Genomic DNA, 131226 nt, shown 5'->3' with positions numbered 1-131226 from the left:
ACGTATAGAACGAAAACTTGGAGTAGAGATACATTTTATTTTTAAAACCGCAAATATGCAATTTTTAATTTGAGACTCAAAACATTTTATCGCAAAAACTTTACCACTTTAAAAGCATAATCCTATGTCCTACATAAGTAAAATGAAAAACAAGGGTCTAAAATGCTTTTCTACGGTACACCAAATACGGATTTAAGCAGATTTCGAGATTTGTAGCCGCAGACCTAATGGGCCAAAACCATTTTGATCGTAACAGATGTGAGACTTAATATTAAAAACAAAATCGTTTTAATGTAACATTCAAACAGTTTTCCCTACTAATTTTCCATAAGAGTTGGTGAACTTTTTACGAAAAAACGAAACAACTTACAGTCGCCTTAATAAGCCAAAGGTCAAGTGTTAGCGAATTGTTAAAAATATACCAAAAGAAACACTTTTCTTTATTAATTTGCAGTAGGAAAGAAAATTTGCATCTAAACCTGCTGCTTTGACAATGTACTCGTATGACATGTATTGACAAACGACACGAACGAAGACAAATACAACCATTTATCCATTTATCCACGTACTTCCAAGATATCAATCAGCTGCTACAACACTATACTAACTATTTTGCGACTATTGTAAAATATTTTGCAGCAGACCAATTGTCTATTACAAACAAATGTCGTAAAACGCTGGCTTTTCCATTTTGGCATTAGTCCTCATGGAGAGAGGTACAATAAAAATACCAGTTTCTAAAGTTTTTGTTTTAGTATATATTATATGTATATACAGTGCATACCTCTGAACATACCATAGTTACCTGAATATAACTGGCGAGCACTACTGTTAAATATGACGTTATATCATAACAGCATGTCTGTCTTATTTTCCATATGTGTAGCGGCTGTCAATAAGTTATAAGCGCATTGTATCATTCTTCTAGTAATATTAAATTTTAAGCCTAATTACGCAGTGCGGTAAATGTGCCCTCAGAAAATCCCCAACAGAAATCCATGATTATACATAAGCATGTAAACTTTGGGACCTGCGGCATGCAATGCCGTTGATTGTGCAATATCATTCTAGGTCCACATGAGATGATATAAAAAGTTTGTTTTAAAGCGAGCGCAATTACAAATCTCTGAGTGTATGAAAAAACTGTTCATTAAAACCATATCATCTTCGGTTACAGTACAAAACTCTAGGTCCTTTCACTTGTAGCAAAGATTAGGGGAAAAACTGGAATACCTAACAAACCGCGTGTAAAGTTGACGAAGCGCTCTATGAACTTCGCGAACAAATATATATATATATATAAATATATATATGCGGTTTACACGTTGGCGGTATCATCGGCACGATGTCTTCATATTCTCTCCTCCCAAAGAGGATAAATATTGTTTCGCACAATATTTTAACGAAAATAGCTTCACTGATGCCGATCCAAGGCAAAATATACTCTGCCAAAACCAGCATACACGGATTAAAATGTCGAAAGCGGAACCACACATGACTTCGAGCGATATTAAACGAATGAGATCGCAGTTCCATATATATATATTTTTATATATATATATTTTTTTTTAATGTAAACTCCCACAATTTGAAAGGCTGATCTGGGGTTATACTATACGATTCATGATAACTTGCCAAACCTTACTGAACAGAAAAGTCAATAGTTATCGATATCGATAGTTCTCTTGCAACTAAAAAACCACCCGCTATATTATGATAAGCCGAAAACACGTATTTGAATTGCTTTGCTGCATACCTATATATATTAAATTTAAGCCAATTTTACGAAAATATTAAATTTGGATGTAATCAATATTATCTAATGTACAAAAAAAATTATAATTCTTACTACATTAACAGACTTTGTTAGTTCCCATATAAAATGAAATAATAAAATTGTTACATTTTATTATATATAATATTGAGCTTATTTTCCTGCTTGGCATGCTGACCCTATCTGACATTGATTCACAGTCGTACCCAGGCTCCACTTTCATTTCGTCAAACGAAAGGATGCATAATTTATCCTTCAGTTCTAAACGCTTACCCTCGCATTGTTTCGAATGAAAATTTTAAATTCCGTTTTTGAACTTAACCTTCTACATTTCGCTACAGCCAAATCTCAAGAAAGAGGATATCCACTCTTCAATAAATGAAGACATGAGAGCAACTGCGAAGAGTTATAACATGATTTTGAACGTGTTTCTAATTTTTCTCATCTTGTCTTTCGTGAAGTAGGCTTGGAAGTTGCTTCACAGCTTCTGCAGTTCTTCAAATTGTATTTTTAATTTAGTTACCTCTGATTCAAGTATCGCTTACAACAAGTAATTAAATATATAAAATACATATATATATATATATATATAATATATACGTAAGCCGCAGCAATTAAAAGTATGTATTAATATAAATATATGATAATATATATATATACATATATATAAAATGATCCGCGCTGTACTTTAAAAAATTTGCTGTTACACACCGTTGCGTATGTGCGTCTTGAAGCTTTCCACAAATGGAGGGGCCTACAGTTTTACGCCGCCTACAAACGATAGATGTTTTTTCATGGCAGACATATACTCGAAGGTTTGCCAATGGCTGCCGAGAGGCGACCGCTATTACAAAAAACTTTTCTATCATTTGGTGTTTCATGGCCGGGGTTTCGTACCTATGCACTTCCGAATGACAGTCACACACGAACTCAATCGGCTACGGCGGCCGCCGTACATACATTCGGAAGTTCCGTAGACCCACTCGAGTTGGCGACCATAGAAATAAAATTAAGTGCATATACATTGGTCACACAATTTATTCGTACACCCTGCGTAGTAGGTAAAAAACTTTAGCTTTGCGCAAAATATTTGCTATGACAATACCTATATATTTTTGGGTCAGTGTAAGAATGTTAGATTCCTGATGAATGGCCGCAAACAAAATATCTCGATTAAAAGTGGCAAGTGCGAAGTGCGGATTTACCATTAGAAATGCGTAAAATTGTTATTCAATTTTACCTGGAAAACAAGTCTTTGCGCGAAATCGACAAAAATTGGCAAATCGTATTATACGGTGCAAAGTGTTTTTGCCAATTATGTTAATACTGGTAAATTGGAAGCTAATCACCACCAAGCCGGAAGGCGAAAAACATTCACTTCACGTGCGGAACGCAACATAGTAGCATCAGTCGCGCAAAATCCCATAATAACCTCCACGATACTATGCCGAAATATTCTAGAGTCTTTGCAAAAAAAAGTAAGCCCATAAACAGTCCGTAATTATCTGCAAAACGCTGGTTATCATAGCAGAGTGGCACGCCGCAAGCCCTACATTTCAGATATTAACAGAAAGAAGAGATTGGAGTTCGCCAAATGCTATATAAATGAGCCAGATTCTTTTTGGGAAAACGTCATATTCAGTGATGAGTCGAAATTGAATGTTTCCGGATCAGATGGGCCTCCAAAAGTGTGGCGAAAAGAAAACACAGAACTGAATGAAAAAAATCGTATTCCTATCGTTAAGCATGGAGGAGGAAATGCAATGGTTTGGGGGTGCATAGTTTCATCTGGAGTAGGAAAAACGGTTTTTATTGATGATAAAATAGACAAACATCTGTATTTAAACATTTTGAAGAACAATTTGCATGATAGTGCCGTTAAACTTGGACTGAATGCTTCAGGGTTCTTGTTCCAACAAGACAATGACCCAAAACACTCATCTTATCTCGAGTAAGAATGGCTTATTTACCACTGTAAGCAGCTTAAATATTCACCTCAATCACCGGATCTGAACCAAATTGAGCATGTCTGGGAGCTCTTAGAAATGAGAATCAGAAAACATAAAATAACATCAAAGGCGTCATTAAAGAGAGCTTACAGTGTTGAGTGGGAGAAAATTGCAGCTAATGAAACCAATGTATTGGTAAAAAGTATGCATCGACGTTTGGAAGCAGTTATTAAAGCTAAAGGCGGCCCAACAAAGTACTAAATACTCATTTTTTTCATTATTTTTTTAATAAAATAATCTTTATATGGCTATGTACGAATAATATTTTCACATACAATTGTGCCTTATTTCGTTATTGCCTTAAGTTCTCTAATTCCAGAAATGAAATTGAAAGTTTTTGTTCCCTAACTATTGAATAAATATGTTATTCTTTACGAATATATCAAAATTTTGTTTGTTTGTATACATCGTGCTAAGTATCTGGAGTATCTGTTTATAAACTGTGAGTGTACGAATAAATTATGTGACCACTGTGCATGAATTAAATGAAAAGTAACGAGTTGGTTTACTTTCGGTGGCAAATGCCGTAACGTATTTGCTGGCGAACATCAACGATGGATAAAGAGTAAACAGGTGCATTATATAAACTTATATAAGTCAATTAGTACTTACAATTCTTACAGTAATCGAAGTAGCAACTTAAAAAAAATTTACAAAATCAAGCAAAACGATGTTTAAATTTCTTAAATCAAGGCGAATCTGTCTAGTAATATCAGTAGAAAAGCTGATTTAATTTTTTGTCTTGGTTTGCTTATTGTCAAAATGAGATCTTTGCTTACATTTTGTTTGTTTAATGGACCAATGGACCATTTCTTCTGGTCCCGAATGATTCCGTTAGTTCATAACGTGTTAAATTATATTCAGTTATATTGCCGCCGTAGCCGAATGGGTTGCTGCATGACTACTATTCGGAATTCAGGGAGAACGTAATGAAGAAAAAGTTTTTTCTAATGGCGGTCGCCCTTCGGTAGACAATGGCAAACCTCCGAGTGTATTTCTGTTATGAAAAAGCTTTAAGGAAATTATTGTCATTTCTCTTTATTATGATAATATCTTTATTATAAAATATGGGCCAAATGGCCGCCGCGGTATCGGCGGCACACCTCCATCCCATAATCCAAATTTTCGATGACGCTGAGGCATAATTGAGGTTCTATGCCGTTAATGTGCCGAATTATCTCATCCTTTAGCCCCTTGAATTGTTGCTGCAAAGAAAGAAGTCCAACGGTGTCGTTGACGTTTAGGTGTGGTTCACATTCAACATCGGCCCTTGAAATTTGCCCACCCTTTATATATATTACTCTGAAAATAAATTATTTTTTTCAAAGCGAATTATTCGCCTTAGAAATAAGCAGCTGCTTACACAATTCGAAAACCAAGAGGAAGAACAAAAAAACATGTAATTTTTTTTGTGCTACTGCCTTAATACCTTAAATAGATTCGCCTTGCTCAAGTTGTAATAATAATTTACAATTACCAAGCAATAACAACCAAATAAGTTTGAAAACTGGTTCAGTAATACCAACTTACACTTTTGGTTGCAATAATATTTTTGGTGAAAAACGCAGTTTTTTGTTTTATAAAGAACCAAATGGCCAGATAAAAATGCGGGGGTTGACGTTAGCATTACAAGAATTTGTTTCATGAGTATAACAAGTTATGCCTAAATATCGAACTTGTGAAGTACGATTTGACATCATCATCATTATTAAAATTTTTATCCATTCACGGAATTTTGTAAAGATCAAAAAATAATGAGATGGTGCAACGTCATGACTTTATGGTGGACGTGGCAAAACATCAGAACCAAGCTCCCATAATTTTTGCCGAGTGGCCAAAGATGTGTTTGGCCTTGCATTGTCATGATGGAATACAATACTTTTCCAATTTGTCAATTCGGGCCGCTTTTCTTCAACTGCATTGTTCAATTTCGTTAGTTGTTCATTGTAAACATCGGAATTGATCGTTCGGTTGGGTGGTAGACAATTCCTTTGTAATCCCACCAAACTGATAAAAAAACCTTATTTTGATGAATATCAGCTTTTGCTGTTGTTTGAATTGGTTGACCTGGCCTGCTACACGATCCTTTCCGCTTAATATTGTTGTAGACAACCCATTTTTCATCGCCAGTTATCAGTTGTTTTAAAAATGGATCATTTGCATTACGTTTGAGAGAGAATCATATTACATGAAGTGTGATGTCTAGTGTTGGAAGATTATCGTTGTCTACACATTCGATAGTCCAAATAGTCGAAAGTTTTTTTTTTTATTTTTTAGTATCATTTCGTAAACAAACAAGTAAAAGTTTGGTTACTCTTTTTCAAAAAATTGAAATATATTTGAATAATAAAAGTAATACAACAATGTTTAATAAAAAAATACCTTCCAATATAAAAGTAACTCAAATATGTATTTAGATTAAATGAAGCGGGTCGACGGTAACATTCAGTAGGAATTTTGCCACTTTCTTTCCATCCAGGAAAGAATGGAATAAGGGATTCTCACTAAACAACTTCGACACTACAGTCTATACAGATGGCAGTAAAATTGGTATTGGAGCTGGCATATATTCTCATAGACTTAAAATTGGAAAACCTGTGTGTCTCCCTAATGCTTGCAGCGTCTTCCAGGCGGAAGTACTGGCAATTGGGGAAGCTTGTAGGCTACTAATCGCAAATCCCTTTTAAGGGCAATATCACAATTCTTTCGGATAGCCAAGCTGCAATCCAGGCACTGGATTTGGCGACAACAACCTCTAAACTGGTGGAACAAAGCAGGATTAGCCTTACAACCTTGAGCGAAACCATACAGTTACCTTAATCTGGGTCCCGGGACATCGGAGCATTGTAGGTAATGAAAAAGCAGATGAACTGGCAAGAGGGGGATCTGCCATGAATAACGCTCTTGCAGAATCGGTATTCCTACCATTAGGTGCAGTCAAGAGTACAATTTCCCTAAAATACCTCCGAATCGCGAATTATAGGTGGAAAGACTAGACGAAATGCAAAATTAGCAGAACGTTATGGCCCACCTACAACGTTAAGCAATCGGCAGCATTAATAAGCATGAAACGACGAGACGCCTGAAGACTAACGGCAGTCATAACTGGCTTTTGGTCTGTCGAAGAACAAGTAGCTAAAATGGGCATCCCTCACAATACATACTGTCACAGATGTAAACAACCGGAGAAAAAGGAAACAATCTTCCATTTCCTCTGTGAATGCCCTGCCCTATGGAAGGACAGAATGTTAACCCTGGGCAAACCGCTGTTCGAGAGTCTTGAACAGCTGTCTGGCTTAGATGTCAACAACCTGATAAGGTTCCTAAACCGCACAGACTGGATATAGTCATGCTGTAAATAACTGGTAAACAAGTTGGTAACGAGGATGTGGCAACGAAATGGTGCGGAAGCGCTAGTTGGATTCTAGAAGAATCACCACTTAAACCAACCAACCAATTTGTATGAGTACAGCGTAAGGTAATTAAAATTAATTTAAATTTAGATTTTTGTTAAGAAATAAAAGTATATTTACATTTGTTTGTTTCATTCAGTTTGCTTAAAATTGGATTTTCATCTGAAATAAGGTAACCCGCGTATTATAAATTTCATTTCGGATTCAGTTCACGTTGGCGGAAGGCATAAAACCATTTTGCGCAAATTTTTAACGCCTTTTTTTATTATTTACATTGTAACTAGTTAACAAATTATAAACTAACAAACAATTTGGACTTAATGTTGTACAATACAACTAAATTTAATAATTTTCTGCACATTACTTGCATACTTTTTTGTTTCAGCCGTTCTTTCCATTTACCGGGGTCAATTAGGGCTGAGGCTTCGCTATTTATATGGTGGCTAGTCTTTCCATATGAGACTTAGAGTTTATGTTAATCGAAGTGGCAACTGATTCGATGCCAAGGTTGCGTACGATATCGGCGTAGGGGACGTACATTGTGCAAGGTGCATTACCAGCGTATCGTTGTATGGATTTTATATTGGTTGAGCTTGAGTAGCCTCATAGCTAGATCCCATAGGTCCAAATTAGTTTAAGCACCTGCTTATATAAAATAATTTTATTGTATATGGATGAGGCTGATTGGCCTAAAAGCCGGTACATATTTCTAAATCTCATTTCTAACTCTTTTTTTTCTTTTTAACTTGAGCATTCCATCTCAGCTTGATATCTACTGCCATACCTAAGTATTTGGCAGTGTTGTGGTACGGGATTTGCACGCCGTTTATGTGTAGTGGCAGATATTTGATTTTCTTCTGTGTCATGTCTAAATGAACCTATTTTGTTTCGTTTAGTTTATGCGCCATTTAGTGGTCCACTCGCAGATTTTATTTAAATAAATTTGAAGTTTTTTGATTGAGTCAATCTGAGTTTCTCCTACCGACAAGGTGGCTGTGTCGTCAGTAAAAGTTGCTGTGGAGCAATTTGTATCATTAGGTAAATCACATGTGAAAATAATATAGAGAATGAGCCCCAGCACGCTGCCCTGTGGGACGCCAGCTTTTATTTCCTTACGTTCGAAATATATGTCTTCGTATTTTATTCGGAAAAAAACGGTCCGATTGCTAAGATTTTAGAATATTATAATAAAATATTCTGTGGTAGAAGCGCAATAATTTTTTTGAGGAGCCCACCGTGGCAAACTTTATCAAACGTGTCTAAAAGTCCAGAAAAACAGCAGAACACCCATTTTTCCTCAAAGGCGTTTTCAATGATGCGAGTAATTCTGTGCACATTTGAAACTTTTACCTGCAAATAATTAATATCAATAATTAATATACTATACATACTTAAATAACTAATTACATACATAACATTTAAAGGTTTTTAGTACTTTTACGCCAGTTTAATAATTACAGCTCAGCTAAAGAAAATTAAATTATGAAATAAATAAATGATGAAATTAATACACGTAGTGCGTATAAACAATTTACTTGGAATTTGGTTTGTACCCACTTACAAATGTTGAAGCCGTTATCCATATCTCTTCCCAGCATCAGCACTACCACGTAAATTTATGGTATTTAAATATTTATGAATTTACTATATAATATATATTTCCTACTTTTCACTTGACCACAAATTTGCTCAGCATCGTCTGACCTTATGCAAAAACAATGAATGAGATACATATAAACTATGGATAGTTTTTTTCGAAATATATATTTGCTGTTGAAATATATATTTATCTCCGCAAGTTCTTAAACTAGTGAGTAGCCAATCAACTGATTTTTTGATAGCAGCTACCTTCGTTTTGAACATAAACTAAAACATAAACTTAAGTTTAATGAGGTGTTCCTACGAAATCTCCTTCCTGGTAACAATTTGATTACTTTTTTTCTCATTACGGCATTCATTTTACAAGCCAAGCAATCGCATGAAAAGCAGCATTGCAGTAAAAGCATGAACAAATATGTTTCCAACAGCAGTGCGTATCCTCATCCGACAATTAAACCCCTATGTCGCGTACAAAGACACTAAGTTATTTCCAAATATAACGAACAGGTTATTGACAAAACTGGGAAGTATAAAATGGAACACATTGGAATAATTTATTTTAAATATTAAACTACAACGGATTTCGAAAAAAGCAAAAGATATGCAATCAAAGCTTGATGATATTTCGCTTCATGTTGAAAGTGTGGACCATAGTACGCGTGAACAAAACAAAAGCGATGAACATTAACTCGCTACGTACAGCAAACTTCACACTATACAGTCGTGCAGTAGGAGACGTATGTACATAAATTTCTTTACTTACCTTGGCAGCCAAATAACATCTGTCGGCGGGGCTAAAACGGGCATAGAACTCCGAATCGTTAGAGCAAATGACGCGTTCGCGAATTTAAATAATGTTTGGCATCGAACCCGCTAACAAGGAAAACTTAGCTTCGTATTTTCAGCTCTAACGATAACTTCGCCCTGCTCTACGGCTATGAAACTTGGCCGGTACCCGACGAAATAACCGCAGCCTTCCCCGAATTCTCCGTATCTGGTGGCCGAAAACTGGATATCAACTACGGATCTACTCAATAGATGAACCTAAGGCCAATAAATTTTGATATTCAGAAAAGAAAATGGTGATGAATAGGGCATACTCATGGCGACGTAGCAACATAGATGACCTTGATCGTATAGGCGAAAACTTTACACGGGCGCAGGTTAAGGCAAAAGCTAAAAACCGAAATCAATGGGAATCATTTGTTCTGGCACTAAACGCCCAGTGATCGGCGCGATAGCAATTAATCATTAGCGATTAATGTAGCGATTTATTAGAAGATCTCGTTGTCAGCCGTGCAAGATATGGGTTGCCTTTAACAGGCAAATATATTCCTTCGATTGATATAAATTTCATTAAGAGAATACTGGAGGTGATTAATATCTACGCGACGCTTTTTAGAAAAAAGAAACCAATCGATCAAGCATGTCAATACTATGAATATTTTGTCACGAGTTGTGCGAAATAAACCGGCCTTAAAAATATAATACCTGCTTCTTTGGAGCGACTTTAATATTTAATGTGGTACGTACTTACATAAACCCCTAATTTTTTACTATACGTTTAGAAGTTCAGAAATACTTGAGAAATTTGTAACACATTTTCTTCACTACAATGGCAGCATCTATTCAAAGTCTATGTAAATAAAAGTTTTATTGAAACGCAATTATTTTGCTCGTTAAACTTTTTAATTATATATTTAATTGTATTTTTACAATGCCATTTTCGATGAATTTATATTATAGTGGCAAATACATTTTTCAGGGTCGTAACAGTTTTAAATAATCATTGCACGGTAGAAGAGGGTTTCTGGAATAAAAGCAAGAAGATTAATTACAAAAAATTTCAAAATTTAATATTAAATAAAAATAAATTACGAAAAAGAAAAATATAGAATACATAAATTATTACAAATTTACATTCCAGTCAACTCTTGGACTAGAGCGTACTAGAATCCAAACATATTTTCCCCATTCTCAGAAGACCTGTGATAATCCATGTACGAATTTTGTATATTGCTTGCGCCATAACGTCCCAAGCCCAATGAATTACTTTGGTTGGGTCTTCCAACTTTTTAATCTGCCCCTCAGAAATTATTTGACTAATGTTGGATTTTAATTTATCCAGTGTCACAAGTTGTTCCTTATAATGGACCAATTTTTTTCCAGGTGAAACGCACGACAATCGGTATATGGCCCAAATCAAAATTTGTTTAAATAAAAATACACTTTTTAAATAAAAAAATACGTAGAAGCATCAACCAAAGGGTGGGCCATCTCGGACTCATTCCAGCAATGCATAATTTTTATAGGCATCGGAAGAGCATCAATAGACAACTTCGCCCTCTTCCTGGGTTCAATAAGGTGCCACACGATTTTACCCAAGCCTTTCTTTTCGTTTTGTCTTTTAGGACATGGACACACTTAACCGCCCATTGGCAAACCACGTTCTTTGGAACAACAAAAACATTATTGCCTGCTATCTTTTTTAGCAAAAGTTTTCATTGATATGCTTTTGAGTACTTTTTTTCCAGAATTTGCTTTCAAATAAAAAGTAGCTTTTCGAAGAGGACATCACGAATCTACTAAGTAATTCAAGATGACTGGCATAGGGTAAAAAAAAGACATATTACATCATCTTTAATTATTCCTACATATATATTTAGCTATATACAAATTAATTTAATCAAATGAGCAAGAAATATTTACTAACTGTAGTTTAACAGCTAAAATAATCGTCTACTACACTGAAGTGAGTTAGTCAACTGATTCATTCAGAAGAAGCTGCAACCAGGAATTATTAATATTTTATGAAGGTATACGTTCTCTCCCAACCGAGCGCACATTTAATTGATTCTTTCAATTCGTTGAAAGATCTTGCTACTTACTTTTAGAGCATACGGATATAAAAAGGCTGGATAAAAGTTAGGATTGCGAGCATGGGTGGAGGAGTTATTTTCATGTCGAAAAAACACACCAAAATCGCCAGAAATAAGACATGCCGTGGGGAAGAGAAATGGTTTTCTATTGGAAGTAGAAATAGATGATTCTGAGTGCACTAAGAATGGATGTTATTCAGAAAATAACAATTCAAGAAATTGTGGAAAAAGTTTAAACCGATTCGTTGAGAATATAGAATAGTTGGCTTTTATTTAGATCTTATTTTGTTGAGTACATCTGTATTCCAAATACAAGCTTCTTTTCAAATAAATTGAACAAAAATAAATTCGTTGCGCTAGATTATACAAATACGAGTATTTTAGTTATTCTAAGCCTTTAGAAAATTCACGCAGCTTTTAATTCATGTTATTTCTTAAAAATATTACGGATATCGATGAAAGAAATCCAAGCAATTGCAAATTTATATTACCACCGAACAGCGCATATTGTAGTTGATGGTGACCGCCCTGAAGACATACTGATTTCGAAAGGTGTTCGAAAGAATATTTCGGGAAGTATTAGAAAACATTGAGGATGGTATCAAAGTAAATGGTGTGATTATAAATAACATCAGGTACACCGACGATACAACTCTACTATGTGACAGCTTGGCTGGCCTTCAAAAACTGGTCGACAAAGTTGCAATGCGCAGTGAATTATACGGCCTCAAAATCAACAACAACAAAACTAAATACATGGTTAATTTAATATTTAACAATCTAGAATGCTCCTGTAGAAAGAGTAAATAAACTTAGATATCTTGGTTGCCTTCTGAACGAAAATTGGGATGTCTCAACAGAAGTAAGATGTCGCAAGATCCGCATTTCTTAAATATGGCAGCCCTAAAAAGTCTTCAATCTTCAACTAGAAATACGCTTCATGAAATGCTATGTATGGTCAGTTTTGCTATATGGCATGGAAATATGGACCATAAAACTCAAAGAAGAAAGAATAGAAAATAAAGAAGAAGAAGATACTTTTTAACAAGTGACAAATATCTCTAGGGAGAAACCCCCTTAGAGTAATGGAGAGGGCTAAATATCTAGGCCTTTTGCCCTGTAGGAAGCTAAATTGGGGGCTCACAGTTGCAGAGAGAATACGCAAAGCAATATCCGATTTCACTCCGCAACCAATTGCCCGAATAAATTTAGCCAACTTTCTATCTGTTCGCAAACCTGTGTGGCTTGCCCATCCGTTGAAATTTCAACCACGTGTTTGCGGCTAACTTAAGCGCCAATTAACATATGTATTCATACATGATGGGAAGAATAATGAGATGGCGCCCATCGTGGTACCGTTACTTTGCGCTCAGTGAATTTGACAATAAGTTACGCCATTTTAGCACCAGTATGGCCATATTACCATTTTCGTAACTTGATTTAGCATTTTTTTTTTTGTTATTTAGTCTCGGAGTTTTAGTTCTTTCTTCATGACATTTTTCTATCCTGTTCTAATTAAAAGTAATGTTTATAATTTTGTAAAATATACATTTTTTAAAAATTAGTTCAATAATTCCCTTAGTTTTATTTAGCTTTACTTTTTTTAACCAGCGATTGCAGTTGTTGTGGGTGTTCTTCTGCTTTCAACAGTCAGCTCTCTCTCTCGCTACTGCAATGTTGCCTAGCTTTAGACATAAAAACGCACTAAACTGCCCATTTAAAGAAAATAAAACACCAATTTTTTTATAATTTACTTAAAGAACTTTCTATGCGTCACAAATTGTCTTTAAAATATGCGCTTTTTTATATAAATGTGTCATGGTTATGTATCATGCAATTTAATTTAAGAGTTTCTTTGTTAAGAGAAACTCTTTTGTTAAGGGAATGACTTTTTTGCTATATTTTAGGTTATGTAACTAGATAAGGTATCTTTTTTTAAAAGTGTCATTATGGTTTCTTTAGTACTTTCTTGTATTTTTTTTTTTTTGCTTATTTTTACTATGAATACACCTCTTAATGTCCAATGTCCCTCTAAGGATTGATGACCGGATGAAGCGATTACACCTCTATGGTTTTAATTCGCTTTCAGTAAATTCAAACGCTTTTTAAAATGTGTAGAAAGGTTTTCAATGTTAAGAAGAGTTGAGAGAAGAAGATTTAATATTCTAACATAACCTTAAAAGGAAAAAAACTAAATTTGCACTTTCAAATTTTATAAGAATGAACAAATTTCCATTAGCACTAAAATCTTCTCATAGCGAACTTTTTTTACTTCCTTTGTTCAATAATATAGTTTTTTTTACTTACAGCTTCGGTAGCTTTATTATAATAGAAAACAGAAACAAACATCAAACTTAAAAATTTTCTCACTTATAAAAAAGCACTAAATTTATTGCGAAGAGCAAATGGTTGGCAACACTGCACAACTCGGCAAACGTGACGTCATGCACTCTCTGATGTGCGCAATCTTGTTTCTATCATTCTTGGTATTCATATATATAATTATATATTCAAAACGCGTCAGTCACAAAAAAGTGAATTTGATTAGGCTATCTGCCCCAGCTTTATGGTACATTCACATCCCCACTCTGCGCACTTATCAACTACCATTCATCATAATTATCAAATTTTAATTGTTTTTCAAGATTTGGTATTCTATCACTCAAAATAAAAGGTATTTTGTCTATAAACCATCAATATTGTACATATATACAATTACTACATGCACCACACAATTCCTCATTGCCAACAATCAACGAATAGTTCAGTGCCAAATTACTACATATGCAACAAACGACTTATTGTTTTATTAGCAAGTCGCTAGGTAGCTGGCAAATCAAAAGTAGCTATTATATAAATTTTGAAATCATAGAGATTTTAATTTTGCCAATAGTGCCCCTGAATGCGTATGGAGCTTCAGCTTGACCATATATGTATATATTATATATTTATATAAAATGATATACAGTGAAGTGCAAAACTACATACACACTATATTTGTTACTGTTATAATGACACCGCCCATTTCGCATAGTTTATGTTTTAAAAATAAGATCTTCATCAAAAAATCAATCCTCTGGCTGATTTAAAAACTCAAACAATTAACTGAAATTACTCAGTTATCGTTCTATAACTATACAATTATCGATTAGGCGACTAGTGTAACTTGGCATTTGTATATAGAATCAAGTGACGAGTACCTATTACTTTCATACATATTTTTGAATTTGTTAAAATTCTTTTGATGGTATTTTTTAAATTAGATAACTGATTCTCGATAATTTTGCCTACCTAATGTTTTGGGCGGCCGCCGTAGCCGAGAGAACGTAGGTTCGAATCTCACTGAAACAACAATGTGAAGAAAAAGAATGTACGCGCCAATTATATATATATATATATATATATATATATATATATATGACAGAAAATATACCCTCATATTATATATATATATACCTATATATATTATATATATGGGAAGAGGTCGGCTTAAGGGGGACGCCACTGTGAAAATTAAAAAAAACGATTTTTTGTTTTGCATAAATTGTTAGTATAACTACTCAAGAAAATGTGGTAAAAATTTTAAAACGAAATTCGCTTTATTCCCGATTCTATGTGCGCCTGTCGGTTCGGCCCCGTAGCGCTTACGATACGATGCTTTATTTCAAATGCGTTTTTCTCGAAACGATTTTTTTTTTGATACGGTGGCAACCATTTCTCGAGGCCTAATGAACCGATTTTAATTTTCTTTTTTTCAAAATTCTTGTTTTCGCATTGTTGAAAATCAAAAAAATGGTGAAAAACACACATCGAAATTCAAATTTCCACCATCTTGTCAAAAAAAAAAAAATCGGCTACGTAAAACGATAGCCACTATTGTGTAGATTAATACAATTTTTGGTTTTTTTGGTTTCAAATGATTATATATTATAATATATTGCTGTATCGCTGCCACCAGATGACATAATTTTTTTTAACTCGTTACTTTTATTTACATAAATTTGTGAATTTTCAAAATTTTTTAATAAAAATGTACATCAACATAATTTAATACATATATAATATAATAAATTGCCTTTTGTCCGATCCTCGAATAATCATTCCTATTTACAAAAAAAAATTCCCAAAAATCGACTATTTTTTTACCCTTCACAGTGGTGTTCCCACTTAAAACTGTAGGTCGCTCCAATTGTGGAACAACATTAACACTCACACCACAAATAGGACGACGAGCTCGGCCAAACACCTCACAAAAGTGTACCAATTATGTATTTATTTGAGCCGAGCTTTTTCTGTTGAACATCCAGTAGCTTTGGTGCATCGAATTTTATCGAGATAACTTCATGTCATCTTTTAATGTTATTTCTTCGTACAATATGATTGATTAATCAAATATTGTTACCAAAAACAACAGTTTCAGGAGGCTCATTGCAACCATTCCTAAGAAAATTATTCATTTCTGCAAAAATATTTCAAATATTGAACTAAATGAATGGCTTGCAATCAAATACAAGAAGAGTAGTAGTTGAGCAACTACAAAATCTATTTCATGAACAAAACGAATTGGTTCGATTGTTTCCAACGGCATTGAATCGAATACTGTCGGGCAATCATAAACATACAATTCGAGTAAACAAAACACAAACATTGTCGATGCAATCATTATTGTTGTTAGGTAAGAGTTTCAGACATTTCGGTCAGGAATGCACATCCGATGAAGAGCAACGCGATACCGCTACTGATTTACATTTTTATACCCGCCCACTTGTGCCCATGGGTATTTTAATTTTGTTCACATAACGGTTATATTTAATAGCACAAGGAAATAGATATATGTATACATGTATATACTCCAATGCTCACAGTGATGAGGAAAGAGAGAAAGGAAATGTGGCGCAAGTGAAATTTTGAAAAAGAGCGTTTGGGTAAATGCAAGTATCTCGATAACGAGAAATATCCGACATAATTATACTGAGATCGGAAAAACCCACGCCCACCTTTATATATTTTGAATCAAAATTTTCGTCCGTCTGTCTGATGCCACTAGCTTTAATTCTAATTGCCTATGAATTGCTTCATTCCAAAAATTAACAGCCAAGCCAAATTAATTTTTACTGAAATCTGCGCGGCTATATAAAGTTCGGTCCGGACAGAATTTACCCTTCTCATATGCTTAAAAAAACGTTTTTCTTTCTATTATTTTATTTGTTTGCATTCATTTAAAACTAATCACATTTTTCCACTTCAATCTGCATCGTCTTGCGGTCTATTTTTATCGGTTCAAAACGTTACCGAAGAGCATTGGCTCCAGAAATCGTTAATGGAAATCCATTATATTGTCGCCGATCAACTGAAAGTAACTGTAAATTGTAATAAAAATTAGAAATCACGATATTGAAGGTGATAATCACTGGATTGTGCCATATTCACCACTACAGTTACAACTAACAAAGCACACTTAAACGCTGAATATTGCAATTCTGCAAAGCCAATAAATTACATTTGCAAACAGGTAGACGAAGTAAGCAATATGACAGTTTTTAGAGTAACCGTCAGAAATGGAAACGATGAAATAACTCGATATTAGTAGCGTTATTTAAGCAGCAATGAAGTAATATTGCGGATTTGTTCATTCCCAATACATAAGTGGCTTTTAATAGTCGTTCACTTAGCTGTTCATCTTGAAAATGACCGATTTGTTTATTTTACATGTATGTAGATATACAAGTCCAAATGCACTACAAAGAGCAGAGGAACCACCATCTAATGAAACATTAATTAAATTATTAGCGCAATTAGTTATGATATCACCTAATGCTCTGACGCTTGACGTATTTAATCGAGATTTGGAAGAACGTGAACAAAAATTTGATTGCAATAAACTGAGAACGTTATAGAAATATTCCTAAATTTAATGGCCAGATTTACGACTCTTTCATGGTCATGTCTACAATTCAATCATTCGAGTTGTTAGCGACAAAAGTGGTGGACTGTATATTTCTGAAGGAGCCTAGAGGCGCTGGGAAGCCCTCTCTGACTTCTTTGATAATAGGACTTTGGACAATAGGAGTGATTGTTTGGGATGAGTGTTTTCTAGCTTATAAGAAATCTTTAGAAGCATTAAATAGAACATCACAAAATTTAAGTCAACAACCGACTTTAGGTGATCTTTGTCTTTTATTCCTCGATCTACTAATTCTGATGAACTAAATGCTTGTTTTAAATTTTCATATGGATTTGAGAAATATGTAAAACCGCTAACACTTTGCAAATGTACGTTTTCAATTTCAAAGTTCAAGTTAATAAAAATGAATATGTATAATACATAAAACACTACCAGCTGGCGTTATTCTTATAGAGTGAGAGCCCGCGACGCCCAGACCTTCGTTAAATTATAAAAGTTGGAAATTTTTCTATATACGTCTCCTATACAGGTATAAGCAAACCCAGATTATTAAACCTGGGTCGCGGTGGCTTTGGCAGGTAACAGGTAGTAAAGGTGAGTAAAATTGAGTCTCAAATTTGTAATAGTATAAAGCTTAGTTTTTATACATTTCAACTTACAATCATATCAGAAACTGCCTCGTCCATTGGCGGACACTTAGAGCGGTAACAACCCCTCCCCAGACACCCTAACATTCTAATTATTTATAAATCTACTTTCGTCATAGTATAAAATCTAATTTTTATATATGTTATTCAGAGATCTATAAAAATAATGTTTTCACAATCCCCAGACAGTTTCGATGGTTCCCCTATCTTCCCAGACATAATGAAGTCCACTCCAGGCGTGAGCGCGATGAATATATATGTACGTTGGCGCGAGTGAAATAGTGCGATTGGTCTACGGCGACCTTTTTCTGCGCATCAGCTGTCTTATACTCTGTATAATACTCCGTATTGTATATTATGTAGTGTGAACTGTTATACGTACAGCAAGCGTTTAATAATTTATTTGCAAAATTTATTATAAAATAAGTGGTCTAGTTGTGATAAAGTGTTGTCATGGAAATGGAGGAACCGGAAAAAAACAAATTAAGTTGTTTTATTTGTAAGAAAAGTGAGGGGAAATTAATATTGCTTTCTGAAGAGACATTAAAGAAGTGCCGAACTGTTTTGAAAGTCAGAAAAAAACACAACCTTAAATATGCGAATGTTATTTTGCCTGATGAATATACAGATGGAGGTTATCACCGGGAATGCCATAAAACATTCACAGGCGTTAATAAACAGTACTACAATTCGGAGCCTGCAGATTTAAAAAAGAAAAAAAAAGTAAACAAAGAGTCGATTAGTGTAGACAATTTATCTCCAGATACACCGATAGTACCTGAGTTCACTACCGAACTCGCAACAAAATCTCCAACATCATCAGAACAAAATTTATATTCTGAATTGATAAATGATTCGACCATTTGGATGCTGACGGGTACTGGAAACAATGTGAGGTACGTGAATCTAACAAAGATACACGCCCAGTTAGGAGAATCCATTTGCCGAAGCTTGCCTGGTTTCCACGCAATAACAGGGTGCGATTACAATCCGGCATTATTTAGAAAGGGAAAACTAAGACCTTACAAACTATTAAAAAAAAACGATGAATTCCAAAAAGCTTTTATAAAGTTCGGCGAAAATAAGTTAATAGAGGACAGCAGTGAACAGAAGAACATTTTCAATAGTATTCAGAAATATATATGCAGTGTATATAATGTTCGGAATGCAATTGATGTCAATTCTGCTCGAGTTCAGATGTTTATAGACTCATACAAAGTTTCCGACATTAATGAGGCTTTCAATCGAAAAAAATTGAGAAACTTTGATGCTAGCAGTTTACCACCTTGTGAAAATGAGCTACTACAGCATTTTTTACGAGCTAATTATATTTGTACGATTTGGAACAATGCTCACTTAAGAAAACCTACTTCACATAAACCTGAAAATAATGGCTGGGTACTGGAAAATGATCAATACCATTTTAAATGGTTTGAAGGAGATCAGCTACCTACTTATGTCAGTGATTCTCTACAAACTTTGTCAGGTATGTTATAATGTTCACTGTTTATGAAGAAATTATCAACCATTCATAATTATTCTAACTTGCTTTAATTATTACAGAAGCTGATGAAGACGATGACATTCATGAGGACAAATCCGCAGAATGGAGTAGCGGTGATGAAGATAATCGAGATACCGACGAGGACGATGAAGTTGATTAAATATTTTTTTTAATTTAATAATAATGTTTGACACATTATATTTTTACTTTGTATTGTAATGGCTATAATTATAAATATAATTGAAATCTTTTTCGATTGGTTCAATTACGATCTAAATTATTCTCTCTCCTTACAGTAAAACTAACATGCATACAAATTTATCTTCTTAACTTTAAACTTCTAGAATTTTACCATCAGCTGTCGATTTTTCGTATTTTTTTCTGCATAATACTAGAAAAAATTTTCGATTGATATTTACAACTTTCGTAGATCTCCACTTGACTCAATAAAAATCGCATTATTGTATTGTTGATTTAATAATTTGTTAATATGAAAATTTTTCTGCGTTCTCCTTTAAAAATTTACTTTTTTTATCTGTTATAAATGTATATAATGAATTTTCTTGATAAATTTAGAGAACAGATCGCACTATTTCACTCGCGCCAACATACATATACATATATTCATCGCGCTCACGCCTGGAGTGGACTTCATTATGTCTGGGAAGATAGGGGAACCATCGAAACTGTCTGGGGATTGTGAAAACATTATTTTTATAGATCTCTGAATAACATATATAAAAATTAGATTTTATACTATGACGAAAGTAGATTTATAAATAATTAGAATGTTAGGGTGTCTGGGGAGGGGTTGTTACCGCTCTAAGTGTCCGCCAATGGACGAGGCAGTTTCTGATATGATTGTAAGTTGAAATGTATAAAAACTAAGCTTTATACTATTACAAATTTGAGACTCAATTTTACTCACCTTTACTACCTGTTACCTGCCAAAGCCACCGCGACCCAGGTTTAATAATCTGGGTTTGCTTATACCTGTATAGGAGACGTATATAGAAAAATTTCCAACTTTTATAATTTAACGAAGGTCTGGGCGTCGCGGGCTCTTAGTCTATTAATTTATTTGACTCATTTTTGAATTCCACAAGTGTTCGAGGACAATACGCGCTGCGAAAATGGAAGAGTCTGCTCATCAGCCATATACATATGTATTACGACTATATTATAAGTATAGTCATTTAAAGTGCAAATTTGTGCCAAAAACGGTCATCAGGCATCCATTCATGCCAAAATATCATTTTTTGTTGCAGAATCATATAAGAATTATATTTCTAACTTCAATATAATTTGATATGTACCAGCACATATGTACATATGTGAATCAAATTGAATCATTGTTCTCCAATTTATAAGTTATTATGGGTGTGGTCATGGTTTCTGTTCTAATTTAAACTCGTTCGAATCATTTTTTTAAGTTAACAGGACTAAGTTCTGCAAAATAGCAAAAGCCGTCCCCGCGTTGAAACCACGACAAAATCTGCCTTGAAGAAACTTATGAAGTATGTATGCAAGTAAAACGACCTTCCTATCCTTCTTAACCACGACAGTCGGTTCTACGTTGCCGGAATGAGCCATATTTATGGTATATCCAGCTAATAACTGTCACTTCAGCAGTATTCAGCAGACTTATCAAATTTAATAATTTAGCAAAAATATATTTTCTTTTAAAATATCTAAAGTGTCATAGATTGCAGGGCTACCTAAATACAAATAAAATACCAGTATTCTGCACCTGTCTCACTTGAATGGAGAGTATATGACAAACATAAAAATATAATATATGTATGTGTTCGCACTGTTGTTAAAAACACTATTTTAAGGTTACGTTTACTACTTTATACATACTTGTACAAATATATTATTAAGAGAAGAGAGGCACTTACTTGTCGGAAATTAAGAGGAATACGCTCCTTGGCACCTGTTGCAATTCGGTATTTGCGCAAAGCAAATCAACAACAGTTACCCCTTCAAACTCTGGTAGCATTTGGTCGCTTAAACGCAACTGCCGCTGATATATTCGAGAAAATTGTTCACCTAGAAAATTAAGTACAATATTTTAAAATTTGCCACTATTAATAACTCAGTAAGCAAAGTTGTATGGCTCTGCTGAGGTCAAAGCATTAATAAAAAAATTTAATCTCTTAAGTTAGTTGAGAGTCCTTAATTACAAATTTTGTAAGAATGGAAAATATAAAATCGATGTATTTTGTAATGTTTACATATGTAAGTATATAAAATAGTTGTGCATTGTCCACTAAATGAAAATTACTTATTAGTATCCTTTTATATATACAGGTGCAATTGTACTAAGCTTCTTCAAATAAAAAATAATAAATAACACTGGATCACAAATTTCAACTTTTTTTCTGCACCAGAGACGCCGTTATGAAATTCCTATGTAAAATCACCGTCTGACTCCGAAAATCAAGGTTATTTTTTATTCTATGGTAACGTTTTTGAGATATTTACGAATTACCGTTATTTCAATAAAACAAAAAATTGGGCCCACTTAATCATATATATCTCGAAAACGAATTGAGCGATTCCAAAACCGTTTAAAACTTTTAAAAGGTAATAAAATTTCCTATAAACTGTGTGTAAAACACTTTTTGCTAGGTCCTGCAGATTCAAAGATAACGAACTATCATAACGGATTTTTTAAATTTTTTTTGTAAAAATATAAAAAAATTTGTACTTTGAGAGAAAGGATCTCGAAAACTGTTTACTTTTTCGTGTATTTTTTGTTTTCACTCTAAGCTCTGTTTTATTACAAAAAAAATAAACTTTGATTAAACAAAATCGATGAACTAATACAAAAGTTACAAGCATTCAAGTAAATATATCCATATAGTAAAACTTAAGTACCCTACAAATAATAGCATATGTACATATGACTCTGTCTTAACTCTATGATCTTATTTTATAATTGAAAAAGTTATGTGTCTTGTTTTGACGCTTATTTATATAAGGATCGGTTTCTCTTATAAGAAACCAACAGTAGTCACCCATCATAGCGACATCCCAGAATCCTTGATACTGACTTTCAATCATTTTCATTTGCTGGTGAAACCTTTCGACATGCTCGTCACTTTCGTCGTCAATATTTTGCGGGAACAAATTTAAATGGGAGTGCAGGAAATGAATTTTTAAAGACATATTTACTCCTGAAAGAAAATTAAAAAGGTAATTAGATAAATACATAAGTGACACATTAGCATATAATTTTCTTAGGCTGGGTTAATCTTCCAATTCAGAACAAATTTTGGTCGTTCTTGTTTGTTCGGAGCAGGGCAATAAATTCAGATTAAGAGCTATATATTCTCATGTAAATTTAAAAATTTGCTTTCAAATTTTTTGTTTAGTTTTAAAGTTAACTGAGAAAACGGTCTTATATGTGTTTTTTATTTACCCATTTCTGCATAGTTTTTGATTAAATCGTTCACTATCATCTCGAAGTTAGGACTTTTGTGTTTGCCTAAAAAAGAAGTAACGACCTTTTCAAAAGAGGCCCACGCCGCTGCCTCCACTGGTGACAATAGTTCTTTGAAATGGGTATTGGCCATTATTTTCCTTATTTGCGGCCCCACAAAAATCCCTTCCTATATTTTTGCTTCTGAAATCTGTGGAAAGATTGTTTTCAAATAATGAAAAGCTTCGCCTTCTTTGTCCAAAGCCTTGAAAAAGTTGTTGATAAGACTGAGCTTGATGTGGAGCGGAGGTAGAATTATTTTTTCCTTTTTTATAAGTGGTGAGTATTTTATGTTATCCACCCCAACTTGAAACTCGATTCGTTCTGGCCAATCCTTTATGATGTAGTGTTCTTGACGTGCTCGGCTATCCCATTTGCATAGAAAGCAACAGTATTTTGTGTATCCAGATTGTAGACCACATAGCTTTCCAACGACTTCTAGATCGGCACATATTTTCCAATCATGTTCTTCGTATTTAATTAATTTAAGCAATTTTTGCATTGTCTCATATGTTTCCTTCGTATTTACTGCATGTGCGATCGGGATAGATGGCTTTTGGTTGCCAATATGCAATAATACGGCCTTAATTGCCGTCTATGAACAATCGCCACTCTTTTGAATCATATGGTTCACCAAACTGTTTAAATAGACCAGCAATGTTTTTGCAATAACAAACACTGCCCTTCTTCGTATAGTGCTGGGAGAATTGTTCGTGACGAGTCCTATAATATGTTACCTTAACATCGGATGAAACAAATTATCCAATCAGTGAGTTGTGCTTGTGACAAAGGGTTTCTTTCGTTTTCCGTTTGCAATTCAGTACAACATGATGCCGCGTAATCAGATACTGCTGTTGACAATGAAACTGGAGCCGAAACTAAAGTTAAATTTGATTCTGGCAATGTAGCTTCCGTTGAATTTAGTTCTGGTAATGACACTGTAGATATGCTCGCATAGGTTACTTTTCTAGACTTTCCAACCCCAAATACTTTTGTAGTACAAATATAGCAGTCCGTTGAATGGCAAGTTGGTTCCCTCCACTTCATTGGTGTAATAAATTTCATATGTCGCCTAAATAGATAGTTTAAGAATCATATGTACATATGCTATTATTTGTAGGGTACTTAAGTTTTACTATATGGATATATTTACTTGAATGCTTGTAACTTTTGTATTAGTTCATCGATTTTGTTTAATCAAAGTTTATTTTTTTTTGTAATAAAACATAGCTTAGAGTGAAAACAAAAAATACACGAAAAAGTAAACAGTTTTCGAGATCCTTTCTCTCAAAGTACAAATTTTTTTATATTTTTACACAAAAAATTTAAAAAATCCGTTATGATAGTTCGTTATCTTTGAATCTGCAGGACCTAGCAAAAAGTGTTTTACACACAGTTTATAGGAAATTTTATTACCTTTTAAAAGCTTTAAACAGTTTTGGAATCGCTCAATTCGTTTTCGAGATATATATGATTAAGTGGGCCCAATTTTTTATTTTATTGAAATAACGGTAATTCGTAAATATCTCAAAAACGTTACCATAGAATAAAAAATAACCTTGATTTTCGGAATCAGACGGTGATTTTACATAGGAATTTCATAACGGCGCCTCTGGTGCATTTTGGCTGTAAACCAGTGTAATTAAAAGAAATATGAGATATTAAAAAAAGTAAAACAAAGGAAAAAAATATCCATACTATATGTTTGCTATATTCAAATATAGATTTTAGTTAATTTTTTAAACCGTTCTCAATTTGTTTCCATTTAAGTAAAAAAAAATACGGTTAGATCTTCAGGACAACAAGTTTTGATTACAACAGGGAATATGTAATTTCCGCTGTCAACTCTAAGCTCGGATTTATCAAGAGAAACTCCCAAGAATTTATTGACTCGCTGGCACTAAAAAGTGTCTTTTCAGGCTTGAGTATTTTGGACTTGGGTTCACCCCACATTCTGATCGATTGGAGTGTATTAAACAAAATTCGCTGAATTTCCTCTTCGCCGAAGATTTTTTTCCATCCCAACATATAATTTCCGTTGTCGATTTTAAAATTACTGAGCCTTTCAAACAGAAAAAAAATGCATGGTATTACTTTAATAATATTATATCATAGGTACATTCATGACATTCAGACTCAAAGAGAAAACCCTATTTTACATGCAATATCGTCGAACAACTTACAGTTTAAATGAACCGATTCATAAATTTGACTCTTTAAATTTATACAAGATAGATCTTTAAGCAACCAGAGATAATATATACATATATGTAAGGCTAAACATAACAGCGGCCGCCGTAGTCGACTGCGTTGGTGTGTGAATGCCATTCGGAAGTACAGAAGTTCGAAAATCCAAGCACGAAACACCAATTGAGAGCGATCGCTCCGAGAAGGATGTAAGCGCCAAGTATATAAGTTTTTAACTTGAGTAGTTCTTATAAGAAGAGGAAGAAGTTTTTATTTGAATCCTTGAGGGTCAGGCCCTGTAGATTAACTTATGTAACCAAATAAATAGCTTATGAAACAAAAACATATGTATACATATTTAAAAATAAGTTTTGATTATTTTTTTGTTTTGTATGAATTAATCCAAGTGCATTCCAAATGGTTTTTGATAGCTTTTATCCTCATACCAATCGTTTACATTTAAATTTAAAAATTTTAAATTTCACTAAGGTATTAAATATATTTTAAGGAATGGTAACAATACGCCAAGTCTGCGTGTTGAAAAAGAATGTCATTGCTTGCGGGCACAGTTTATATCATAACACCACGAATATTATTTAATACAAATATTTTTCTTATTTGGTGTTGATTTGACATTTCAGAAATGTAATTTGTACAAAGGCCGGGAATGTTGCTGTGAACAAATTTAAATTCGCTTTCTACTGAGTGCGGCAATCCAGTCACTCGCGCATAATTTTTCATAACGGATTTGTTCGTGGAACTTCATCCCTACCGTGGTCAAATATGTATCATATATTAAACAGAGTCGATTTCGCTGAAAATTTGTATATAATATGATCTAGCTTAACATAAGAAAGAAGAAATATGACGTTTTATAACTATTTGCTTACTGCATGCTGAATCGTCTTGGGATCACATTTACCAAAGGCTTTACAAGAGAAAACATTAATATTATATAATGGTTTGAAAAGTGTAATTTTTTTATCAAGCATTTTTCAATATTGTATAGAACAATATAAACTATTAAAACGTACTTAAAAAAACCGTTTTTCTTTTGTTTTAAATTCCCCATTTGCTACCCAAGGGTGTTAATATCCGTATCAAATTCCTCTTGTTTACCATATAAATTTGTTTCAGAGAAAATAAGATCATAATATACTTATACGACTTTATTTTAATACTAGCAAATGCCGGCATGCGTTGGTACGCTTCAATAAATAAAGTAAAAACAATCAATTAAAAACCTATTAAACAAAATTAATTTGATTAACTTTTTATCGTAACGTAATAGACATAAAACACTTTGGGTTTTCTTATTTGGGGCGTGGATGAACAATTCACCAATTACTTTTAAAGATTGTCCTTTCATTGTTCATTAGAATACGAAATCAGCACTTCTAACCGCACCCCATCAGCGCTTCAATAATATTCGGTAGTAGTTTTTTAACTAAAAGTTTTGTTCCATTACATAGTTTGGGCGGATCTGAATTTCGAAAGAGAATGGCAATTCAGTGTTTCCCTGCTCGAAATTCTAAATAAAAGTTGTAAATTATGTATATTATGTTCCACGCTCCACTTGTTTTTTATAAGAAATCCATTACATTAAAGAATACTAAAATATATTACTGCAAGTAAAGGGTTACATTTTATGGTACTAAATGAGAAATTATATACATATATATAATAAAAGAAGGCATCTTTGAATTATACTTTTTATTAATTAGAAAAAAATTTACGAAGACGACCTTATAAAAGAAGAAGATATTCTTCCCCGTGGGAGAAAACCTGTAGGGATAGCCTCCCTCTGTTTCATTTTAAGATAGGTTTTTTTTTTGTTGGTTGGTTTTTTTTAGAGACATGGCTACGTTAAAAAGAGAGAAAGTTAAGGCATGGCGTATGGTACGTACGTCACGAATGGCACACCTTCGACTCAAATATACATAATCTATTTTGCTGTCAGTCAAATTCGTTGTCACAACGAGCGAAATGGACCCATTTTGACGGGCCTGTAAATCGCTGGTTATACTGGAAGAGAAGAGACGGAGTACAAAGCAACAAATCGGGAAAAAATTTAAGCCAGTTATAATGGCACGTTTCGTTCCCTGACTGACATTTACAATAGTTTTTAAAATTTATATTTATTTACCATTTGTAGCCAACAAAGTAGTGCAGAGCTACAGTAATACGTAAATGTGTACTGAAGAATATGAATTAGTATGTATGTATGTATGTTTCAAGTTTGTATAATATATTTGCACAGTGTATTTCCAAATAATACAAACAACGAATCAACGGGAGTGTCACTTGCGCGCCCACTGTTCCATTTAAAAATATACTATTGCATTTGGCGCCTAAAACTAACACCACCTGTTCATTACATATAACCACGAGCATTCATTTTACTTACAATATACATACATAAAAATAAATAATTGGCGCGTACACTTCTGTTAGGTGTTTGGCCGAGCTCCTCCTCCTATTTGTGGTGTGCGTCTTGATGTTGTTCCACAAATGGAGGGACCTACAGTTTAAAGCCGATTCCGAACGGCAGATATTTTTATGAGGAGCTTTTTCATGGCAGAAATACACTCGGAGGTTTGCCATTGCCTGCCGAGGGGCGACCGCTATTAGAAAAATGTTTTTATTAATTTTGCTTTCACTGAGATTCGAACTAACGACCTCTCTGTGAATTCCGAATGGTAATCACGCACCAACCCATTCGGCTACGGCGGCCGCCCAATATACATACATACATATATTATTTATAGTAAGTGAGAGTTCACTGTTGTTCTCCGTCCCGTTTTTTCCATTATGAATAGCAACTAACCAATTACTCTCGAAACATCTATGTATATCACCGATTAAAATTTTAGCCTGGAAATAAAAAGGTTATACACTTGCCAATGAAAGCATTTTTAGCCGAGTAGGCAATTTTACAGGAACGTCCTTTCATACTTCCGAGTTCTCTCTATGAAGCATAAGAATGGACCTCTTATTTTCGTCAAGCGTTAGCAAGTGGGGAATAGAGGAAGCAACTGGTAAAAATTAACACATATTGGCACGCGGGAATAGAGCAGCCTTAAATTACATGTGATTGTACGACAGTGAGTTTTGCCAGTCTACTGAACTATATCCATACTCGCTAGCGGCGAATCTTATAATACGTTCACATATATGATACATAAGTAGATGATCTACTTTTTCTTGCTTAATTCCCAATCCGTAATTAAAAAGCGAGATTTCCCATACAAAATTTCACTCCCAAAGTCTTAAATTATAAAATAATCCTAGATAATAACCATACTTTTCGACAAACCACCCTGTGTTTTCTGGTAATAGATCATTATTTTTACGAGTGTAAAGAAAAACGTAGATATAATTCTAATAAAATGTTTGTTAAGTATTATTAACTATGTATTAATATTATATAACAGAAAAAAGCGTGTGTCCATAAACGTGTATCCTCTTATTACTTATTATACCTAAAGTGTAATATCGAATTTCGAATGCGTATTGCTGCCATAATTTATTGAATCCTCAGTAAACGTCGTTTAAATTAAATTAGCTATTCCTTCTCTTGTCTTTTCTTCATATCCTTAGTAATAATTAAACAAACCAAAAACGCCGAAATTTTCGTTCAAAATAATTTCTATGAAGAAAAACCTTTCACAACTGTATTGACAGTTGACTGTCAATTTTGCAGGTATTCTGCCATATGTGAACGGGTAGATTAATTTTGTGGATTTATTGTCAATTAAAGCATATGTGAACGTACTTTTACTCTATAACTTTGTTGTTGCTTTCGCATGCAAATTTTTCGTTAAATTAATAGAACATAGAGATAGCGAGTGGGGAGATGGCGAATAGAAGAGACGTAATATACCTATGATTAGGGAAAAGTTGAGGAGGACTAATTGACGTGGCAATGGCAATTACTGTTTAGTTTTGTTGATTTATGCCGAAATCGCTTGAGCGGTCATACGTCAGTGATGAAGAAAGTGAATATCGATCGAAGCCGAAAAGCCTCTTTTACATTTAAACATGTATGTGTTATTTAAATATTGAGTAGTAGTACGCGGGAACCTGTTATCCCTAGAGGGCGCATCCCCAGGTGGTGGATAGGGGAACGCCACCCAATAAGGGTGGTGGAGGACATCTCCCGCGAACCACACAGGTCGAAGATGTAAACTTCGTTCCGACAAAACCCCCCAACCCAAGGTGGGAAGCCACCCGGGCCTTTTGGGTGGGAACGAAATTAGGTGGTCTTCGAACGGAGCCCTCCTGACACCAAGCCGCCTCAGGTTGTAACGGTGGTCTTATTTTTTTTATTATTTCCCCGATATCCTGTTTGGTCACCGCACATGGCGACAAGGCGGAGCAGGTGACCGTACGAAACAGTAATGAACTCAGAAAAAACCAAAAAATCGTTGCTCACGGCATGCAACTTGACGACGCCACTTCTACCAAAATCGATGGCGCTAACGAGCAGCTCCCAGGAGTGCAGCTTGACGACGCCAATAAATTGTAATATGACCAGTAGCATCGATCTGAAGGTTGTCCAGATAAACCTGCAGTACTCCCGGATTGCAACAGACAACCTAACCGTTCTCCTGGCGGCTCCTGGCGGAGGAGGACGTCGACATCGCATTAATCAAGGCACCCTGGGTGCGTAGTACCGAGGTGAAGGGGTTTACTGGAGACAACCATAACCTCTTCTACAAACGGACTGAATATTTGACATTTGAATATAATTTTAAGCCCATCATATTGTTTACAGCCGCTGACAGTGTCGGCATAATACTGGCTTCCATATACGTGGCACATGATCGGCCAGCATCACCGAAAGAGACTCGTCGGCTTGTGCTTGAAGCTAGAAACCAAAACCTGCTACTCGGATGAGATGCCAATGCAAGGCTCTCTCTATGGGGCAGATCGGAGACGAACGAACGAGGTGAGTCTTTTTACGATTTTATTATTAATACTAGTCTGATAGTATATAACAGAGGTAATATCCCCACTTTCACCTTTCCTAGTACGGAGTACTTTCGGGGTTGGGGGGAAGTGATTGATGTTACTTTACTGTCCGGAATGAGTTCAGTAAGGATAGACAAATGGAGGGTCTGCAACAAAAATTCTTTCTCGGATCACAGCTTGATCCTTTACGAGCTGGATCTGAGGGTGGATACACCCTTATCGTATCGAAACCCATTAACATTAATAGGTTGGTAAGAATTCCGATCAGCCAAATCACTCTCACGAAAAATCTTGAAAGTAGGATTAAAACATTAGAGAAGACATTCAGTAGGGCCTACAAAACGTCGTGTCCAATTAAGTATAGCCAAAAATCTTATCGTCCCTGGTGGAGCAATGAGCTCTCGAAATTAAGGGAAGAAGCCAGATCATATAATCAAATTAATCTCAGCTGCTCAATAGGTAATTGGCAACTGTACAGAGGAAGTCAAAGACAGTGCAAAAAGTCAACTAGGGGCGCCAAGAAAGAGAGCTGGAGAGATTTTTGTTCTTCGATCAAATCTACCAGAGGTTCTACAAGGCTCCGCCGTATTTTGTTCAAAGATCATTCAATGGCTTCTTGAGTCAAGAGGCCAGATGACACTTGGACTTCTACGGCTGAAGAGTCTCTAAAACTTCTCTTAAATACTTTTTCCGGGATGTAGCGCTCACGATAGCGATGTTACAGGAAACTCTTGATAATATTCTACCATGGCTACTTGGAAACTTGTTAGAGTCGTCTTCATACTAAAGGTAGGCAGAAGGGGCATGAATTAGCTAAGGTCTTTAAGCCAATTAGTCTTTCGTATTTCCTTTTTAAAACATTTGAACGGCTTTTAGACATACATATTAGGAGCACGGTGGAGAGCTCTAGTATATCAATTGCGCAACATGCTTACCTCAAAGGCAAATCGGCGGAGACAGCGCTTCACGAGGTAGTCCGAACAATAGACGGTTCTCTAGCAAACACAGGACACCATGGCAGCTTTTCTTGACATAGAAGTTGCACTGATGCTATCCAACGGGCGTTAATAGAGTAAGGGGTGGAAAATTGTATCAGTAATTGGATAATCTCTATGCTAGAAACCAAGATCGTTAGAGCTAATATGGGTAATATCAACATAACTAAGAGATTTATTTACGACCAAATATAAGGTTCCAATTTTTACTCTACACATATAAACGGACAAACCCTCTCACTTTCAACCAGTGCAGAGTACTTGGGGGTAATTCTGGACACCAAACTTAGCTGGAAATTAAACATTGAAGGACAGGTAAAGAAAGCAGATATCGATTTATATGCTTGTAAACGTATGCTAGGAAGAAGATGGGGTCTTCAACCCAAGTATACATAATGGTTCTATAAGGCGGTTATACGACAAATTTTAACGTATGGCTCGGAGGTTTGCTGGAAAGCTCTAGAGAGAGTGTACAACATCAAATTACTTGGTAGACTACAAAGACCAGCCTGTGCAATAACAGTCGGTGCAATCAGATCATAGAAAATAATGGAAAAGGGTATCTTACTAAACAACTTCGATTCAGTCTATACAGATGGCAGTCAAATGGATTGCGATGTTGGAGCTGGCATATATATACTCATAGACTTAAAATTGAAAAATCTGTGCGTCTTCCTAATGCTTGCAGTGTCTTTCAGGCAATCGGTATTCATACTATTAGGTGCAGTCAATAGTGAAATTTCCCTAAAATACCTCCGAATCGCGGATTGTAGATGGAGAGACCAGACGAAATGCAAAATTAGCAGAACGTTATGGCCCACCTACAACCTTAAGCAAGCCCACCAACCAACCAAGCAGTACTATATTTAACCACTGGTTTCAAAAAAATATTTAAATCGATTAAATCGCCACCAATTGTATATTTTGACTTGTATATAACAGACTTGCTGTCAACACTGACGACACTCACAAATTGTCACTTGTGTCTAAATTCATGGTTGGGTGAATTGCATACAAACAGCACGATTACATAAGGGAGAATGTTAAATGTTGGCATTGCAATCATTGCACATTAACCGTTACACCAGTTTTGAACACGTATTTACCAAATTGCTTGTAATAAATTCTTCGTTACTTTCGAAATCGTTATGGTAGTTGCATCAGATAGGGAGATTTTTTTCTGTGATATAACTTTTATTGGCTGCATATGAATGAGCTAATTACCTTTGATAAATTTAAGACTTTGAAAATATTTATTAAGTCCATCTTTTCGAAAGCTTGAGGCTTCACATATTGAGGTATTTAGATTATATATTATGCAAGTCGGTATTTTAATATATAAAATGTCTTCTTCTTCTTCTTAATTGGCGCTATAACCGCTTACGCGATTTTGGCCGAGTTTAACAAAGCGCGCCAGTCGTTTCTTTCTCGTGCTAACCGGCGCCAGTTGGACACACCAAGTGAAGCCAAGTCCTTCTCCACCTGATCTTTCCAACGCAGAGGAGGCCGCCCTCTTCCTCTGCTACCACCACCTGGTACCGCATCGAATACTTTCAAAGCCGGAGCGTTTGTATAAAATGTCTTACACAAAATAATATTACTTGTGCAATGTTTTATATCCTAAAATAGTAATATTTTTCACAATTCTATGCTTTCCCATTTCGTGCCACAACCAAACATACATATTTGCAAATTGTTTATAAGCTATAATATTATAGTTGGGGTCTTTAACTTGTATACATTTTACGCAAGTTTTTTTACAAGCAACTATACAAAAGGCGGCCGCCGTAGCCGAATGGGTTGGTGCGTGATTACCATTCGGAATTCATAGAGAGATCGTTGGTTCGAATCTCGGTGAAACAGCAAAATTAAGAAAAACATTTTTCTAATAGCGGTCGCCCCTCGGCAGGCAATGGCAAACCTCCGAGTGTATTTCTACCATGAAACTGTAGGTCCCTCCATTTGTGGAACAACATCAAGACGCACACCACAAATAGGAGGAGGAGCTCGGCCAAATACCCAAAAAGGGTGTACGCGCCAATTATATATACATACAAATGTGCACATGCATGTACACCATAGCAAGCAATAAAAACCTAAAACTTCTGCGAGTACTGGAATATTTATCTTTTAAAACTACTTATGCACATCTCTATCTCTCATGTTCATAATTGATAACAACTTTTCTTAAATTTATGGAATTTTAATTGAAGACCATTGGACCTTGCGCCGTCAACATCTGTCATGTTGAGGAGCGCAAACTCGGAATTGCAGTGGAAGAGAGACTTCGTCGCCAAATACTTTCGTTCACTCAGGTGGACGAGCGTCTCGCAATAATCCGCATCAAAGTGAAATATTTTCAACACCTCGCTCTTTTGCGTCCCGGCCCCGACGGAAGAGAAATACGATGCGACCAAAGGTTGATTCCATGAGCGCTGCCCTGCCAAATCGTGCTTGGCGATTTCAATGCCACAGTGGACGAGGAGGGAATTTTTGGTGCCATAGTCGGGAAATTTAGCCTGCACAACAAAATATCCGTTAACGGACTCAGGCTGATCGACTTTGCCGGGCCTTGGAACATGGTAGCCTGCCTGTAATGTACATCTAAACACGCAAAGAATGTACGACATCGGAAAGCTGCAATCGCAACAGGCAACAAAGAAGATTCGGCACTCGACTCTCATTCCTGCTCTCAGAGAGTACTATCCAACAATTCAGCATGTACGAGCAGTGAAGCAACATTTCTGGTTCGTTACGCTGCAACGCAAACAAAATATACTGCCTATGAGGAATTGCTACCGGGAGCTGAAAAGGAAGAGAGACCTATTATCGGAGGGAAGAAACCAAAGGCTGAAATACGTAAGTGCGAAGTGCCAGAAAGTCCGGTGACTTTTTCGTTTTTTGAGATTAATTCGCATTCCATTTCAACCAAAGTGGATTATAAAACCTGCTAAATATATGTATAATGTTCGCAATACGCCTTGTGAAATTTGTTAGTTTTGTGAGAAATTTAGAAAGCGTGGTTTTTTTTACAAAATTAGTTCCGCGCATGAAAAAAGGATTTAAAGCAGTGTTCCTATGTACACACCTTATAGGTCGGAAAGTGTCACGGGTATCTGCAGCAAAATATATGAAGAAGTCAAAAACGTTCATAAACAAGTGGGTGCAACGGTATACCGAAGTTAAAACCGTTGACAACTTCGTCGGACAAGGTTCGAAAAATATACCTCTCCAAAGCAAGATCAGAATATCATTGCTTGTGTGACAAAGCCTATTTTATCGTTAGGTGAAACTGAAGCAGGTTTATGGTAAAGTGGTGCTAATGTTAAATACACAATTAGAGGAATTTTACATGCAGGAGTCCTCAAATTCTGAAAGACATTGTGAAACCCGCTGCTCATTGGTGTCCTGCTGATAACCGGCAACTTCAACGAACTGTTAAACATATAATAAAATTCACCAAAAAAGCATCATTGTCATGAGCTGCGAAGATATTTGGAAGAACTAGTCAACCTTAGATTTTACAAGTATCCCAAGTATCGAAGCCGAAGATACATAGAGTGGGAACAGTAAAATGGGATCGATATAGTATGTTGGATTGGCTTTCACGGTCGCCTTATGCCAGCTCTATAGAAAAAATATTACTAAGATATTATTAGAGGTATTTTAAAATCATTGGAGTTTTACAATTTTCGTTATTTTAGTTATTGTTATATCAAAATTAAGAACTGAATTAAAATAAGCTGAAAAACTGAACAAAAAAATAAATGAATTCAATGGAAAAATGTATATATACTTATATGCATGATTCAATAATAAAAGGTTTGCTCAGTAAGCAGCTTTCTCATTTCCTCTTGACAAATCGGCTCCCTTAGCAAGACAATGGGTTGCTAACTCTAGAAATTTTTATCAAAAGTGGAAGAAAAATAAAATTTGTAGTAAAAAAATGTTGCTTTGAAAAGGGTTTTTAAGCACAAGAACTTGCTCGGTATTTTCATAACTAAAACGATATGGAAAACATCCTGACCTACAGCTGAAATCAGGATATGATAGTGCATATTTTTGGGGCAATGAACGTGAAAGATGGACGTTTTGACAATTGAAGCCCGATGTCTTTCAAATATAGGTTGGGAAAGTACTTACTAGGTTACTTTAAAAATACATGAGTTACCAACAAGAACTCATTTAGCAATAATATATATAATTAATCACAGATTCCGGATGGCAGATGATTTTTATGAGGAGCTTTTTTATGGTAGAAATTCACTCGGAGGTTTGCCATTGCCCGCCGAAGAGCGACCGGTATTACAAACAACATTTCCTATCGTTTGGTGTTTCATGCCCGGGGCTTTGAATCCTTGTACTTCCAAATGGTAGTGACGCAGCAAGCTATTCGACTACGGCAGCTGCCGTCGATATAATAATAATTAGTTTAAATAGGTGCAGGTAGTTTGTTAAGTATTTATGAATGTAAGAATATTCTTGACTGGGAGGTCAAAACTCCAAACTTACGTGGGCGAGGCTTGGTAAAGTAAAGCGCCGTGAGTATGTTCAGAGTTTGTTTTTAGTCACTAATTCACAACCATTTTTTTTAATATCATACTTAGCAATTTCCGTTTATACTATATATTTTTTTATATATTAATTTAACTAAAAAAGGACTATTTTGCTACCATTTTAAGCAAAAAAAGCATGTACTTATATGTCATGATTCAATTATTAAAGGTTTGCTCACTTATGACATTAGAATTCTGACACTCCCTTACAAAAGGTCGCATTTAAAAAGGATGAATAAAATGGAAATATTAATAACTTTTTGCTTAAAATGGTAGCAAAATAGTCCTTTTTTAGTTAAATTAATATATAAAAAAATATATAGTATAAACGGAAATTGCTAAGTATGATATTAAAAAAAATGGTTGTGAATTAGTGACTAAAAACAAACTCTGAACATACTCACGGCGCTTTACTTTACCAAGCCTCGCCCACGTAAGTTTGGAGTTTTGACCTCCCAGTCAAGAATATTCTTACATTCATAAATACTTAACAAACTACCTGCACCTATTTAAACTAATTATTATTATATCGACGGCAGCTGCCGTAGTCGAATAGCTTGCTGCGTCACTACCATTTGGAAGTACAAGGATTCAAAGCCCCGGGCATGAAACACCAAACGATAGGAAATGTTGTTTGTAATACCGGTCGCTCTTCGGCGGGCAATGGCAAACCTCCGAGTGAATTTCTACCATAAAAAAGCTCCTCATAAAAATCATCTGCCATCCGGAATCTGTGATTAATTATATATATTATTGCTAAATGAGTTCTTGTTGGTAACTCATGTATTTTTAAAGTAACCTAGTAAGTACTTTCCCAACCTATATTTGAAAGACATCGGGCTTCAATTGTCAAAACGTCCATCTTTCACGTTCATTGCCCCAAAAATATGCACTATCATATCCTGATTTCAGCTGTAGGTCAGGATGTTTTCCATATCGTTTTAGTTATGAAAATACCGAGCAAGTTCTTGTGCTTAAAAACCCTTTTCAAAGCAACATTTTTTTACTACAAATTTTATTTTTCTTCCACTTTTGATAAAAATTTCTAGAGTTAGCAACCCATTGTCTTGCTAAGGGAGCCGATTTGTCAAGAGGAAATGAGAAAGCTGCTTACTGAGCAAACCTTTTATTATTGAATCATGCTTATATGTATATACATATATTTAACATTTGAAAATTACAATGACAAATGACAATTAATTTGTATTTTTCCGACGAATTTGTAACCATTTTCTAGAATATACTCATAATTATCAATCGCTTCGAAATTATAACATGTCTGGTTCAAAAATATTCGCCTTTTTGTGGTATTCCTCATCAATGGGCCAATTGACTATGTGCCTACTGAAGTAGCTAATAAACATTGGAACATAAGTACATTTGTCCAATTTATGTGTAGTTTGTAGAAACCAATACTAATGACTGATACTTTTTAACAAGCTTCTGGAAATTTGGGATTTCTTTCGTTATAGAACAAAGAGAAGTCATTCGTATTAGCTCCAACGAACTATTTTTCCCCTCATCACCGCTTTCAGAACTCGAATACATTATTATTGCAGCTGCAATGACATACGTTTCTTTGTTTTTTTTTTTTTTTTTGCATTTATTCATTTTTGTGTTGCTACGCCCTAAACTGCAGGAACCACATCCCTCCCGTCCGAATAGAATAATAACCGATTCCTAGTTCATAACGTAGAATAAGTCAATAAAATAGTACTCACATTTTCTGTTGTAAATGTCTTCACTAAATAAATTTTAAATTTTTGTCTGCTTACCGAACGAACTGATATTGTTATTCTCACTTGCAGGTTTTGATAAGTACAAATTTATCCATTAAAAACTTGCAGCTTCCCCTCAAAATGAAATATCACTTTATCCCAATTCATTTTCCCTTTTCTGCAACGGCAAAATGTCAGCAAATTGTCGAAAAGATATCTACTTGATATTAATTCATCAAGCTTAAGGATTGAATAGTCTTTCAAGAGCTATACTATTTAAAATGGTAATACCAATCAGAAATATTTTTGGAAGGAATTTTCCTTTTATATAATCTGGTAGATACTTTCATGACATTTATTTTTTTAACATGATATCGAGTTACATGGTCCATTCGATCAGTCCAATTTTTGACTACATTTTCCAATAAATCTAAATAATAAATTTAAACTACGGTCATTTGACTTCAATTATTGCACGAGATCTACTTTATAGGGACGTAAGCCAAGATCCTAAGTAAAAGTTTCAACATAGTCGAAGGATAAAGGCCAATACATGTTGAGAACGACGACGAATTGATAATTCGGTCTATTCGATCTATGAACTTCGCGAACAGATTTCTTTTTTTTTTCAAAGTAAATTTCAACAATTTGGGAGCATTCTTCTGGCGTTAAACGCTGCCAAACTATAGTTATCGATATCGATAGTTCTAATGCAGTTAAAAAAACACTCTGCAGTAAGCATGTTATGTGAACATGAAAACTCACGGCATTGCTTGATACCGCATGCATTTTTTTGCATCTCTATGTATTATAATATCAAGTTATAAAACTGGCTGACTAATTTTTTAATTATTTTTTTAATTTTTTTACTTATTGTAAGACTTGATTCAGAAAATACTTTTTATATGATGAAAGTCCTACAAATATTTCTCAAGATCTCATAGTTAAGACAAGGGAAAATATGCTAAATCTGAATGCGCATTTTGTGAAAAATCCTGATGTCCTAGACATTTTCTGATATCATTTTCATTTTCAGCACATCAAATTACATAAGCGGTTCAATTTATTCAAACAGCTTTTTGATTGCCAACCTGTACTCGTATTATTTCTTTGTAGAAAAAGATATTTCGAACAGTATAGCTCTTAGATATTTAAATACGAATGCAATGTTTCTTCCTCCTCTTGGTTAAATGTAGTACAATTGTTGTAGAATTTAGTATTTTTCTCTCAGAAAATACGTACCCAAAATATACTTAAAAGTCGGACCAACTAAAGCACCGAATGAATTAATTTCAGCCATGCCTCCAACCAGCAGATCGACTTTGTTCACATCGTTGTAAATGGATTTCAATTTGTTCAAATCCTGAAAGTCAATTAAATTTTTCAAATATTTATGTGAATAAAATTACTTATTATTACATACATCTATAGCTATAAAACGATCAAGATCCGTCCAGCTTCCGATTTTCTGACCCGTGTAAAGCTCGATGTAATTTATATAGCTTTTCAAACCGTGATCTCGACCGCGTTGAATATCATAAGCAAGGAGATCACTATGGGTGGGTCGTCTATTTGTGTTTAAGTTATCTAAAATTAGCTGATATAAACGACTGGGTTATTCAAAATGTGCTAGATGATAAACTAATTAAAATCACTTACACTGTCTTCATATATAGTATCCAATTTCATAGCAGGCTGATTAAAAATGGATTCAAATATGGAATCTATTTTTTTAGAAGTGTATCCCAAATCGGGTTTATATGTTTGATCAATCAATGATATTATATTCTCGCTGGGAAGAATATTGCTTTAGAAAATTGTATTAAAAGTTATACTGTACTTGTAGTCAAAAGCCAAGTAGTCAAAAGCTTACCTGTTTGTATTAGATAAGTAGTCGGAGGTAGTATACTGTAGACGTTTAGCTTTAGTGAAATTGTTTAAGGCATTAGGCAACATCGACAGATAAAAGCGCATTGCTGCTATAGCAAATTCATTCGAAATTCTTTCATCCTCAGGATCCTTACTATGGGATCCTTGTTTTATTTTCACAATAGCGTCTTCACCCAATACAATGGGTAACCACTCGTCAAACACAATTTTCCTATAGATTTGAGTATTGAGAGTTTTTGCTGTTTGGAAAAGCACTTCATCGCTCCATAATGGATGTCGGGAGGAAAGTTTTTTGGCTATCTGGTTATGATTTCTCATAAATATCGTATAAATTGAAATGGTAAGCGGACTACTATTGACGCGGGAATCTCCCGCCATAAAGCACTGGCCAGGCTGATGTGAGTAATTTTTAAAAGCGCAAAAGTTTCCCAAATTCGAAGTTATCTTAGGTAGTTGATCAGTATAAATTGCTGATCCGTCATCATTTGCACTGCTCTTAATTTGACCCTTGTGGAAATAACGCATATGCCTTTGTGCTTCATCTGTAAAACCATATAGTTGTGAAAGGTCTAAATGGGATGACGCCTGATTCAACTGCAATATTCAAAAATTGTATTTCCTTATCATAGTTCAGTATATTTGAAGAGTTTTACTTGGTCTACTGCGCCGAAAGTACATTTTGTGCTAACAGCAACAGCGCTGCGAACGTAATTTAAACAGTTGACTTTGTCGTACGTGGATTCTCCACTATTTAATATCAAAGGCACACAAGAAGGATGACGATGCCGCGGACCGAGTTCAAAACTGTCTTTGTTGCAGCATTCGATGTGGCTTCCATCTCCTGTAAACAATTACTAATAGTTAAATTGTTTTCATTACATTATTAGTACTTACTCATTGAAGTTACAACAGGTTTACTGAGATCATGTTCAATAAATTGTGCCCATTGAATCACAGCTAAATTCTTTTCGACATCTTCCAAATCCCTTGTTTTCGTGTTCAAACTCAAACTATGTAATTGTTTGCTTACCAACAAAGGTGAGATAAGTTGATTATCCGAAAACATCTACAATTAATTTCAGTTAAAATACACATGAAATGTGCACACATACTAATATATGCTACCTCATAGATACCATCCTTATAAAAGCGACTTAGTAACCGTCGAAATGAGTTGTGTCCATTTCGGCGGCTTTCAATAATTCGTAAACACTCGTTTAATAACTCGCTGTTTGCTGGAAGTGACTTCATGGCCAAAAAATTCTCGCAATCTTCACCTTCTATGCCATGTGGAGCACATCTACTATTGAACACATAAAGACTGGCTGCCAATAGTTTCCTAGCGATATCATTGTCTCGTCTGGCTTCTTCGTTCGGCAAGGCGTCTAAAAGCTGTACGTGTGATATGCTGCCATTTTCGACAAATACGCGTGATTTGACAAGATTTTCTTCTAGCCTATTAGAAAATTTGTTTATAATACATCTCCATAAATATATATTATAGCAGGTTGGAAAACTAAATAAACCTCTGAACTCACACGAACTAAAAAAAATACCTAGCCTACGGGCAGGACTGATTTGTTCAGTTATTATTTTTGCTGAGTTATTAATTAAAATTTCATTATTATTATTTCGTATTTACCTTACTTGTCGATTTATAAATTCGATTCCAAAGTCTAAATCAGATTTCCAGTCCTCCGGGGAAATACTACTGAGATATTCCGTGTTTCCTCCGTTGAGTTTTTTAATGTCTATTTATAAAAAAAGAAAAATATTTGTATAAGTGTAGTAGTGTTTCCAACATATATATATACATATATGGATGTATTAACAAATAAAAAAGCTAAATCTGAATATAGACGATATAGTGGATAGATACAACATATTACGTTGGTCATAGCGCCCATTCCATTACTCTTATTCTTAAAAACCAACATGATTTTTACGTCGAATTTGTTTTTTTCTCCAGGCCTTCGTCGTATAAACATCCAAACGGGTGACCCTAAAATGGTGTCCATTTCGAACGCACAATATCTGACATTTAAAAATTGTAATTAAGATAATATAGATGGAAAATGTTATGCCCTGGAGAAAGCTCGACACTGAATTTCAGCCACACAATATAAAGGCTACTGTTGAGCGTGGTGGTGTTTTTCAAACGCAGGTATCGGAAGGTATTAATTTTGTAAAACACAATATAGATAAATTTCAATATCTGAATATTATTAAAGCTAATGTTAAGCAAAGTGCAGAACCGTTGAGTATATTGCATTTTTTTTTTTTTTATTACGACCCCAAGCACACCTCCATGGTTGCCAAGATGTGGCTCATCTACCACTGCCCTTAAGTATACAGGAACTGAAGGAAGCTCTGAAAACCGAATGGTTCAATATTTCACCATACATATGTATGTAAAAACTTAGTAGAATCTATAGTAAGACGTTTAAATATTAAATAAAAGTGAAATATTAACCATAACCCAAATGCTGATAAGGGAGTTTTGTGCAACATTTTAAGGACAAACAGTTTTGTACGATTATTCGTTTTGACATAAAGCATTGTTAATAAAATAAGTAAAAAATAAATATAATTTCTTTATGTAAATAAGTGGAGTGGACTCTAAATAAACGACAAAGATGTTTTTTTTTTAAATTAATTAAGTTCCGAAATACTGTTTTAAAGTTAAACTGTCACACTTTGTATCATTACATTATGATCCAAAGTAAAGTCCGCCGTGAATTTTATTAGCTATATTCTTTTATTTCTATGCTCAGGTGAATCCACAGTCGTATGAAAGTGCAATCGTATAAAATACAAATATCAATAAATACTACATAAGTAGTATAGTATATACTTGACTCACAGCTTTTTCGAGTGATCCCTCATTCAAAATGTAGGTATAAATGTTTGGAAAAACTTTAATGTATGTATATTCAAAGATATATATGTATTATGTATATTAAAAAATCGTAAAGCAACTTGAAGCTTTTTTCATGTGCGGATTTTTACCGTTACTGGCGCCGACTTTGTGACTTGCAAACTTCGCAAATTTGTTTGAATGCTACTCTAAATCATTTCTTAAAGTGATTTTCATTTTACGAGAGATCGGATGAACTTTAACATATTGTAGGTAGTCACCGTAGGTCTGTGAAAACACAGGATTCAGATCTCTAAAGATGATAATTCGAAGAAAAATGTTGTTAAAATGTGCAATATATATATTTATTATTCTGTTCCTGTATCTTTTCAAAGTGCCTTCTTGCTATTTTTTTGGTTTCTTCGACTACTGTTGCTATATTAAAAGTCCTGTGGATCTCATCATTTTTCGTGTACCTGTCAGACATGGTCAAGATTCGAAGAATCTTCGATTATTGTTGAATTTTTACTATATGAGACTTTTTAGCCGTTCCCCACACCTATAGTCCATATAGCCAAATTGGGTTAATCATAGCTTTGTACATTAATAGCTTGTTCTGTATAGTAAGTCTGGATTTTGTGCTGACTAACCAATGAAGCTGTCGAAGTGTTTCTTTTATTTGTTTGATCTTTTGCTTTATGTGGTGATTCCAATTTAGTTTCGAATCCAAATGTATTCCCAAGTATTTAGTAGTTGGTTTTATTGTAATTGCTTTGCCATTTATTTGAATTGAGAATGCAGTAAATTTTGATTTGGTAGTAAAGATAACCTGTACGGTTTTGTCTTCATCTATTTTTAGGACCAATTATTGAACCATTCCTTAACTGCGTTTGTGTATCGCTGCAGTTTTTCAGTAGCGATAGTTAAGCTTTTGTCCGATGCCAGTAGTATTGTATCGTCTGCGAACGTAGCAATTGATGAATTAGTTTCGTCAGGAGTTGGTATGTCTGCGGTGAATAGAACATATAACAGTGGTCCAAGAACGCTTCCTTGCGGAACTCCAGCTGTAATTTGATGAATATCTAAACATTGATTGTCATATTTAATACAGAAACTTCGGTCAGTTAGGTATCTTTTTATGTAAGTAAGCCTTTGTGCCACACTTTGTCAAACGCTTTAGTTACGTCCAAGCATACTGCCGCACAATAACGATTATTTTCAACATCTGATTGGATTTTATTTGTAATTCTATGGATCTGTTGGATGGTTGAATTTTTTTTCTAAATCCAAATTGATGATCCGGAAGTATACGTTTTTTTTCCAGAAATTAGTCGATCATGCAGTAATTTTTCAGCAATTTTAGATATTGTCGGTAGTAAGCTTATTGGTCTATAAGATGATACGGTAGTTGGATCTTTACCCGGTTTTGCAAATGCAATAATCTCTGCCACTTTCCAGAGTTTCGGAAAATATTTCAAGCGAAACATTGCATTAAAAACGTTTCGCAAAAATATATATGCCTTGCTTGGTAGCTCCGCTAATGCTTTTCCTGTTATCAAGTCATATCCGGGTGTTTTTTTATGTTTTATTTCTATTTTTTCGTATGTATACGTCCTTTTTATCCTTTATTTTCCTTTATCCTTTATTTAATCATAATGGTAGTTGTTTTGGTTGTCAATTTTCTTTTCTTCGTCATTTGATAGAACCTCTTCAAAGTATTTTGCTAAAGTTTTCGCCTTTTCCTCTATTGTAACGGCCCATGAATTGTCTTTCTTTAGTGATGGTTGATGTTTTATTTTGGTTTTTAATGTTTTAGTACATTTCCATAGAGAGTAGTTTGTATCTTTATTGGGAGTCAGGTTCTTCAAATAGTTTTCGATTTCTTTGTTATTTCTTTTGTTTAAAGTATCCTTTAGAATTTTTGTGGCTAAGTTTAGTTTTCTCTTGTCGTCAGGTGATCTAGTTTTTTGCCATCTTTTTCTTAACTTTCGTTTGTCAATAATTTGCTTTTTCATAGAAATTTCAGTTGCTGCTGTATTTGTTCTATTTGCTTGCTTTTGTGCCGATTTGATCCATATGCAGTACATGAAATACATAATACAACTCTTTATCCGTGCAAATAGAGAGCTTCACAAAGGTCGTAAGGCCCAAAAAAATTTGTACAGAAGCTGACAAAAGATGGATATTGAGAAAAATCATGCCAAGGACCAAACCACAAATGTTAATAAAAGAGGTTCAAACATATTAATAAAATCTTGTAATCCGGATCGACCAGATATTTACAATACGCCAAGTCTTGAAAAAGACCCATGAAAGAAGAATCGACACACACCATCTTTTCGTCGACTTCAAAGCTGCATTCGACAGTACCTTGTACCAGTATCCAGACACAATTTTTTATAAGAGCGTACAATTGTTGGCGTATGCCTATGATATTGGCATCATTGCCCTTAACAACCGCGCTGTTAGTTCTGCCTTTTCCAAACTGGGCGAAGAAGCAAAGTAAATGGTCTGGTGGTGAACGAGGACAAATCGAAGTATGATACCTCCTGTCTTCAAATAAAAAGTCGGCGCACTCGCGTATTAGCACCCACGTCCCTGTTGAGTTATGATTTCGAGGTTGTAAGCGACTTTGTTTATTTAGGGGCCATCATTAACACCGATAATAATTTCAGCCTTGAAATCCAACGAAGAATCTCTTTTGCCAACAAGTGCTACTTTCAACTAAGTAGGCAATTGAGGCTCTCATCATGCCCGTCCTAATGACAATGTCCGATGAAGCGTCGCTTGAAGTGTTCGAAAGAAAGATTCTGTGGAAGATTTTTGGACCTTTGCACGTTGAGGACGGCGAATATGCGGGTGATAAAACGATGAGCTGTATAAGCTTTACGGCGACATAGACATGGCACAGCGAATGAAGATCCAGCGGCTACGTTGTCGTCCGAATGGATACCATAACTCCCCTTCTGAAATTATTCGATACGATACCAGCTGGTAGTAGTAGAGGAAGAGAAGGGCCTCCTCTTTATTGGAAAGATCAGATGGACAAGGACTTGGCTTCACTTAGTGTATCCAACTGGCGCCGGTTAACACACCGAAGAAATGACAGACTCGCTTTGCTAAACTCAGCCAAAATCACGTAAGCGGTTATCGCGCCAATTAAGAAGAAGAAGAATCCGGATCTCGATAAAGCCAATTTTCACGGAAAAACAGCTCGAAACAAATCATTTGTTTGCAGGTGAATTATGAAGTCCTAGTGCAGTTTACTAAAAGCCATGTCAATAAGGAGGAAACCTTTTGAAATGACGTTATTTTTGCTGATGCAAGCAAATTTAATCGTTTTGGTTCCGATGGAAAGACGTTTATCTGGTGCCACCCTAATTCAGCACCGTGGAGGTCGCATTCTGGTTTGGGGTTTAAATTTATTAAAAAATCAAGACTACTACCCCAAATAGCAATCAAATATTGTTCCACTGTCTGTTCTCTTGTCTCCATTTGGTTTAATCGCCACTGCAATCGACCGATCTCAATATAATTGAAAATTACGAAGGCTTCTTGGGCGATATATGGTATAAGAAAGAATCAAATAAACAACAGACAGTGATTAGAAAGGACGCTGCAAGAGGAGTGGAAGAAAATAATACTCGAATATATCAAAAAACTTGTGTGCTCTATGCAGTCTGGGTCATTGTTAAGTTTACTTAACACATTGAATAAGTAGTGAGGTCGTTTACGCTGTATTTTGTTTTTGTTCTAAATATTCTTCTCAAATCAGAGTAACTTTAAAGTCATTTCTTGGTGTTTATAATTCCAATATATGTATCTTTAAATGAACATTAAAATTTTTTTTGAAAATCTAACTTATGTAAAAAAGGCATACATCATCTTGCAAATAATGAAAGCTATGTGTATTCGGAAAATTTTCCATTTTGAAAGCTTTACACGCAGCGCGGTTGTGATCACCTTTGGGTGATCGCCAGCCAACTTTGAAGCATACAATTTGTCTTCGAGCAGCCATGGGTTGACCACATTTTGTACTATGTGTGCGTCCATTTCGATAATGGAATTATGGTGAGTAATATTATAAAGAGGAAAACTTTGTTTGTTTGTAATGAATAGGCTCAAAAACTACTGGACCGATTTTAAAAATTCTTTCACCATTCGAAAGCTACATCATCCACGAGTAACATGGATTATATTTTATTTTGGAAATAGGGCTCAAGATATAGGTCAAAACGTGAACCCGGGTAACCTTCGGATGTGTATGTACAATATGGGTATCAAATGGAAGCTGTTGGTAAATGCTTTAGTTCAGAGTATTTTTCATGCCGCTCCGTGACTAGGGTCTCGAGATAGAGACCAAAACGTGGACCCTAGAATGTGTTTGTACAATATGGATATCAAATTGAAGCTGTTGGTGAATGCTTTAGTTCAGAGTATTTCCATCCGCTCCGTGACTAGGGTCTCGAGATAGACCAAAACGTGGACCCTAGAATGTGTTTGTACAATATGGATATCAAATGAAAGCTGTTGAGAAGTGCTTTAATATGGGGTAATTTTCATACCTATTGATGACTAGGGTCTGGAAATATATGCCAAAACGTGGACCCGCCGTGTCTTTGCACCGAATTAAACCAAACTTACACACATTGTTAAGGAGGTATTGAAGATGGTTTCCGTATAGTTTGGATACCTATTGGTAGATAGGGTCTCGAGATATAGGTCAAAACGTGGACCCGGGTAACCTTCGGATGTGTATGTACAATATGGGTATCAAATGGAAGCTGTTGGTGAATGCTTTAGTTCAGAGTATTTCCATCCACTCCGTGACTAGGGTCTCGAGATAGAGACCAAAATGTGGACCCTAGAATGTGTTTGTACAATATGGATATCAAATGAAAGCTGTTGATAAGTGCTTTAATACGGGGTAATTTTCATACCTATTGATGACTAGGGTCTCGAAATATATGCCAAAACGTGGACCCGCCGTGTCTTTGCACCGAATTAAACCAAACTTACACACTTTGTTAAGTAAGTATTGAAAATGGGTTTCGTAAAGTTTGGTTGTAATTCGGAGCACTGGCAACGGGTACAGCGTTCTTTTGAACCAGCCATAATGTCGCTTACTTTTTTAACGCTTGGGGCGGAACTGAACTGTCAAATTGACAGTTTGAGTTACAATGTGTCAATATTCCTTTTTGATTTGGATGCCATAAGGAAAAAACGTAAGTGCAACATGTAAAAATTGTTTGTGAATTTTTTTGGAGTGGATTTTGGAATAGTGAATAATTTCTTACGAAATTTGAGAATTTAATGTGAAATCCGAATGAAATTATGTGTTCGTGGAAAAAAAAATTTTTTTCGTTTTTTTTTTTGAAAAATATAAATGGATAATGGTTAAAAAAGTTCCAATGCTTAATAAAACATATAAATTGAAACGAAAAATTCATGGATGATCAGGAAAAAAGACGATTGTTTATTCATATGCGTTGATTTGAAATTTAAAAACAATCTTCTTTTTTCCTGATTTTCAATTTATATTTTATATTTACTCAAAAACAAATAGAAAAACAAAAAATATTGTTTATGCCAAAGCGCTTGAATAAAGAATAAAGAAATAAATAATATGAAAATCATATATTTTCTGTTCTAAACCATATCTATTCTATTTTAGTGTGCCCAGCGAAGGGGGCCGGGTTTGCTAGTATATAATAAAATCAATATTACAAAGCTTTTAAAACGCTTAAAAATTAAACCAAGTCTTATTATTTCGCGTTTTAAATTCATTTCACTTACTAAGTACCAAATTCCAGTTCAACTAAAAATCACCTCGCCTTTTTCATATTAAACTTTTGATTTAAGAAATAGTCTGTGAAAATTGAATCACGTAAACAGCTTTTAACTGTAAATCGCTATTTCAAATGATTTTTGGTTATCGGACCGTCCTTTAAAATATTACTACTGGTACAATTGTGAATAATAACGTAATTTTAATTCTTATCTCCTGCAACATCATAACCTCCAAAAATATAAATGGTTAGTTGGCATTTATAATAAAGGAAGAATCAACTTACTAAGAGCCGATATGAGCATCCAGTTGTAAGTGATCAAGATGAGAAAGGCTGTTTGCAAATGCACATAACTAATTAGTCGGTGATCTTGATAAATACTCTGCACGCCAAACATGTTGAACGTAATTTTCCTGAAAATTGTCTTTTTCCTGTTTTTGTAAACTTTTTAAATAAATAACTTCTCACGAAACAAAAGGTTGTTTAAAAGTGGCAAATTGTCTATTTGTAGCCCTTTTTGCTATAAGAGTACTGTGAAACTACCTCTCTTCGTAAACGCAGCTTGTAACTGCGCCTACTATATATTTAATAATTCATGTTCGGTAGCAAATAATCACGTCTTGACGCAAGCTTTGAATATTCTATAATTAAACAGATCATTGAAGATAAGAATCCGCTTTGGCTTTAATATGGCATTCTCGTATGAATCTACATACATACATATATAGTGAAATTGCAATCATTGTGGACACAAAATGCCTTGTAAATTGATATACATACTAGGGTGGTCCAAAAATGCATGGGAAAAAATTTATATTAAAATTTTTATGCTGCCGCCCCCCAAAATAGTAACGAATGAAAAATAAAAAGACCCGTATTTTTTTTTTTTAATCAGACCATATTTAATGGTGCCGCCGGGGCTTTGAAATATCCCATGTATTTTGCATAGGAAAAAAATACTTTTTCGTAGATTTCATGTAAAAACCTGGAAAATGAATATATTTTAACCGGATACCTCAGTTTCTCTTCATAATTGGTCAGGGAATAACAACCAATTATGAAATAATTAATTTTTTTGTATTAACTATTTTTTATAGAACCCCAAAAAGCCCCCATAAAACGAAAATCTAAGAAAAAATCGAAAAACAATATTTTATATTACTTTTATGAAAATAGTTAATACAAAAAAAATTAATTACTTCAATGGTTATTATTCCCTGACCAATTATGAAGAGAAACTGAGGTATCCGGTTAAAATATATTCATGTTCCAGGTTTTTACATGAAATCTACGAAAAAGTATTTTTTTCCTATGCAAAATACATGGGATATTTCAAAGCCCCGGCGGCACCATTAAATATGGTCTGATTAAAAAAAAAAAAAATACGGGTCTTTTTATTTTTCATTCGTTACTATTTTGGGGGGCGGCAGCATACAAATTTTTTTGGACCACCCTAATACATACATATAACATATGTACATATACATACACAATCTTGTGTTTTTGTACTATAGATGCACGAACGAATTATTAAAGATCATGACACTACGATTGTCATGTAAACAAACAACAGCTGATAGCTATGACGTCAGCCGTACCTTCCAAAGCAAAAATTAAAAAAAATAGTGAAGGCTTTAAATTAATAAGAAAACTGCGAACTGGTTAAATAATAAATAATTTGTTGTTTTTTTTATTTACATATATTATAAATTTTTGTACTTGAATAAAAAAAATTAAATAAAAAATACTTCATATATAAATAATTAACTTAAAATTAACTTGAGTGTCTAGAAATGGGGGGAAAAATTAGAATTCAACATAGACATGTTCCTTATACCTACTTTACTAGCAAAAATAATCCAGCATTTCCCAAGCAGCGTTCTGATGTTTGTCATCGTTGATTTCTTCCGTTTGATTGAAAACCAACACAGAACTCAGAACTTTATCCCACAAGAAAACGAATGAATCAACTTTCAATCAAAAATTGCTTTAAGGTTGGAAATACGAATAAGAAGCGCAAAGCGTGTCGCCAGTACAGGAGACAAATTCCCTTCTCTCTTCCGCGGCCGTCCTTCTCCCCCGAACAAAATGTTTCCCTTTTAAATGTTTCCTTGTGTAAATGGGCACATTATTTCACACTATATTACATGCTAAGCAATAAAATAAAAATTTAAGTGCAATGGTTCAATATTCGCTATAAACAGCGATCGTTGCATTGTAATCTCAATATTAGTTATTTTTGGGATTTTATTGAACTCACTACGTTGTAAAGATCGGTACAAGTGCAAATTCTTTAATTGAATGCAGATAAAAGGGTGATTGGAAATGCAAGACTCTGTTGGCAACATTGAAATATATACATATCGCACCCTAAATACAAAAGGGTCACAACTCAAAATGTTCCTTCTGCTCAAATATGAACAAGACGTTATCAATAAAACGGTCCGCGGATGACATATGGCAAAAATAAATTTTTTGTTTTTTGGTAGGACTGTTATAAGCTTACATGCCAAATTTCAGCGTGATATGTCACATAGTTTGTTTTCTGTGCTACTCTATAAACAAGTCAAGCTCGAGTGTGGAAAATTTTGAGTTGTGACCCTTTTGCATTTAGGGTGCGATATGTTGAGGTGGAACAGGGTGGTTCATTTAACGACATACAACGAGCACTGTAAGCAGGTAGGCGGCTGAAGAGCAAAACGAACCATGAGAACTATAAATTAGATTCCACATTATAGAAGCGTACTCAACTTATAGAGTACGTTTTAAGCGTTGTAGAGTATTTCCTTGCATAGGGATTTTTTAAATCTTTTGTATATATGAGTCTAAACGCTAAGTTACTATAAGCCTTCAGAAATATATAAAAAAAATACTATTTACAAAAGTCAATCGACCCAGATCGACGAAATCTGGAACCGTGTTGAATTAGTGGTTTAGAATACTAATAAGTATGAATGCGATTAGAAAAGATTTGACTAGTCTGCCAACCAAGATAAAAAAGTCGAGGGAAAACCAAGACCTTCCGACTTCCGCAAGAAGAATAAGAAACTTTGTAAAAGCTTTTGGCAAGTCAGTCGAAATGGTATCTGTCTGGATCCTACTTTTGAAAGATGAAGCACAGAATTCCGAAAACGGTACTATTAACTATAGTTGACCGGCCACAAATAAGCATTTCAGCGAAAGAAAGCTTTACTTTAGTAAGTATTTGGAAAAGGTTGTAACAAATTGTCTACTTTAAAATTGGCATATAATTTGAGACTTCATTCCTACTTCCCGACTTAAAGACTGAAGTAAAGGATAATAACTTCAGAGATTATCTAATCTCAGTTAATGAGAGACCGGGATTCAAGGAATCGTATTAAGGGAAACAGACAGAGGCGTTAAAAGTTTCACATCAGTCACAAAGTTAGATTTGAAGTAATCCACAAAAAAGTTGACAGAATCAATGCGCGACTGAGAAATTGTCCCATCAAAAGGCATACAAGTTAAAATATTGGAACAACCTTTCTTATAACGAATATAATTCCACAAAGAGTTGGGGTTTTCTTTCAGCTCTATTCCGAATCTACTTAAGTATTTATTAAAATGTAATTTATCCGGCCATGGCGGCCGCCGTAGCCGAATATGTTAGTGCATGACTACCATACAGGTTCGGATCTTCGAGCATGAAACACCAAATGACAGAAAACTTTATTTCTAATAGCAATCGCGCCTCGGTAGTAAATTGCAAATCTGCGAGTGCATTTCTGCCATGAAAATGCTCCTCATACAAAACTATCTGCCGTTCGGAGGTGGAGTAAAACTGTAGGACCCTCAATTTGTTGAAAATCTACGAGACGCACACCACAAATTTAATGGGGAGCTCGGCCAAATACCAAATAAAGGGTGTAAGCGCCAATTATACATAATTATCGTATTTCTGGAAAATGAAAGGAATAAATTAATACAATCTTTACTATAAGGAAAGATACACAAATCAGTAAATGCCGAGCTCATTCACCCAAAGTGGATCAATAAGTTGGTTCCTGTCCACTAGTTGGTGGATTGATAATCGTAAATAGCGCTTTATATATTATATAATATGCGCTTACACCCTTTTGGGGTTTTTAGCCGAGCTCCTAATACTATTTGTGATATGCATCTTGATGTTGTTCCACAAATGAAGATACCTCCAGTTTTTAGGCGACTCCGAACGGCAGATGTTTTTATGAGATGGCATAAATGCACTCGGGTTTTGCCATTGCCTGCACGTAGACTCGAACCTACGCCCTTCCAAATGCTAGTCACGAACCAACCCGTCCATTCGTTCATCCGATAACTCGATTAATATATTTCAATCTAGCTTGGTACATATATAACTATTAACGTTAGGTTAGTTTTGAAACATATAACAGTAACTTTTAAAAAATAAATATAATAAAGATAAATAAAGATATCTATTATAAATAAATAAATACCGAGTCTGGTTTTGAAAATGAAATTAGATAAGCAACTTATTACTTAAAGTCAAAAGGAGAAATCCTTCGATTTGCACGAAGTAAAAATTCCGGTTTCACGGATAATAGAAGTAAATCACAATTAATAGAAGTATGAAGTCAATCAGTCAGGAAGCCTGTTAACAGATATTCCCAGTGAATGAAGGCCAACATAATTGAGGTTCAATCGTAGTTTACTTTATTTAATTACGTTAATGAAATTTACACTTCTTGGTTTATAATATATACAATAATTTAACATTTTTTATAAATTAATTAAACTGTAACGCTGATACCACTCAATCCATTTGGCTTTTAAATTTTCTCACACCTATTGCTTATCGAAAATCATCAAAATTCAAAGCCATTTTTTAAACTGCATTCATTTGGGAAGCAATTTCATTATCAGTACTTTTTCTAAAAGTTCCAATACCTCACTAAATACTTACCCCAAATAACATTTATAGGATTTTTTCAAAATTGATAGAACACAAGATTGTGTCATTCCATAAACAAACGAAAATAAGAGCAATATGAGCGAAAGCTTCACAGCATACAAAGGAGAAAGGTTTGTAGACATAAATCCAATAAAATGTTTGCTAGATATTATTAATTATGCATTCATACTACAGAAAAAAGCGTGTATCCATAGACAAGTTAGCCTGTTATCCCTCATTATAGAAACAATTATAATAGATGCTTAATCTCCAGGAATGTAATACCGAATGATAAAGAAAGTTTAAATAGTAGCGGTCGCTCCTCGCAGGCAATGGCAAATCTCAGAGTGTATTTCTGCCATGAAAAACCTCCTCATACAAAAACTGTTTGCTGTTCGGAGTCGGCTTAAAACTGTAAGTCCCTCGAGCTTGGCCAAACACCCAAAAAGGGCGTAATGTTGATAAAATCACAAACCTTAAATCACTATTTTAGCAAGCCATTCAATGAATATTTACAAACAAGTAACTTCCCTTGCTTTTGTTTGTGTATTTGAAGTGATAATGCCATCGGTTGTCAAAATCGCGAAAAATAAAGGCGGTTTTCGACAGCCGCCACCTTCAGTATTTCTGTACACCGTGAGAAAAAACGTTGCGATTCTTACTTCTTCATCATTGAATGAATGCGATTGAAATGCACGATACTCATTGCAGAAAGTGACGCCATCCGTAAACCAACCTTGGTGTGCAAATATAATCACGCGAAGTAGACGTATGTGCCTTATTTATTTATGCATCATTACCATTACCATTACCATTCCCTATTCCGTGAAGAATACTTCTTCGCGAATCGGCATTAAATTCAGCCATGGCTCTAAACCTATTCTATTCAGAGTACTCGTGTTCCAGTTTTTTTTTGTTTTTTTGTCCCTATTCTACCTCGATCTATATTTTTAATTGTTTATTCATATAAACAAATATAATAATTTGAAAACATAAAAACAAACTAAAACAGAAAAAAAAATAATATAACGGAGACCGTAATACATTTAATAAAAATAAGAACTTACACTTAATGTTGGGTGTTTATTTTTTCAGTTATATTTAATGGCATTTCCAGATTTTTATTTTATCGATCAAAAACGTAATTATTTCGATCTTTATATCTTCCAATCAAGTTTGACAGTTATTTCGTAATTTTTATATTTTAAATTTCGCATTTTGTTTTTCCAAATATATTATAATCCTAACTCTAAAAGCATCATTCCGAAAATCCGTAACTTCGCTGGCTACGCCATACGGAAAATAGTTATTGCATGTCATATTCAACTTTCTGGCAGAAAGAGCGACGCAAGTGGTAATCGTTTCAAAAAGTACCGGGCAGTTTTTGAAATCTCCTTCAAAAAATATCGCTCAATTGGCTATAAATTGCCCAGCCAGACAATGCTGATCACGAATGCAAAACAAAGAATAATGTCATGTCATTTTGTAATGACTTTTCCGCTAACAAAGAGTAACGGCGTAAATAGTACACAATATGTAAGAATTCAAACTTTTCAATAGAGAATAATGCTGGAAGTTTATTTTTAGTTCAAAAAATGGGAATAAGAGTTAATTAAGAATACCACGGCGTAAGGAAATCCTGGAATAGTGAGAGGCAGCAAGGAGGAAATTGGCCGTAATCTCACTTCTTTCAACCACGGTATTTAAGGCACAATATAAATGGGAAAACGAATGTTCGAAAGCACTAAAGAACCTATTTAAGAATGATCATGAACATACCATTAAAATCAGATGTTTCCACTAATAATTTCTCACTGGCAATGTATCGCAACAAGGGAGTAATCGAAAATGGAGGCAGCAGGTAAAAATGCCTAATAACATAATCTAAAAGCACAAATGATAGAGAAGATTGTGCCTTTCGAATTCGCCGTGTCGTAAGAGTCCACCAATAAACAAACAAAAGGAAGGGGAATTATTTTTTTGTGAAGAAGAAGAGTAGGCGAAACCAATCGAACACAAGAAATTATACGCACAAAATTGCTAGCCACGGTGTCTTTCGCATCAAAAAGGCAAAAAAATCATTTGGAAACTCCATATTAATTTGTGCTTTAACAATTTAGCACGCGGTATTTCGTTTGTATTAGTTTGTTCAGTTTTAATCTCACAAACCACAATATGACCAAGCTATTCACTGAATTTTCACAAACATGCGATTTCTCTTACTTTTGTTTGTTTTGTATTGCGAAGAGGGCTGACGTCAGACTTGTCAAAATCGCGAAAAATAAAGTAACTGTTTTTTAATGGCGCCACCTTAAATACTCAATTCGCCTTGGTCTAAAAGTATCGATAATTTTCTCATTTTAGCTCGTATGGCACATCGCAATTTGACAGGAACTTCCATACTAAGTGAATCGAGTTACAAAAATTAATATTTTCTGTTGAAAGTTTTTCAAAATGTAATATTCTGTTGTAAAAAATGTGTTTAGGTTGCATTTCTCTGTAATTAATTAATTTTTCGTACAAATTTAGAACATCTATTTCGTTAAGGGACGATGCCATCGCTGGACGTAGCAAACAATGGAGCGGATTCGCCGCCACAGGGTAACGAACAATCAAAGCCAATGTCTGGTCTTATAATTGGTATTATTTATCCACCACCGGAGGTGAGGAGTATCCTTTTGAAATATGTCACATGCATAATGTTAATAATTGCGAGGCATAATAAAATTATTTTTGGTTAATTACTATTTCTCTAAAGATTTTCCTTAGCATTTATACTTAATTTTTAAGACATTGTCGATAAGACGGCTAGTTTTGTAGCGCGCAATGGTCCCGAATTTGAAGCACGTATACGGCAGAATGAGTTAGGAAACGCAAAATTTAATTTTTTAAGTGGAGGTGATCCATATCACGCATACTATAGGCATAAAGTGAATGAATTTCGGGAAGGAAAAGGTAACATGCTAAGTTAAATAAAGGTTTAAGCGTTCATTTACCACTCTTGAGCACAGATGCATCTGGCGAACCAAGTGTCGTTGTTGGCATCAAGCAGTTATCTGTTACTAGTGCTGCTCAGCAGAAGCAGCAAGAACTTTTAAAACAAGTGGCAGAGCAGCAATTCGTGCCAAAAGACCCTCCTTCTGATTTTGAGTTTATTGCTGATCCGCCGTCTATTTCTGCATTAGATTTGTGAGTATTTTGAATCCATTACTCAAATTCTTTTCTTATATACTGTGTATTTTTATCGCATGCAGAGACATTGTTAAACTAACAGCCCAGTTTGTAGCACGTAATGGTCGTCAATTTCTGACAAACCTGATGAATCGTGAACAGCGTAATTTTCAGTTCGACTTTTTACGACCCCAACACTCATTGTTCCAGTATTTCACAAAATTATTGGAGCAGTACACAAAAATATTGATTCCACCTAAAGACCTTCTGAATAAACTGCGCTCCGAATGCGCGGATGGTCGGACCAGTATTAACTTAGTTTTGGATCAGGTAAAATACCGCGCAAACTGGCAGAAACATCAGGAAGCTCAACGTCGACGAGAAGAAGAGAAAGTTGAAAAGGAAAGGGGTAAATATTGAGATATACGAGGTGTACCAATTAAGTTCTGGGAGTTTATTAGTAACTTGGGAACTAGCGTCCGTAATCATATATCCGAAAAAAGGGGGACTTCATTTAGTTCCCGTCGTAATTTCAAGACGTTTGTTATTGTGTGACGGCGTAGATTGAACTTGACGTTGCTGGATAAAGCGCATTCTTGAAACGGTTACCTTCGGAATATTATCAAGGGTGTTGCCAATAGTATAGTAAGCGGCCACCGTAGGCGAGTGAGTTGGTGCGTGACTACTATTCGGAAGTGCGTAGGTTCGAATCTCCGTGCATGAGGCACGAAAATCTTTTTCTATTAGCGATTGTTGTTGTCGCAGGCAATGGCAAACCTCCGAATGTATTTCTGCCATGAAAAACCTCATATAAAATATCTGCGGCTCGGAGTCGGTTGAAACTGTAGGAACTCCATTTGAGAAACAACATCAAGACGCGCACCACAAATAGAAGGAGATCGGTCAAACACCAAAAAAGGGAGTAAATTTTTACCTTCAGTGTAAAAACATATGTTTGTGCTACAATTTTTCTAATAATTTACTTTCATTGTTAATTCTTATAAAAGTTGAAAATTTTGATAACAGGTTTACAAAGCCAAATTTTTTATAGAGGGAGGTAATATGCGAAAAAACTTTCAGAATGAGTTTTTCAATGGATGGCATACCGACACAGAAGTTCAAAGGCAATAAAATACATTTAGTGATAACATCAACTGATACTTTACTTCACCAATACTCAACAGCAGTTTTGCAAATGAGTCTGCGGAAGCGTCAAAAACGTACGCGCATATTCGCATAATGAGTTTAGACCATTAGGTGTTGATGTAGGTATAACAGGAACAGTTCAGTTAAGCGCTTTGCATTCTATAATAGCAACACTCGGCATTGTTTGAATGCACTGTGTAAATGTGTCCCAATGTGTCAAATGAATAGATTTCGGTAGTCTTCAATGTGCATGCTTTGCTTACGTCGTTGAAACTTCTTGGATATGGCATTCCCTATATATGCACTTTGTACTTTGAAGCTACTGCGAACAATAATGTCACACAGCTCAAAAAATGTTGGTAAGTGCAGTGTCTGCCGTTATAACAACATTTTGATAACTGCTGTGAATTGGAGGAAATTTCAAATACGCAAAACAGCCTCTTTACTGCTGATATATCGACCTATTTGAAACTGGTTTCGTCGTTCGAAACATCGTTTCGTGCATCAGATCTGACAAAACCGACTACTGCATTTGTTGAGGTATTTACATATGTACTTGATGGGTTTGACGAAATGAAAATATCCGACGTTGATATGGGTATTGCATGTATTTGATACATATACGACACAATCGATATGTTTCGACATTTTCGTGACTAAACAGGATTAGTTTCCTACGACGGCAGCCCTTGATCGGGAAAACCCCGAGTCAGTCCCGGACGTAGAATCGGTTCCCATGAGAATGAAAACTTTGTGTTTTATTGACAAATTCCTGTAATTAATTTCCACTTCTCGTAAACCCTATTTAAAACTTCGATTTGTCTCAAATATAAATATCATGCAGTGGCTTATGCACAAATCGATTGGCATGACTTTGTGGTTGTGGAAACTGTAGACTATCAACCTTTCGAGACTGGTAACTTTCCACCACCTACTACACCGGAGGAAGTGGGAGCTCGTGTACTAATGGAGGAGCGTTTGTTAGAAGAAGATGGTGATATAGAAATGCAGATTGAATCAGATGAAGAGGATGGTCAAGAGGAACAAGTTACCGTTAAATTGTCGCAAATGGAAAATCGTACCGGTATACAAATGAAAGGTGCCTCGTATAATCAGCAATCAACAAATGCCAAAAAGGACAATACACAAGTTCAAGATATGGATGAGGCTTCCAGTGATGAAGATACACCTTCAAACCTGAAGATGCAGCCACCTGTTGCACCACTAATGCCCCCAACACATGATAAGGTAGTTGTTAAAAAATACGATCCGAAAGCAACTCAACAGAAGCAGCCGAAAGCAGCGGGTGCCGATGAGTATCTTATTTCCCCAATAACAGGAGAAAAAATACCAGCTTCGAAAGTAGCAGAACACATGCGCATTGGATTATTGGATCCTCGTTGGGTGGAACAACGTGATAAGCATACAGTTGAGAAAATCAATCAAGACACAGTTTACGCTGCTGGTACTGCTATTGAAGCTAGTTTAAAACAATTAGCGGAGCGCCGTACAGATATATTTGGCGTAGGCGATGAAGAGACAGTTATTGGTAAAAAGTTAGGCGAAGAGGAAACAAAAAAAGATGATCGTGTCACTTGGGATGGGCATACATCAAGTGTAGAGGCAGCAACACGAGCTGCCCGAGCCAACATAACATTGGAAGACCAGATTCATCAAATTCATAAGGTATATATCGCTTTAAAATGGTTAATATATGAATTATCATACTGGCATTGTTTCCGTCCCTATAGGTAAAAGGATTATTACCAGATGAAGAAAAAGAAAAAATTGGACCGAAACCAGTTAGCAACAAAACTACATTATCAGCACCACCTTTGCCTCACCAGGCAGCGTTGAAAGGACATGCTCAAGTTTCTCATCACTCCGTCTCTCACCATCATCATCAACCACCGCAGCAATCACAACAACAAACACTTCCTCAGCCATCTGCGCACAATATGCCACCTACTTCTCAACCAGTCATGATGATGCCAATGAGGCCACCACCACCGATGTTGCGTACGTAACGAAATCAATATCTTTGTAGGTGTAACTAAAGTAATTTAAAATTAACAGCGCCACCATTTCCTGTTGGTGGTTACATGCCTCCTTTGCAAACGGGTGGACCACCACAAATGCCATCAGGATCAAATGTAATGGACCAATCAATGATGCAACTTCCGCCAATGCCTGTAGATGAGGAACCACCAAACAAAAAAATGCGTTCCGAAGATAATCTGATACCCGAAGAAGAGTTTATAGCAAAACACAAGGTATTTTTACATTTAATTTTAATTTGCAACTCTGTTGAAATTATACAAAATATTTGATATAACAATTGTCATGACTATATAAATTTCAAATTTCGATTACCTTTATATTGTTGAAAAATTGTTTACGTTAATTTCTATTTCAGAGTCCCATAACTATTCAAATACAAATTCCCAATGTAATTGACAAGTCTGAATGGAAACTCAATGGGCAAACGATCGCATTTTCATTATCTCTCACAGACATTGTTTCCAATCTCAAAGCAAAGATTCAAGATGAAACAGGAATGCCACCTGCTAAACAAAAAATTTCCTATGAGGTAAGTCTTGTTCATATTATTACTCTTATATTTTGACTTCGATTTCTCGCAATCTAAATAATAAGTTTGAGCCAAATAGGTACTACCACTTCTTTCTATCGGTAATAGAGCATTAAACTATAATACTGCGTTCACGAACGATTCCTTCCTCAATTGAATTTATTATAATTTTATATTCTGTTAATGAAAATTAATTAGAATTTATATTTAATTTATATTTTTTCTATCATAGCGAAAAACGATGTTTGGGGTATTGGTTAAACCAAATTTCTGCGCTTCCATAATACCAAATAAAGTACCAAAAAAATACAATTACTTCATCAACTTGGTTAAGTACTATTTCCTTTGTACTCTGCTCAAAGCATAATTGGACTTTTTCCACACTGCTACTCAAAATTCTTTTATCGGGTCAAATTATCTACAAGGTGAAGACCAAAATAAACTAAAATAGAAACGGCAGGAACTTTGTTCTGGTAACTTCGAACTTATTTCAAAATAGTCCTCTCTGTTCTCTACTCTGTTTTGCGCGATCTAAAAGCTTTTCGAAAGAGTGTTTCAGGTCATTGAACCAGTCGAACGTTACTTTTGAACGGACGTGATTTTAACATACCAGTCGGGTGGAGATGACGAGGGGAAAAATACGTTAAATTTGGGTGCAGGACTGGTTTAAAAGACGCATTTAAATTTATTTATTTTTTTCACGCTTACTATATTATCGTTTTTGTCTACTTTACATTTTCTAACAAAATTTGCCACGACTATAAATTCACATTTCTGTCCTTATATTTATCGCTCCTATTTTTCCTCAATGATGGCTGGCTTTTGAACAAATCATAAGTACTCAATAAATGGTTTGCTTAATGTTACCATTTGTCCGCTCATGTGTACTTCGAAATTTCTTTTAATTAATAATATTTTTTGATTAATAATATTTTGCGTGTACAAGGTCTTTATTAACTTTATGGAGGACCTAAAGTCACATTTCAGCAAGGAAACACTGCCATGCTTGTGTCATACGCCATCCAAGGTTGACTTAAGGGGAAGACATGTGGGGCAGTATTTCTCGTCGAGTATACACTAGAAGATATACGTTAAAAATCTTAGAAGGGTTACGCAACGTAGTTGCAAACGAATAGTGTGGAATTCCTCCTTTGGAATTTCAAAATGTCGTTTCTTCGATGTTAAACCGAAGATAAATTAATTTAAAGATTGGATTTACTATTATTTTTATATTACATACATTTTTCATCCGTTTTCCGAATAGTTTTTTTGTTTAAGAAAAAGTACCTTTCGTCTGAATTTGCATTTAAATTATATTTTTTTTTATTATTATTTTTTTATTATTATTTTTTTTATTATTATTTTTTTATTATTATTATTTTTATTATTATTATTTTATTATTATTATTATTATTTTTTTTTTCATAGTATTGCAAATTTAAGTTCGTTTAAATGGAGAATTTTTTTTGACAGACTCCTAGTAAATATTACTACCCAATGGAGAAAGATTTATTTACTTTAGAGTAGTCAAAAGATCTTATGGAAAAACAAGGTGCATTTGGTTGATTTTCCCGAGTGTAGGATTCATATTCTTTCGCTAACAGCATCACATTGCTATATACAACAAAGTTTCGAAAATAACTATTATTTTCGATCCATACCTAAAATAGTAAACATATCTAAAGTTAAACAGTTTATGCCGTTCTTAAAATTAAATAACCGACTGACGATAAATATCAATATAGTTGTTCACACTAAAGTTTTTTCAATAAACAGCGCAATAAAAAATTAATTTCGTTTAATATTTGTTTCCTTTTCTCTCTCGTTTTAAGTCAAAAATACATCTGCATAGAGAGTCAAGATAAAAATAAAATTGGCTCCATTCTTATGGCGTTCAAATTGGGCCACAACTTTTGGGAATTTTTCGGCAAGTTCTCTTCATAGAAAATATACATTCTAAAACAAATTTGACTGTTAATTATTTCTATTAATTACTTAACTCCTTTGAGTTGATAGAATCAGAGGTCGGTTTATAATTATTGATAACTCCTACCTCATGAACACATTTCCAGACTTGCCATAGTTTTCATATTTTGTAATATATCAATGCGTACATCCTTTTTTTTTTGTGTTTGGTCAAGTTCGTCCACCATTTTTTGGCGTGGGTCTTGATATTCTGTCGTTTGGTGTTTCATGCCCACATTGAGTAATCTTCTATTTTTAGTCTTCTGTAGACACGCTTCCATGATTGATGATTATTGAACCATGACCAGTTAACAACGATTTGTGACAATGATTCACTTGTAATCATATGTAAATAATTAAGTTATTGCATCAGAATTCCGATTATTTTAATTCCAATTTCAAAATTTTTTAAATTAGTTATATTCTAAACGTCCATCGAATGAATCATAAATTAAAATTACAAGAAGAAAAACTCAAATTAATCGTAATTTAAAAGCAAGAAACTTCAGATAGAAAACTTTTTTTTCTGATAGCGATCGCCCTCGGCAGGCAATGCCAAACTTCCGAGCGTATTTCTACCATAAAAAGCTCCTCATAAATAAACCGTCTGCTGTTCGCAGTCAGTTTAAACCTGTAGATCCCTCCACTTGTGAAACAACATCAAGGCGCAGACCACAAATAGGAGGACCCAATGTTTCTCCTACCGCTGAAATTGTTGAAAAAAAAATGTTTATAGATAAACATGCCCAAATTTAATTACATTCTACAATTTACAAAATTCTCTTAATTTTTGTATATGCTGTATGATACAAGTATGGCAGCGTTAAGCTGAAAACTAGGTTTTACCCCGTTAAAATAAACTTGAAAAAGAGAATGGAATGGCAGAGATTTTGTTGTTGTGTACTTTGCAACAATTACAAAAACAGGAAATACAGGTTTACGATTAACTACAGTAATAGAAATTTCGACTTTTACGATTGTTACAATATTACCCTAAGAGCTTTTTTTGTTCCATGTTGTCAGTATGTTGTTACTTTTTTCGTTTGGCAGCGTCTGTTGCACCTGTTATTTATTTTTGAGTCAATAATACCAAATCAACGTGACAAATTACACGACTGCACAAAGCCGCAAGCAGTTAGTCGTGGAGAGTGCAAGGTGTTGTGCAAATTTTAAAAACAAAACAAAGCATTATTGACTTCCCCAAATATGATTATGCTTCGGCGACATATGGAAAGGCTTTCAAGATAGGAAACAAGTATGGTATAGTGTGTGTATGTTTTTCCCTTCAAAAGGGACAAATTTCAAGCGCAGATAGCACAGCTACTAACTCGAACTTATTGAAAGTTATTCAACCAGCGTCAATTTTACAATTGCAATGGTTTCAAGATACCTTTTTCTAAATTGAACGTTTACGATATGTAAATTAAAATATAAAATAATAATAATATTTTTAACCTTTTTTTCAGGGAATGTTTTTTAAGGACAGCAACACCATGGCATATTATAATTTGCTTAGCGGTGCAACAATACATCTACAAATTAAAGAACGTGGTGGAAGAAAAAAATAAGAAATTTCCATTTTCCTATCTACATATATGTGAGAAATCTGTAAAACAATGTTTCACGACACACAAAAAATAATCAAATTTTATTTAGAAAGTTAATTTATTATTTAGACCCATGAGCTTAAAGTAGTTTAGTTTTGTTTTAATCCTTTCAGGCACAACTTATGCTTTTTTAAATTTCGGGTTACAGCAACTGAGTGGTTTGTGCGTGACGTCTATTTGGCCAATCCCGGTTCCACACATGAAACATAAAATTATAGAAAGTTTTCTCTTGTAACAAATACATATAACCTTATAGAATTAGCACTGTGTGTTAAAGCGATCTTTTTACAATCCATACGACTTTTGCAGCCCCTTGCATAATTTTGAACCGGCCATCGCCAAAAAGGTTCCTTCGCCTTTGCCCCAATTGCTGCCAGCAAGCGACTTGTAGACCTTCTTGTAGTTTTAGAATTTAGTGCCAATTACGGTTCTATGTGACGATAAGGAGTGCAAACTATCGAAAGTTATACCCAGTATCTTACGGTTATTGACCTTTAGAAATAGTTTGACTTCATTTGCCCAGATGGTAAATAGGGTAGCCCTGGGCGTTGGTAGCAAGGAGACGCTGCCGGTCGCCAATATCGAACAATCATCAGCGTATGAAATCAAAGAAACTAGTTTTGGTGATTGGGGCAGCTTCGAAATATAAAAGTTGGAAAGCAAGGGAGAAAGTACCCCCTTTGCTTTATCTTACCAATTCGGATTTAGAGCAGCATATGTAAGGATAGAAACACCAGCAAATAAATGTTTGAGGACTACGAGGCAACGGGAGCAAGAAAAAAAAAGGGAACAAAAATGTACAAAAAAGATATATTAAGAAAAGAGGGGTTAGAGGCATTTAATGCTGCTAAAAAGGCGTATTATTTTTCAATACCCGTTATGCAATTTGTTAGTTTTGTGAGAAATTTAGAGAGCGTATGTTGTTTTTAATAAATAAGTTCCGCCTAGGTAAACGATTTGAAGTAGTGTTCCTATGTACACACCCTAAAGGTCCAAAAAAGTCACGTGCATCTACATCGAAATATTTTTAGAAGTTGAAGTTGTTCATGAATAAATGGGTACCACGGTATGCCGAAGTTAAAAACGTGGATGAATTCCCCGGATGCGGCAAAAAAAAATACCTCCAAAGCAAGATCAGAAGATCATTGATTTGTTTGTGATAAGGCCGAACTTATCGTTGCGTAAAGTTGAAAAATTGGTTTTAATGTATCCACAGACATAATTCGAGGACGTTTACGTGAAGAAGTCATCAAATTCCAAATTTTGAAATTTTACACACATTGAAAAAAGAATTGCGTGGGATAAAGCAAGTTTAGAACGGAATGGGGGGAAACGTAATATTCACAGATGAACCTTTTTTCGGGCGAATAGTTACATATGTCGGTACTGGTGAACTACTAATAAGCGACAACTTCAACGAACTGTTACGCATCCAGTTAAAGTTAATGTTTCGGCCTGCTTCTCCAAAAAAGGAGCCAACCTTGGATTTTAGAAGAAGGCAACGATCCCAAGCATCGAAACCGAAGGTGTATAGAGTGATAGCAGCAAAATTGGATTGAAATATTGGGCTTGCCTTCACAGTCGATTGATGCTAACCCTATTGAAAATATTTAAGAAAAAACTTACAGGAAAACAAACATACAGGGTGGGCCATATAGCGTTTGCTTTTTGAACCATCTATTTTTTGAGAATGGTAACACAAATGACATGTCAAATGTATTCATAATTTACTTAAAGGTTTGACATTTACGTAATGGGGCGCTATGCGCTTGAACAAAATTGGGAAATATTAAAAACCTATTTCCAAAGTTGTGAGTCTTCTTCTTCTTTTCTGATGAAGCTCATTTTCACATCGGTGGCTACGTCAATAAGCAAAATTGTCGGATTTGGGGCTCAGAAAATCCACACGTTAGTGTAGAGTAGCAAATGCATCCACAACGAGTCACTGTTTGGTGCGGATTTTGGTCTGGCGGCATCATCGGGCCATTTTTTTCGAAAATGAGCGAGGAGCCGCGGTCACAGTAAATGGCGAGCGTTACCGTGACATGCTCAACGAGTTGTTTCCAAAAATTGAAGAGGATGACATGGACGACATTTGGTTTCAACAGGACGGTGCAACTTGTCACACTGCCAAAGTTACACTCGAACTTTTGGCTACCGTTTTTGAAAACCGAATAATCAGCTGAAATTCCGATATCAATTGGCCGCCTCGGAGCAGTGATTTAAGCCCGTTGGACTATTTTTTGTGAGCAGCCGTTAAGGACAAATGCTATGCGAACCAGCCAGAAACGATTGATGCTTTAAAACACGAAATCGAAGTTGCCATTCATGAAATTAGAGCCCAAACAATCGAAAATGTGTTTAAAAATTGGGTTGATCGAATGGCCTACTGTAAAGCCAGTCGTGGCAGTTATTATTATTATTATTATTCATTCATAAATGACAATGTTTAATCTTCAAAATAAAAAAAAAGTTTGAAAAAATATTGATTGGTTTTTTTTTATAGCCGATTCAAAAAGCAAATTTTACATGGCCCACCCTATAACGACCAAACATAACTTTGTCGTTTACCAACCGATCGACTTCAACATACATGTTTTCGATACGTCACTGCAATACAATTTCATCCATGGATCGCTTTACACCGAAACAACGCGAAATCGACGCTATAAAACCCGAAGTGCTTGACAAGGTGATGCTAATAAAGGTGGCCACTTGATTGATATTGAATTCAAAAAATAGTTTTAATAAATTGTAAATAACCAAACCAAATAAAAATACCTCACTTACAAATCAGTTTTTTTTTTCAAGATTATTCAATGTTTTCATACCGACATGGCGCACCCTGTATATTGCGAGTGCAATTTGTTCGAATCGAATTAGTCAAATTTGAGTGTGGTGGTCACGCTTCTATTAAACAGACTGTGAAACTTCTGTTTTGGTAAAAATAACAAATATTTATAATTATGTGTGGATGTATTCTTCACAACATTTGCTGTTTGGAAAATTACAGCATTGAAGATGAAACCTGTAATAGAAGATGAAGGGCCTGTAAATAATACACATCCTTTTCAAGAGAACGACATTTCAACTAAAAATCGTAATATAGTTTTTCAATAGCTAATTAATTTAAATATCAAATTTCATCGGCCATCGGAACACAATTATTGTTAAGAAGCAGCGAAATTATACGACTGCTATATGCTTTATATTCCAAGTCTCCTACATTAAACATGGTATTTCATCATGGAGCTCATTCCCTAAAAGGTGGTATTCTTCCAACTATCTGAAGAAGCTGCGGAAAATTGGAATATTTCAGGTTAGTTAAGATTAAACTATTACGGAAAAGTATAGTGAGTGGACTGCAATATGTGTATTTAAAATAAGGGTATTTTATTCTTAAGTATGGAATTTTTGTTACGTATCAAACTCCTAAATCTGCAGGAACACACGTAAGTAAGTCTTAAATGAAAAAAGGTAATGCTGAGATAATTATTAAAAAAAAATGTAAAAATTAATAATATATATTAATATTAATTTTTTTTTACACATCGCAAACTAAAACAAAGCAAACTCTAACAGTTCTCTTAAATTATTATAATAAAGAAACATGCATATACAGGGTTGGCCATATTAAATTGACCCATGTGATTATTAAAAAAATATGGAAAAAGAAACATTTTTTTGTGTTTCATTGTGAAAAACATTTAATTTAGTTCAAGGAGATTCGTTTACATCACTTTTTGAATATGATATCGCGCAAGTGGTCGCCCTTAGCTCGTATAGCGTAATGTGCCCGTTTTTCGGCGTTTTCCATAGTTTTGGCCAGCGTCTCGGCCGATATGGCGGCTATTTCCCGTCGGATATTGGCCTTAAGTGCGCCTAGTGTCTTTGGCTTGTTGACGTAAACCTTAGATTTCAAATTACAGTAAAAAGTTATAGGGTTACTCAATGGGTCAGTTTAATATGGCCAACCCTGTATATGTATGTACGAGTATATAAGAAAAAACGGCAAAGGTCAATTTTAACAGAAATACTTTCTTAATGCGTGTTACAAATCTATACACTGTCTTCTTGTATGATTTTGGTGGACACGGATGGCATGCTCTTCTCTTATTCTACCTAGATTTTCGAGGTTGGAAAGTTGTTATTTTAGTTATTTCCTTTGGTAATGTCTTTGTTAAGAAATAGCGTTTGAGCGTACAAATGAGGATCGGTCTACGAACATGCTAAACTTTTAAACAAAAAAACCTTCACTTGGCATCTTTTCTGTGGCATTTGTTACACAATATTGTTACACATTTGTCACGATTTTATCCAAATGAAATGTCTCACGATAATTCCTCTGAGATCTATCACTGGACCGTTAAATAAAAGTCACAAATCAAAGGCAACACAACTTGTTCGCTTTATTGAATCACTTTACTTTATTGCTTTACTTTTTGTTTACAGGTTCGCACGCTTCACTTCAAACTAAATACGCTGCACGTGCACCTATGCTTGTATACTTGTGCCTAATAGCTGTTCACTTCTTGTCAACTGCATTGGTTTGTCCTTTGTTATAATTATATTTCATTACAATTTCCTGTTATTTTAATCAATATCTTTCTGAAACACATGCGAATACAAAATTCAAAACTTAACTGAAACATAACAGAACATTTCCAATGTTTACATTTTAGCAACTAGTCCTGTATGAAGTAAGCTCTTTTTTGGTTTTTGTGATACATAGAAGGTATAGGGGTATCAGCTTTATTTTAATTTGGCCAGTAAAGCCCTACAAAGTGGGGCCAACTTCTCGGTTTTTGTATGCCCAAAATAATGGAGTATCTCCCGTTTTTCATTAACCAGTTATACAGAAGAGAACCAGTTATCCGCTGTAACATTGCAATTGCTTTCCTGAGTCGGCCTCGCTAAACTTACAATTGAGTAGGACCGTCAGTTTTGCCTATCCATTATCATAGCGTAGGCATAACTGCAAAATGGTATGTAACGTATAGAATCTGAATATTTCTTAGCCCCTGCCATCTTTTAGGTAAGGCGTACGTCGTTATTTAACTTCAAGAAATCTGAGTAGAACAGTAAACTCATTACAGCATTCAACTCAATCAATCAACTCCTACAATTCAACACTGTCTGCGACTATTTACTCTTCTTCCGCTACATCAGAGCAGACCATTTCATAGGCACGCGTTCCCAAATTTACTCTTCTGCTTTCCCACGGACACGAAAAAAACTGGGCTGCTTTCACAAATATGTACATTAGGGTAATCTATGAGGCGGTGATGCATGTGCTTATTCCCTTGCTATGATCGTACTCAATCGATAAACAAATTTCATGCAATTAATTCAAGATCTGTTAAGGGGAAACGCCACTGTGAAAATTCAAAAAATCGATTTTTTTTTTCATAAATTGTTAGTATACTATAATTACTCAAGAAAATGTTGTAAAAATTTTAAAGCGAAATTCGCTTTATTCCCGATTCTATGTGCACTTAAGTGAGCGCCCGTCGGTACGTCGATACGATGCTTTATTTCAAACGCGTTTTTCTCGAAACGACTTTTTTTGAGACGGTGGCAACCATTTCTTGAGGACTAATGAACCGATTTTAATTTTCTTTTTTTCAAAATTTTTGTTATCGCATTGGCTATCATTGTACGTAGCCGATTTTCAAAATTGTGAAAATAACTATTTTTTTGGGCCTGTTGAAAATCAAAAAAATGGTGAAAAACGCACATCGAAATTCAAATCACCACCAATTTGTCAAAAAAAACAAAAAAAAGGCTACTAGGCATCTAAAATAATTTCAGATGATTATTCAATGCTGTATCGCTGCCACCAGATGACGTCATTTTTTTTAACTCGTTACGTTTATTTACATAAATTTGTCAATTTTCAATATTTTTTAATAAAAATTTACATCAACATAATTGTACGATCCTCAAATAATCATCCCTTCTTACAAAAAAAAAAGAAATTCTCAAAAATCGACTATTTTTTGGCCCTTCACAGTGGCGTTCCCCCTTAAGAATTACCAGATATGAACATGAACTAAATATTGAAGAATTAATTAATTATAAGAAAATATATAAATGCCTGTCAGAATGAAGTTCTCTCATCGTTTAGAAAAGTGATATAAGTGTTTGTGTGGCCAGTTAATTTGTTATGGATGTAGAAATTATTTAAAACAACTTTAATTCCCATGTAAATACTACCCGTATAATAAACGTAAGCATAGGGTCTCACCGAATAAACTTACTTAATATACATCGAATAACGAAACTTCCTATCACAACGATCATTTGACAACTATATTCGAAGCTAGGAGGATACTCGACGGCGTGCTGGTAGAGAATAGTATAATTTTTAGAAATTTAAAAGCTGGAAATGGCTGTGAACTCCTTGGTAGAAATAAAAATATAAACTAAATTTAATTAAAAACTTGAATATCGGAAAACCGATACAAAGAATTGACTGTCTTTCTTCATTCTTTTTTGAGGATGAAGGTTCTGAGCTTGCGCCGCCCACACGAAATATCGAAAATACGAAAAACATACCTTTATACAATAATTTATAAAGTAATTGAATTAAACTTTTTAACTTATTTATTTTACCAAAATAACTGATATCAAAAAATAGTGCCTGTACAACGGCATAGAAATTTAAAAAATGTTCAAATTTAAGGAACATTAGCTTTTACAATTTTTTTTTTAGAAAAATTTTGGATTTTGTTTAGATATTAAATATCAAAAATCAAGGGGAATGTGGGAAGTTATAGAAAGTACGTCTACGCTTTCGCCAACACTAATGCCATATTGCGGTAACGTTCCAACATTGGGGAATAAATTTGATCACAATCCTTGTTGGGCTCACATACTAGCTTCAAGTGATTTGGAATGAATTGAATTATGTAATCGTGGTAGCCTAATGGCACGGCTGTTGAAGGCTTTTCATTGCCATTTTCGTTTTCATTCACATATTTGGATTCTTTTAAAGAATTTAAATAAAGTGCATATTTTGCACGGTACGCAGCACCAAATAAAGCCGCTTCACTTTCATTCTGTTTGAAATAAAATAAAAACTAATAGATTATGTTGGTTCTAAATTTATTATAAAATTATACTTAACCTGTACAAAAACTGGTGCATTGAACACATCTGAAATCACTTGTAAAATCGATTTATTTACGGATGCTCCTCCAGTAGCTATAATTTTTGCCTCATCGCCGAAGTGAAAGCCCATGTCTGCAGCTACGGCTCGTTTATGAAGCATCTGCCCTTCAACTAACGCACGAATTTCAGTTTGTGGCGACAAGAATCTAATATACAAAAAGGTTAAGTAATTTAATCAGCATACCAGAACATTTTCTCATTAGAAAAAATCTCCATTTATAATTTATTATATTAAATAATTTAGAAACGCCCATAAGAACATGACTAACATATTTAATATCTAGATATACAGAACTTACTTTTGTACGCCTTTTGCTGCTTCAGAACTTTCCGCTGAATTGTTTCGAGTCCAGCGTAAAACTCCCTTAACATTAGGAATTATTTCAATAGAGTGAAAATGTAACGCCATATTTCCGTAGTTTCCACGTGGTGTTGAGTCAAGTAGTTCATTAAACTTGTTCCAGTCAGTATTAGCCTCAGTTTTATTAAATGAATCACGTACTAGAGAACCGTTTCGAAAGCTATAAAAAAAGATCACATGATGATGACGGAAAGTTAAAACTGAGCAGTAATTTTTCCAGATATACATGAATCTCCAAGACCCCAATACGTGTAAAAATATATCTGTTAAGCGTCCTAATGTTTAATTCGCTTACTATTTATTGTATCAGCTTATTCTCCTATTCTCTTTCTATCTGCGTTTTCACAGTTATTTTCATACATTCCAAGAATGTTTCTTTTTAATATGTAAGAAGTATTAAAGTACCTAAATACATATGTATATAATATTCTGTTACTTATGAATAAGCAAACTGTTCAACAAACTCACTCTCTAATTTACATCATCGATACCAGTTGATCTTTTTATTCTGCGTATTTCTACAATATCTTGTTTTGGAGTATGGTTTAAAACTTAACATACTTTTAACTTAGGATGATTTATAAAACTAAACCACGAAACGGACGGATATAAAATGGAAAACATTTCTAGCATATAGCTTCAAGCCTCTGAAAAATCGCTTCACCAATAGTTTATTACATAGCAAAAAATTACCACTATTCTTTGATTCTGGATTCAATATTTTTTTTAATGGTTTTAGAATTTGAAGAAATTGCACGCCATTCGACTTAGCTTATTTCCGTTACCACGACACTGACTGTCGTGTTACTAAAATGACTAGTCAAGTGTCGGTCCACCAGTATACCCTAAACATTAATAAGAATATAAGCCTCCGTATATGTCAAAATACCAAAAAAGTATTTTCTAATAGCGGTCATCTCCAGCAGATAGCAACCTCCAAGTACAGGGTCCGGCACTCGAAGCGCAGCTGATGCACTTGTTTACAAGCGCGCGGAAGCATTTTGCTGAGAGTAATGGTGAAATGGTTCAAAAAGTAAAGAAGCGACTTGAGCAAAATCGCCGACGAAGTGCCAATCAAATGACGAAAGCACTGAAAATATCTAAAAGTAGCATCCGCCACATATTGAAAAATGATCTGAAAGCAAGGCCTTACAAGTTTCGTTGTTGCTGCTTTACTTAAATGGTTGCATTTTAAATAGCATACTTAGAATAAGAACATATACATATAAACGAATAAACTTAATTTTTAATACAGACATATTACAGTCTATTACAATTTTTAAAAACTAATTGGTCCTAAATTTTTATTAATAACTTCAAAAATACGTTTTGGCATTGATTAAACTAAATTTTACAGCAAAGTACGGACCTAATCTTCCCAAACTTTCTTAATGGTCAATTATATTGTTGGAAAATGCTGTCTTCATCCATTTTATCATCCAAAAATTAGATGAGAACGTCGTCCAACAATTCAGTGTATATTTTAGAACTCATTTTGTTCGACACAAAGCGAATATTTGCTTTTCCTCTTGATGAAAATGTCGCCCACACCATAAACTCAATCAAAAAAAAGGGCAAATACTAACATATATTAAGGAAGTGGAGGTGAAAGAAATATTCAGAGTCCTTTTCAAGTCGTAGTGCTAAATCCAAAAAATAATAATAATGATAACATATGTATACTTATATTCAAAGGTGAGGTTAGGTTAGGTTGAAGCGGTTGTCCATTGTAGGACACACTCAGGCTCATGGCCTATTACGATGCCGCGTGGGGAACTAGCCCCTACCCCTCCTGAAACCAATGAGTGCTATTAAAAAATTTCGCAAGATCCTTAATTTCGACAGAGCCAAGGTCTTCTAATTCGTTGAAGAAATGTCCGCCCAAAATGGCGAGTCTACGTCTGGATAGAGCAGGACAGTGACACAGAAGGTGCGGGATCGTCTCTTCCTCGTCTAGACAACTTCTACAGAAGTCATGTGTTTGCACACCCATTATCTGGGCGTGTCTACCGATTAGGCAGTGCCCCGTAATAACTGAAAGCAGTGTGTTAAGACTATGCTAATCTCTTCTTAGTAGAAGTTCTGTGCGTTTATCATTGAGAGTCGGCCACATCTGTCGGGCTATTTTGCAAGTGGCTTCGTTACGCCATCTTTTGTTCGCTGCTCTTACAATTTCCTCGCGGATATGTAGTCTACATGTTTGCAAGGTATACCTATATCGTTGTCTATGTACTCATAAGTCAACATAAGACTTTCGCTAGTTCATCGGCTCTACAGTTCCCCTCAATGTCGCAATGGCCAGGAACCCATGCTATTATTAGGTGAAATGACTCAGCCATCTCGTTAAGAGATGCGCGGCATTTCATGGCTACCATGGAGTTTGTCGACTGTTTTGTCAGGGACTTTATCGCCGCCTGGCTATCAGTGAAAATGTAGATATCATCTCCAGGTATCGCATCACGCTGTACCAGTGTTACGGCTTTCATTATTGTCATCAGCATGTCTTACCACGTCCCGTTCCCACTCTTCCCTCGAGGGTAGGAGGGTCACGAACGTTGTAGTGGTGAGTATAGAGGGAACTGTATGGTCCACCTGTCTGTGAAGCCCCAACGTGCCATCCAGGATTTTACCGTGGCCATAGTCTATGTTTGACCACTTACTTAAAGTGATCAGCCTTATTGCTACACTGCGCGCAATGTACTTTGCCTGCAGATCTACCGGAAGGAAGTTTAATATCACATATATTGCTTTCGATGGTGTGATTGACATTGCACCGGTTATAAGAACAGATGCAAGTCTTTAGACCCTGTAAACTTTTTTAAAGCTTACGCCCTTCTCCAGGGCATTCCACCATATTACAAAACCGTAGTAGAGAATTGGTCTAATTACTGCTGTATACAACCAGTATATCATTCTAGGTTTCAAACCCCAATGAGCCTTCCGCAGGAGTATAGCGTCGTTGTAGCTTTGCATACTCTATCTGCGACTGTGAGCCCCCAATTTAGCTTCCTATCCAGTACAAGTCCTAGATATTTAGCGATTTCTGTTACCTTAAGGGGTTTTCCCCCTAAAAGTATTTGTTGAAGAACAGGTATTTTATGTTTTCTGCTGAACAGTATCAGTTCCGTTTTTTTCCGGATTTACTTCTAGTCCTCGACTTTTGCAGCTAGTGATAGTCTGTTGAGAGCTCTTTGTTGAAGATCACACATAGTTGGAAGGTGTTTGCCAGAGATTGCTATTACAATATCATCGGCATATGAAATTATCTTACCTTCCATTTTTTCCAGTTCCTGAAGGAGACTATTGACGGTAAATCTCCATAGAGTGGGGAAATTACCCCACCCTGAGGTGTACCCCTGATCGGAAATTTCTTAATAGATGTTTCACCCAAACCTGCGCGTATCGTCCGCCCGACTAGCATTCGTTCTATGAGCAAGACGAACGCTCTGTTTACTCCCATTTCCGTTAGCGATTTGGTAATTGCTTCCGGGTGTATGTTATTGAAAGCACCCTCGATGTCCAGAAAAACAGCAAGAGTGTATTCCTTTTAGTGAAATGATTTCTCAATCGTGTCGACTAGCGAGTGGAGTGCTGTCTCTACTGATTTGCCTTTGCTGTATGCATGTTGAGAAGGTGATAGCTTGTGGCTAATCTTTCCTTTGATGTGCCCATCTAGCAATCGCTCTAACGTTTTTAACAGGAAGGATGATAGACTAATCGGCCCTTAGTCCTTCGGTTTCGAATGTGTGGTTTTTCCTGCTTTGGGAATGAAGACCACTTTTACTCAGCCCATTTCTTAGGGATATAATTAAATCGTACTGCTCCCTCAAAAATTGAGGCGAGTCTAGGTGCAATCATACTAATTGTGTGTTGCAGGTCAGGGGGGATGATTCCATCTGGTCCCGATGATTTATAAGGTTTGAAACTGTGAATTGCAAATTTTATATTGTCCTCCGTTATAAAATATATTAGGGGACCCTCATTGTGAACTATAGGATGAGTTCTACCGTCTTCATTGCATAGACAACCTGGAAAGTGTGTCTGCAATAATATTCTAGTGTTTCTTCATTATTAGTTGCCTAATTGCCGTCCTCTTTCATGAGGTAACGTTGCGACCTTGCTGATAATCAGCTGATTCAAATAAAGCAATAATATCCTAGTGCATCAGTATGTAGGGGTATGAAAGAGTCTCTCAAAGACCATTTCAAATATTCATTCAGATTAAAGGGGAAATTCAGGCTATGTTATATTAAGTATGGGTGCAAGTGGGGAGAAGGTGTATGTTATAATACATCGAAGATTTTTCGCCACCAAAACGACTTCTCCACATGGCAGCAATAATCGTCGGCGGAAAACTTAATTGTACCAATATTTTTTTTTCTTGCTTTCTGTATAAAATCTCAGCCAAACTTAATTAATTCACTGGAAGTTTTTAAGTAGCAGACTTCAAAAGGAAAAGGTAGTATACGGTAATAACCGATTTCTTGCAATCAAAAATACAACATTTTTTGGGCTTAATACACGGTTCACTAGACAGGGCTAGTTTACCAGGGCGGCAAGCCCTTGGCCGGGAAAAACCCGAGCCATTCCGGTAACGTAGAACCGGCTGCCATGGGAATGGCAATTTTTCTCCTTGTTGTTAATATTTCTTGAAAAACGCTCCGACTTCTGTACATATTATATATAAAATGACCTTGGAATCAACATCTTTAGATTAAATTTACTAATCAAACTTACCATAACAAACCCATAAATTGATCAATTTCGGTTGGATGGCACAGCACGTGTCCTTCTTCTAAATGTGGTTGTTCTTTTAGATTCATCATTAATGTGTCACTTGTTCCCAAAGACATTACCAAACAGTCCTGCTCAACGACCATCCCAGACAGTGCCGACAGGTTGTCACCGGTAAACGCAGTAACTTTACATTCAGGAGGAAACCCAAAGCGTTGCACAAAAAAGTTACAAATATTGCCAATTATCGTGCTGGTGGGAACGGGTTTGCCTAATCGATCCTCCAGGTCAGGCGCACAGGAGTTCAAACATTGTTTTGACCAAGATTTTCTTTTAATGTCAAAAAGATTCATGCCAGATGCATCACCATAGTCTATTGGTGCTATATCACCCAGAAACACTGAGGCCAAAAAGCTGCTAACCAAGGAAATACGTTGGGTTTCTTCGTAGGCGTGGGAGCGATCTTGATAAATTTTGCGGATCTGTGGACCAGTAAATCGAGCATAACACTTTGATCCAGTGATATCCACCATCTCCGCACGACCTCCGATTGCAGTTTCCATTTCTATGCATTGCTTTTCTGTTGAGCCATCCATCCAAATAGGAGTACGGTTCACTGTAAAGGCGGAGTCATCTATTTGAACGTGGAGAAATTTGTCTGAATCCAAATTCCTCAAAGTATTAACACCATGGCGTGACCAATATAAGGACCCATGTTGCTGTTAAAAGTAAACTTTTATTAAATCTATACATTTTATTAAAAATAGAGTCGAATAATTAAATGTTAATTTCTTTTTTGATTTTCGGTCCAATAATTTTTACATTGTGTTTTTAGGCTTAGCAGCAATTTAATAGGTTATAGATATTTAGGATACACAAGAGAATTGTGGTTTACCTGAGCAGAGCCCCCTATCGCCGTAACAGTACTAAGGTCAGCACCTTGCATTACCAAACGATCCAGCACAATGTCAATTGCTTTTACCCACATTACTGGCTGCACAAAAACTCTTTAAATATATGCTTTTAGGACATATGTAATTCATTCTTATGAAGTTTGCTTACTCATGCTTTCTTGAACTGGAATTAGCCCCACCGCTCGTGCGAAATTCGGGTAAGTCAGAGTCGAATTTCACCTCAGCAGTTGCATAAACCTCGAGCTTGGAAGACAACTGGACTGCTTTGAGCTAAAATATAAAAATGTTCATAGTTCAATATAAAAACTTTAAAAATCTTTCGGTAAGTTTCCGATGTAAATAAATGGTAGTCCGAATGGAGGCGGTCGTGGTTATTTACCGATTTCGCCCATTTTTCATACCAAACTACCTTGGACAAAGAATAATATGTGTACCAATTTTCATCGAAATAAATGTATTATTTGGACAGGCATGGTTAAGTGGACTCCTCTCATCATTCTGAGCGTTTTACACCCGGTATGTGTATAAAATTTTAATATCCTTACGCACAAGTGACCGCGGATATTAAAGTAACAAAACATCATATTTCTGTTATAAATGAAGCAAAATTACTTAAATTGGGTAAAAGTTACAAACCGAAAAATAGAAATACGATGGCAACAAAATGTAGACGTGTATATCTTGACAGCAACTTAATAAAACTCCCCCAAACATAAATATTATTGAAATCGAACAAAACCCCCGCCCACTTTTTGTACATCGAAGTCCAATTTCTGTTCGTCCATCTGATGTTACAAGCTCTATAATTGTTTGAGTATGAGTATTTTTCATTCGAAAAAATTAACGTTCAGCCCAAATTAAATTTTACTAAAATGTGCGCAGGTGAAATTCGGTACGGACCGAGTTCAACACCTCCAGGATCTATCAGACAAACCTAAATTAAAGCGGCATCGTCGTTTATCTCTCATGCCCCTATAATTTGTGTAAAGTAACCAACTGGAATATCCTATTTTGAAAGCGGATTAGGCTTGGTGATGCTAGATTTTTTATACCTCGTCCTCCTATCAGGCCGCAGTTATCCCCAAAAAAATCCCCGATGCATATTTGAACATAACCACTTTCAACCAATAATTAATAACAACATTTGGTATATTGTTGTTAAAGCGGAAAAAAAACATACACCACATAAAGACATATTACAAATGTATATAGAAAATTTTCATTCGAGACATTTTTCAGAGCAGCAATTTCAACACGAAAATTTTAAACCAAACAAAAATCTCTATTAAATCCACCACGGCATCGGTCGCCGCTCTAATTTAAGATTGTCTGTAGGAAAGATAATGCTTTGATGCACAAGTTTTATCAATATGCTCATAAAAATGCTCATCAATAAAATTATCTAGTAGATAGAATACAATTTGCACATTTTCTTTACAAATTTTACTACTTTCCAACATTATCTACAAATACATGCGTTAGCACCTCTCTTCACTTTTTGACAATTCCGTTAATCAATTAATGAAATAATCATCCATCAATCCAAATATGAAGCGAAATATCTCTGCCGAAGAGAAATATCCAAAAAGTTAACGAACTAATCACTAACGAAAACTATCCATCACTTATAAAAATTGGTAGAAGAAAGCATATCAGCTGGTTCGTTTACTCTCGATTAGTACTCACGGATTGTCACAAAATTTATAAATTTTGCTAGTTTAGGTAAGAGATTTACTAAGATAGTTATATACTATGCATACATTATATTTGAACAAGATTGTGAAAATTAAACTTTCTGCTTATCTGCCAGTTAAGAATTAGTAAATTTATACACAAAATTTACAAGATTTGTTGGAAAAGTAATGCTTTAACGTGAGTATTTATGTATGTGCACATATAAATATATGTATTTATATATTTTTTATTTTTCGCATTGAGCCTATTCAAACAACTTTATTCGGCATTAGGCTTCATATAACTATTTAAAACATAATAATTTTTTATCTAATATTGGATATGTAAGAACCCAACGCAATAATGGAGAAATGTTAAACATGACATGTTTCTAAAAGATTTTTTTTTCATGTGGAATAACCTGGTTATCTATTGTTTCCATTATAATTTATTATATATAATGTTCAATTCAGGCCAAAAGAACTTATGTCAACAAAATTATTTCAGATATTGGACTTAGTTTTCGCCTTTTCTACTACTTCAAAAATGCGCGCCACATTAAGCTAGTATACCATTTAGAAAATATCTACCAAGCTCGAAAATATGAATGTATTGTCGTCAATTCTTTTAAAAATGTAGTATTCTAGTAACGTAGTATAGTAGTCAAGCCTACACAGCATAATAAGGAACCGAAAAAATTTTAATATTTTGAGATTTATTAAATATTGAACATTTTGGTATAGAGTTTTTTAAAGTAAATAAATAAAAAATTATTTGTTTTCCAATTTTTTAGGACAACATATGTAAACTTTATAGAAAAATGTTTCTTTTACACTTTCCGAAAAACAGAGCCCCTCAGATATTTTGCTTTTTTTGTAATAGGTATACACAGTAATCCCTGCAAGTTTCGTAATGGGATTCCCATAACTTTTCGAGTTATACCTATTCAAATATGTACATTCAGCAAATCAATGAAGAATACTGCAGCAAAAAGCCAGTATACGTGTTCGTATATTATGCCCGCTTGCAAATCGATCGAGGAGTCGATAGATACATACATATGTACTATACTTATACATTAGCAAGCAGATAAACGGAAATAATAGTTGCTCTCAATTTCTTACAATTCACTTACTTTTTTTAAAGCACAACAAGGTTGTGTGTAATGTATTAGATAGTTAATAAAACTGAAAATAATGTCTTTGATAAACACTGTATGATAGTCAGTTAGCAGTACTCACCCTACTGATATTGAGGATAATACTTTAACAGGCAATTAAATTAAGGCGAGACGGGGCGCTATTGCATGTGAACCTATAAAGTTAATATGCATGTAAGATTAGAAAGAAGGAAAACGCTCTCCAATAAGAATTAGACACGGATATGATTTGTTGCAGTTTCGCTAGATATCCATTAAATTGGATGTTGAGTGTCTTGTTGATTTTTGTGCGTTGTTAAGATAGCTCAATTTGTTTGTTTGTTGTTGCAGTTTTAAAATGCTTTTATTATCGCTTTTTTTTTAATAAAGCGCACAGCTATGAGACAGTAGGCTTGTATTGTTAAATAATTTAACGCAGCCTATGCACTGAGAATGGTTCCATGAATGGTTAACTGTTGATCGAGTCTTTTGATTAAACATGGTATAGTTTTTTAAATAATTAAATGAACTAACTTCCTGAGTTAATATAGTTATTTAAAAGTTTATTTTTTAATGTATATATGTAAGTGATCTTATTGCATAAAGGTATATACTGAATATATATACTATATGCTGAAGATAGATTCCTTTGATGGCTGAATACCGTCCTCTAACTTTCGGTTCTGGTTTTCAAGTGCTGCTTATTTTTAAATTTGAAAGGAAAGTAACCTCGTCGTAAACTGTTTTTAACTGTTCGGCGGGGAAATTGGTTAAAATGGCCTTAACGTTGCAACGGGTAAAAACAGTTCCTAACAAAACGTTTGCATCAGCCGGAAAACTAGACGCTATTAACACTAAGGTGGCTCGACATTTAAGGATTTTAGGTTGTGACCTAAACAAATAATGTTAAAAATTAATACTAATTGTTTGATAATTGAAATTAATATAAATGAATTTTTTTGCTTTCGTAGCATATATCCGTATAAAACTGGATATGGGCAAAACACGTTATTTTCAATAAATACACCGATTTTTTAAATTCTGAATGATGGCACTCCTTCTACGTCGAAAAGTGCAAAAAACCTAGCAAGTTTTAATGAATCCAAGCATACATTAAATGAAGTAGAAGTGTTTGTGGAAGTCATTAATGTATAAATAAGATTCTAGTACAATTTGATTTTTTTTGTCAAGGAGACTTCTATAAAACTTAATTTAAACAATATTTTTTCTGATGCAAATATTAAGTTCATTTCTACCGAGAACACCAAACTTCTTATACATATATAAAAAGGAGCTAATTAAATTAATTAAAGGAGCTTTTATGTCAGTTTTGTTGATAAATATGTTTACACAAAGAGCTCTGATTGACTTCTGTGCTAAATTTAGTAAATCTTTTAACGGAACCCATAAAATGTTTAAAAATCATATTTTCATGCACCTAAAAATAGCAAAATCTCATTAAAAATATAAATAAACAAATACAAAAAGTAAATGGTGGTTTTTCATAATGTAACATATTTCGACCGAATCGTTAAGTCTTCGTAAGTTCAAATTAAGATTTCTACCACCAGTTGACAGAATCCTCTAATCACCTCTGGCTAAAAGCGCTTTAGTATGGTCACAATGTAGAATGTCACAAATATTGCGAATATCCATCTTTTCATATGAATTTTCTGTTTTGGGAACAAGAAAAAGTCTCAAGGTTGATTCCGTGGTACTGTTGATGATTCTGATTTTTTGATCATCGAGCGTCTCAAAACACTTTTACCCTCGTCAAAAAAATTAAGTATGCCAATAGTTGAAACTGTAGTCATATATATGTTCAGGAAATGTCCACCAACACAACAAAACAAAAAAATCGTATATTAACTGAGATAATTGAAAATTCCTGTAAATGTGAAATGCATAATGTCGTTCAATAGTTATCTTCGGCCTATACAGCTATACTGAAAGGAACCATTGAATTCCTCATTTGAAAATACGAATGAACCTCATCCCTGAATCCATCGTAGTATCGTAAAACCAAAACGTGCTGAAGTCATTTTGTACATTTAAACATCGTAGATATAGGCGAGTACGACACAAAACCATATTTAAACTTTTCCATATACTAACTTAGATAAATTCGGCTTAGAATTCTTGATCGTCGTTGATCACTGCTTTCGCCATAAAATATGAAAACTGGCGCGTTGGGCGGATTTTAATCGTTTCAAATCGGCTAATTCTTTACCACGCAAATCGAACCTTATATCTTACCTCAACATATCTGACAACAGTTTAACAATAACTTCCTATTCCTCAACGAACTTCCTAAAGTACGACGACAGTCCTAAGAAACTTTGCATCGCCTTCCGCTCACGCGGCATAGGAGATTACGAACGTTTTAAGTATTCTTCGCCTCGGAGGGCTGCAATGAATCGTTTTCGTATACGTATCCCAGAAACTTCCCAATAAAAATTGCCGCATGTACCATTTGAATCTTAAGAAGTCGTCTGAAAAACAATTTCTAAATTTGAATGTAGGAAAAATTATGAACACAAGAATAAGAAATAGAGCAACGAATTAAATCCAGCAGATCTGCTTGCCTGCCCATATCGATCGGTCCTGAAAGAATTTGCTGCAAATATATGATAGTAATATAGAGAAGCTTTCTTAGTCGTGCCTGTATACATATGTATGTATATACGTATAAATATTTTTAAAATTTAATTGCCTACGAACTAATAATAAAGCACGGCTGACGTAATATGCTTATCACTATTTGAACTATGTGACTTTCAAAAAGTCGATAAGATTTTTTACCACTTGTGGAGCATTATCGTGACGTTCTGACGTGCAGCTATTGACCCGGTCAATACATTACGCTTCACGTGATGTGCAACAATTTATTTTGGTAAAATATTATAATATACATACATATGTACGAGACGTGTTTTTAAAGTAAGTACCGTTTTGGCATAAAGAAACAGCAAGTAAAAATCTTCCAAAAATCATTTATTCACTTGAAAGGCCATACTTTACTCTACTTTTCTAAATAATTCCCATTACTATTGAGCCATTTATCGTACCTTCGGACCAGCTTTTGTATGCCATCGTCAAAGAAGACTGCCGCCTAGTTGCGCCCAAGCACCGACGAAAGAGAAGAATGATGCAACCAAAGATTCTTTCTCTGAGCGTCTGGAACGCTCCAACGAGCGCTGTCCCCGCCACGACATAAAAATCGTGCTTGGCGATTTCAATGCCAGGGTGGGCAAGAAAAGAATTTTTGGTCCCACAGTCGAAAAAATTCAGCCTGCACAACGAAACATCCGGTAACGGACAGTGCCTGAACTACTTCGCCGGGGCCCAAAACATGGTAGTCTGCAGCACCAGATTCCAGCATAAAAAGATACACCAAGCTACCTGGCTGTCTCTTGATCGAAAAACGCAAAACCAGATTGATCATTTTGTGATAGATGGAAGACACGCTTCTAGTGTTTTAGATGCACGTACGATCCGAGGAGCCAACATCGACTCGGATCTTAATATCGTTGCAGCCAAACTGCGCACACGTCTCTGTGTAGCAAAAACGTGCATCTACCTACGCAAATAATGTTCAACATCGAAAAGCTGCAATCACAACAGACAGCCAGAAGATTCGCCCCCCGACTCTCATTCCTACTCTCAAAGAGTACTGCCCAAAAAACCGGCATTTACGAGCAATGTCGTTCCCACGACAGTCGGTTCTACGTAACCGGAATGACCCGGATTTATATTATAAAGGACTGTCACTTCAGCAGCATACCCCGTATATGTATTGGGAATGTTTATGCTGCTACAACAACAACAGCAATGGAGTAACATTTCTCGTTCTCTACGTACCGCCGCCTAAGAAGAAATCAGATTTCCGAAAAAAAAGTTGGTCCGACGAGGAATGTCATGCTGCCGCAGAAAGAGTAGATGCTGCCATGTGGGATCGTTACTGAGAGCTAAGAAAGGAAGAGAGACGCTGAGCTATTCAAACATGGCGGCGAGAAGCTGCTAAGGTGCATGCATCAGCTTCTATGCAAAATATGGTCGGATGAAACATACCTACCGATTGTTCTCTGCCCAATCCATGAGAAGGGTGATTCTGCAATCTGTGCCAATTACCGCGGGATTACTCTTCTAAATATCGCCTATAAGGTTTTAGCGAGTGTATTGTGTCACCTCCTTTGTCCAGGTGGTAAAGGATGTCGCCGTGGACATTCCCATGGCAGCCGGTTCTACGTTACCGGAATGACTCAGGTTTTTCCCGACCAAGGGCTGCCGCCCCAGTAAACTAGCCCTGTCTAGTGTACCGTATCCCACCCCCAATCTTTCTTCATAGGAGCAATCCCATGCAGCACGTTTGCTCCGAATACTTCTCTTCAGGGCTGGCGTCGAAGCAACCCTGGACCAGAGGTATTTTACTGCTGCATCTGCCACAAACGGCTCCACCTCGGTTAGGTGCAACAAAAGCAACGGGTGGTGCCATCTTAAGACCTGTTCAGGCCTTAAGAATCATAGGGAGTGGTCCACAAGGTATGTGGCCACGTGCTGCTCCCGCCATCAAGCGGCCCCTGCCTCAACGGCGCTACCGCCCTCAGTGCCGGCACTTCAAACTGCCGTCACCAATAACACCTCAACAGTAAGGAGCCCCCATGAGCAATACAACTCCCCCAACGGCTCACAACCCTCCTGCTCCTATCCCAGTGCGGGGACAAACCAGCAGCTCTTGGTCCCCCGCACAGTCTCCCCCGTGTGTCAGACCAGAGTCCCTCGGAATCTGACAACAGTCCAATGCAATTCCTCCAATAGCTGGTGCCACTCTCGGAGGTGCTCTGGCCTGCGCACCACCCGTGAGTGGACACGCGACTTCGTTGCCCCCTGCTGCAGAGCTCTGCACCCGCAACCGCCCTCTGCGGTGCAGCCGTCTGTCAACGTCAGGCCACAACAACTCTTGCGGAACGCACAGCAGGACCAACGCAGACAACACCACGCGTCCCTCACCCCCCGAGTTACGATCACACTCCCGAGGAGTTTTAAACTCTTACAACTAAACTGCAACGGACTTACGAGTAAGATTGACGAGATAGTCGACTTTATGAGCCGACATGGTATCAAGATAGCTGCGGTCCAAGAGCCAAACTGCACGCCAACTCCCCCCTGATCACCAGGGACGGCTACAATGTGCACAGAAATGATCGCGAGCGAGACAACGGTGGAGGCTTAGCGTTCATAGTCCACCACACAGTGCAGTATCGTCTTATCGATGAAGGCATCGACCGCAGAGATACCACCTTAGAATGTCATGGAATAATAATACCCCCTGTCACCTGCTGCCCGGCAGGATATCACCCTGATTTTGGTGCGCTCATTAGGGGTGAAAACCGATTGGTAGTAGGTGACTTCAATGCGTATCACGATCTTTGGCATTCAAGTCTGCCAAATGACAGGGACAGCTATTGGCAGAGCAGATAGACGACTCGACATTCAGCACTGTAAATGACGACGCCCCCACCTGGGTAGTGGGCAATTGCTGTAGCTCGCCTGATATCACAATTGCTAGCGCAGGTCAGATAAATAGTATAACCTGGCGACATATGCTATCGCTTGTCTCAGACCACTTGCCCATTATCATCTCGATCGAGAGTCCTGTCGACTTTGTTTCCGCGGATCACCGGTCATACGTCAACTTGAACAAAGCTGATTGGACCAGATTCGCGGAATTTACTGAAGACATCTTTGCCGCTCTCCCCATTCCCACCGATGTGCGCGCAGGCGAACGCGCATTCCGCAAGACGATCACAGCTGGCGCTGCTCGCTTCATACACTACGTGCTTCGTCGGATCCGAAGAGATGCGCGTACTACTTTAGCGGGCAATTTATTCTGCATTTTCCGGCCGACAGATCCAAACGTAGTGCCACCAGACGGCTGCACTAACTGGCATACAACAGTGCGCCACTTGCTTTCTCCAGCGACGAGGTTCATGGGGTCATCAAACACACGAAACCAGCCATTTGCCCTGACGGACTAAACATGCTGATGTTGAAAAAGCTGAGTCCATTGGGAGTAGAATATCTCACCAAGGTCTCCAACCTGTCTATGGCCACTCTCACCATTCCTGATAACTTGAAATTAGGGAGAGTGGTTCCACTACTGAAACCTGGTAGACCCGCCAACCATGAGGAGTCTTATCGTCCGATAACTCTCCTTTCCCCAGTAGTGAAGACTCTTGAGGCCCTTCTACTCCCACTCTTTACGAAACACTTGACTCTAGCCTCGCACCAGCATGGTTTCCGAAGAGTGCACAGCACCATCACGGCACTCACCGTCATAAACACCCAGGTAAACCGCGGCCTCAACCAAAACCGCCCCTGCGAGAGGACTGTCCTAGTAGCGTTGGATCTAAAACAGGCTTTCGATACAGTCAGCCACGCCACGCTACTAGATAACATTTTACAGTCGACACTCCCGCCAGGGCTGTAGAGGTGGACCGCAAACTACCTGAGCGGTCGTCATTCGTCGGTGATATTTCGAGACCAAACATCTAAACAGAGGAAAATAAAGCAAGGTGTACCGCAGGGTGGTGTCCTTTCACCCTTGCTTTTCAAATTCTTTATCTCAAAACTCCCCCAGCCACCAGAGGGAGTCTCCCTGGTCTCCTACGCCGACGACTGCACGATAATGGCGTCGGGCAATGACATTGATGGCCTATGCTCCAAGGTAAACGACTACCTCGCCAGCCTTTCTCGCTTCTTCACTGCGAGGAATTTACAACTCTCCCCTACTAAATCCACGGCGACCCTTTTCACCACCTGAACAACCACGATGATACACAAATTCCGACGGCTAACAACCCCAAAATTTTGGGAGTTACCTTTGACAGCTTACTCTCTTTCTCAGCGCATACAACCGCTATTGCAACTAAAGTACAGAATCGCAACAAGGTTCTCAAGTTGCTCGCCGGCAGCTCTTGGGCCATAGACAAGGAAATGTTGCTGTCGACTTTTAAAGCAATATGTCGACCGGTTCTAAACTATGCTGCGCCTGGACGAAGCTTCAGACCTGTCAAAACACTGCTTTAAGGACCGTGACAGGATGCCTTCTGATATCACCTATACAACATCTACATAATGAGGCACAAATGCTGCCTGTTAAGGAGCATAACAAACTGCTCAGTAAGCAGTTTCTGCTAGGATGTTACCGCAGGTTTCACCCCTGCAGACACCTGCTTGAGCCTGAGCCGCCTCCCAGGCACGTCAGGAGACACCTCTTAAATTACGCCGACGAAATCCAGGACAAAACTGACCGTAATCTACTGGACCTGACAGTGTTCAGACAGTCAATAAACGGCATTCACCGGGAGACCGTCACCACCTTCTTAAGCTCCCGACCCGCCATCGGAGTCCAACCACCACCTATAGCAGATGAAGAGCTCCAGCTTCCTCGTGAGACACGTGTAACACTGGCACAATTACGTTCTGGATATTGTAGCAGGTTAAACTCCTAAGTATCCAGAATCGACCCCGACATACCAAACATATGTCCGGCATGTGAAGGCACCCTGCACGACACTAACCACCTTTTCACATGCCCCATATAACCGACTCATCTAACACCCCTCTCCCTCTGGACCCATCCCGTCGAAACAGCATGTTTCCTGGGCCTACCCGTAGATGAGCTAGACGAAGACGACCGCTGATTTACACTACACTGACAGGGCTACTATTACTGTTAACAAACAAACAAACAAGCACTAACCACCTTTTCCATTGCCCCCTAAAACCGACTCATCTAACACCCCTCTCCCTCTGGACTCAACCCGTCGAAACAGCATGATTCCTGAGTCTACCTTTAGATGAGCTAGACGAAGACAACCGGTGATATGCCCTACACTGGCGGGGCTTCTATTACTGTTAACAAACAAACACTTAGTACATTACTATGTATACCCGTTCTGCCACTTTCTCCACCCTTAAACGAATTTCCTACGGATACCTAATAGTAATATAGAGGCCTTGGGTTCACATGCTTCTTATTGGAGCCAAATCGAGCTTTGATAAATTCATTTAAAATCGTCAAGGCGATTGTAGTGCAATTAAAAAGAAGTGCAGTAATGACAAGCCATTCCCTTCAGGTTTCTCAATTGTTTTTTTTTTGTCTGAATTAATACGTTTCTTAATTCGTGCCTACATATGTACGTGTAAATATTTTCAATTGCAAAAAAACTAATAATAAAACAGGCTATTATGCTTATCAATTTTTATTGAACTATTTGACTTTCAAAAAGAGATTGCTTGCCACTTGTGGAGCACTATCGTGATCTGAATGTTTAAAGCCCATACCCAAATTAATATGCATGTTCTAATAGATTTGTGTAAAGGTCATAGCAGGCATAATTAGTTTTACACAACTGTGTGCCACAAAGTGAGAGAAAATTTTTTTAAAACCAATGCGTTAACATTGATTCCTAGAATGCATGAACAAAAAAGTAATTTTACATACATAAATTATCCGCCCCTTTTTTTAACTACAAATAAGCATAACGGGAAACATCGGAATGCACAATTCCAAAAACGTTTGGTTACATAAAATTAAATTAATGGTAAATGGGTTTTAAATTTTAATAAATGAACGCATGTATTTTAAAGAAGTAACATGTAGGTCCTATACGAACAAAGAAGGGGAACTGGTGATTGACATCCACATACTTGTTAACTAGTGACAACAATGCATGTCCCAGAGAATGTGAAGATCCCGATACCCAATCGTCGATGACGGGACTGTCATTCTGCTACCAGACCAAGACGAGGTGAGAATAGCGTTAGTGCGGCTGAAGAACAACAAAGCCACGGGAGCCGATGGACTGCCGACTGAGCTTTCAAACATGGTTGCGAGGAGCTGGTAAGGTGCATCCATCAGCACCTAGGAAATATATGGTCGGATGAAAGCATGCCTGCCGAGTGGAATTTAAGTGTATTCTGCCAATCCATAAGAAGGGAGATCTAGCGTCCCCACCACAGTCGGTTTTATGTAATCGGAACGACCCAGATGACTCGGGGTTTTTCCGATATCAAGAGATATCGCCCCAGTAAATTAGCCCTGTCTAGTCTACCGTACCCCCACCCCCAATCTATCGTCACAGGAGCAATCCTATGCAGCATGTTTGCTCCAAATACTTCTCTTCAGGCCTGGTATTGAACCCAACCCTGGACCAGAACTCGGTTAGGTGCAATAAATGTAACGGGTGGTGCCATCTTAAGACCTGCTCAGGCCCTAAGACACATAGGGAATGGTCCAGACAGTTTGTGACCCTCTTCACTACCTGAACAAAGGAGGTCAAACTGCAACTTAAGGTAAAAGTCGACGATACACCAATTCCGACTGTTAATAACCCCAAAATCGTGATGGTTACCCTCGACAGTTTGCTCTCCTTCTCTGCGCATACAACCTTTATTGCCACTAAAGTCCAAAATCGCAACAAGGTCCTCAAATCACTTGCCGGCAGCACTTGGGGCAAAGACAAAAAAATGTTGCTATCCACATTTAAGGCAATAGCCCGCCGGTTCTAAACTATGCTGCGCTTGTCTGGTCGCCTGGAACTAGTGATTCGCAGTACACGAAGCAGCAGACTTATCAAAAAACTGTCATTCGGACTGCGACGGAATGTATACTGATGTCCCCAATTCAAGACCTACACGAAGAGGCGCATATGCTCCCTGTGAGGGAGCATTACAAACTGTTCAGCAAGCAGTTTCTGTTAGGGTGCTACTGCACGTCCCACCCATGCAGACACCTGCTAGAGCCTAAGCCGCCTCCCAGGCACTTCAGAACGCACGTTCTCAATTACGCCGACATTCTCAATTATTAGCACAATTACGTTCTGACAGGTCCTTCCTAGCCAGAATTTACCCCGACATACTAAACATATGTCCGGCATGTGAAGACACGCCGCACGACACTAACCACTTTTTCACATGCCCATCAAACCCACTCATCTAACACCCCTCTCCTCCTGGACTCAACATGTCGAAACAGCAAGTTTCCTGGGCCTACCGTTAGATTAGCTAGACGCAGACGACCGGTGATTTACACTACACTGACAGGGCAAAGTATACTGATACAACTACAACAACAACACGTATTTATATCCAACCAAAGATTGTCATTTCAGTAACATTCCCTGAATATGTATGCTGCTACAACAACAAAAACAAGAAGGGAGCGCTGAATCCCACTATCAACCAACTGATTCGATCTTATCAGGGTTCTGATTTGATTTTTCTGTTTTTGGAAATAACTTCCTTAATAGTTCAAAGTATATTTTGCCACAATTGAGGGATGTGACCATCCTTTTCAACTGAGAGGTGGCAGATCGTCATGTGTCATTCCCATGGCAGCCTCACCCTCACCTTATCAGTGTAGCTTAAGTCCTGAAAAATCAATCTACCATCGACCAGATATTCACAATATGTCAAGTCTTGGAAAATAGCCATGAAAGGAAAATCACCACTCACAATCTTTTTGTCGATTTTAAATCTGCATTCGACAGCAAAACTAATAAATAAATCATTATACGTCTCCTAAAATTGCTTATGCGGCATTATACTGAACCCACCCATAAAGTTAGGAAAGTAACTCTTATCGACAGCACGAAACAAATAGTTTTAAACCAATCAATTACCATTTTAAGGCTCTGAATTGTAAAGCATTTATATTTTGTATTTAAATACTATTTTACAAGTTTTCATTTCTAAAACTTGTACTAAATCACAGTTTTATTGCGAAATTACTTACCTTCTGGGTACTTAGATCAAAGCCCAAATAACTGACTTTATCTTCATGCGATTTTGGTGTCATTCCGAAAAATTTGTATAGTTCCACTTGTAAATAATTAAGGCTGGTTTATTATCATCTAGTGAAATAACGAATGAAAAAGCCACAACGCACTCAATATATGTTAGCGTCAATTGACGAAATGAGACGCCAATCACATTGCCTGCAGAAACAACTACACCCACGTTATTACAACCTGCTAGCAAATTTCTTTATACTTAAGCCTGACCCGAAACTTCATAAACTTCCAAAATCCAAAGTTGAGAATCAAACATCAGCTGTTACCACTGTTTGGAAGTGTAATCGATTTTCGATTTATCGATATTTAATATTTTCTTCAATCGCAATGCACAATTTAAAGCGCAAAGTAGACTAAGCAAGCAGCTTGGTAAATAAATTTCAAACTTTGAAACATTATATATTATATTATATATTATTATATATTATACATATAATTCATACAAATGACGCAAGTTTGGCTGCTGTCGTAACGCTATTTACGTCAGCAAATATGCTGATTTCTCAAATTCGCTGGGAGCCGATTAATGGTTTGATGTTGGCCATATTATTGCATTCAAACCTTCTGCTACAAACTTTTTCATTTGGTGAAGGAGTTATAAGCAAAGGTTCAAGCGAGAACCAAAAAATGCTTGCTTTCCATGTTCATATGCTTGCTCCCCAACTCTTTGAACAGCTGATATATCCCATACAAAGCACTCATACCGATCTAAGGGATATAGACCATTTACAATTCAATACAATATTTAGTGTATTAATTTGTTTTGAAAATGTAATTTGTAATACACATAAAATATTCAGAGTGCACGTTAAGGGAATCACATAAGATAAGGATGTTCGCACGGTTCTCGGATGGCGACATGAGTACAGTCAATTACTCCTACAGACCCTGAGAATAGGTTGCGAGAAAGAAAACTTTGGTCACATAGCTGGCATTTATCACTTCCTACTGCTTCTTTCCTACTGATCACTGGAAACATCGAGTCACATAAAATCGTTTCCACGGCAGTCGGTTCTACGTTACCGAAACGACCCGGATTTATATCCGGCCAAGGATTGCCACTCCAGCAGCATTCCCCGTATGTAAGAGTGGGGAATGTTTATGCTGCTACAACAACAACATATACATATATATATACATAATACATAACATACATGTACAAATTTATATTTGCATTTGCCATCTTCCTGTGTGCCTGGTAATGAAGCGTTTTCTATAGAATAGTATATTTAGTTTGAAGGGAATTCAACAAAGTTTTACATAACAGACATAACATATGTATATAATTTTGGATGATTTGGAAAATATTCAAATATAGTCATTTTAACCTAACATTCTTTGCTTCTAACCACCAAAAAATTCGTATAGACTGCTGCTAAATTTACATAATTCAGCCCCTTGCTGTTAACTTTTGGTGAAAAATGTGTCTGTGGTGATTAGTCTTCGCGAGACGAGTACCCCTCGAAATTCAATACGTTCCTGTCATTGAGACTACTCTAACAGACTTCTCTGACGCGAACAACAGTGATAGAGGAACTGACACACAAGGTCGCACTTTATAGTGCAAATGGCATTAAATATTTAAGGTCGCACTAGATATGGGGCGTTAACATTCCCCTCTACGTAGCTTCAGATTTAGGCGCTCAAATTTTACATTACTGCTCTTCTGATTTGCCCATCTCCTCCGCGTGAAACATCCAGCACTCTTTCCTTTACTCAGGTGGTTCATTTCGTATTCTCGTCTAGGATAATTACTACGTCGTTTAGAGCGATAGTTTCTCAAACCATTTGGACATTTGCGGACACAAGGTGGACATTGTTAAACTGGGTAAGTACTCGGGGATCTGTCAAGCCTAAAATCAACCTGCTAAATCGCCGGCTGCGCGAGAGTTTTGGTTCAGCATCGTAGACAGCCCAATATCGAAATCATCCCTTTCTCTTATTCCGCTTGAATTACCGAACAGAAATAGTTGGGTGTTAGAGCTTCGCCTGAGGATGTTTTCAACATCGACCAGGGCAGCTCTTAACACTTCTTCATGCAGACATTTCTTTGAAAGTATGCCCATCAATACTGACTGAAGTATAGCTGGCGGTATAAAGACCTACTCAATTTCGGGGTATTTTTGTATTAACGAATCAGATGACAGCTTTTCGATTTCTGCATCCAATATGTGACTGGCACTCCTGGAATTTGTGCCGTTGTCGGAAATGATTTATCTGGGAACGCTTCGCCGGGATATTAACAATTGACAACAAATGAATCCGTTGAAAGTGAAGGAGAAACCTAAATATGCATGATCCGAACGGTCATTTAGATAAAAACAGCACCCCAACCCTTTCCATGCCTCCTCCGAACTTTCTCGTCAAAAAGTCCAAAATAGTCAATATCAATACCAATAGCAAAGCAATGGTTGTTTGTTGCATAAATTCTTCCCGGTAACATTCTTGCTAGCACTTGCGAAATAACAGGTGTGATCTATTAAAGCTGAACTAAATGAGCCATTTTTTGCAAATATATATAGAATTGCGCAAGGGATTTTGTCAACTTCCATTCATCAGCGAATGTCGAGCGATATTTTCAATACAGAATATAATTTAAAAAATATGTCGAAATCGGTTACTGGTTGATTCAGTTTCATCATTGATAAAAACTAAAGATTTAATTAAAGCAATGTTGTCATAATGTACAAAATGATAAGTGAATCTAGAGTGAAGATACCTTAGTCATAAACGAGGATGAAAACTTCTTTGATTAATGACGTAACTTCTATTTCAAAAATAAAAATATGGAATTTCCTAAAAAGGCCTCAATACATATAATTTGTCGGCAATAAACATATGTAAAAGTAGTATCTATGATACTCGTAGTGGTATTATTTATTTAAAATATTTATCGGATTTGAACCAAATTTTCGATAATAAATAAAACGAAATTTAACTTCAAATGTTTATACCACATCTGTACACGTATTTCAAAAATAATAATTAGTACCTTTTCAACAAAAAAAGTACATTTTCCAACTGAGTTTAGTACTATTTCTGATATCATATTTCCCAACTCTGCTACAAAATAAGGACAAAGACTAACACCGGACTTACACACGGAGACATCTGGAAGGAAGACACTGGAAATTCTCTTCTCATGTCTCATTCGCGGCCACACGGGCAAAATTGTTTTCGGCAACATTTTGACGTTTACTACTTTAGCATCTTCCGTTTCGGATATATTCTACAACCCACTAACATGTAAAGCGGAGAACGTTCGTCAACAATTTCTTAAATATATGAATGAAAAATGCAAACTGGTTAAATAATAAATAATTTGTTGTTAGTTTTATTGAAATATATTTATAAATTCTTGTACTTGAATAAAAAAAATTTTACAATATTAAAAATACTTCATATGTAAATAATTAACTTAAAATTAACTGTAGTATCTAGAAATGCGGAGAAAAATTAGAAATCAACATAAACGTGTCCCATAACTATATTAAATTATACCTACTTTACTAGCTGCGTTTCCCAAGCAGCGTTCGGATGTTTGTCATCGTTGTTATCTTCCGTTTGATTGGCAACCAACGCATAACTTAGAACTTTCTTCCCCAAAAGAAAAACCCGAATGAAGCAACTGTCAAAAATTGCTATAAGATAAGTAATACGAATAAGAAGAGCAAAGCGTGTCGCCAGTATAGGAGACAAATTCCCTTCTCTCTTCCGCGGCCGTCCTTTACCACCGAACAAAATGTTTCCCTTCCAAATGTTTCCGTGTGTAAATGGGCACTAATTCATTCAATGTGGTGACTAGATCAGGTGATTTGTCTCTGTTGTACAAGTGCCCTGCTTCTTTGTTGTTACCTTGTTCATTTGTTTACATTTTCATTGAAATTTTTACATTCAGTACGCCGAATTGCTAAAAAAAATATGTCCCCGTATTGGCAGTGAAGTAACCGCTCTTAAAGCTGCCTCTAGATTTTGATAAATGTTGCGGCTAAAATCCATTCGTGCACCCAGGCATTATTTTCTGGATTCGCCGAACGCTACCTTTGCTAATACAGCGTTATTTGGTATTGCCAGATATTTGATTTACATGGTAGAAATAATGTTGTTTATATCAAATGAGTAATATTTTTATACTTAGAAATTATTTATTACCAAATATTCAAAATATGTATAAAATATTATTTGCATGCTTTATTAAATCATTTTGTGTAAACGCAAAAAAACTAATTTGCCTGTATCTAATGTAGAACTTGGCAACCGTGCACATAGTCAATGGCGGCCATGAATGTGTGACAAATGACAATTTCGTGTGAAATAAACAAATTTTCTCAATGGATGATTCGTTTTTTGGATTCGATACATCTGTGCCGGTGAGTAAAGATTTGCGTAACGCAAGGTTATTAACAAAACAAAATTAGAAGATTATGGAAACGTATGCAACGATATTAAACAAACGATACTGAGCGGTTCCTCTAGTCCATGCCTTCGTGTTAATGCATTATCAGTCGTTTGTGAAGTTCCGCATTGTAAGGCATGTTCAATAGGAAAATTTTGATAGACTATTTCTATACCCTATAGTACGATAAAATTAAAATCGTTGTATAATTCACTAAACACTTTTTTTTAAGTTCGAAGATGACGGGGCTGGTGGGCAAATCGCTGAACCTTCGGAAGAAGAGTATGATGCACTTAACGATGAAACTTTCGGTTCGGCCACTAATGGCGACTGGGAAGAGGCTCATGAAAACATGGTGCGTCTTACAGACTGCTTCCTTTCTGACAGTGGGTGCCGCGATTCTTTAGATGGTGTTAGACCAAAAGGTGGAAAAGCTATACATTCTTCGCAAGCGTCATCTTCCAAAGCGAACCCCTTGCGAGTACGAACTGTGGAAAAGTATGCGGACTCAGATTTGGAGTTAAATTTGTCGGGAATGAGATTAGATGATGTAGACTTAAGATTCGACGATAATGAAAGTGTAGGTGGAGCCTCTGGCCTAAGTTTAGATCCTAGCGTCTGGGCTTCAATTCCTTTTAAGGCTTCTACCGCACATCAATCAAATATTCTTGGGGATATGAATACACAAACACCAATTCTTCAAGGTGGAGATGCACGTGGAGTTAATGGATCAAATGACATTAGGCATTTTCAACGAGCACAGATTGCAAACCAAAATCCGCAACAGACGTTTGACCACCGAAATCCAAATTCTGATTTTCAAAAGGTTCATGGGGAAATGGCAGTTGGAGGTATTTGTGGGGTATACGGTCTTCCTCCAACTCCTAAATTTTGCACATTGGAGGATATAGAAAGGAATATAATTAATGAACAAACTATGCGCAAACATCAAGAGCAACATCCAGAGTCTAAAGATTTTCAGCAACAGCAAAACCAGAATCGACAGACTCAACAATATATCAGTGATGTTCTGAAGCAGGCGACAAAGACACCTCCACCGCATCATATACAGCAACAGCAAGCAGGTCAACATCAACAAAACTTACACAAACCACAACTTACACATTTGAAAGGTACTAAATACCATAAGAAATGTTCAAGTAATTAATTTCTTTGTACCTAGGTCCTCCTGGTTTTCCCAACAATCAAGGACATCCACCTAGACCGAGTAGCAATTTTACAAATAATCTAGCACAGCACCCATTGGGTAATTTATTGCAGCAACAACAAGCAGGCGGCGTGGCTGGAAGTCGTCTCCCTCCAGGCTTTCCCTTATACTCAACCGGTCCAGGCCCGCATTTGCAACAGCAAAATAATCACCAACTTCCTCCACATCCCTTACTAAACCAACACGGACTGCCGCCAAATTTTCAGCAATTGCACCAGCGCCCACTGCCAGGCCCTCATCTCCCGATCGCTTTGAATAATTTTGCTATGCATCCCAATTTTAATGCTATGCGGGCGGCTGCGGCAGTTGGGGGTATTTATCCAGCTGGTTTGGTACAACCTCAACAACAACAGACTCGTATCGCTCCTCATCCAACCAGTCCAGCAGTCTTACTAAATGCACAACAATCCAACTCAATGTATAATATGTTTAATATGCGTTTGGTTCAAGAAATTCAACAAAATCATCCCCTTTTGCAAAATGCTGCACGTCAAGCACAACAAATGCAGCAAACAATTGGAATGAATACTTATCAAAGTCTTGCTCAGCAACGGGCCAACAATATTGGAGGTAAAAACCCTTCCCATCAGCGTCGAGAAGGAGGGCCTGCAACTGGCAATTTACCCCATGAAGAGTTTGATGAATATGCCAATCTGATGAGTACACGAGACAAACATTGGTTAATCGGTATTCAGTTGTCGCAGTTAAATACAGAAACTCCTTATATTGACGACTTTTATTATATGGTATATCGTGAAAGAAAGGCGGCTCAAAATGGCAACCTGCGTCACAGTCAGGCACATAAAGACAACCAACTAAATCATCCGCTAACTCAGCCAAAAGGTCATGCTCAACTTATTTTAGTCCAACTTGGTAATAAGAATGGTACACGAAATGGGCAGCTCCGCGAACGCCGTAACTCAGAAACGACCGGCGTTACTGGCAATAATAGTGGACATATTGGAAACAACCAGGATCAAAAAAGCCCATACGTGTTTACTCCACTAAAGTTTGAAAATTCTTTGGGTAAACTGCAGTATGGAAGTGTGACGGCACCGCGCAAAATAATTGATGCTGAAATTATGGGCAAGGAAGCGGCTGCCAATGGGGCTGGAGATGGCATAAGAAATGTTGCAAGTTCCAGTGGTATCAGCTCTGCCCATCTGAAATCCAATACTTTATCAGTAACCTCTTCAACAGGCATTATAAGCGATATTGCATCATCTGCTCAACGTAAATCGCGACATATTCTGCTACATATTGAGACACTTTATCGTATTGTTTTAAAATTGGAGGATTTAAATAATCCCACTGCAATTGCCACTATTATAATGAAAAAGAAAAAAGAGAGCGAGCGCATTGCGGCTTTAGAGCAACTAGAAAATGCGAATAAAACTCAAGAAGAACGAGTGGCGGATTTATCTAACACATCTACAGTGAATCCAGCGCTAAAAAACAAATTCGCATATGAAATTGAAAAGAAAGAAATACTCGTGTCGAAACTGATAGCTGGTCTTTCTCATGAAGAAGTACCGGCAATCATGAATGTTCGTAAGGGAAAGGTAATGTTAACAATTTTTGCTGGATGAGTAACTACTGAAGGCTTTTTTCAACCAATCGTTCCATAATTTTGCAAATCGTTTATACACATTTTCGAAATATGTAGCTAACTTAAGTACCGGAAATTAATGAACTGTATATTTGCTTTTATTTCTTCGGTTCAGTTTGAAAAGGATCATTAAATTTACGTTGACTTAATTTGTTTTGTGAAATTCTCCACAAAATAAAATTTCTTGAATTCTTTCACAGAATTCGCATAAGGTGGGGGAATTAAATCTCGCACCTATATAACTGTGATTCAATTTGCCATAGTTTTAGTACTTATGTATTTAAATCTACAATACAAAATATCGTATAGACATGTAAAATATGAAGAATTACAATTCGCACTTCGAAGCTATTCAATGAAAAAAGTTAGACAATTACATTAAGGCTTTTATAAAAGCTGACCTAGACAAAGAAACATCTTTGAAAGTAATTTTGAGCTGAAAATCTATTACAAGCATAGTCGGAGGATAAGGATCCTTTACATATTTCTTCTTATTCGGCGCATCCATACTGGATGTTCGCGATAACATACAAACGTTATTTTGATCTTTATAGGAATGTATGGATCCAAAATGATAAATTGCAGTTATGCTCGTTAGTGGTGGATATTTTGTTCTGAAAGCATAAAGATATAAGTCAAATTTCTTACTTAGGACGCTCAAAATTCAATTTGAGTATACATACATAACAACATAAAAAACTCAATTAAAATATCTTTTTTGAAGCTGCTGAAGCGACAGACTTTGGCCCGACTGGGTTGAGCACCTGTAGACCTGCAACTTCATTTGTGGTGTGAGTAAGCTCCTGTCCACAGTAAGGTTCCTGTCTAATCAAACGCAGCACTATGACAGAGTGGTAGTCACATTCGTTGATTGTGTTTCGCCGTACTCGCAGAGATGCTCAAGCCGACGGTTCACATCAAATCCTGGATCGCGACAGACTAAACATGTTGATGTTGAAAAACATACGTTTTCCTCCTCTTTTTTTCCTGGTTACGGGCTTTGAAAGATTTATAAGTGTCGTTAATATAATGTGTTTATTGTTGAAAAAGACGTAAATCTGAGCATGTAGAGCCATGATAATGTTGTATTTATTTTGCCTTTTGCCCGGGCAGCGTAAATCTTTTCTCAGCGTAATAATAGGGCTGGAAATTTTTTTGTCAAAATGTTGCAAACATGACCGTTCCGTAATCAAGCTGATTTTAAATTATCTATGTACAGAAGTTCGTAAAAATACATAGTTGGCCGAAGATTTTAATTGAAGGGGAATTACTAATTTTTCGGTACTTTTTAGTTTGAACAAGAAGTTCTTTCAAAGACTTTTAGATTTTTGTCTAGAATAGTTTCTCATGTCATCAATCAAAATAATGCAATCATTAAAAAATTAATTTTTCTTCCTTTTCTTTTTGCCTTAGTTTTGTGTTAGTTTGTTTGGATAGTAGTAAAATTGACTGGAAATATTCAAATTACATTATTATTTTAAGTATTTCAATTTGGTATATTTCTTTAGACACTCATACGACGCATTATGCCATATATGGAAGATCACGAAATCCGCTGGAATATTTGGATGGGGGTTTTCGCTTCATTGCAAAATGTTGTTAAAAAAGATAGGGAAGATGTTGACGGTGTTTTATATGCACTTTATCCGGAGTTCAAGAAGCAAGTCCGTGAAGCTGACTTCGAGGCAATTGTGAAAATTTCATCCTCTATACCCCTTACCGAAAGGAAGTCTAACGGAATATTCTGTAGTAAGGTAAGTTGGGTACTCATGGCATAATTATATATACACTTGCGCTCACGTAATTAAGTCACTTCTTTTTACAATATTCACGATATCTTTCAAGCACATAGACTACAAAACTGCACACCCGAAAGTTTTCTAAACATTCTAATAAAAAAGTTAAAGATATTTATGATATGTTTTTAAATTTGTTAAACTTTTGTTAATTTTGTACAAAGTTTGGAATTTTGATTTACGAGGCTTTTATTACACAATCAAATGCATTGTTAAAAATTTAACGATACAAATATATCATGAAAAGTTTTGGGCTTATTGTAAAAAGATGAATTGGCTTAATTACGAGCCCATGTCTATATTATACATTGTATACATTGTAATTGCTGATCTTATAATTACAATTAAAATTAGGTCGACTTGTACACTGTTTTTGATTGTAAAAGTTGAAAGCTTTTATGTATGTCGAACTTATTTATAAAATATTTTGTAACAGTTGCAACATTAGCGTAATTTATGATTTTGCGCAAGTTAAAACTGTGGCCTAAGGCATTCGTTTGGCAAAAGTAGCAATCATCTTGATGATGCCATTTTATCGTGCGCAGAATCGTTCTCTCAAACAGTCCAAGCGTCGCTTCATCGGATGTTGTCATCGTCCACGCTTCTGCGCCATACGTTAGGACCGGCATGATGCGAGCCTTGTAGAGTGTTAGTTTTGTTCGTCGAGAGAGGACTTTACTACTCATTTGCCTACTTAGTCCAAAGTAACACTTGTTGGTAAGAGAGATTCTACGTTGGATTTTAATGCTGACATTGTTATCGGTGTTAATGCTGGTTCTTAAATAAACGAAGTCCTTTACAACCTCGGAATTATAACTGTGAACAGTGGCGTGGGTGTCGATAAGCGAGTGCGTCGACTGTTTATTTGAAGACAGGAGGTACTTCGTTTTGTCCTCCTTCATTACCAGACGCATTCGCTTTGCCTCTTTATCCAGTTTGGAGAAGGCAGAACTAACAGCGCGGTTGTTAAGGAGGATGATGTCAATATTCTCCAGAGCAGCCTTTACCTCCATTGAAAACAACAGTTTGGTGCGGCCGATGGGCTGGAGGATTCATCGGCCTATACTTCTTCAAAAACACAGTGAATGGCGAAAGCGCCGTGATAAATGACTTTTTGATGCCGGAAATTAAAGCCCGTCTTCTCCACAACATTTGGTCCCAACTAGACGGCGCTACGGCCCGTGAAACAATGGATTTACTGAGTTGTCGTTTCGGTGAACAATTTATCTGTTGCCTCGGATCAGTGGATTGCCCCCCAAGATTGTGGGGCTTAGTTGAGATGAAAAATTCGCCGCAAGAGAAGCTTAAGAATATCAAGTGTCCCAGTTCTTCTGGGTTTCTATGAGACGAGGGTTCCCATGACTGGGGCATAGTGGAATTGGCTTCAAAATGGCAATAAAATTTTGAAAAAAGGTGGATATGTGCTTAAAATCAGATTATTCTAACTATGCTAAATAAAGCCTTCAGTGACAGACAAAATAATGGATTTACTTTCTACTTCACCTTGTATAAATTACCAAACTTAGAAGGGGAAGAAGCTGTTTTTTAAGTTTTACACCATCGCACTCCAAATTTATGTCTTAATGACTACTAACTACACGTTGAATGTACATATAAAGAAAATCAACATGTAGTTATTCAAATATTTTTAAAAACATGTGGTTACTATTGATTGATTCATGTCCCTTGTACTATGTTCTTATAAAACTAGGGCCTCACAACCGTTTATTTTTCATTTGTTCTCACTGGTGATGCATTTCGTATCAGTTTTTATACTATGCATATTAGTGTTATTCCTCGCCAAATGATCGGGCTAACGTTTACTACACTGTACTACATAACTAGTTCAACTGGTTTTCACATAAGTACATATTATATGGAGAACGGCTACAACTTGATCGAAAGGGACTAAACTTATTTGTCATCAATTCAATCTATGATTGTATGTGAAAATTAGTTAGATACATTTAGTAGATAATTTGTAAATAATCCAAGAATATTAATGGCATAATTTTTGTTTATATTTTCCAGTTTGGAATATCATCGCTTGTTTGCTTAGTGTTACAGGCTGAGCATATATACATGTCTGACAATGATTCTACACATACCGACGCCAACAAGGAAAAATGGCGGCACTTCTTAGATCAAGTTTCAACATCATTAAATCGAACTATACAAAACCAGGCAATTTGCGCTGAAATTGAGTCAGATTCAATACAACCAATGATGGACCATTTTGCGCGTTTTAAAGATTTAAAACTGGACTCTCTATTGGCACTTATAACTGAAGCAAAACAGCAAATTAACTAAATCAAAATGACGAACATGTTAATAGAAAATCTTAAACGTGTACAAGATTGGATGAGTTTGCAAAACCTAAAGTAAAACTAAATAACTTAGTTGCATGAAAACTGTAACTCTGCAAAAGATGTTAAAAATGATTTATTGGTATACAATACATTATTAACATTTGGGAGGTTATGATGACCCGTTATACATACATATATGACATGCATACTGTTGAATGTATAATATTGTTAAAAAAGAAAAATTAAGCAGAGCAAAAGATCGTGAAAATCAGCAGCAAAATATTGTTGTCTTTAAGATACGATATTTTTGGCTCATGCAGCACATAATAAATCTAGCTGTGTAGTTTTGGCAAAGTAGCTTAAGGTTGTATAGGTCAAAGTTTTATTTCATTCTCAGGAAATGCACTTTCGCTTATCTATCAAAAAATTTTAATATAGGTATCGATGTTATATTTGCATTAAAAATTATTAAATTTTTTACGCCATAATTTTCAGAACTTATGTAAGAATGTACAACTACGTTTGTTTCGTAATAATAAAACTTTATTCCAATCTTCCTTGAAAAACTTAAAATATAGTTATCTTCAGTCACCTTGGAAGTGGCAACTTTACCAAAACGACATAGATAGATGAAAGAGTTCAACTATTTAAAATTTTAGCTGACGATTTTAAGTTTCAAAAAGTAGTGACAACTGTAACTTGTCTTTTTTATTCTAGATTTTATGTGTTTTTGTGGTTTTTCTTTAGTGTTTTGTAAATATTTATAGAAGCAAAAACTTAGTATTAGGGCCAAAATTTATTTAACAAAGATCTGAATAGCACTATTGAGAAAAAAATCTATTATAAAAAAAGTTTGTATGAATTTAAAGATAAGACGAAGGCATTCGAAATATGCAATGAAAATACTTTATAAAACAGTCGTAACGTGTTTTAACCTTGGTAAATTATAGCCGATTACTTGTAATCGGTATTTTCACACTTTCATATTATATACTACATATATGCATATATATAAAATATTTATATGTATAAATTTATAGATAAATGCTTAGTTTGGTGCTTCTTCGTTAAAAATGGATATAAAATAATTATATAAAATCAATTATGTAACTACAGAATACTAATGCAATTGAACATGAAAATACTAATTTTATGTCATTAGCTTTAAATATATTCGTATACTATATTGATGGGCATTCAGACTTTCTTACTCGTCAAATGTCATTTTTGTTGATCCATTTAATCCCGCTCACACCTTATTCATGTTCGGATTTTTTTAAAGAATTGTAAAAATAAATATTTTCCAGGAATAAAACTTAAAATGGTTAGCCTTACTTCTTATTTAATTCATGGTTTGTTTAGACAAATATTATGGACTACATTTCGATCGACTTATGGTATTACTCAAGTTTGTTTAATTTTCATCTAATGAGGCACCAAACCATGATGGCTTTTAAGAATGAATTATTTGGGACAATATTTCTTAATTAAAAGAATTTAATTTATGACTTCAAGTATTTAGGATGATAAAAAAAGAAGTGGTGAACAAAATAAGAATTTGATTTATTTGGTTTGCTCACCCTTTAGTGAGTTGTGCAGCATACAAAAGGTTTTACCATATTAACCATGGGGAGAATGTCTTCGTGTAATATCGTTTATGCGTTTGGTGGTGTTGCTTCTTACTGCTATAGAATAAAACTACGTGTTGGGGGGTTCTGCAAAACCTCGTAACTGACATTTCGGCCAAAAATGAGATTTACTTACTGGATGCTCCTTTCATTCATTCATTCTTAATAAATATTTTATAAAATTAATCTGAAATGGGTTTGTTTTATAAAATAAGGAACCAATTGGAAATGAGACAGTTTTTACGTTAGTCTGTGAAATTTGGCTAACCTAGCATACGATAATTCCCATGTTCCCCTTGTAATTAGTTGCTTTTATTAAATTTTAATTTCAGTTTTATCTTTACCGATCCTCATCATTAAATCTGTCCCAATTTCTAACTATATCTTTGTCCCTGGTGTTGTTGTATCAGCATAAACATTTCCTATATACGTGCGGGGGATGCTGCTGAAGTGGTAGTCCTTCAACGGATATAAATCTGGGTGGTTCCGGTAACGTGGTTGTTGTTTCTATGTTTGTATTTCAACCCGCTTTTTCATCTTTTTCCTTTCCGTTATCTCTCTTTCCTATGTCCTTTAATTAAATATTTAAATTTATCTTTCTTATTGACTTCATCTTTACGTATATTTATTATTTTTATCTTTTCCTGTATCCTTTTCTTCATCTCCATATCTACACTTTTGCCTTCATCATTTAGTCCTTCAATCATAGGTCCAATTTTAACTAGTTTAACGGTGCATTCCAGTTAAACTATGTTTAAATAGCAAAATTTTACTGGGTTTGAAAGTTCACCACATCTGCTTTGTTTAAACGTGTTAGTTTTTTAATCCAGTATCATTATAATGCATGCATTTAGGAGGTATTTAAGTATACGGATACATATTTTAGTATTTGTATTAGATTCGATTACTTGATTAATTTTCTTCCATCCTTAATTCTTTTTAGAAATAAAATTTAGCTGTGGATATATACACACTTTGATAGTTAATGCGACATTTTAATAGTTTTGCCTATTTTTCTGTTGTGCTTTAATTTTACTTAATTTTTTTATAAAAATGTAGTTTATTCTACAGTAAATAACATGTAATTCAAAGTTTTAAACTTTGTATAGGATTTATAAAAATTCGGCAAACTTTCATAAAAATCTCAGTATTCAAATTGGGTACTAAGTTTTGCAGCCCATTAAATTGTAGTATAATAATGCCCAAATTTAAACGGCTCAAAATTCTCTTTAATTTTTGATATTTTTCCCGTTACGGTGCTGCAAATTTTCTCCATATAACGATTACACAAAAATTTTGATTGCTGTAGAAGAGACAATCTATAGCCGTATACTCGTATAAATCTGGGTCACTGCGGAAAGCGACGAATTTAAGTTTGTTCTTAGTAGCATCACCGGTCTGACCAGAAATTACATTTATGGAATGTTAAATCAATCCGAAATAAGAAAAATATTTGTAGTCAAAGTTGTTACATTTAGAAAATAATTAATGAAACATAGTTTTTGCAGAAACAGCAACGAACCCAGTCATATTTTTGTATTCTTCTCTCAAGCTCATGCCTTTACAAAGACTGGGTATGAAAATAAAAATTTTATTATATTTAAAGTAAAGTGCATCAAATTTTGCTGGACTCTATAAACAGTGATCCTGACTTCATGAACACCATTATCACTGGTGATGAGTCCTGGGTGTATGGGTACGACCGGAAAACCAAAATGCAGTCGTCACAGTGGAAGCATTCCACGTCACCATGACATATTCAAAAACCGAGGAGAGCATTAAATATCATGTTACGTTCACTGCTTGACAGCAACTGACGCTAGCGACAGGCGGGAAAAAATTCACACATGTGCAGGAAGGTTACAGGTCTGCTTATGCAAGCGCGCGTAATTCAAATTTGTCAGGTGTTAGAAATAAAAAACAAAGTCGGATACTTTTCTAACAGACCTCGTATATATATATCCGTCACCCACGCAAAGATAGCTATACCTTTTGCGAATAATCACATATTTCTCTCAAATGTGCCCAAAGCATCCTCTTCTTTTCGTTTACGTTTCTGCGCATTTTAAAGAACCGACATTGTGAGGGTTGTTTAGAACGTCAAGACAGGGATTTATTTTTCAATTTCCTACTGAGTCCGAAGTCTGAATTTGTTGCCAGGAGTTATTCTTTGTTTGTTTTCTAGGATGACATTGTTGGTCATGTTTGTTGGGTCTCTTAGGTAAGCAAATCACTCTTTATGTGTTGCCGGGATATACTCTGCTTTGTCCTCGTTCACTGCTAAACCAACATTTTTTGCTTCCTTCTCTTATTTAGGCAAATGGTGTCAATATCATTTGCATACGCATAACATCCTGGACTTACTGCATATTGTGATGTGACAATTAACGTGACGATTGACAGTTCGTATTACTCTTTCTAACATCGGATTGAAGAAGTGGCACGAAAGACAGTCGCTTGTCTCAAAGCTTATTCGGTTTGAATCGGCTCGGGCAGCTGGAGGTTGTGCCCAACGTCATTTTATATATAACTGTTTAAGTTTACGTGTGCGTTGTATAGGAAGCTGCTTTTTGTACTGTCTAAAGCGGCTCTCAAATTTATGAAGAAGACAATCTACCAAACGTAAAAAATCTTGTCAATGATGCATTTTTCAGGTTTGAAGCTACACAGATTATGCCCAACCAGTTAGTCTGGAATGAGATAATAATACTTATCATGGGGTAGTTGATGCTTATTTCACTTAGGTTACAATCTTACAAGTATTCATTCGACCAATTGTTGCTACTGAGAAAAGGAGTACCGCTGCTCACTTTCTTCCGGTCGATAAGAAGTTGCTTATTTACGCAGGGTTGAGAGTAAAGTGGAAAATATCTCAGCTGACCGTTGTGATTGCAGTTTCTCGATGTTAGACTCTCGTTAAGCTGATTGAAGTACTTTCAATATCGAGCAGAAATGTATGGGTATTTCGGCTGTAACCAGGTAATGATCTCCGATTTAAAGTACGTCAAGCACGCTAGAAGTGTACATTCAATTTAGCACAATGTGATGAATTTGGTTTTTCGTTCGATTGGGAATCCGTCAAGTAGCTTTATGTATGGTTCGATGCTGGTGTTTGGTACTACTCACTTCTGTTCCGAGGCGGGGTGATATCGGCCTGCATCTCTCCGTTGTTGGAGTTATTATCATGATTTTGATTTGTTCCTATGGTTGCTCTGCAAAACCAGATTATGGCGAAAAAATAATATATTTATAATGAACATATGCCTACTTTTCAGTATTTTTCTATTACCTGTATTTCGGTCTTGCTAAAATAGATCAATGTCTTTTTCAGTTTTGCTGCTATAGGTAGGTACGCCATTACCATTGCCTTGTAAGCCCCTGCCTAAAACTTAGGCGTCCATATTTATTGGATAATGACGGCCAGTATTTTCGATATTGTACTTGAACTGGCCAGCTGTGTTACGTTACTCACTGAGTTGTGCAGGTATCGGTAAGGTGAATAGCTATAATACAATCTGGTGCATCCGACTACTAATAACTCCGATAGACGTTGGCTACACAGATTAAGGGAATGAAGTGAAAAGAAATGAAGAGTGTCTAGTATCAAGCTCTATGAACAAGGTAAGTACCATATAAGCCTGAGTCTACTTTTCGAATCTGCAATATTGTAAAAGTTGTAACTGTATAAAAAAACGACGTAGTTCCGTTGCAATGGGGAAATCTCGCAAACTCCTTTCTGCTCTTTGAATAATCAACTGCTTTGAAGAATCCACCACTAATATTCCGAATGCTACCGTAGTGCTGTAACTTGTTAAATATAGATTTGCTTAAAAAAAATTATTGAAGTTGCTTGTGAAATCAAATATATATAACATATAATCTACATACAATAAATATGTAATATATAATCTACGGGTTGTATTCTGTATTCTACATTCTATCTACATTCTGTATGTACAAAATTCTAAAAACAAAATTCTGCTTTTTAAAATTCTGATTTTTAAAATTCTGCTTTTTTAAAATTCTGCTTTTTTAAAATTCTGCTTTCTAAGATTCTGCTTTCAAAATTCTGTATTAAAATATAATGTTAACAATGTTAAAGAGGTAATGTAATTATTTAATTTATTATTATTATTTTTTTTATTATTATTCGAGATATTAAATAAAAAATAATAATAATATTAATAATAATTTTTTCTTCAGTTTCGATAGAATCCACAGTATTTTTGCGTAGAACTTCTTTTCGCGTGGGCGGCCTTCGGCCGCGCTTCAAAAAAATAACCCTCATCAGCCCGACTCCGGCTACGCAATCCACCGTATTTTTGCGTAGAACTCTTCTAAAAAACGAACCGCTGCGAAGGATTATTAAGAAAAGAAATGAATTAAGTCACACTAAATGTAATTGGCTAAACTAAAATATTGTTATCGCTTAAACATATACATATGTATATTTATGGAATAAATGTTTATTTTGTTACTTCTTGTATGACGAAAATCACAAAACTTGAATAAAACGGAATTTTTCGCATTAAACATGCAGAATTTTAGAAAGCAGAATTTTAAAAAGCAGAATTTTAAAAAAACAGAATTTTAAAAAGCAGAATTTTTTTGCAATTTACAGAATTTTGTCATCCAGAATTTTGTAATACAGAATAATGACACGCTCCCATTATCTACACTTCAATTAGCGATCCTGTCTGTGCGAATAAAATCAAAAAATATAATTATACAATTATATTGTCATTATTATAATGAGGGGATTTAACACTGCCAAAGATTTATTGTGCCCCATTCATGGATTTTAATATTTCTCAGAGCTCAACTTCGCAATAAATTGAAGTGTTTGTCTTTTATTGGGTTTTATTTCTTCTTCTCGTAACATATGTTTACCAAGTTGTTTATCCCGCTTATGTATCAGTGCTGGGCACGATGCCAGCCATGTTTTATCTTTGGATAAAACATCTCCGAGGTAGCAGTGAGATGCCTTCAGTGATCTCGCTTTTGACCACTTCTTCAGATATCGTTGCTGTTACGTCATTTGGTATTTTGATCCCAGTGTTGATGTCCACTTGATTGCTGCCTGCTTTTTCAATTGAGCATCCCGCAACTTTTACGAAAGTTTTTATGCCCAATATCGCTTCAGCCACAACTTCTCTATTACCGTGTCCTTTGTGTAAGTAGTGTAAAAAGATGTTAAAATTAAATAGAACAAATAATTTTAAATTTAGGCTATTAACAAATATTTTATTTTATTCTAATAAACGTTGTATACTGTATCGTGGTTGAAGCTGACAGTCAGCAAATACATAATGCGTACATTTTAGATGTTGAAGTTTGACGTGTGAACACGTCCTTAAGTTAAGGTACTTGACCACCTTATAAGTTTCAAAAAATTAAATTTTTTTTTTTACATTTTTTCAATCCTTATACTTTTAAAAATCATCACCTGAAACTGTTTTTTTAAATTCGAATTCTAACAAAGTGAAATCAGTGAAAATGTGCAGGCGCATCCTGCACTCATTACTTGCTGACTCAGCGGGAAGAAAATAGCAAGTTTTAACTTTAAACGCGTTTTTCCAGAAATTACTTTTTTTCGAATGGCGGACACTTTATCTCCGAAACTGCTTAGCCGATTTTAATGATTTTGGTCTTGTTTTATTTGTTAAGATGTTTTGTATGCCAATTTACCACATTTTGCAAAAAAAAAGTTAATAAAGTATTGCTTTTTAAGCATAACATTGTGAAAAACAGGGGTGTTTTCTTAACTTTTTTTCAAACATCCGCCATTTTTTTATTATTTTTTTTTTTTGTCAGTTTGTGGTAAATTCTCACGCAAGGAACCTTCCTTTTGAAAATTTTGTTTCTCTCTTTTGTTTTAGAATTACCATTTCTAAGATTAACTGTCCGCCGCAAGACATGATTTTCTTCAGGCCTCGACTTTGGCGCCTCCTGGATATACGTTAAAAAAAGAAATTTTAATAAATCAATTTTTTTTTGTATTATATAAGCTCTAAATAAAAATATAAAAAAAAATTTATTTTAATATATTATACAGAACATGAAAAAAAAATTATTGAATATGTTGTACTTTTTAGCTTTCCAAGGTGGTCAAGTACCTTAATATACATTGAATGTATGCAAATAGCATAACTTATTACACGCTTTCTTTTCTTAAAAATAAATTTAATAACCAAAGAATGATTGTAAATTGATCTGATGGACTATACTAGAATGACCATATCTTTGAGGTGGCTTAATAATGAGACCACTACATGTTCTAATCGGAGGTGATAAATCAGGTTCCCAGAAAGAAGTGTCTCCACTTGCGTCTGAATCAGTTCCAGCTGTCCCATATTCCGATGACGATACGTCATTATCAATTTCCCTTGACTGTTCTGATTCATCCGCAATTACATCATTTAGAGGAGATCTTGTATCAAATTCAATGTTTGAGTCATTCCGTGTGATTTGATCTTATATTTTCTTCAAACATTAAATCACTAGCATCAAAATCCTCATTCCAAGTCTTAGCTATAAATCTTCGATTACGTCTAAAATGATTATCAAATGGATCCCTAATAATGTATGATCTACAATTAACATTGCCAACTATTCTGCCATAATGCCATTGCTTTCCATTCTTTTTGAAGATTACCAAATCACCAATGTTTAGTGTTGGTAATGACTTCGCATTCTGATCATACTACTTCATTTTGCTTGTTTCATTTTTTTATCCTCAATTTTCTTCTGCATTTCTTTTTCTGCGATATTGTTTCTGACAAGAATTTTTTCCGATACTGGAAGATCCATTTTAATTATGCGCCCAAAGAATAATTCCGATGGAGTTGTTTGCAAATTTGCAACCGGTGTTGTATTATATTCCAGTATTCTATACTGAAATTTATTCACTTCATTTGTCTCAAAGCATCGTTTGAGAATGTTTTTGGCTATGGCAACACCCTGTTCCGCAAGTCCGTTGCTCTGAGCATACGTTGGACTTGAATATCGCATTTGAATATTGAGTTTTCTACCAAATTGTTCAAATTCACCCGAGTTAAATGGAACATTGTCTGATTTGAGAATTGTTGGATATCCAATCTTGTCAAATTGTTGACACATCACATCAATGAGGTGTTTCGACGTTTTGTTTTTGACCTCAATTGCAATTAAATAGTTGGAGTATGCATCGATCATTGACAAGTAGTCACGATATTTTGGACTGATTTCCTGAACCAATGGCTTTTTTTGATTATTCCGTTTAAATTTTTCGCAAACACTGCATGCTGAAACCAATTGTTTGACTTGATCGTTCATAACCGGCCAATAATATAACATTCTTGCACGCGCAAGAGCTTTTTCTATTCCAAGATGTGGTGCATGTAACCATTCTGCCATTTTGGCCTGTAATTGTTTTGGAATGGCCAATCTGTGATTGAGGAACACTAATCCATTTTCAAAATGCAATTCTGATTTAAGTTTGGGAAATTTTTTGCAATAATCATTCAAATGATGATACTCCGGCCACCCATTAACAACAAAAAGAACAAATCCCTTTCAGATCATCGTCTGATTCCAATAACTGTCTGTAATAATTATAATTGTCTTCCAACATACAGGCAGCTCTTGTGACAGCATGAATTACCCCAGACATTCCGTCCAATTCCGATGCATCATTCAATTGCGCACGTGACAGACAATCCGCAATTAACATGCTTTTTCCGGGGTTATAGATCACATTTATTAATGGATATTTTAATAAGAGCATGAACATATTTTGTAAACGCCTAGATACGTCATGGATATCACGTTTGACAAGTGTTTCCAATGGTCTGTGATCACTTTCAACTGTGAATTCACGTCCATAAATGAAGTAATGAAATCTGTCACATGCAAACACAATAGCTAAAAGTTCTTTCTCTCGCCCATCGTTGTTCATTCTTTGCCAGTGTTCTTGATGCAAAGGCTATTGGATGACCCTCTTAAATCAGAACTGGTCCAAGTCCATTTTGCGTGAATAACAACGGGCTTATTTGGATCATAAGCCATTAAAATTGGATCCGATGTAATAATAATTCACCTTCATGCTTATCATCCCATTGAAATTCCACATATTTCATGGTTAAATTTCTTAATTCCAACGTCAATTTGGACAGATTTGGGATAAATCTGCTGAGATATTTAAAAAGCCCCAATAATCTCATAACACCATGTTTATCAGTTGGTCTTTTCATATCTAAAACGGCCTGAATGTGTTTAATTCCCGGCTTAATTGTACCCTTTAAGAGAATATGACCCATGAATTTTACTTGCGATTTGCAATATTGAATTTTTTCTGGATTAAATTTGACATTAGTGCGTGCACGCTCTAGAACCATTGACAGAATTTTGTCAGGTTCAATTTCGTTTTCGGCAAGAATAGCGATGTCATGAAAAAAAAAAATAGACAATCACGCCAGGAATATCACCAAATATGCGAATCATAATTCTTTGAAAAATTTCCGGTGCACAATTTAACCCAAATGGAAGTCGATTGAATTTGTATCGACCGAAACGTGTCATGAACGTGGTAAATTCAGAACTCTTTTTATCAAGTAGTGTTTGCCAAAACCCATTGGAGCAATCTAGTACTGTAAATATTCTTTTATTTGAAGGTTCCGAAGTAAAATTATCAATTGTTGGAATTAAGAACTGTTTCCGTTTAATAAATTCATTTAAAGGTTTCGGATCCAAGCAAATCCTCAACTCACCATTTGATTTTTCAATTACATATTTGTATATTATTAATCCAGTCAGTTGGATGTGTAATGGGTGAAATTATTCCAGATTGACCCATTGAATCCAACTTTGGTTTGAGTTTTTTAATTATAGTGTCCGGGAAACGTGTTTTGTAATGTAAGACTGGTTTAGAATTTCCCTTTAAATGAATAGTAATTTCCCCTGAAATTAAACGCTAAAAAAACACTTTTTTCATGAATTTATTGTAGCGAAACGGTTCAAGTCAGTCTATTAAAAGTTGTTGCATATTATAAAGTAACATTTCAAGAATATTTGATAAAATTTTTATGTAAAAATATTGCAAAATGAGCGAATGAGAGCACATTTACGTAGACGTCTTTTCAAAAATACATTTTGCAGTAGTCAGCATATCTCAGCGTAGAATCATCTGAAATCAAAAAAATCGAATAATTTAGTTAAAGTATGAGTTAAACTCCCCCCCAACGTTTATTTTGACGATTTATTTTCATTTTCAGCCATTTGGTAGTCGTTTGAAGTAAAAAGTGATTTTTGACGAAAAAATGCCGCCATTTTGTAGGTGTAAAACCACCTTAATATAAAAAAAATGGCGAAAAAAAATCGCTGGGGGGAGGTTTTTTATGTGTAAAATATGTGTGCAAAATTTCAAAAGGATCGGTTGAGTAGTTTTCAAATGCCAATGACTACGCACTTAAAAAAAAAAGGTTCGAGAAAACCGCGTTTAAAGTTTGTAACGGACTACGCGCGCAACTGCTGCGTCTCGGCAGATGTTTGAGGCGGCTCGGCTTATGCTAACTTAAAAATTTTTGCTCGGATTGACTTAAAATTTTAACACGGTATTTTTGAAATGTTTTACTACAATAACATGCAAAAAAAAAAATCGATTTTTATCCCTTACCCCCCCCCCCCTAACTAATTGATTGTGTATTTGGTACGTCTTAGTCCATCGACCTCTTTTGATTCGAATTGAATTTATTCTATTAAAGTTAAAATTTAATTTGTTAAAATCAGATATTTATTTATTTTCTAATCCCTGAATTTTACTTGACATGTTATTCCAGCTAACATCATTAATACGCTTACCAGGTTTTGAATCCGATGAATCCGACTTTGATTTGTTGTTGCCAGCGCTGTTGTTTTTGCTGTCATTTCTCTTGCGACACATATGACGAAAGTGACCTTTTTTCCAACTTGACATGTGAAATCTCTTGCTGGACAGTTTGATTTGTGATTTGGTTTCCAATCATTACCGCAATCGAAGCAGAAACGACGATTACTGTTGTTGATTGAATCAAGCTTTTCCGATGAAATAGGATCAACTGTTCGCTTTTTGGATCCCAAAATATTTTTGTTAACATTTGCTGATTGAAATGTTTTGCAAATGTCAACAACCCGGTCAAGTGTTTCATCCCGTCCATCGAGTAATTTAAGTTACAACTATTTTTCATAAACCCCAGTGATAATACGATCACGCAACATTCGATTTTCATATGAAATTCCACATGTACAGTTGAATTCACAGCGATCAATTTGTGCACGAATTTCCGTTAAAAATTCATTGAATGGTTGTCGTTATTTTTGCACGATATTGTTGAACTTGAATGATTTCATTGTGACATTTTTTTGCGGTAGACAATGATTATCAAATTCAGTTAAAACTTCATCCGATGTTTGCTGTACCGTTTCCTCAACCTCACGCTCTGGCTCTGTATCTGTGGCTAGTACCGTTCGTTTTTTCGTTGTTGTTCCAAGTAATGAATTCTGAGAGCCGTCATTTGGAAATAATGTATTATAAACATTAGCACCTTTTCTACCAACTAACCACAGAAAAGTTGCTATATTTGTCGATTCTGGTTGACCATTTTTGTTGTTGGCAATCATATAGACCAAAAAATTACGTTTCCAATTTTTCCATTCCGATGATATGTTTGTACAAAGTTTTGTAAAAATATCTGTGACAGTCAAAAAATATCCAAGAAATATACCAATAATTATGATCTCCGATGAATATCGTTTTTTATCCGATGATTTAAGTTTCTTGTGAATTCTCCCGATGAAAACGAATTACACAAAAATGTGATTTGTGCTATCTGTGATGCAATCCAATGCCCAATTATGAATTTCACTTTTTAATGAAACTCACAAAAATTTAATTAATTTATTCTTTTGCGAAACGTTTGTTCGATTACTTCTGACACCATGTAACAAGATGTTAAAATTAAATAAAACAAATAATTTTAATTTTAGACTATTAACAAATATTTTATTTTACTCTAGTAAACGTTGTATACTGTATCGTGGTTGAAGCTCAACTGACTCTGTCAAATTCATAATGCGCACATTTTAGATGTTGACATTTGACGTATGCAAATAGCATAACTTATTACAAGTAGACGGAAATCGTGTCGAATATTTAGGATGTCCTACAGTTGTTCTCCTTGTTTGCTTCTATTGACAGATCGTCAATGCCTGTTGTTAATAGTTTCCCAGATATCAGCTCCTTGCTGCTTAGTACTCACTACAGATGGTTTTTTCCAGCAGGAGAGTTTTGGCGCCATTTCACGCATCAAGTTGGCAGCTTCTTCGATTGTTGATTAGTATTATGCCTAGCCGAAAGTGTACACCTTCGAATCTGAATTCGGATTTGCATAATTTATAGATCTTCTCAATCCTATCTTGCTCCTCCTGTGAGAGTAATTGTGTAGGGAAAGACTTGGGTAGAACAGCCAGTCTTAAACCCTTATTATAGTAGCATAGATAACACCAGTTTTCTACCTAGCTTTTGGTGCAGAACTTTTTGTTCTCTAAGCTTCAGGTACTTCTCCTTTGCTTAAAAGTTATATTCTGTTTGTTTTTTTGTACAGTCGCCTTCAGCTGGGCTGATTGCGGCAGCGGCGCGTTTTTTTGCCTCTGAAGTACATTTACATTCGTTAAACCTTCTTTGAGATAGCGTAGATACAATTTGGTGTCTGCGTCACTGGGACTAGCAAGTTTTCTGGCCTTCTCGAGGCTAAGAGTGTGCACATAAATCTGTTCAGTACTCATACTTGGCTCTGAGGTGGCCCTTTGGATGTTGAAGCATCTTTGGAGCCCTGTTGCCTTGAATTTCTCTTCCGTTACTTTGGTATCTTTGCCCTCTGTCAGTCTTGCTGCTCTCCGTTTAGGAATGGGTACCTAGCGATCCTGGAGATGTAGCTACATTGGATCGGCCAGTTGAGATGCGGTTTGCAAACCAGCCTGCTTTGATAGTTTCCCATATTTTTGTTGGCGTATAATTAAGACCCACGAGTGTGGAGAGGACTTTGCCATGGCCCAATGTTACTCACTGAGGTGGGTAAATATCAGTGAAGTGTAACAATAAAATATAGTCTGTTATTCCCGACTGATAATAGATCCGATGAACACGTGCTATCCCGGATTGGGAGCGAGATGCATATGGGTCGCTTTGAGGGTACGGCACAGCCCTTCATAGATGGACGCAAGACCAATCGTCAAGGTTAAAGCACTAAGGAAGGAAGTTACTTGAATATTGAAGTTGCAGATGTTGGTAGATTATAGAGATAAAATGAAACGCGTGTACACTGTGTTAATAAAAAAAAAAAAAAAAAAACTCACCCGCCATCTCCCCCCTCTCTTTATTTATTCTTCATACAGATGTATTTAAGCAGTTCATGGGACAAAATGCTGAAGACTAAATAGAACAGGGTTGTTTTTGTGGCTTTACAATATATATATTTATATATTTATATATGTAGATATTAAAAATTCATTATAGTTTATATATATAATATATAATTGGCGCGTACACCCTTTTCGGGTGTTTGGCCGAGCCCTCCTCCTATTTGTGGTGTGCGTCTTGATGTTATTCCACAAATGGAGAGACCTACAGTTTCAAGCCGACTCCGAACGGCAGAAATTTTTTATGAGGAGCTTTTTCATGGCAGAAATACACTCGGAGGTTTGCCATTGTCTGCCGAGGGGCGACCGCTATTAGAAAAATGTTTTTCTTAATTTTGGTGTTTCACCGAGATTCGAACCAACGTTCTCTCTGTGAATTCCGAATGGTAATCACGCACCAACCCATTCGGCTACGGCGGCCGATGTAGGAATACGAGATAGGACCTTTTATTCGAGCGCAACACGTAGTATTTGACGAATTCTGTAGCAGTCGAACTGACCCATTACACTGTGTGGCCAATCCTGTTTTCGGCACATAAAAGTTAGCCGCTCGTCCACTTGTAAATACCTGCACATTGTTTGTGACAAAAGCCAAAGTGCAAAGTGAAATCAATACTCATTTGAATTATTCATTAATAAACGCTGTAGCATACTTATATCGTATAAGTATTAATGTATATATTTCTATATGGCAATACCTTCTACTTGTTAAGATTTAATTTAAAATTTTCTTACATATATGGTAATGCCCTAAAATTGTATTGACTACTAGATGTCTTTTTTCAAACTCTATGTAAATTTAAATTTTCTAATAGGTTTGCTTTTACCTATAAAAAGTGTACGCGCTTTTGGAAAGAACACATTCCTTTTGGTAATCGGCGGTGAGCAGAGCTTAGGTGCTTGCCAATGACCATGATTCAATTATTCATCAGGAATCATGTTCATGGCCAATGACTACCTTTTTAATTTAACTATTAATGTGTATGTGTCTGTTTTTTGGGTACAAGAAATTCACTTTTTGTTGTTTATTCCTTCCGCTAGAGAGCGTAAAATTAGAAAGTTTACTCAATTTTTTCTACTTTCAAATATCCTACATAGTATTTATCTGAGCTCAACTTCTTCAATAAATTTTATTATTTGTCCTATTTTATTTCCTGCTCTGGTAACATACGAGTATGGTATTTTACCCAGGTGTTTGTTCCGCTTATGCATCAGTGTTGGGACGACCCTAATACTTGTTTGTGGGTTTCATCTTCCTCCCTACAGAGCTTGTAAGTTACATTGGAGTATATTCCCAGGTTAGAAAGACGATGGTTTAATTTCCAATACCCTGTTAGAATTCCTGTGATAATTCTCAAATTATTTTTATTTAATTCCATGCAAAAAATTGAATATGCCGAATTACCCCTAACTTTATATTTATACCTACATTCGATAAAAAAGTTTTTATTTTATTCAATGATACATATATATGATTATTCAATAACATGGATTGGTGCCTGACTACCATTTGGAATTCGGTGAACGTAGGTTCGAATCTCCGTGAGATACCAAAATGAAGAAAACGTTTTTTCTAATAGCGTTTGCCCCTCGGTAAGCCTCTGAGTGTATTTCTGCCATGAAAAAGCTCCGTTGGGAGTCGGCTTAAAATTTAGGGTCCCTCTATTTGTGAAACAACATCAAGACGTACATAACACATAGGACAAGGAGCTCGGCTAAACACCCAAAGTGTGAATATATAATAGTAAATCTTAAGGAGTGCTATTATTATTAAGGAGTTCGGCCATATACCCAAAAATGCAAAAATGGTGTAAGCGCCAATTGTATATATATATATATATATATGTATATATATGTAGATATTTAATTATATATATAAAGTGTTAATATAGTATATCTTAAGGAGTGATGTTATTTGAAATCAATACCATAGCAAGAAGGGGAATTCATTTCATTTTTGTTTTCGATGAGTTAAAAATAATTGAAATCCACTTGTATTCGGTTAAGACATTTGATCCACCTTCTTCATAATAAGTGTGATATAAGGCATCAAAAATATTTCTTATAAAATTCTACTATAATATATGGTAAATATCTTAATACGCTAGAAATAAGTCACAACGCCAAATGTAAAAAAATGTATTCGTAAACTTTCAATATACCGTATATTTGTTTTGCATCGCGAGAAATGTGCTTCGAATCATTATATATGTATATATATATATAACTAGCATTTCCCAGTGGGCTTCGCACCACCATACATAAATTGTTTTTTTATATCGCAAGAAATTTTTCATATTAAGTTTTCTTTATAGAACTCGTAAAATGTTTAAACAGTTGAATTAGTTGATTTTTTTTCATTCAACATACTTTCTAAAGATGTCACAATAGCCTTTTCTGTACTTTTGTAAAAACTTGTAATTAAACTTTGATTCTTTAATATCCATTTAAATTTTTTACGCTAAAAAAATTATGCTAAAATAAATAAAGTAAAAAATGTTTTTCCAGTTCCTTGAATGCTCCAGTTTTTATTATATTTTCGTCCAAAATTAATATTAACATAATACACTTACAACCATAACAGTACAACAAAAACGCTCATAAGCGGCTGTGTATTTGTTGTTGTTTTCCCCATACAGGCATTTCGTATGAGAGGAAACTATTACTCACATAAAATGTCATAACTCAGGAACGGCTACACCGATTTCAATTAAACTTCACTAAACCACCTCCTCAAAGATAGAAAAGAACTCTAAAATTTTTGTGTCAATTGGTTCGACGGTTCTTGAGTTATAAGATTACCAAGGAAATGTAACTTCTTTTTATATATATAGATTAGCGCTTTCGCTTTGGATGTTTGGTCAAGTTCCTTTTCCTTGTGACGTGCGTCTTGATGTTGTTCCATAAATGAAAGGACCTACAGTTTTAAGCCGAACGGCAGAGCTTTTTCAGAGAAATTTTCAAATCAGCGGTAAATTCTCTTCCGCATAAGGTAGCATTTCAATTTAAAGTATCTGAACGTGTCCGCATCCATATCACCTTCAATACAATTAATTATCCCGACACCGTTCCATGAAAAGCAGCCCCACACCATTGTTGAGCCTCCCCAGCGCTTTATGATTGAAGAGGCGAACTTGGAGCCGATTGCACGTGCTTCCGTCCATTTGGACCAACTATATTAATTCATTGCTGAATATAACGCCACTGATTTGAGTTCAGGATATGTGCACTCGAGAAAACTCAATTCGGCGTTGTAGTTGCGATGCTGCTACCGTGCTAGTTGAAACCCTGCTTCTGCCAGACGAAGGCAGCTGTTTTTTTCGTTTTTGGCTTTTTCAGGTGAACAAAAATTTCTCGATGGATGTCACCAGCACTCTTCCTGCGATTTTCTTTTGAAAATCTAACTATCATCTTATCAATCTGGCTAGTAGTCTTTCGTACTTTTTTTCTGGGAACGTTTTCTGCTGTTCAATACTTTGACAAATATTTCAAAGCATTCAAAAATTCATTGTGTTGAAATAGCACTATAGGATAATCCGGTCCTTTGGAACTCTATGATTACTGGGGTACAATTTTTCCCTTTCAACATTATTAACTCGTTTCAAGTAAGTAAAGTGTTGTAGGAATACCCCAGATACATACTTTATTTTTTATTGTATTTACAATATGAAACAGAAAACAATTCGCAAAATTTTAGACGAATCGTTGTTAAGTATATTTCTCACAAAAATATCAGTGTTTCTACTAAAACGCAAAAGTCAATGTGGACCCTCCAAGAGAAATAGAAAAATGAAAGCATTTCGAAGAATGTGATCACAGCAAATATATCAAAGTACAAAAAGTACCGTTACGGCACCGTACTCGATAAAAGATGCGCATATATGGTTGCCAACGCTTTGTTCTTAAGTATTTGTCAACGGCTGTATATTTTTAGTACACATCTTATATATACATATTTTAACTTCATAAACAGATTAAAACTTGTGAAAACATTGAAAAACAATTTCCGATACTGCGAACATAATTTTAAACCGTTTTAAAACGGGCACTGTAGGAAAGAATAATTATTTATTCACTAATTCAGTCACTGAGTAATAATACTATTACTTACTCTATGGTTCTGGGTTTCCTGTACCAGCGCGGAGGAAGCATGCATCCGAATACATACTATAAGTATATGTGTATGAAAGTAATATAAATAGTAGTTGGACAAAAAATTAAGCCATCGTATTGCTCTTCACATATTTATAGTGTATTTTGACTATGTTTCAGCCACTTGTGGTATAATCATGCCTATGTAGTATATAGTATACGCGTATATCTACTTTTATATACCTTTATTATTGCCTTTGCAATCATCCGGCTATTTTGTGTTGCACTGCCATAGAATACAGCTAGATTATTTATTGGTTTCTTTGGCTTCATCTTCTAATATGACTTCGTCTTGGGATCGGGTATTGTCGATAGCTTTCATTATTGTGTTATCAATCGGCATCTAAACTGTTGAAGGCAGTCGGGTGAGGATGCTTTGTTACGTTTGGTTTAGCTTTAACCTCTGATAAAAGAGAGTGGCGGACAAGTGCGTATGTTCGCAGTCGTGTAAATGCCAAAGGATGACGCCAATTGTTGACTGTCGATGGCGCTGGCGCTTTAAAGTTGCCGCCATTTGCCGAAAGTGATTACGCTTTGGCTACGACTGACTGGGTTGTCATAGGGAGAGCAAATGAAGTGCGCCATCGCCGCCCCGCCGAAGCTAGTTGTCGCCAGTTTGATATTATGTCTCTGATGCCAAACTAAAGCTTCAGAATGAAAATATGCAAGTAGAGACAGTCGGGCAGCGCGCATTTGCAATTGAGTCTGCGCCACAGATAGATTTTCGCTTCGACACCACGGGGGCTAGACTGCGAATGTCGCCAGTAAAAGAAATTTTTAGTGCCATGACGATGGCGATGGCGACGGCGGTGGCGATGACGGTGAAATAGCATAATAGTTGCCATAATTATTTCGACTGCCACCGTTAGTAATGTGCTTGTTGTTATAGTCATTATTAATATCGTTGTTGCTAGCCTTTTGCCTTTTTTCTGCTCATGTTCACAAATCTTAATATGTCTATAATATACATACATATGTATGTGTACTAAGATACTATGCATATATTAGGGAGGTCCTGGAATCGGAGTCCTTAAAAAACATTTCCTCCCGTAATCCCAAAAACGAAATGTATTAGATCCCAGATACTCAATAAACACCCAGTAACGCTAGGCTCCTATATATTACTTTGCCATGAAGAAACTCCTCATAAAAATTATCTGCCGTTCGCAGTCGGCTTGAAATTGTAATTTTTTAATTAATTTATAATTAATTGGTGCGTACACTTCTGTTATTGCGGTGGGCGTCTCAGCTGCACATTTTTAGAATTCCCATTTCTCATTTTTTTTCAATTTCTTTTTCAGTTTAAAAAAAAATATTGGATGAGAGCACAAAATGTTATAATCTATTTAATTGACAAGTTGATAGTATGTCGTCTGAAAAAAGTTAATGGAACTCCTTTATACCTATTTTGTTGAATCATAAAAGTCAAAATACATTGGTCTACAGATCAGATTTTCATTAATGTTCCTACTTGTTACTTGGTTGAACAGTTGTTTTATATGGTATTTGTATGAAATATTGTATTCCGATGAGGAAATTTTAAAACGCAATAAATGATTTTATGTAGATGCATCTTTTATGGTAGATGCATTGTACACAGCGTAAAACTTCATGATTTTCTTATTACTAACCTGATACAGCCAGAAAGAGGTGCAAGTTTTCAATAGTAACAATGCTAATTGGCGTTATAGGTACCCTTGGTTGTGTTTGGCTGAGCTCCGCCTACTATTGGTGGTAAATTTTCCATAAATGGAAAGACCTCCATTTTTATGGCGCCTCCGAACGACAAATGGTCTTTATGGACAGAAATACACTCTGAGGTTTGTCATTGCCTGCGGGAAGCGACCGCTATTAGAAAACACTTTTTCTATCAATTTGGGTTATGCCCGGCATTTCGACCGAGGCCTTACCGAATGGTGATCAACACCATCGGCTGTAAATTTCGGACTATAAATTCCTATTTAACAAAAATAATGTATATTATGAATTAATATGAACTATTTGACTTTGCAGAGAATTTCCAAATTCTATAAATATAATTTTTGTTAAAAATAATGAATATTTTCATGTTTTATTGCTTTACTATTTCTTATTCATATAACGCTAATTTTAGTGGTGCGTAAATCAAAAATGTTAACTCTGAAACAGTAGGCCTCTTCTATTCGCCATTTCCCCGCTCGCTATCTCTATGCTCGATTAACTTAACGAAAAATGTGCATGCGAAAGCAACAACAAAGTTATCGAGTAAGATTCGTCGTTAGCGAGTATACTTTTAGCTAATTATACTGGTATAACTCACATCTTACAAGCACATGTAATTTAAGGCAGCTCTATTCCCGCGTTGCCAATATAGGTGTGTTCATTTGTATCAGTTGCTTCATCTATTCGCCACTTGCTAACTCTTGGCGAAAAGAAGACGCCTAGTATAGTAATTGTTGTGTGTTTTTGAATTGAACTCTTTAAAGGAATTATGTAGTAATTTTTTTTTAATATTTAAAATCATTTATTTTCAGAATAATAGAGTACAATTTGTAAATAAATCATCAAATTTGCAGCTTATACCTGATCGGTGGCCGCTGTAACTGAATGGGTTGGTGCGTAATTGCCATTCGGAAGTGCACACGTTCGAATGCCCATGCATAAAACACCAAATGATAGAAAACAAGTTCTTTCTAATAGCGGTCGCCCTTGGCAGGCCATAGCTAACCTCCGAGTGTATTTCTGACAAAAAAAAGGTTATGGTAGAAAATATCATCTGCCGTTCGGCTTAAAGATGTAGGTGCCTCCATTTGTAGAACAACATCAAAAGGCTCACAACAAATAGGGGTCGAGCTCGGCCCAACACCCAAAAATGTTGTAAACGCCAATTATATGGACTTATATATACATACCTGTATTTTAACTTCACTAACAATTTTTAAAGCAGCATTTAATTTAAGAGCAAACGCGTCCAGTTTGTAATGTATTTTGGCATATAGACATAATTTACATTAAGAAATATAAATTGACGTTTAAGAAATATCTATGGTGATTTTATTAAGCTTGCGCTAATATGTATGAAACAATGTATTTATCGAAGGTTAATTTGTAATTTCTGCAGATTATCCAAAAAATTTACTGTCACAAATGTATCTAAAATATATATGTACAAAAAAAATTAAATCGAGTTTTACCAATTAAGCTCAAAACTTTAAATTATGCCTTAAAAAGGAGAGTTATGCCACTTCCTTTTAGACATGCAAAATAATTGTAAAATATGCCGAAATATGCTTTAACAAATGAGGCTTACTCTCTTTGACTTGACTTAATAACAACTGCTTGGCAGGATTAAAATATAAAGACATGCATTCGCATACAAATTGTTAATATGGTGTCTGCTATAATAGTTTTTCTTTTGGTCCATTTATTTGATGCAAAAGCCTATCCCATTCACTTGTATTATTAGTCTGTCTCAAACTGAATCTGACGCTGGTATCCCAAGTATTATAGATCATAATTCACTCGAGGAAGTCCACTCTTAAAAGTAGTCTCGGAGCTCGTTTAGACATAGGCTTTAGAGCGTCCTTATAACTTCGACCGTTTCTTTGTTGTCGAATCGATATTTCTTGAACGGAAATTTAAATTTTGGAAACTAAAAAAATCGCACCTCAGGTCTGTACAGAGGCTGACTGACATGTACGATATTGTGCCTTGTCAAATATTACTACACGAGATCCGATGCATACGCTGCCCATTCATTTTTAGAACTGTTTCATAAAACGAACGTAAAAACAATTTTTAAACAAATGCATAACAAATTATAACGGGAACTAAGGAATTCTGACATAACTTATATGTTATTAACATTGAATTAATTAACATCGCAGAACATTTTCATGGCAGAAATATACTCGAAGGTTTGCAATTGCTCCCCAGAGGTGACCGCTATTAGAAAAAACTTTTGTTTTTCATTCACGGAGATTCGAATCTACGTACTTCCGAATGGAAGTCACGCACCAACCCAAGCTTCTAAAAAAACGCGGGTACATAACTTAAACTGAACAAATAAAGAACAAAAAAATATCGCGTCAGAATTCTTTTAAACATTTTTGTTTGGCATATCTTGTTAGAAATTTGTTGCTCGAAGAAACCGCCTTTCAAATTTTTGCAGCCGTTAAATTGAATTTTCAAAACTGCTGCAGTTTAATTTCTTTTAATTCGCAAAATTTACTATCCGTCAGTGCTTCGTAATCCGTTCTGGGCTAAGACTTTATCTCTTATAAGTTAAATAAAAGCAAAAAAATAATTTTTAGGTAATTTTTTTAGTAGTTGTTAAAAATGTAACCACTGATTGGAACTAAATACTATTATTTTAATAACTCTATTCTTTGAATGAATATTCATTGGACTCTGAATAAATCGCATTTTATTCACCTATTCGATTTCAAATGAAAAAGTACAATCAATTTAAAACTCACTTAATATGCATTATTAAAGATATACATTACAAAATCATAAATTACAATACATTAAAAATGATAAAACAGCGAGGCTATTAATAGTATAAATATAGTGTCTCCATACCTGCTTAGGATTATCCGGAGGCATTGCAATGATAGGACGACGGATAGGATGACGGACATCAGAAATATATAGTGACGGGTGGTATCCCGCAAGACTCGGTTCTTGGTCCTATTTTGTGAAACGCAATGTACGATGGCATCCTCAAAATGGAGCTGTCCATGAATGCGACACTGGTGGAATACGCAGACGGTATTGCACTGGTTGTAACGAGGAAACGTGTCATTGATGTGAAACTCACCTGCAGCGATGCGATCGCGAGGATTGAGCGCTGGTTGTACAATGCCAAACTCCAGCTATCAGCGTAGAAAATAAAAGTAGTTTTGTTGTGTCAGTCTAAGCCGGTAATACAGTGCCTAGGGGTGATGAAAGAAATGAAAGGCTGCACGAAAGGTGCCTTTGCTCTAACCCCACTGCTGCCGAACATTGGAAGAACCCAAGGGGCAAAGAGGAGGCTTCTATCTGCTGTGTCAGACTCCATCCTGTTACATGCCGCTCCCATTTCGTCCCAGGCCCGAGAAACACATCTACGAGAGGCCAGGCAGGTTTATAGGGTATGCGTTTTGCCTGTGCTTACCGGTATCGGAGGATACAATTAGCATGATTGAGGGAAAAATCCCACTGAATATCCGAGCACGTGAACTAAACTGTCTCTATCCAAGGCAAGGAGCAAAACTAACAAGGGACCAAAAGTTGGACCAGCGAATTACGTCACTTAACGAATGGCAGCGAAGATGGGACATTGCTCCTAATGGTGGTTTATAGACACAATCACGGCTCCACTCTCGATGTAGTACAAATGCGGTCTTGGGATGAAAGTCAGCCGAAGAGGGAAGGTTTGCTTTAGTGGGATCATGCCCCACATATCATTAAAGGAAATAATTCTCTTTCAACCGATTTTTCTACGCCTTAAAATTCGCGAGCGGTAACACTGCTTATAAGACCTCTCCCGTACTTGTACCTTTTTCCGATATTTTTAACGCATTCATTTTTAATGTAAGCCAATCAGGTTTTGAAATTTTACGAAACCACAAGCCTGTTCATATAGATGTACTTTGTATAGGGGTTTCCAATAAGAGGTGTTAATTTTATATTCAAAGAAATGTGCTATTTTTTAATATAAAGGATCGGATGTTTATTTCATTATAAAGAGGAAGATATGCCGTTAGTAGCGGAAAATAACATCAGGTAAATGATCATCACGACCACGCTTACGGGACAATATCCTTTTCATGAAATTTTCCATAACCGAATTGCAAAGTGGCTGCCCTATGTTCTCTATAACCTCACGAATTCCATCTTTGAGGTCTTGAATCGACCCTGCGCTGTTGGCGTATATCTTCTCTTTCACGTGGCCCCAAAGAAAAAAGTCGCAAGGTGTTAAATGACAAGATCTCGGTGGCCAATTGTGATCACCTCTTCGAGAGATAACACGGTTCGGAATCTTTTCCCGTAAAAGATTAATGGTTTCGTTACTTGTGTAGCACGTAGCGCCGTCTTGTTGAAAATAAACGTTGTCCAGATCAATACCATCCAATTCTGGCCATAAAAAAATCGTTAGTCATCTCTCGATAACGCAAACCATTCCAAAATAACACCTGTTATTGGAAAACGCCTAATATATGACATATACCTTTATAAAATTATATTATTTCAAGTGATTTCTACTTAAATCCATCATGATTTATTTCTACAGAATTTTCAAAAAGTAGGTGTGCACAAGGTAATCGAAAATTAACTCTTATAAGTATACATATGTATGTAAATTACAATTTATATTATATATTGCAAGGGAATGAATGATCAGAAAAAAATGTGGGGTTGGCAAGAATTTTTAGACTCATTTGGATATGGTGAACACCCTTAGTGGTAATAGAATAAATCTTTTGCGAGTAACTATGTGAATATGGAACAATTCTACGTATATATGTACATGAAAGACAATGCTAAAAGTACATACATATGTACGCACGTGAATATAGTACTAACCCCGCATGGAAAACAATGGTGCCGAATTAGTGTATTTTCAGTGAATCAGGAATTATTATCAATGATTTTTGAACCAGGAGAGCCTCACTTATACTCGTATACAAGTACATACTTTTATCCACTGTTTGTTAGTTCAGTTTCAACTACGAAAATTTATTTACAAGTTGCTTTTCGCACTCAAATTAATCTCGTACACGATTGATTTTCGACCGTAACGTAAATTTTGTTACTGGCAACTAAAGGCCTACGTATTCTGTGCATTCAACAAAATAATAAGATTGCGCTTATCGGTTATAAACATTTTTCTCCTGAAATCCGAGATTTTATGCTTTTGATATGCTTTTTGCAGTACAACCCTATGGTTTGTGTGTTATTGATAATTATTTTTAAAAATGTAAGGAGAAACATCAAAGTCAAAACTAAATAAAATAGATGCCGGCCAAGAATAGAGGTTTGTTGAACATAATTCTAATAAAATTCGTGTTAGATATTATTGATTATGCATGCATATTACAGGTTATAATAATTTCTGCCATAATTTTTTGTAATCCTCGTTTACAGATTTCCTTCCACTGTCTATTATTAACAACAAATTGCGCAATTTTATTGCTTCTCTTTGTCTTTTCTTAATATTTTTAATAATAATTAAGCAAATAGATAACAATAAAATATTTCACCAAACCAATTTCTATCAAGGGAAACCTTTCAAAATAGTCGTGATAGATGATTGCCAATTTTGCAGCTATTCTGCTATATGTGAACGGGTATAGGTATTTATTTTTGTGGATTTATTGCTTATTACTGCATATGGGAATGTACTTTAGGCGGAGTATAAAATAAGTTTGTCGTCCGGCCTCGCCCCAACTTTTCACAACACCTATTCGCCTATTTTTAGAACCCGTAATAACACCGAACGCCAAATTTCGAGGTGGATGTGGAAGCGAAATAGAAGAATAGAGCTGTTCGTTATAGTACTGGGCACTCCAGATTCTTGTCGTTTGGCAAAAAAGATTTTAGGGTAAAAAATTATAAGCTCCAATGGATCTGCTTAACACCAGTGGTCGTTACGTTCCTATTGTCTTACAACTGCTGCTGTGACAGCTAAGTACAAAAATTGAAGAAAAAAATAAAAATATATTAAGACAAGCTGTCAAATCTGAGTCTGAAATTCCCTCGCCATTCTATCAGTGCAAAATATATGGTTATGCTTCAAAAATAAGCAACCCAATACTTAAATAAAACCGCCTAAGTTTGCTTATTTTAAAAATTAAATTTCACCCTTTACGCAAATCAAAAAGATTATAGCAGGTGTTTATCAAATTTCAAACTTTGTTTATGAATTGTACACATCGTTTTAATCAGGAAAATAGTGAACTCTCGCCATTATCAAAATATAACAACTTTATATATTATCAAAATATAACAACTTTACATACAATACATTAACTAACATAATTTTTATAAAAATATTTCAGGGAATATTATTTTTTTTGTGCGACTATGTAATCGACCGTATCACGTCTCATGTTATCTCAATGGATTTTCGAATATCGAAAAATTCACAAACATGGAAACTTCAAAATGCGATATCTCAGTGAAAAATAAAGATATTTAAGCAAACTCAACGGCATTTAAAAGAGAAAGACTTATACTTTAAAATACTATGTTTACTGTTTTATGAAGAGCAAAATCTTCGTAGCTACATAACCTCAAAAATGGGCGTGATAGAGCAATTTAAACCCCGGATTCGGATTCTACGCAAAAAATTACTTCGAAAATGACCCTACACTTTCCTAGAACAAAACGTTGTTGAGCTGTGTAATCAAGTATAAATTATTTATTATTTTATAGAATATATGCATGTATGTGGTGATTGGCGACCGTCGTAGTTAAATGGGTTTGGCAGGGACTACCATTCGGAAGTGTCCATGAAACACCAAGATGATCGAAAAAGTTTTTTCTAATAACGGTCGCCCCGCCTCTCCACAGGCAATGACAACCCCCCGAGTGTGCTCCTGTCAGGAAAAAGCTCCACATAAAAAATATCTTAGGAGTCGGCTCAAAACTTTAGGTCCCTCTATTTGTGGAACAACATTAAGAGGCACACAATAAATATGGGGAAGAGCTCGGACAAGCTCCCAAAATGGGTGTAAGCGCAAATTATATATAATATGTATATATGTACATATGTATATTCCTACACATATTGCGCCGCCTCCGAACAAGTAGGTGCTGTCAACCCACAACCCAAATTAATCCAGTAAAGGCTCTCAAATGACTTCATGGCACGCGGACCAAGGGCCCATCTACAAGGATGTAAGCATTAATATTGCAAGTAGGTATAGCTTAGATGCATAAGTAGGAAAGGATTAAACTATGAAATGAAATGAAATGTAAGTAATAATACGTTCACATATGTATAAGTAGATGATCTACTTTTTCGCGCTTAACTCAAAATCCGTGATTTCCCATACAAAATTTCTCTCCCAAAATCTGAGATTATAAAATAGTCCCAGATAATAATTATATTTACTGACATACAACCCTGTGTTTTCTGTGTTATCAATAATTATTATTACGAATGTAAGGAAAAACATCAAAATAAAAACTAAATGAAATGGATGGCGACAAAGAAAACAGGTCTTTAAACATAATTCTAATAAAATGTTTCTTAAATATTATAAAATATGGATTCATTTTACAGAAAAAAGCGTGTGTCCATAAACGTTTTGTCCTTCTTTTACTTATTATAAAATGTAATATAAAATTTCCTATGCGTATTACTACCATAATTTTTTGCAACCTCAATAAACGTCGCATACGGATTTCCTCCAACTCTTTATTATTAGCAGCCAATTGCGCAATTAAATTAGCTATTCCTTCTTGTATTTTCTTCATATCATTAATAATAAATAAAGAAACCAAAAACACCGAAGTATGGTATTCCAACAAAATAATTTCTATGAAGAAAAGCAGTATTGACAGCTGATTTTCAATTTTGCAGGTAATCTGCCATATGTGAATGGGTAGATTAATTTGGTGATTTATAGGTGATTAATGCATATGTGAACATATTATAAGTGTATGTCATTATAAATGCATTGTCTTGAATTGATCAAACAATTTTCTCTTATTCATTGTTATTCTTACAGCGCTTCACGATAACAAGTAATTAATTATAATTAATATTATTTAATAATTATTTTTTTCGCGTGTGGCTATATATATTTGCTGCATTCTTTTGCATCCGACCGGCAAAAATAATACTCGAGATCGGTTATATGTTCCATTTACTTACACTGGCTATATTTCGTTTAATTTTTTTTGCTTGTCCAGCACAAAATTTTTGCGAAACTACAAAAAAAGCTGATCACTTTGTCATTGAAAACACCAACCAAATAATGTGGCTTCTGTGTATACTATAGCCATATCTTATGAGAATCTTTAGGTAATTTAGAACGTTATCGTCAAAAATGTTTTTAATAAATTTCATAGTCACCTAGGGATGTCAACATGTCTCTGACTGGTGTATCATATCTTTTGCGAATAATGAATCTCATTGCACGATTTTGTAGTTTCTGTAGTTTATTAATCTGACTTTCTTTCATAAGGAAAATAATGGTAGGAAAATAAATGAGAGTTTCGATTATTGCTTTACAAACCATTATTTTAAACTTTATTTTTAAGAATTTACAAGTGCGTTGCGTAAAGTAAACTTTTGCCCATTATTATATATATATATATACATATAGGGTGTATATATATATGAGTGTTTGGCCGAGCTCCTCCTCGTATTTGTGGTGTGCGTCTTGATGTTGTTCCACAAATGGAAGGACCTACAGTTTCAAGCCGACTCCGAACGGCAGATATTTTTATGAGGAGCTTTTTCATGGCAGAAATACACTCGGCGGTTTGCCATTGCCTGCCGAGGGGCTACCGCTATTAGAAAAATGTTTTTCTTAACGTTGGTGTTTTCACCGAGATTCGAACCAAAGTTCTCTCTGTGAATTCCGAATGGTAGTCACGCACCAACCCATTCGGCTACGGCGGCCGCCAATATTGGTTAGCGCACGGTACTTATATGACCAATATTAGTCGATGTTTATTCCCCTGTATTTGAAGCTTCGAATTTTTCCGATTATTTTAAGGTTTATGTTTAAATTATATAAATCAGAAATATCATAGTTTCTTCTGGATATGACCATAAATTTGGCATTGTTGACATTGAGCTTGAGTCCGTTCAGGCACAGCCAGTTGTATACTCGTACTTACTACATTCAACTACATTTTCCCCACTTATTGCAATTAGAGCATCATCAGCAAGTTTTATATTAATATAAGTATTGTAATACCGTTTACAATATCATTACGGTAGATATTAAAAAGATGTTATCTGGTACAGATCCCTGTGGCAGACTGACTACCACATTTCTTTTATCAGATATTGAAGATCCAACTGCTGTTCTTTGGTAATGATTCATGATGAGTCAGTTAATTTCAACAACGCTTATTGCTATTTTACCCAACTTAAACTTAATTGTTTTTTTCTTTATTTAGGTGACGCTGTGAAGAGTTTTCAGTACCTGGTCACAGGGGCATCACAGGAAAATGCTGGGCTAATGAGCTAGCTATACTCGAAACCCGTGAGGTGATTTCACCGCACAAGAAAGGGTTTCGCGTCGATTTTGGCGAGCGCTACG

The 131226-nt window shown here is 35.6% G+C and overlaps 4 protein-coding genes across 7 annotated transcripts; 2 read left to right on the top strand and 2 right to left on the bottom strand.

The window, feature by feature from the left end:
• Nucleotides 1–10117: 10117 nt before the first annotated feature.
• Nucleotides 10118–48797, bottom strand: LOC129242746 (peroxidase). Of its 3 annotated transcripts, XM_054879571.1 has the most exons (12): nucleotides 48469–48795; nucleotides 41180–41288; nucleotides 40663–40993; nucleotides 40432–40603; nucleotides 40191–40378; nucleotides 39521–40131; nucleotides 39307–39454; nucleotides 39071–39244; nucleotides 38890–39010; nucleotides 21632–21782; nucleotides 10554–10605; nucleotides 10118–10129 (listed from the first exon to the last, which is right to left on the bottom strand). In XM_054879571.1, exons 1-11 carry the CDS (start codon nucleotides 48578–48580, stop codon nucleotides 10557–10559), a joined length of 2166 nt encoding a protein of 721 aa, XP_054735546.1. In that variant the 5' UTR covers nucleotides 48581–48795; the 3' UTR covers nucleotides 10118–10129; nucleotides 10554–10556. The 3 variants fall into 3 exon arrangements, with proteins under 3 accessions (XP_054735546.1, XP_054735554.1, XP_054735537.1); XM_054879579.1 differs by lacking the exon at nucleotides 10118–10129 and having other exon boundaries at nucleotides 10472–10605; nucleotides 39307–39439; nucleotides 48469–48797; XM_054879562.1 differs by lacking the exon at nucleotides 10118–10129 and having other exon boundaries at nucleotides 10472–10605.
• A 6669-nt stretch (nucleotides 48798–55466) lies between these two features.
• On the top strand, nucleotides 55467–63835 carry LOC129250234 (splicing factor 3A subunit 1). Its single transcript, XM_054889870.1, has 10 exons — nucleotides 55467–55551; nucleotides 55625–55765; nucleotides 55886–56050; nucleotides 56107–56284; nucleotides 56350–56675; nucleotides 58257–59098; nucleotides 59164–59431; nucleotides 59489–59685; nucleotides 59829–60002; nucleotides 63434–63835. The coding sequence occupies exons 2-10, from the start codon at nucleotides 55648–55650 to the stop codon at nucleotides 63533–63535; spliced, it is 2370 nt and encodes a 789-aa protein (XP_054745845.1). The 5' UTR covers nucleotides 55467–55551; nucleotides 55625–55647; the 3' UTR covers nucleotides 63536–63835.
• Nucleotides 63836–70162: 6327 nt separating this feature from the next.
• On the bottom strand, nucleotides 70163–90668 carry LOC129251064 (xylulose kinase). 2 transcript variants are annotated; one of them, XM_054890496.1, is made up of 7 exons: nucleotides 90370–90668; nucleotides 76905–77026; nucleotides 76738–76849; nucleotides 75846–76561; nucleotides 71047–71268; nucleotides 70704–70893; nucleotides 70163–70635 (listed from the first exon to the last, which is right to left on the bottom strand). In XM_054890496.1, exons 1-7 carry the CDS (start codon nucleotides 90430–90432, stop codon nucleotides 70363–70365), a joined length of 1698 nt encoding a protein of 565 aa, XP_054746471.1. In that variant the 5' UTR covers nucleotides 90433–90668; the 3' UTR covers nucleotides 70163–70362. The 2 variants fall into 2 exon arrangements, with proteins under 2 accessions (XP_054746471.1, XP_054746472.1); XM_054890497.1 differs by lacking the exon at nucleotides 90370–90668 and having other exon boundaries at nucleotides 76738–76836; nucleotides 76905–76994.
• A 3999-nt stretch (nucleotides 90669–94667) lies between these two features.
• On the top strand, nucleotides 94668–103099 carry LOC129247026 (protein PAT1 homolog 1). Its single transcript, XM_054885877.1, has 5 exons — nucleotides 94668–94797; nucleotides 95056–95956; nucleotides 96007–97613; nucleotides 99169–99414; nucleotides 101488–103099. Exons 1-5 carry the CDS (start codon nucleotides 94759–94761, stop codon nucleotides 101764–101766), a joined length of 3072 nt encoding a protein of 1023 aa, XP_054741852.1. The 5' UTR covers nucleotides 94668–94758; the 3' UTR covers nucleotides 101767–103099.
• Nucleotides 103100–131226: the final 28127 nt, after the last annotated feature.

Source organism: Anastrepha obliqua, chromosome 1 (genome assembly GCF_027943255.1).
Source record: "Anastrepha obliqua isolate idAnaObli1 chromosome 1, idAnaObli1_1.0, whole genome shotgun sequence".
NCBI classification, from domain to species: domain Eukaryota; kingdom Metazoa; phylum Arthropoda; class Insecta; order Diptera; family Tephritidae; genus Anastrepha; species Anastrepha obliqua.
This window is presented reverse-complemented; position numbering and strand designations above follow the sequence as displayed.

Bases quoted from the DNA above. Each gene is read 5' to 3' on its own strand.
- LOC129242746 (XM_054879571.1), bottom strand. From the start codon at position 48,580: ATGTTTGGCGTGCAGAGTATTTATCAAGATCACCGACTAATTAGTTAT. The intron at 40,132-40,190 runs GTAAAACTCTTC...TGAATATTGCAG, and splicing joins CTTTCGGCGCAGTAGACCAA to TTGAATCAGGCGTCATCCCA. The intron at 39,245-39,306 runs GTAAGTGATTTT...CGTTTATATCAG, and splicing joins ATACTATATATGAAGACAGT to CTAATTTTAGATAACTTAAA.
- LOC129250234 (XM_054889870.1), top strand. From the start codon at position 55,648: ATGCCATCGCTGGACGTAGCAAACAATGGAGCGGATTCGCCGCCACAG. The intron at 56,051-56,106 runs GTAACATGCTAA...TCTTGAGCACAG, and splicing joins TGAATTTCGGGAAGGAAAAG to ATGCATCTGGCGAACCAAGT. The intron at 59,432-59,488 runs GTACGTAACGAA...TAAAATTAACAG, and splicing joins GCCACCACCACCGATGTTGC to CGCCACCATTTCCTGTTGGT.
- LOC129251064 (XM_054890496.1), bottom strand. From the start codon at position 90,432: ATGACACCAAAATCGCATGAAGATAAAGTCAGTTATTTGGGCTTTGAT. The intron at 70,894-71,046 runs GTAAGTTCTGTA...TTTGTATATTAG, and splicing joins GCAGCAAAAGGCGTACAAAA to ATTCTTGTCGCCACAAACTG. The intron at 70,636-70,703 runs GTTAAGTATAAT...TATTTCAAACAG, and splicing joins ATGCACCAGTTTTTGTACAG to AATGAAAGTGAAGCGGCTTT.
- LOC129247026 (XM_054885877.1), top strand. From the start codon at position 94,759: ATGGATGATTCGTTTTTTGGATTCGATACATCTGTGCCG. The intron at 95,957-96,006 runs GTACTAAATACC...CTTTGTACCTAG, and splicing joins ACAACTTACACATTTGAAAG to GTCCTCCTGGTTTTCCCAAC. The intron at 99,415-101,487 runs GTAAGTTGGGTA...TATATTTTCCAG, and splicing joins ACGGAATATTCTGTAGTAAG to TTTGGAATATCATCGCTTGT.